The sequence below is a fragment of the Larus michahellis genome, chromosome 11, assembly GCF_964199755.1.
Source record: "Larus michahellis chromosome 11, bLarMic1.1, whole genome shotgun sequence".
In the NCBI taxonomy this organism is placed as follows: Eukaryota; Metazoa; Chordata; class Aves; order Charadriiformes; family Laridae; genus Larus; species Larus michahellis.
Genome location: NC_133906.1, coordinates 2,371,098 through 2,513,101, shown reverse-complemented (window position 1 = coordinate 2,513,101; position 142,004 = coordinate 2,371,098). Strand labels below are relative to the sequence as shown.

General features: G+C 53.8%; 1 protein-coding gene across 3 annotated transcripts; it reads right to left on the bottom strand.

The window, feature by feature from the left end:
- Positions 1–48,254: 48,254 nt before the first annotated feature.
- PCDH1 (protocadherin 1) lies at positions 48,255–105,374 on the bottom strand. Of its 3 annotated transcripts, XM_074603581.1 has the most exons (6): positions 104,921–105,373; positions 98,166–98,980; positions 94,384–96,576; positions 77,499–77,718; positions 54,319–54,361; positions 48,255–52,359 (listed from the first exon to the last, which is right to left on the bottom strand). In XM_074603581.1, the coding sequence occupies exons 1-5, from the start codon at positions 104,982–104,984 to the stop codon at positions 54,336–54,338; spliced, it is 3,318 nt and encodes a 1,105-aa protein (XP_074459682.1). In that variant the 5' UTR covers positions 104,985–105,373; the 3' UTR covers positions 48,255–52,359; positions 54,319–54,335. The 3 variants fall into 3 exon arrangements, with proteins under 3 accessions (XP_074459682.1, XP_074459681.1, XP_074459680.1); XM_074603580.1 differs by lacking the exon at positions 54,319–54,361 and having other exon boundaries at positions 104,921–105,374; XM_074603579.1 differs by lacking the exons at positions 54,319–54,361; positions 104,921–105,373 and adding an exon at positions 100,224–100,245.
- Between the last annotated feature and the right edge of the window lie 36,630 nt (positions 105,375–142,004).

Here is a 142,004-nt window from a genome sequence, read left to right as displayed (position 1 = left end):
GCCCACAGGCATGTCCCACCATCACCGCTGGGAGCCTGGAGGTGCTGCTGCAGCTGGAGGTTTTGGTTCCCTGCTCCTCCTGTCCTTCCCCTGCCTGGGGGTGCGCAATGGGGGCTTGCGCCGCTGTTCTTCTGGCAGTTTGGTCCTTTGGATGAAGCCAACCCAGTGCTACACCCAGAGATTATTTTTAGTCAAGCTAACACGCTGTGTTCTGGTTTTCCTTGTGCTGGGGATCTTCCTTTTTCCTCTGCTCATGTCTGTGTGCAGAGCCTGGATGAGAAGGCTCACGGGAGGGATGCTGCAGCCAGCCCCTGTCCTGCAGCCTGCCCTAAGCCTCCAGACTGCTTTGATCACCTGGGGGCCCTGTGCAAACAGTGTCAATGTTGCAGACAACTCTGGCTTTTGGCTCCCCTTCCCTCTTGATGGTCCTGGCCTGGTGCATGGGACTACACAAACCCCAGAAATCTCATTTTTGGGTCACCTCCTCAGTGGAGACCAAGGCTAAACTCCCACATTTAACCAGCTACCAGCCGCAGGCACCTGCCCTCTCCCGAACCTTGGTACAGCTTCTACTTGCTCCTGAATCTGTCCATCCCTCCCAGACATGGGGTCACCAACCCACCCTTCCTCCGGCGCTGTAAACGGCAGCAGTGCGGGCAGCCCTAGGAGGAGGCAGCCCCAGGCAGGCGGGGGGAGGGCATCGTACACCTTGTGCGTGAGAGGCTCGTGCGTGTCCAATACAGAGGAGCCGTCAGGCGGTTAATTAGACCCAGCACTGTGCTCCTGCTGAAGTCTATTAGCAGGGTTTTAGCCGACTGCTCCCTGTTTGGGATAACTGATGTGAGCAGGATGGGAGAGAGGCAGCAGGAAGCCCCGGAAAGGAGGATTTGTGCTCTGGCTGGTGTGGGGGAGTGAAATCACATGCTGTTCCTTGCCGGGGTTTCTCAGCAGCAGAGTGTCTTATTCATCTCCTTCCCTCATGTTCATGGAGTGACGTCCCAGGCAAAGCAGGAAGCAGCTGTGGCCTGGATTACCTGGTCCAATTCAGTGCCCTGATAAAGCCCAGCTCCTTTGCAGCCCTCGGGGAGAAGGAAGGAAGCAGCACAATAGCCAAGGGCCAGAGGAAGGGTCCATGCAGGAAGACACCCCTCCCTCCTTCCTATCCCTCGCCTTGCGTCTTGGGACGCCTGCTGAGCAGCCCCTTCCCTTGGACACCGGTGGCGCTGGTGGAGGGGGATGTGTCTTGGCACGGGGCTGTGAACCATACTGCTACTTGTTTCCCTGCGCTCCAGATGCCTGCAGGAATCAAGCCCTGGAAGCACAGGTGAGCAGCTCGCCCTCGAGGCACCCCGAGCAGATGCCATTCCACAAGCAGTCAAAGGACAGGGAGCTGATCGTGCAGGAAGGACCTTTGCAGGGGGCCAGGAGCAGACACAAACAGCAAGTGCTGCTGGTGCCCTGGATGGGGCTATATGTGGTGTGGGAAAATGTCGAGCAGATCATGACAGCCACCCCGTTTGTCCTGCTCAGCCCGCAAAGGGTGACTGAGGAGGAAGAACAAGGCACAGTGAGGTGCTCCAGCACTGCAGGGCATGTCCCTCTCCCACAGTCAGGATGCTGGTCTACCCCATAGAGCCTGCTTGCAGCCTGGCAGAGCACACCCAGACCGAAGCCATGGATGGCACTTCAGACCCCACCTTCCTGTCGTGGTCCCATCCCAGGCACCTCTTTCACGTGTTCCTCTCTATCTCATCCTCCCTCTTTGTTTCTCCTGCTCCTCCCTCGCATGCTCTCACTCACGCAGATCCGCAAGGCTCCCTCTCTGCTGCTGAACTGCCTCCAGGGGCCTCTCCCTCTGCTTTGCTGAGAATATTACTTTTTGAATTTTCTCTTAAACAATGGCAAACCCTCCCGAGAAAATGCAGTACTCCAGGCAGGGAGACTGTTCACCTCCACGCAGCTTTCCTCGTGCGGGCTCTACCCTCCCTTCCCCTCAAACCCCCTAGGTGTTGCAGAGGTGGAAATCCAGATGCTGCGCTTGCCTGCGTAGCTCCCAATAAAGAGTATCAAACAGGAACGAAACACAAAAGCCACCTGGGGAAAAATAAAAGCTCCCAACGCATTGCTGGGAGGGCCAAGAGTGGAACAACCGCCTGCCGGAACATGACGAGGAAGGAAGGGGGAAGCAGGAGGATTCACCTGCTCGGTGTCTGCACAAGCGTGCAGCGGGAAGCAATGAATCAGTAGGTGCTCTCCTGCACATCAGTGTGAACAGGGCCCTGCCCTGGCCTGCCCCTGCCTCGGGACACAGATGCAGGCTGCGGTGGAGCAGTGCTGCTGCTGCTGCCTGTGGGAATCTCCAATTGCTTCCTGAAGCGCGCTCAGATAAATGGCGCCATGGGAATATACAGCAGGAACCCGAGGACAAGCTCAGCGCAGCTCTCAAAGGCTTGGCTTTCCTGGGATCATTGCTGGAGGACTCAGAGGACATGTCATTATCCACTGTAGAAAGCTAGTAGATATTTGCTGGGATTTGTCCATACGTTCAGCCCGGTCAGATTCACTTTCCCCTGGGACGGTTCTGGCACGACTGTTGTTTCCTGTTTGGAGCCAGAGCAGAGGACGGGCCAGGGGCACGTGCAGAGCATCTCAGCCACCCACCCCTGCCTCCACCCCGGAGCCTTTGCTGGGGTGCGGCGGTGGTGCCAGCTGACCTTCCAGACCAATCACGCCCTGACAGCGTTTATAATCTGAGATACTGAATGTTTACATCCGTTTTTTTTTCCTGCAGCATGTGTAAAAAGCACCCTAAACTGGAGCCTGTGGTACAAGCTTTTGCAATGAGGCATCCTACACTACAGGCTCTTCACCACCAGCCCATCACAGCAGAGGACACGTTCATCCCAGGACATCTGCCCCTGCTCTCAACTTCCTCCACCCCAGTGCCACCCCCAGCCCTTTCCTAACCCACCACCCTGCCCCCCACCATCACCTACCCTCTCTTTGTTCCTGGATGGACCAGCTGTTTCTCCTTCTCTCTCCCAGAACATCCCCCACAGCAGTTGCTTGCTCTGACATCCGAGAGTTATTTAATGTATGTTTTGCTTCTTGTAAATGCAATTTGGTGGCTGGAAACGGGAAGGAAACCATGTGAGCGGCAACCTCCCCATGGACCTCTGGCAAGCATTCAGCCCCTTCCCTGGTGCTCGAGGGACCTCGTCAGTGAGCGAGGCAGCTTGTTGCTGGAAGCATCCCTGCCTTACAAGAGTTAATGCCGGGTGTGGAGTCCCCGTTCCCCCACCCTGAGGGCATTCCCTGTTAATCAGCCATGCCGCTGCCTGGGCAGCACTGCTGTGGAGTGGGTCCCCTCCGGCTGCAGCCACCCCACGCCTGGCATCTCATCACCCCGCTGTCCCACGGCACTCAGGGTTTGGAAGGGGAAGTGGGATGAGGACCAAGAGCATCACTTTTCCCAAACCAACAGCCCTGAACTTACAGGCAGATTAATTTAGCATGAACAAAATGCTATTGCAACACGAATGCCCTGCAGCTATAGGGACTAGGCATTTCTCAAGCTTCTTGGTTTTTTTTGTTTTGTGGTTTGTTTTTTTTTTTCCAGAGAGGATATTAGCCAAAGCGGAGCTGCCATCAGCTTGGGGGTGCCACCGTGCCAAGGGGCACACGGGTCAGCGGGAGAGCTGGGGCTGCTTGGGCGGCACAGGGGCTGAGGGAGGCAGAAAGCAGCGGAGGGTCACTCAGAGAGCCTGGGAGAGGGTCTGCAGGCTGTCCCTGGTGAGAGAAGAGCATGGAAATAAAAGGCAGGCAGGCAAGTGATGCTGCCAATAGCTATTACTGCATCTTGTAGTCCGAACACAGGGCAGAGAGGAACGCAATCCCCAGCTGATCTGGCCTGATCCGGTCTGAGCAAGCAGGAGGAGAAGGAAGGGTGTAGGCTCTGCCCCAGGGTACGTGCCACAGTTTCACCCTGCCACTGGGCATACTTCAGCCCTGGGTTGTTTCTGGGTGGTTGTACAGCTGCATGCAATAGTCGCTTTCTTCAGTAAAATAGTCAGCTCACAAAGCAGTTCAATGCAGACTTTGCACTTGGTGCAAGCAAAGGATATGACAGCCAAGTAAATAGCACTGCGAAACAACTGCACAGGGCTTCCAAAGCGGCGTCCAAGTGGGTTCACACCAGGGTTTCACGGTCTGGAAACAGGGCTGACTCAATGTGCTCAACTACAGTTTGCTGAGACACGCAAACCATAAGCAGCTATAAAGATTCCCTGAAGGTCCAGGCATATGAGGAAGGCCAATTCTCCAGCTCACAGCCAGCACACGGCTGTCAGGAAGGAGACGCAGGGATCAAGGTGGAGGGTGCTCTCAAAACATCACCCTAGGAGGGGGCAAAACATCTGCTCAGCAGCGAGAGATTATTAGGAAAGGAGTTGAGAACATCACTGCTGCTTCAGCAGACCAGGAGCTGTAGATGCTTTCCCACCCTCCTCCTCCGTCCCACGGAGGTGGGACCTGTGAATGGTTTGTCCTGGCAAAGGCACCAAAGGAGCCTAAACCGACCATGGGGAGGGAGGACACCAGAGAGGACGAGCGTGAGAAAGGGACTGGGAACAGCTATTGAGAGCGCCGGGCCCAGTATGCTGGACAGGCAGCAGCCTGAGCATACCAATTTATCCAGTGCATAATTAAAACCTGGAACTCACTACCCTGAGAGGTGGCGGGGGCCAAAACCATAAACAGAAAATCTCTGAAAAGAGATTAGACAAAGCTGCAGCACTGGACATGATGATCTGGGTGCAACTTTCCAGCTCCAAAAGCTCCTAAAACTCTGTTTGTGAGATTCTGGGGGAGGGCTGAGAGGAGGAGGACCTCTCTAAACCTCTGTTGTTTCTTACACCCTTCCCCTCTACATCCTCTAACGTCCGACTGGAGGCTGACCGCCAGGCTACACGAACCTTTGACCCGAGCCGGCATGGCCACTTTATGCTCTTGTGATCTTGATGCACTTCTCTGTTCTCACGCCTGCTCTATGCGAGAGCAGCTCTCTCGTGGGAGCTTTCCCCTCCAGCCTGCCAGCACGCCCTGCCTGCTCCACGCACTCGGCGCTGGGAGCGAGGATTGCATCAGCCCCAGCATGAGGAGCGCTGGGCTGAGCATCGCTGCTGCAGCCAGGGCAGCGCCACCAGCAACGGCTCTGCGCAAGAGGCTGGGTCCCTCCCAGGCATCCTGCTTGGTCACACACACAGCTACAGCCACGAAGGGATCATCTCTCTTCTTAAAAATGAGAATTCAAACGCAGCGAAAAATGCTGGAAGAGTCACAAACTGCTGGGGTTTGCCAGACCGGCCCGAGGGAGAGGAGAGGGCTGTTTTCTGTGAGTAGAGTTACACCCTTCCCAGTCCCCCATTTATAATTTTGGGGTTCAATCTGCAGGGAAGATATCTGCAAGCCTTCCCAAAAGCCAGATAGATACCATGAAGGAGCTGGAAACCTTTTCAAAGTGATGAAGACAGACTAGTTTTTGCAAGACATGGATGAGATTATATTTTTCTGACTCAAATTACAGGTTAAACTCCTGAAAGCTGAGAGGTGGTGCCCCTCTTGGAGACAGTCAACTGCGTCAGGGCATCCTCCTCCAGCAGGTCCAAGCTGAGCATGGGGATGCTGCCTCTCACCGATGTGCCAAGTCCTTGGCCAGTCCTGGTCATGCTATGTACCATTTTAGATCTTTGCTCTAAAAGTCTGACTTCTGGGAAATAATTGCTGCTTGCCTGCTTGCCTTTCCCATGCCACGCGTGGAGTTCTCCACCCCATTCAACCCTTCAAAGCTGGCTCCTCTTTTAATTTATAAAGCGGCAAACAAAAGTTGTGTATTTTGCTTTGCATTTCTTTCATGACAGCTCTCATCACTGCCTTTATTTTCCTGCCACCACTGTGGATCAAGGTGATCTTTTTGCTGGAAGCAGGTGGTGTAACTCCAAGGTCCCTTCCTTGTGCTCTGCATATACAGGCGAGACAGTTCTGTCTCCCATGCACATTACTTTCCACTGAAGTCGAATGTCATCAGATCATTTTCTGGCCCAGGCACTCAGTCCCACGACAACATTTGGCAGCTCCTCACAGTCAGATTTTGTTTGCCTGCCCAAATTAATTTTATGCCGTCGGTGAGTTCTGCAGCCTCGCTGCTCCCTGCCTCCCCGGACCTTTTATGCCTATACTAAGCGCCGCAGCCGATCTCCTCATTTGACTTCATGGGCCAACTCCCTCCCACCTATGAAAACCACTGATTTTTTCGTACCCTTTTTTCCTATTTTTCAGCCAGGAGAATTACCCATGAAAGGAATTTCCTTTTTGACCCGTAACAAGTTAATCTCTCTATAAGTCTCCGATGAGGGACATTGCCCAAAAGCATTTTGAAAATCCTACCAGATTATATTGACCAGATCACCCCTGTGAACATATTGATCCCTTCAGTGAACATTAATGGATTTCTGATGCGTGATTTCCTTCCACAGAAACTGAAGCAACTTTCTCCTATCATATCCTATTTATTAATTTACCCAATACCTCTATTCTTTGTTACAATTTCTACCTATTTGTTTGACACAGAAGTCTGACCTACTGCTCTCTACGACTCTACATCCCATTTAATACTTTAAAAAAAACCCACATAAAAACCCCAGTGACACATTTGATACCTTCCCTTACTTTGCTACAGAGACCATTTTAAGCTATAGGTTATGAATACAGTTAGTAGATGGGAAATGTCATCTTTTCCTTCTGTACAATTTTTGGGTGAATCTCCCTGGTTCTGGCAATTAGTTCCTATTCATGCTGCCAATTTGTTCTAAACTCTCTCTTCTAATGGCACTTCCATTTGAATCAATTCCTTTGATTTTCTAGTATCAACCTGGAGTGTTACCTGAGGCTAAGCCAGCCTTGGGGAACCGAGGAGTCCCGTTTTCTCCCTCTTTCCCCTTTCTCTTTAATTTCCTTTCTGACTCCCTAGCTGAGTTTCTCCCTCTCCCTTTTCCCTGAGTCTGGCTCTCTCTCCTGCCAGCCCTGGTATCTTCTCCGAATTTATAGCCTGACTGTGTTCTCAATTAGCATGTTCCTTCTAGCTTTTATGGCTTCCAAGTCACAACATTTTCAAGACTGTGGCAACATATTATAGACTGTACACGTAAAATAGGTATTAACTGCATCTATATCTTCCTAGACTCATAATTTCCATCTTCTGTTGAGCTCTCCAAAGACTACACAAGACTTGGAGGCAGACATGACTTTAGACAGTGCTCTCTAAATTACCTTCCCTGGTGCATCTTGGGGAACAAAAGACCTTCCTGCCATTCACCTCCTACCCCCACGCCTCTTGTGCGACTGTACTGAGTTGCAAATAAATGCAGATGCCCTTCTGACATCTTCCCTGCTGCTCGCCTCCTCCTCCAGCTCCTCAAGAGCAGTGCAAGGCTGCAGAGCCCTGGTTAGATCTGCTCCTCTCCCCAGGACATCCCTCACTGCTCTCCTCCAGGATAAGGTGAGTGTGATGGGAAGCCGATGGATGAGCTTTCGGGATGCCTCTTTAATAAGAGCAGGATGGAGTGAAGAACCAGTTTGTGGATGGAGACAGAACAGCTGCCTGTTGAGCTGGTATGAAAAGTCCGTGAGCAATGGATTGCTCTCAGTGAGGGGCTCCACGCTGGGGGATCTGCAGGCTCTATGTGTGGGCCTCCAGGAAACTCTTGCAAAATCTCCCAGCAGTGTACTGACTGGTGACTTGCAATGTCTCCAGGCATGTTCCCCAGGCTGGACACCATCAGCACCTTTATCTGGGCTGCCGAGCTTCTGTGGAGAGAAGAAAGGATGGTTTAGATTGGAAAGACATCCCTGTGGCTCTCCTGGCTCCCCCCATGAGGGAGTTTGATCCAGAACAGCATCAGCAGATACTGAACTTTGGATTTCCCCTCAGCCTTTGTCGGGAGTCTCTTCTAAACTATCTGCCTGCTAAGGGCTGATTTGTCAGTGCAGCTTTTCTCCTGCTACGTCTCCTTCTCTCTCATTGCCCAACTTTATTAGTTCATGAAATGAAGCTGAACATCCCTTAGGAAAAGACTGTAAACTCTGCCTGACTCACTAACTTCCTCCGCTGTAAACTGGGGTTGCAAGACCTAGCGAGTGTGTGGCTTGATGGGCCATTTCAAGACTAAAGAGATAAAAGCCTGGTAAGATAAAGGAGAGTTCTTTGCTGCGGTGGAGAAAGAGTTGCATGTGAGACCGCGTTCATATCTGATGTGAGTCTGGAGCTTCTCTGAGACCCTGTTTGTGACCCCAGACTTAGAATCATAGAACCATAGGGTTGGAAGGGGTTGCATAGACTTGCATAGACTTGCAACACATGCAGGATTTAAAGACCTTGCTTTGCTGTCTGAGCAGAGATGCAGTACAGCAGTAGCTTGGCCATGCTCTTTGCAGTCCTCTCCTGATGGTGCAATCCACATGAGGACAGATGGCTCAAGCAGTCCAGTGACCAAGAGAAATCCATTCTCTCTACAAACTCAACTTAAACCCAAACACGAGAAAATTCAGAAATCGTGAACCATTGAAAAGACAAAGCCACACGCACACCCGATTAATTCACAGGTCGTAAATAAAATTAGAAGGCCATTCAACCTGGAAGTGTTCAAGGCCAGGCTGGATGTGGCTTTGAGCAACCTGGTCGGGTGGGAGGTGTCCCTGCCCAGGGCAATGGGGCTGGAACAAAATGATCTTTAAGGTCCCTTCCAACCCAAACCATTCTATGATTCTATGATCTACGTGATACAGAGAAAGCCTTAAACATGAGCAGCAAGCAGCGAGGACATTACAGAAATGGCAGTGAAGCTTTCGGGAGGAGCACGACGTGCACTTTGGCAAGGTGGATGACAGGATCACTACATTGAAGCTAGTGGCTTTTATTAAACTGTTTGGACAACAGGAATGTAAGTGAATGTCTTTTGGTGTTAGTTCTGCTCCCAAGGCATTTGAAAGAATAATAGCACTGATCTTGGAGGGATTTCAAGAAGCTGAAATTAGAATGAATGCTGTTTTTAATTTGGACTAACGAGCTTAAAGAGCAAAATGAAAGACTCCAAGCAATTTTGCAGAGTCAAGACACTTAACACTAAACTGAGGAACATCAGAATCTGATCTTTGCAAGTGTTTTCCATCTTATACACAGAAACAGCAAACAAGACGGAGTGTCTGATTCAGATTAAATGGTTAATTATTGCTGCTATTGTTGAACTCTGACAGTGTAGCAAATCAGTGATGTACGAGAGAGAAATAAAGCCAGCCTTGCTCTGAACAGCCTGCAAAGCAAGGGAGAATACAGAGAGCACCAGAGACTCACAGCATTGCAAGCATATTTATTAGTGTCATCTCACTTCCCCTGAGATTGACAGAAGATGGGGATCTTTAGCATGGGCTTGACTGGAATGAGACGATAGCCTGAGGGCCAAGCACTGGATGAGTGTTAATAAAAAAAATAATGCAAGAAATACCCAGATTTATTGGGATGGTCACCTGCTCCACAAAACTCACTCCAAATCTGTCTGTGGTACATAAACCCTGAGGGATTTGCCGGATGGTGACATTGTCTCATTCTGAGCAGTCACGCTGGTATTAAGTTAAAATTAAAATACCTATTGCCTCGCAACAACAGACTTCAAGGTTTGTTTGGAGAGCATCTGGCCATATTATCTAAAAAAAATGTGCAATTACAATTGCGGCAAGGTCTCTGCAGCGAGGTGCAAAAAAAAGAAAATAAATGTTCCCAGCTGTGTCAGAAAGTCTGCTTATGAGAAAGCCCTTGCACCAGCTCCCTATTTCTTGAGAATCAGGTCTTTGCAGCTGCTGCTCGAACTGCCTTGCACAATGGTAAAAAAAAGAGGTCTGTGAGGATTGGGTACAATGCTTCCCGTGATCGGGACCTCAGGTGGCTGAGCAGTACTTACAAGATTTGCCTTCACAGAATCGGCTTGTCATTCAGCCGGACATCGCTGTGCGGTGGCTGAGCAGTTTTCTGGTGTCGTTAACTGACGCGCGCAGGGACAGAGCGTGGTGACACACAGGCACGGTCCAGCTTAGGTAGTGAGAACAACCCTGCAGGGCTGCGTCCCTGAACCCAGCAAGCATGAACGCGAGCAGGAAGCTGCCGGCTGCATGAAACCAATCTGAGTGGCTAGCCAACCCCACCTGGAAGAAGCTTTTCTTCTTCCTCGCCTCGTCCTGATACCACACACCTTGTTGTTCATCTGGTTCTGTGGCTGCTCGCTCTTGATTTTGCATGAGATCATGCACACGTGCACACAGGTGAACGCGGACAGTTCTTCCATCCTGCGTGCTCTCTGACCATCACAAACTCCACTTACATGGTATAACTGCCAGCAGGCCTCTTTTAGGGGGTTCATCCCCTTGGAAAATGGTTGCATACTGTTCTAGTTGATGCTGTCCAGGGGGAAATTTAATTGTTCTTTCCATGGAGCCTGAGCTAAGTTTGGCAGGAACACCCAACACTTCCAACCAGGGCTCGATAGTGCCTCTTACCACCTTTCAATGGAGGTTTCTAGTTCAATTTGTTGCGAGGAAAATCTTGTGCCTCATTAACATGAACCTCAGTGTTTCTGGTGGAAACCAACATGCAAGGTGTTTTCTAGTTTGCCAGGATAGTGGTGCAAGATGCACTTCCAGATGTTGGAGAGAGCTCAGAGGAGCCCCTTCTCACATCCAAAAGGTTGTGCTGGTCTAGGCTCCTTAGGATGACACAAGTTGACCAGACCCATGCCTTGCCAGCTTGAGAACCACTGCCTAGATCAGCAGGTGCCCTCCTCTGAGCTGCCCTCTCAGACCTTGTCTCTTGGTTCATCTGTTGCCCCTAATGACTTGCCACGACGTACTAATCCCCAGTAAGTCCCTGTCTTAAACTGTGCACCCTGAAACAGCAACACTTGCAGCACCAGGATGGAGAGAGGCAGAGTCCCTGACACTGAGATTTGTTCCGGTGCAGTTGGGAAAAGCCACAACCTCCCTTGGTAAAAGCAAGGGACCTGCCAGGGCTCAACACTGCTCCCAGCTCTTGGACAACATAAGCAAGGAGCAAGGCCCTCCCTTCTAGCCTGCCCCACTCTGTCCCCACATCTGGCCACTGTCCCTCTCTGCCCCGAGGAATCCCCCAGCTGACCTCTTTGACACAATGGGGAGGAGGCACATCCTGATTTCTTATGATATAACAAGGCCTAAAGTGCGGCTGAAAATCACTTGCTTTCCTCCAGGCTCCATCCACATCCCTTCTAGAGCTTTCTCCCTCGTCCTTCCCTGCTTCCTGAACCCAATGACTCTGGTTCTCTCTTCCAAACACTTACCAGTAACCAGAAGTGCCTGGGCACAGAGGAGCAGAGGAAGGGATGTGCATGGAACCACAGGCAGAAACCTGCACTTCCCACCTTAGAGGGTGGCAGCAGCAGAGATCAGGCTGCAGCTCGGAGTGGGAACCATGCCTGCTTCAGCATGGGATGCAAAGGCCTCTCCCTCTGCTCTGACATCCCTTTTCTCCTCGCTTCCAAGCCCTCCTCCAGCCAGGAGCATGCACAGTGGGCTGCAACCTCCCTCCTGCTCTCATCCCGCCAGGAGAGAACATCCAGGTGAGGATGGGACGCCGGGCAGGATCTGCCGGGCTCTCAGGGCCAGCAGGGCGGGGAGGCTTGAAACAATCCAATTTAGCAGGCGCTGCTCACAGGGACATGAATAATGGGAAGCTGATGCTAAACTGGAGCCATAATTTTCATACCAGTGCAAACAGATCCAAATTGTGATAAAAGGTTTTCATCTGCGGAGGCTTGGAGAGGCCCCTGTGCTCTGATTTACTGCGCCTCTTAATGTCGCATCTGACAGCACTTTGCAAACAAAATGTTCTGGCCATAAACTAGCAGGAGAGTGAGTTAGTGAGGCTGGGGGAGGGGCGATGAAAGGAGAGGGTGGGAGAGGGGAGAAGGGGATGCCGTTATTGCACTGTTGCTCGGGCATCACTGCAGTGTTTGTTGATTTACCGGCGAGGGCAGCAGAAGAGCCTGTCAGAAGAGACCAAGGGAAGAGGCAAAGGGAAGACGAGACTAAAGGCAGGGAGGCACCCAGATTTGTGAAACTCCACAGAAATCACCCAGCTCCTCCTGCCAATCTCCATGGGACCTGCATGTCCAAATGCAAATCTGGACTCTTCTCATCCCTGAGGGCAGCCCGGGCATATTAGTGCCACCTCCTGCTCTTCCAAGTCAACAGAGACCCCGGAGCAGGGGATCTGGCTGCTTCAGCTGTGAGGATTCATGGCTTGGCAGGGACACACATCAGCCATGGCTGCTTTGCCTGCCTTCCTCTTCCACCTCCTTTGTGCCTACAGCTGTCCCACCCTCTGCTCCTGCCACTTTACCCTTCTTCTGCCAGGGAGTCTGACCCCAAGCTGAGACCAGAGAATCCCACATCTCCAGGGAAAAGACCTCCAGACCAAGAGAGAGCAAGTGAGAGAGATCACAGAGTCCACCAGGAGAGGTGTATGTCATGCCTGCTGCCTGGGAAGGGCTGTCTTCTGCCATGACCTCCCCTTTCTGCCCCAGACGTGGCCAGCTGAGAAGCCCGATGCTGGGAGAAAGCTGGTGTCAGCAAGTGTGAGACACTTCAGGTCCTGGGCTGGAGTCTGGCAGGGGTGCTGGGTTAATTGGGAATACAAGTAAAGAAGCAGGAGCTGCAGGCTGATGGATCACAGCCCCCAGGCGTCTGAGCACGCAGGCTGCTACGTTTTGCACCAGTGGAAGCTTTCTCAGCCTGCTTGGCTTCATTCCCAGATATAATGAGCTGCAGTAATTGAGCCCGGAGGTCAAAAATGTGCGGAACACTGTTGCCAGAGTGTAGAGGGCACTGTCTTCTGTGCAGGAAAGGCTTGGTGAAGGTGATGTCTTGTCTCCATGGATATTTGGATGGTGAGCAGCATGGATGGTGCTGAAATGACTACTGGGAACTGTAGTGACAGGCAAACTGGCCAGGCCCAGAGTCAATGTGGAGGGTGATGCACAGCTTTGTCCACAACGCTGCCTGGGCAGGCACCACATCAGAGCAGTGCCAGGAGGACGCCGGCATTCAGCCTGTGGCTCCAATGTGCTTGCAGGAGCTGTGGCACCTGGCTGGCAGGCAGCCTGGGTGGCAGGGGTGGCAGGCAGCCCATGCGTATTATTTCTGTATCCCCTTTTCTCCCTGTCAGCTCAAGGGTAAGATGGGATATCATCCAGCTTTTGTTGTGTACAATGCCGGGCTAGAGCTCTGCTGGTCACGCTCGGCTTCCCCCGTCAGCAGAGAAGAGTAGGCGACAGTTTATCCGACCTACCTGAGGACAAGGGATTTGTACACTCAACAAGACTGAGTAGGTGCCCGATGGAGCCAAGCCCATGCTAAAATTCAATCAGATGAGTCCTTTGATCCTGGATAATGCCTTTTTTTCTCCCCAAACCAGGTTCAGGATGCTCTTCCTTTACCACTCCATCACCTTTCCCTTTCTCTCTGGCCTGGGCATAACCTCCTGCCTTGTGCGCATCATCACTTTTTTAAAACATCCAGATGTTGCCAGTTTATAGTTAGTTCAGAGCTGAGGTTTCTGAGGGGGTCCGTGGTCCAGACCCCTGAGATACCAGAAAACCTGCAGCACTAGGTTGCTCACTCACTTAGCAAGTAACCTATCCAGCAACGCTCTGACTAAGCACTGACACATTTGTCATCCGAGCTGCCTCTTGTCCCCTGGGAAAAGTAAATGACATTATTGTAATCCAGGCGGTTAATATCAGGCCCTCCTGCCTCCTGTCCCCCGCATGTGCAATGACCACTTCAGCGCTGAAGGCAGATGAGCATGTTCTTAATGACATTCCCAGCAGTGCATCCTCACTCCGGAGAGGACTAATCCCTGTAGCCATTCATAATGTGGCTGAAAGCAAGCAGACTGGGATTTGCTTCCCCATTTTTATGTGTCAGGCCCTGCTCATGCTGAAGAAGCATCAAGCGCAGCAGGGAAGGAAAACTGAATGAAAATACCCCAGGCCTTGGGTGCCTCTGCCTGGGGCATACCCCTCTCTCCCTCATGGTGCAGAATAATCAGCGCCAGCAAAACACTTCTCCATGTCAGACTTTGTCCCCTCTTCTCTGCAGCACAGCTGTGCTCACAGAAGCTGTGTCCCTCCATGCCTGCGTCTGCCCTCACCTTCTCAATTTTCAGGCAGAATCTCTCCTACCCTTCTTGGTGAATTTTCCTCATCTCTACCAATGGGCTGAGATGTTCCCAAACTCCTCATGATTCCTGCTCCGGCCATGATCCCAAGCTCCTCAGCTTTTCTTATCTGAACGGCTGAAGGTATCTGACCTGGCTGAAGACTTTGTATGGGTCTGGAAAGCCCCTTACAAAAGGAAAAGTTTATTTTTGGGGAGATACCTACTGTTGTCCCAATGAGGCTGTCCATGAGTTGTGATGTTTGTTGTCATCAGCTGAAGGCTGCTGATGTTGCAGCCTTTTTCTTAGTCTCCATTTGGTCTCCACTTGATCTGTCTCAACATGCATTGCCCTGGAGTGAGACATGGGAATTTCCATGATGTTGGAAATGGTCCTGGAGAATATCCATAACACAAAGGAAAGCTAGACAATGTTCTGTAGGGGAAAAAGGACACCAAAGCCAGGGTCCTGGAGCAGAGAGGAGCGGCCGTAACTGAGATCTAGGCACAGCCACACCCATAGTGACTTGGAAACCAAACCCAAGGTTGAAATACATAGTCTTCCTCCACAGAGACAGCGGGCAAATAGCGCTGCAAATGGGCACTGCACAGAGCACACCCCATCCCTGGCCAAGCGGAAGAAATCACGGTGTGAAACCCTGATGCATGGCTGGGTATAAAGCTCACCAGATATCATGTACTCTACTGCCTGCATCCAAACGTGTTCTTTTATTTGGTCCAGGTGATGAAGGAATGATGGGCTCATATGCTGAGATTTTTTTACCTTTCTTTCCACCTGTTTGTCTCTAGCAAGGGACTCTGGGTGGGAGACAGGAGTCCTCAGACAAAGATATCTGCTCTGGGTTTAGGTGGACCTCTACCTTCTGACAGACGCAGCGCTGTGTGACTGAGCTGACAGCTAGACCACCCTGGAAAGCAAAGGACCTCTGAGGTATGGTTTGCTCGAAAAAGCAGGTGTTCATAAGGCCAGAGATTTTGTCATCTGCTGGGGCAAGGAAAGGCACATGCTGGGCCTTCAAGGCAGGCCCATCAGCGGGTGCACGAGAGCTGATGGTGCTGGTAGACACACTTGTACAGCTCACACTGAGCTCACATCCTCCCCACCTAGGGACCAGTCTGCTTTGGCTGTTGTCAAAGCAACGGCAGCTGTTCTGCAGTTTCTCCTGGCAATAAAGTTTTGCAATGAACCTCAACGACAGTTACACGTACTCCCAGCCCAGGTGCTTTCATGATATCTCCTTCTCGTGGTACTGTACAAAAGAGCCAGCACACATAGTGGCATAAAGCATGTTTTGAATTGCCCCCAGTGAGAAATCGTGGCAGAGATCATCAGGCCAGTAAAAACAACCCCGTTCACCAGTTAATTCCCCCTATAAACCACACCACAATAAGACAGGGCAGATCATACTCTATTGCCAGCTGTGCTTCCCACCTGCAAGCAGTTTGAAACTGTGAGAAGTCAGAGGCGATGGGATCCATACCTTGGAGTCAGGTCTAAGCACTGAGTTTAATTTCACTGATGAGGATATGGCAAGTGCTTGATGTGGGGATTTGTTTGTGTACAGGTCACTGGGACAGATAAAGTGGAAGGTCCCCATCACACTAGCATCCTACAGCATTGCTAGAGATGGGAGTTAAATGTCCTGTCCTCCTGCCACCACTGCTTTTGCTCCTTAGGTGCCACCCTGGGTGCTCAACATTTCTCAGGTAACAAGGGGACCCCTCATGACACTGGTTGCATCTGGCCCTGTGCAAATAGCCTTTCTGAATACCTTCACACTGTAACATTTATAACAGATGTGGACATGGACACCTCACACACACACACAAAAAACTAATCCTGAAGCCCCAGGTGGGAAAAACAGACAGTCTTGCAAAGTCTTTGGGGTTGTGCTTATCAAATCCAAGCATACACAGCAGAGGTCTGGGGTGATGGGCTCTCCATTTCCCCCAGTCTGCTGTTGGTGTCCCCTGGGCATGGTGGACCAGGCAGCTTGGAGCAGTGCTAACAGCTTTGCTGTAAGAAAAAGGGCAAATGTCTACAGGGAGCAAAACAAGCACTAGCTCGATTTTGCGGTAAAGCAGTGGTTCAAGGAGGTTAAATTGGGACAGCTGCCTTCTCTCGGGGTCCTGTTCTTTCCTAGAGCTTCTGCCACTCCTTCCAGCCCCCGTGCCCCTGGGGTGCTGGTAAAACTGCTGGCTCAGAACTAAACCCCACACTGGTGGGCAGCTTTAAGAAAGATGGCAAAGAGGCAATTCTGCCATCGGGAGCACTCAGCCCTGGCCAGCACAGAGGCTCAATAGGACAAATCCCCCACATGTGGTTGCTCTGCATCCAAGGGAATTCCTAATCCACCTGCTCCTTGGAGCTGCTGGCCTGAGAGGGCTTAATGCTCCCGGCACGGAGAGCCCTGGAGCCCTGCCATCCGCCTCCCACAGTCTAGTGCCATTGCAGCACCGAGTCCTTCCTGAGCAGCACAATAGCTCTCCACAATAGTTCTTCCTCTGCCCCTCTGAGGACAGGGCTGCAATCTTTCTAATGAGTTTTCTCAAAATGAATTTTCCAGGTTTTTACCACAATTGCTCCCCTCGCCCCCTCCTTCCCTCTTTCCAGCTGCCTGACTCCAGCACTCCCCAGCTCACCCAGCACCGAGGCTGTTTCTCTCTTCAGTCACAGTTTAATTATATGAACTGCTTTTTTTTCCCCCTCCTTTTGGTTGCTATTTGGTGTGTGAATTCAATGTTCATAATGTACCCTGGGAACCCCGGCTCTGCGTGTGCTCCGCTGGGTCCCAGCACTGCTGATTAGAAAGGGATCCTTTATCCGTGCCGGAGAGGCTGGCGTGTCAAAGCAGCCCAAACTTTACCATTCACATCTCCCCCTTTTCTGAAATGCCTGTGGGTCCCCGCCACACTCGGAGTCTCTTTGAAAACCCTTACAATTCAAATAGCCAGACTGATGCTTTCATCGCTGGGGTCATGGCTCCTACCAAGAGTTATTAGTGTTCCTTTCTCTATTCTTTAAAGCTCTTTCATATAACGCTCTGTCTGTTTGTATTTAGAAAGGATTTTGTATAGATTTGCCACTGGTGCGGCTCTTTCTGTGTGGAGCTTTCTCTGGGCTGGGGCTGACGGTGCCCTTTGCTCTCCCCCTGGCTGGAGGGACCGCTGCCTGCTGCGGGCATCCTCCCCGAGGGGCTGTGGGACCAGTGCTCCTCTGGTGACTGTGCTCTGCCAGGGGATCTGTAAGCAGCACTGGTTTTGCACGATGCCACATGTCCATGAGGATGTGACAGGGCTCCTCCCAGAGACAGCAAGCCAAATGGGCACTGATACCGGCAGCTACAAGGCACGGCCTCTGCAGGCGGACTTCTGTGCTGGAGGCGGTTCCATTCCCATTTAACTATTGGGGTTTTTGAGATTTGTAAGCACAGCTGCATTCTCCTGTCCACATCAGCCTGTCTCCCAAAGGGCTGAGTATCCCTGCACCACCAGAGCTTTTCCCACCCTGCCCAGAGTCCCCCTGCTTCTGACAGCCACATCCCACTTGGAAACCTGCTCCTGCTGCCTGTTCCCTCCTCATTTCTGCAGTCAGAAGCAGATTCGTGTTCTCCTTTCTCCACATCTCAGCCAACAACCAGTTTTCCCCAGAAAGAGGGAGCTGGCAGCCCTCGGGATCCTGCAGTAGGAACAAGGCATCTGGTAGATTCAGGGACCAGTGGGACCGTCCAGCTTTGCTGCGCTTCTCCGTGACCCTCTCATTTCCTTTCCCAGTCTTGACTGCTACCCTTGCAGCCTGCATCTCCTCTTCAGGCTGTTGTCTGGCCTCATCTCCAGCCTCCAGACAAAGTTGTGCCATATCCCCAGGCAGGGATCCCTTTCCTTGCAGATGCCTGATAGCGTGAACAAGCGGTTGGTTTATGGCCCAAAGCATGCAGGCTTATCTCCTGGCTAAGCCAAATGTGCGATCCTGTCCAAGGGTGGCCACCAGGGACCTCATCTAACCCATTTACAGATCTAACCCTCTTCTGATCCCTTCTAAATCTACATCCTTAGGCATGCCTTGTGGCCATGAGTCCCTCCAGCTAAGCTTTTGCTGTACACATGAAACCGTTTCCTTTTATTGGTTTTAATTATGTTGCCTTCTGGTTTAATGGTCTGGCACTTTCTTTTTCACTCTGAGAAAAGGCGAGCAGGCAGACAGTCTGTTCATGTCATGATACCTGCAATGGACAGGTACCTTGAGCCACTTCCCCACTCATCATCTCTTCCCCAGACAAAGTGATCCCAGCCCTTTCCAGTTCCCTGCACGCCAAGTCCCTGAAGTGCGACACTTCCATCACCCTGACGTTGGCTGCTTCCTGGCATGCTTGCTTCCATGTAACATGACAAATAGGAACATCTAGCTGTTTCTTACAATTTGCCTGGAAGAAAGCAACCTGTGAGCTTCACTGGAGCCTGTGATCAGTTGCAACTCAAGGACCATGCCTGTGACAGCTTTTGCCCAACCTCCAACACGAAGACAGATCCACAGCATCTACCATCCCATTTTTTCTGCATCCTGGCATGGTTGGTGGGTCCCTGATCAAAGAGGCTGCGAGTGGAGGAGGACGTCCATGGTAAACCATGGCCATGGGACATGAATTCACAGTGGTGCTCACCTCCTTTCTCAGACGCATGCTCCTTCTCTTGCTGGTGTGTATATTTACACTCAGGTCATTCTCCTTGTGCTTCTACAGGCCTGGCTTGCCTTAATTATTCATGTCTTATGCAAGGTCACTGTTGCCCTTTTCCCCTACGTTATTAGCTAAGGCTTTGTGCCACAGCTGCTACATTGTGCCACTAGACAAAGTCTTTCAGATCTTCCCCAGCAAGTGAGAAAACATTTAGCCTTGGGAAGGCAAGGCAGTGCCTCTGGAATAAGGGACACGTGGGATGAGAGCGGGTGAGAGCAGGACATCTATTAGCTAAAAGCCCTGCAGGAAAATCAATTCACTGCTGCTGAGTTCCCCTCTGCAGGTGCTGATATTGTGCTGTGGTTCCTGGAAAAAGACACTGCCCTGCCTGATGCAGTGTGGGCGTGGGTATGGGTGTGAGTGTGCAAAGGAAGGAGTGTGCTCAGACGCCTGGGCAGAGTTCATCTCACCTGGCTTTAGATGTCTGTAGTGTACATCTCACCAACTGGGTCACTCATTTCTGTTTCATTTGCACTCACTGCAGAGAAAAATAAACTGCCAGACAAGATATGTCTAACCTACTCTGGCACACACCCCAAAACTGCTGCAAGAGGAGCTCAGGGTGATAAACTCAGGCACAGATGCCTACCCCTGGTCAGATTAGACTGACCCTGCACCTAGTTTCATCTTTCCAGGAAGCATTTTGCAGGGAGGCCCAGTGACAAAAAGAAGAGGCTGTACAAACACCGTGTCTGAGGAAGGTGGGAGCTCTGATACCTAAATGAAGAGGAAGCAAATAGCTGAAGCATATGAAAAAATGTAGGAGGGCTGGAAGGAGTTCAAGCTCTGTCTAGAGGCTTTCTAGGAGACACAGGGAGATGCCCTACAGCTTCAAAGAGGTCAAAGCCAATTGCCTGGAAGTAGAAGCTTGGCTGAGGGCTCAGATGTTCAGGCATAGTTTCAAGTGCAGCCTCAAACTGCCCAACCGTGGCTGGCAAAGAGGGTTGAGGAGCTGACCCCCAACATGTCTCACTGGAACCACAAGGCTTTGTGGAAACAGAAAGAAGCCAACATGCCCTGGCCTCCCTAGCACTTGCTAAGAGATGAGGGGCTCAGAGAAGTGCCTTGTGCAGAACCCCGAGGGCTGGAAAAGTGCAGGCAACCATCCAGCACAGCCCACATGCAGAGCCCAGTGAAGGCATGGCAAGTCCTGTTCTTCCTACTCTCTCTGCATCCCACAGGAGCACAAAGTCAGGATGCCCTGGCATGGCTGTAGGGCACCCCCTTCTCTTCCCACTGCTGCTACCGTCCCCATGAAATAGTGGCTCAGGTCCATGTTGCAGTTCAAATGGAGAGGCGGGGAGATGAACCAGAAGGGAAGATGAACTAGGCAGCAAGATGAACCAGGCACAGGGATGAACCAGGCAAGGGGATGATTCTAGGCTGAGCAGCCAAGCCCTTCTGATGCTGCAGAAGTTCCCCTGGAATGACTTATCCAGAGCTGGCACCGATCCTTGCATGCTGCCTGGGACCAGATGACTGTGTTGGTCAGGACCCAACAGAGGTCCAGGTGAGGAGGTTCAGCAGGACTTCCACCTGCGTTAGCTGGGGACCTGAGGAGCACGGCACAGTGGCACAGCCAGATCTCAGCAAGGAGTCCAGGGTAACATGCTGTGAACCACAGCCAGGACAGCAGCCAAAGTCAATGCAGAAGAGTAGGCCCGTGGTGAGACTGCAGGACGTGCTGCAGAGCTCGAGCTTGGTGATGCAAAGGAGAGGCTGACTTCCATGGGGCTGCACACACGAATGTGTCTCACGTACAGCATGGAGCAGGGGCTGCTCATTTGATTAATGGCCCTTTTGGACAGTTAGAGAAATTGTTAGACTCGGCTAGTGAAACAAAAGAGATTGGCAATCATGTGAAAAATAAGGACAAGGGTTCAGTGAAATCCTGGCACTGTGAAATGAATGTTATTAATTCAAAGCGAGCCAGGCCAGAGTGTCACAAACATCAAGGCCAGGCATTGCCCTGCTCAGGAAATGGGCAGGTGCTGAGCGCAGAGAGCAAAGACTGGTAATGTGGGCAGCGGCCCCACTGTCTTCCCATAGATCTGGGCAGCTGAACAACACGGGTGGGAGCTTGGCCACAGCACGCATCGGTGTCCCTGGGAAGCGCCCGGGAGCCGCAGCCGGCAGCTGATGGGTAACGATGATGAGAGCGGACGTGTGAGAAGCGCTGAGGGCTGGGATGCAGAGTGCGGGGATGCTTGGGCAGGGCGGCGGTGAGGCAGAGCATGCGGTAAAACAGCACCCTCAGTGCTGCAGGGAAGGAGTGGTGAGATGGGGGAGAGCTAGGAATGGCCCCAAATTTCATAATGGCTAATTCAACGTATGGGCAATGGGAGCAACTGGGTGGCAGGTGATCGCTCTTGCCGTGAGCAAACTGTCCCACCTCCAGGCACTGCAGCACCGGTGACACCCAGCAGGGACACGCGCGGGCAGCAGGGTCAGGCTGGGAGCCAAGAGCTGTAGCAGCAGTATTAGCTGCTGCTGTGTTTGTAGGCTGAGAGCAGGTCCAGGTTCCCGTCTGGTCACAAAATGATTCAGTTTCACGAGAACTGAAAGAAAAGCCCAAAGCAAAAAAACCATCCAGGGACAAATAGTAGTTGTCAGCATTTTGAAAATGAAAAGGAAGCCAGAGACAGCCACTTCCCAGAGTGCCTGATGATATCCTTCTCTGAGGTTTGCAAGAGCAACAGGCCTGAGGGAGCATGGGCAGCTCCCGAGTGGGGTGATATGGTCCCTGCTGGACCTCTGTGGGACTTCCCAAAATGCCTCCTTGGATATTAAAATCCCCTGTGGCAGCCAGTCACTTTTCAGCCCTGCCCACGAGGTTATCCAAAGTCTTCACGGGGCAGACCCCACTGCAGACGTGCACAGACCTAATTTCCATCCACGCATGGCTGATTACAAGCCAAAAGAGCTCCTCAGCTGATGCCCCGTTGCTGCCAGCTCCTTTGCAAGAACCAGGGAGGACCCAGTGAGCTGCATGGTGTGATGTCTGAAGGACACCTGGGGACAGCTTCATCCCGCCAGTGAGGAACTTTGGTGTCCTGACCAAGGGAAGCTGGGTTTGCAGCCTGTGACGTAAAGCAAAGAACAGGTTTGAAGGGAAAAGAAACACTCTGGCCTCCAAATTATGGGGGAGTTGAGGCAGAAAGGCACCTTTTGGTGTCCCTCTAAATGCACGTGTCTTTTTGAATGTTTTTTGGACTTGAGATTGTCAGCTTCTACAGGAAGATGGGCAAATTGCTTGGCCTGGGGAGTTTCTGGTGGCTCTGGAGGTTCTGGAAAGCGGAGCAAGAGTGAGAGTTCAGTTTGCAGAAGCAAGCCAACCTGGATTTAACACATCACAGCTCCACACACCGTCCTTCACCACTCGTGACCCAGAGTGCTTGTGACCCCAAATGGCTCGCTCCTGTCATCTCAGAGCTGTGGGGGGCTATGCCTCCAACATAAACATTTCAGCAGCTGCTGACAGCTAATATTTAAAAAATCAAGTGTTTAGATTGATGAGATGAATAAGGCCAAAGCACTTCCAAGTAAGATACTCTAAAGTCATTTGTGCCACTTCTGAGACCTGGGACCACCCCAGCAAAACCAAGATACGTGGGAGTTGTGTGGAGTGCAACAGGCAAAGGTGTCTGTGAAACTGAAATTCTGGGCTGATGGGAAGGAGCAGAGAAAAGTGAGTCTGGAGCACCTTAAAATCTCAGACCTAAATCACAGGCAACTCTACAGATACAGGGTTTCTGTGCTGGCATCAGCTTAAGTGATTTGGAGGACTTTGTGTTCAGAGTTTGACAGATTGTCATGTGGAGACTTTATCTAAAATAGCTCATGGAAGCACATTTGTGCTAATTGCAATCACAAGACCTGAAGTAAGGACTGTAGGTACTCCTCTCTTGTTCTTGCCAGTGACCATACTTTGCAATTCTTCAAGTGGACCATGGGTTTTAGCAATATCTGCCAAAGCAGAATGAGCAAAAACCTCTGGAGCTTGTGAGAGCATGCTGGGAGCCTCCTGGCACGGAGGACCAGGTAGTGGCATGGAGCCAGAGGGAGCCCTTTGCACTGTACCTCGCCGAGGCATGGCTGTTGCCTCCTGGCAGGATTGCTATTTCCAGCCATTGGGCTGCAAGGCTCCTCAGCTGCAGTTCGTAAGCCAGGGGACTTAGATGTCACAGATAGACTTTGACAGTCATCCCAGAGGAGTTTTCTTTCCAAAATTTGTCTTCAGGACCTGAGCTGAGAAATCTGTTTTCTCTCCTGGGAGCTGGTTGCTGCCATGGGATCCTTCCTATGAATCATGGTGCTGGTCCAAATGGGTCTATGGTTGAAGGAGCTTGCTCTTGTTGTTAAGGAGGGTCCTTTCTTCCCCAGCCCCACAGACACAGCCATTTTACCCTGCTGTCCTTGAAACTTTAGTGAAACTGTGCCCTTTGGACAGGCAGCAAATAGCTGCAATATCAAGCCATAGGGCTATATGTTTTGGTTGATCATAATTCATTAACGAAAACCAGAGAGACGTGGGCACACGGAAAAAGTTATACGAGCAGGCAGTTGCCTGTTGCCACTTGACTGAGGTTAGCATCACAGTTAAGCTACTGGTTTTATAATAACCTCATTGGGGATTTTCGATGGGAGGAGCGCCTTGCTGGTACACAAATACTGACACATTATGCCGGCAACACCCCTTGCACTGATGAAGCTATCCCAGGGAAGCAGCCGTTTATACCTACGACAGGAAAACCAAACCAAGCGAGCCAACCCACCCAGACCACAGAATGCGCAGCTCTGCCCAGGAATTGCTTCTGCAGGAGGGGCTTCGTGTGATCCCACACCGTCCCCTCTGCCAGCAGCACTCCTGCCTGCAGATGCCTGCAGGGTTTAGCTGCATGAAGAGCAATGCCAGATCTCAGCTGACAACCTGCAGCATCGTAATTTAACATTCAGGAGAAACACCTTTAGTTTGACAAACCCTGCTCCTGGTGCTTGCTTGTACACTGGGCAATTGCACCAGCTGCAAAGATCCCCGAGAGCCAGGGCTGTGCACAGGCGTGCCTGGATGGCGGGGACAAGACCTGCTGACACCAGCTGCTCGTTCAGCTGCATGAAAGCCCTGGTTGTTACTTGGAGTTGTCAATGGGGAGCATGAAGAAGTCAGCAGGAGGAAGCTGGAGACTGCAAACTTGGACAGCCAGTTTTTGAAAGTTGAGAAATGGGAAGTGACAAAAGCTGGGCTCCATTTGTCCAGGGAGGAGATGTTCTTGGCACTAACGGTCCCCTCAGCATTTCTCACAGCTGCAGTTCAGTGCTGGAGGCCCTGCCCTGGAGCTGATGCCACTGCGGCACAGGCAGAATCAGAGAATCCCTTTTTTCCTTCCAGCAGATTTGCTTCTGCAGCCGGTGAGGCACAGCACGTGTGTGTGTAGTAGGAGATCCAGGCATCGCTCGCAGGGAAAGGCAGAACTAGACTGATGACTGTAACAGGTTACATGCTGCTCCAACACGTTTTACCAACCAGGTTGCAGAGGAGTTTCGTGTCTTTAGCCCAGAGCGCATGGTTTAGCCCCAGCACATGGTTGCAAATGCTAGAGGCAACCAAGTCATCTGGAGAAACTCCAGAGATGATCAAGAGGCTGTGTGGGATCTGGACAGAGAGACTGAATTTTCCACCGCTGTCCTGCCCCTCCAGTCACCCTTACTGGTACATACTGGCCCATACCATGCCTCCACCTTCTGTATTTAAGCATGATAGCAGCAAGGAGGAGGAGAAATGGAGGAGAATCCATGTGGGATAGTGGGACACCAGCCCAGTCATGGAGATGTGCTCATGGACCAGGGAGCTCCCCACCAGTAGCCTCCACTTTGGAGCTCTCCGTGATTCTGGGCTTCAGGAGCCAGGGTCTGGTCCAGTTACATGGTATTTCCAAGTTTTTTAGGAATAGTTGGCAAATTCTTAGTGTCTGAAGAGCACATATTAGTGACAGGTGTCCAAAATTCAGGCTCTGGGGAAGCTCCATGAACTCCTTTGACTCTTTCATTCCCTAGTTCAAAGATGTGCAATGTTTCCAGCGCTTCAGGCTGCTTTGGGAACTAACCAAAAATTCCTAGGCTACACCTCATTATATACAATATAATCTGCATCTGAGTTTTGTTGCTAGATAAATGTGGTCTGGCAAGAGGACACAGTTGTTTATAGACCGGAGCTGGTAAGAATAGATCTTTGCAAACACAGAGAAACTTTCTGTGCAGGGTGAAGGGGCTGTCAGGGTGGAAATGTAGCTTCCTGAACCTCTGAAAACAAATGTTTGCTCTTCATTTTCCCCTTGGGTCTGCACAGTGTGGAAAGAGGGTCAGGCAAAGGCGTCCCTTCTTTGGTCACATTCCCATAGGAAGCATCTGCTACTAAACATATGTTGCTGAAAAAATCCCCCATATATACAAACACAGTCTTTTAGTTTGTTTCTGGTTCACAGGCACTTCTGTCAATTCGGGACAGGGTTCTCTGAAGCTGGTAGATGACCTGTCGGTTGTAGCATGCATAGCAATCTCAGAGTCAAACCTGCTGGGACCTGGGCGCAGCATCAGTGGAATCTCTCCATGGATCCATCAGTTGAAGGTCAGGAGCAAGCTCAGACCAGCTGTAGAAGAGCTGGTGTCTATCCCAGCTGTGTCGGCTTCCCAGGAAAATAGAGCAAGAGAGTGCAGGGAGAAGGGTGAGGGAAATGGAGGAACAGGGGCTGGCATGGTGCAAGCGTGATGGAAGACAGGGGGCTTTCTGAGGGTCTCCAGTCTGAAGTGCATCTTCTGGGCAAAGGGCTTATTATAGCTGCTGCTGCTGCAGACATTTGATGCCCTTATTCAACACTGGGACCTACGAGAGATGGGAACATGTCTTCTACACAGAGCTTGGGCATGAGCCTAGAGGGATGTGATTTTGCACCCCCAGTGTCTATGGCATGGTGCCTCATGGTGTCAGGTAACTTGTGTTTGGGAAGAGACCTAGGCCTGCTGTCTCATTCCTGTCCTTGTGGCGGGACACTCAGTCTGGGCACAGTGGTAGTGTGAGCACCACCTCCAATCACGTGGGATCCTTCAGAATCAAGGTCATGCCACGTCATATGGGGCACATCTGTTATCTTCTCACCCACCCATCACCACCACTATACTGCCTCGTACCAAACCCAAATAGCTGCTTGGGAGTGATTTCCATTCCATCCTGGATGACAGTGCCGGTGGCTCCAGTGCCGATCCTCTCCCACAAAATGCCCACCACCTCTGCCTCTCACTGCTGTACCCACTTGCATTTCAGGGGACCCTTTCCTGATAAAGAGATTAGGAATTTAAAATAATTTTGCTTGTCCTGATTCAGCAGAGAGCCCAGCTTAGTGGAGAGGGGTTTCTAGTTGTTGCTAATAGAAAAGAAAAATTTCCCTTTTCTTAAGCAAAGAAAATCAAGAGCTGGATTAGGAAATAAGGAAAGTGCAATGTTCAGACATGGTAATTCCAGAGATGCTGGTCCCCACAACTCTTTTCCCACCTCTTCAGAGGAAAGCTTTGAGCCCCACAGCAAGGCACAGCACAAGCCTCCCGGGGCATTAATGGGACCTGAGAAAGGCAGAGGGATGGGGAAGCAACAGAAGGTGCTGTAACTCCTCCTGTGTGGACCCGCAGAGTGTGGGACCCTCCCTCCTTGTCCCTGGCAGCAGGGTGACCTGCACAACCCAAAAGGCTCTCTTTCCTAAACAGCGAAAAGGCTCTGAGCCAACCCCTCCCTGCTCCTCTCAGGAGGCTTTTCCACAGCCACCCCGATCTTCTGATGTCTTCAGCAGTTTTTCCAATTTCTACTCAAAATATATTCATGAATAGTTTATCCCATTTGCTCTTGTGCCAGCACTTGCCTATAGTTTAAATAATAAGCTGCCGTGCTGATGTTTACCCTTCCCTCCCTTTCTTTCTCCCCAAAATATTTATAGAGAGCTATCGTATGTTTTTCAGTGATCATTTTTCTGAGTTAAAGATTAGGGGCAGTCCCATGGCTTATACATGAGTTGAGCCAGGAGAAGTCTCCTGCAGGGCCAGCAGCTCGGGTGAACGTGTGCACTAAGCAGCCTGAGATGCACGAGGAGGAAAGCATCCCACAATGGAAGTGGCTCAACAGCCTCATGAGATGCCAACACAAAGGGGCAGAACAGTGTTACCCACTTTTAAAGAGAAGAATCCTGTGGGCACAGTGCATCCCTGAAACGGTTTCCAGCAGGTGGGAGGCTTGGAGGGGGGTTCAGGCCAGGAGTCTCAGCAGGAAGGGAGGGTAATTTTGTGGTTGTTCCATGTCATGTGCTGCACAAATTGCCCTTGGTTCCTCCTTGCTTGTGTTTCCTGTTTCAGTATACTGCTAACAGTCTCTCTTCTCCAAGCTCTGCAGATGTCCTGGCTGAGCTTTCCTCAGAAGGGATCCATCTGGCTGCTGTCCTTGCAATTGTCCATGCTTTCTCTTTCCTGGATGTCCATCCATTCTTTTTTTTTTTTTTAAATTTCTTCTCCCTGGGTGTTGAAATCAGAGGCAGAGATGATGTCGGTCCTTTCAGCCTTACTCTGGTGTCATCTGATGACTGATTCTGTCCAACATGCCAAGCTGCTTGGACCAAGCCTTCTGGTGCCCTCTGAAACCTCTAGCACAAAAACATGTCTGCAAATACATGATCTTTGCACGCAATAGCACTAACTGGCACCATCACCTCCGTGGCACTTGTGCTGACCTAGACTCTGAACTGCCCAGCTCCCCTGTATGGAGATCCTGCTACCTGCACCGTGAGTGGTGGGGAACCACGTCTGGACAAGAGGCTCCATCCTGGGAAGGTTTAGACGTTTACTTGCGGTGGGTGTGTGGGCATCATGGTTCCCTTGCCCAGACTGCATTTCCAATAATTCCCTTCTTCTAGACCACATCAGTTCTCGTGCCCACGGGAGTCTTTCACTGGGCTGAAGAGGTGGCTGACCAGAAAGAGGAAAAAACAGGATCTGGAGAAAAGACGACTTGAGACCTGACCTGAGCAATAGGCCAGGCTTTAGAATAGATTTTAAAGGAAATTATAATTAAAAGCATGGAAGTAAATAGAAAACGGGATTAAATACCACATGGATTTACCAAAGGTATACTGTGGCAGGTTGGCTTGATAGCTTTCTTTAAGAAGGTGTCTGCTTTCCCAGACAAAAGGATTGAAGTAGATCTCATCTCCCTGAACCTCAGTAAAGCAGTTGATGTAATGCACATGAGAAATTATTAATTAAACTGGTGAAGATGGGGATTAATGGAGAAATGATAAGGAACAGGGGTAAGATGGGAAATGGCTGGAGGGGAGGCAGCAATGGATAGTGTTAAAACAGCAAGCACTAAGCTGCAGGCAGGCTACTAATGGAGTTTCTCAAATATCCATTTGGGGTCTGATTTTGCTTAATATTTCCACTAATGATCTTTGCACAAAAGGTAGGAGACTGCTGATAAAACCTGCTGATGATTCAAAGGAGGAAGCCAATGCATGGCAGCAGTGGAATATCAAACAGAAGCGATTGGGTGACCTTAAAGACTGGAGTGAGAGACCTGGAATGAAATTCAATAGTACAAATGTGAGGTCAGGTACTTAGGAACTGATGCAGGAAGTTCAGCTGTAGCTGGAAGTAAATGAAAAGCACAGGGAGCTTGCTGGGGGAGTCAGTCACCTAAAGGCCATAAACTGCCAATTTTGCTCAGCAGTGAAAAAAGGCATGTGTGAGCCATGCTGAAATATTTCCTGGAGAGAGAAACCCATCAGCGCCGCAAACTATGCATTAGTGAGGCTTCATCAGGAAGAGTCTTGCCAGTCCTGCTCACTCCGAGACTCCCAATGTGGCCTCCCTCTCCATCTTTGGAAGGATTTGGCCTGTCTACCTACCAGGATGGCTCAGAGGGCAGCCTACTCCCCAGAAATGCTCCAGGGAAGGTGATGGAGAAGAATCCTTTGCGCTAATGGGTAATGTTGGCACAAAGGAAAATAGGCTTGAACAAGTCACAGGTCCTCTGGGGCTGTTCTGCAATAACCTGCTAGCAGCAGGGGGAGGTGGGGGGACAAGAAAAGTCACAGCAAAGTGTATTGGACGGTTTGTGCGATGGGCAACACACTGTGGTATAAATGCAGGAAGGGGTCTCGGACCCCACAGCTCTGCTGACCCCCACGATATCTCCAGCCCTGTGACCATGTAGAGCTCCATGAATGAGCCAGCTGGTATAATGCTGTTGCCGTCCCATATAACTGCACTTTTCCCTGCCTGCTGTTACAGGGTGCTGTTTGGCACCAAAGCAGGTGAAAAGGACATCTATGAAAATATGTCACCTGCCACGCAATTGGCTTCTTCTCCCAAACCTGACATGATGAGCCACTACGTGACGTGGTGGCCCAGTCATCTCCTCCATGGCTACTCATTGAGAGCAGGCACGTCTTGGCTTTTACTGATGGGTGATAGAACACCAGTGGAGCCGTGCAGGTGTGAAGCCCAGCTGCCACCCATCCCCGCTGAAAACCCCACTTCCCTGTGCCAAGCCGCAGTGACGCCTCCCTTCAAGATGTCATTTCTTTTGCCCTCCCCAAAGGCCATGGGGCCCTGCAGCTGGTGAGAGCGGTACATGCCGCTGCTGACACTCTGTGTTCCTGCCACGACGTGACCTGATGAGGCTGACGTGGCACTTCTCCATCTGACCTGACAGCTCAGGAAATTCAGTCGGGCTGGCAGGACTCACACGCCACTCGCCGAGCACAGCGGGTCCCTGGCACCGGCGCCAGCTGTTTCTGCTTCCACTTCATCACTCCTCTTGGACCAGCTCTTCAGCACTGGCAGCAGCAGCAGCTCCTTGACTCGAGACCTCGCGGACGTCAGCTCTTGGAGAAAGCCTGTGCATCTGTGTCAGGCCGGTGACTGACAGGGATTGCCAGGCATCCTGCAGTGACATGGCACCACTGCGGCACAGCAAAACGGCTGCCGGGGCGGGATGCGAGCCTAGCTGTGGGATGCCTGGAGAGGAAGCTCTGCTGGGAGAGGGCTCCAGGTGCTTACAGCTCTTGGGGTGCCTGGGTCTGCAAAGCCCAGCCCAGAGAGGATGGGGAGCCCCATGGCAGGTTGGCTGGAGGAACGACCCCTTTTCCAGGGCAGAAGATGGCTGCTAATGCTGCTGCCTCCAGCTGAACTCTTGGAGAAAAGCCACGAGGCAACCGTCATCCCCCCGCCTCCTAGAAGGGTCTCTCACCCGTCTTCTGAAGCATATTTACTCTATGTTTTAGGGATGAAAACACAGCCCCACGCCTCTACTTGTGAGCAGAGAGTGAACCCAAACTGCCACCATCCCTCTTCAAAGCAAAGCACTGTGGACTGCCCGGGTTCTGCTCATGGGAGCAGCCAGAGCAGGCTCTTGGCAGAGAGAAGTGTTTTCAAAACTGCCTGGGCATCTAGTTTGGTCTTGAGAGACACACATCAGCCGGAAGAGGAGCCCCAGATACCTGCTGAGACTCATCCAGTCCAGGCTGTCCACATGAGCTTCCAGCTCCCAGCTCAGCCATGGCAACCATCACCCTGTGGCACAGGGCTGTCTTAGCCAGTGCACCCACCAGGGGTGCAGCATCCGCGCTCAGCCTGCACCCCAAACCGCCTGCCAACGGGCATCTCCCAGCAGCTTGCCCTGCGAGCCACCACCTCTGCTTCCCATGCCGCTTGCGCTGGGGAGAGTTTGGGAATGGGGGAGGGTTGAGGGGTGCTTCTGTCCCCTGGTGCTGAGGGCACGCAGCATCCTTGTTCACTCCTGCAGCCCTCCCCTGGCACCCACCGCCCTGCATCCTCTGCAGGGTGACCCGGCTGCTGCTGCAGGTGCAGTGCTCACTCCTGACACATCAGCGATTCCTCCATGGTATTGCTGTTATGATGATCTCCAGAAACCTGATTTGAGATCCTCGAAGCCTAGCTGGGAAGTCAATCCCACACAATATTGGCTTCATTACTTGCTATATATTCCCAAGTACACGAGAAGAAACAGTCATTCAGCGGCTAAGCAATTCTCTGCCACCTTGACGTGCCTGTAAGTGCTAGAGAAGCAGGTTTGCAGCTGGGGTGAAAGGATGTGCCCTGAGAGCATGCAAGATCTGGGAGCGAGTCCTTTATAGCCTTTACAGCCCATCCTGCAGAGAGGAATGTTTTTCCACAGTGTTAAATATTGATTCATGGGTTAGGAGGCACTGAAACGATGTCTAGCTGCCTGTACCAGGGTAGGGAAGGGCTGCCTGACGTGAGGCACGGCTGGTGACGCAGGTACCTGCCAGCACCCAGGTGGACTGATGTGACACCTGCTTGTCATCACTGTGTGTGCTCACTCCCGCAGATGGGGACATTTGTTCCTTGGGGTCAAGTGAACCGTGAGTCAGCCCAGAGCAGCGTTTGCCTGTTTCTTTTGTCCTCCCGCCTTCCACTCTGCATCTGCCAGTAGAAATATGAATCTTTGCCTGGTTAGATGGCTGCTTTTCTCCTCTCTATAATTAGATCTTCTCATTGTCCGTTTGGTGTTTGTGCGACCATATCTGAGGTTGGCTTCTGCTGTCAGGCAACCACAGGGCATTCCAGTCCAAGTGCTGCTGATTTCTGCTTTTATCCACCCCCAAAAAAAAAAAAAAAAAAAAAAAAAAAGAATAAATACACTGACATGCCAGTCCTGGCACTGGTTCACGCCGCAGCCAGACGCCTGTGGCTCAGCCCTGCTTGGGAGGAGCGCTGGGAGGGGATGAAGCCAAGCTGCCCTCGTGCCGCCCAAGCCAATTCTGCTCACGGTTGTGGGAATTAGAGATGCTGTGTGTTGCGTGGGGTTGTGCATGGGATAAAGTCTTTGCCCTTAGCCTCTCGGTGCCTGTGCTCATCCCTCTCCCATTTCCCTTCCCAGGGTATGCTCTGGGAAAGGGAGCTGGTGTTTCTTCAGCTTCACGAGCATGGCAGGAGATTCTCAAGTGCGTTGACGGCCAGTAATGAAATTACAACGGCTCATGTGGGAGACAGGCTCCCGCCTGGCTTCTGACCAGGATCCTGGCTGCTGCAGGGTGAATGATGCCGTCACCGGCACGGGGCAGGGCAATGCAGGCAGCGGCCAGCAGTGATCAGCAGGCAGGGAAGCACGGTGCTCCTGGCCTGCCTTCCGTATGCAGTCTTGGCTCCCTTTTAGGCAGGGTCTGCATTTTACAGCTGCTGGCAATTTAGATGAAAAGTCTCATCGCTGCAGTCAAAACGCGTTGGCTAAATACCATGCAACTTTGAGTAAAAAAAACCCACCAAAACAACAAAGCCATGTAATGCTTTGGTCGACGGATAGAAAACCTGGGGAGCCTGGAGACAGAGAGACATAGGAGCTGGAGAGATGGCGATATTTAGTGCTCTGGACCCAGGAGTTCTTGTGGGGATGGCTGAGCCCAGAGAGGAGTGAAGAGAAGAGCTAGTGGGTGGCAAGGTGTCTCAACCCCAGGGAACAGTCCTGATGGGGAAGGCAGGGATCCTCCGCACCGGGGGAATGGACATTGCAAATACGAGGGGCTGACACGCACATCAAAGTTTGCGGCATGGGGAAGGGCAGCTGCGTCGCAGGGAGAGACCTAAAACCATCCTGAGCGAACAACAGGGGAGAGGATCCCCAGCTGCTGCCGAGGAGACTCCATTTTGCTCATTTCTAACTATCTGGACACACAATTTGTGCTTTGGCAGCTCCAGCTCATGATAATATTTTTTTTTCTCCTAACTTGATTTTGCTCTCAAATGAACTGACACAGAAGTTCATCGGTCTTACAAGACCAGAGTCGTCCTAGAGAGGCAGCACTGGGGTGACATTCCTGCTTTGGGGCAGGTTGCGGGTGTGTAAAGGGTGAAGAATTTATCGGCAGTGCTGGTGAAAATCTGACAGACCTGAGGTGCTCTGAGCAAAACATTCCTTGCTCAACAAATCAGCATTTCATGATGTGTCCCGAAAAGGGATGTTTGTTTTGATTGGATTATTTCAGAGACACTTTAACAGCACAGCGTGCAATGTCCACGCGGTGACGCAGAGCTGCTGCACCCACGGGATGATACCGTGGGTGCACCCAAAACACCGTGGGCAGAGTTGGCACCTCCCAACACAGCATCCTGTGGGAGGTGGGATGGTGGAGCCCCGTAACTGCTTCCCCTCTCCTGACCCGGTCACTGCTACAGCCCCAAATGCCTCCAGCACAGAGGAGGGGTCCCATCATCTTGCTTGGAACACACAGTGCTAAATGGCTCTCTCAAAAACTTTGGGTTTTTATCTTTTTTGATGGTTTTGCCCAAATCAAAAAATGGAATAAAATGTGTCTATTCCTACCTTATTTTATTTTAATAGGATTAATGATTCTGGTGCTATCAAAATGTCTGTTTCAACATTTCCAGGCTGAGGAATTTCTCTCTTTGTTCAAAATGACATTTAGGAACAAATTTAATTTAAGTGTTCTTTCTACTTCTGTTTGAAAAAGTCCAAATTGCAGTGACGTATCTTGGCTTTGTTGACACCGAACTGTTGGACTGATCCAAAAGGAATGCTTCCAGAACTTCATTTCTAGAAAAAATTCAGACTTTGATGGGCCTGTTTCATTTGCAAATGAAGGAGGAAAAAAAAAAAAAGTCACATCCTCAGCATTTCCTGTAAGAATACAGCTCCTTTCCTTCCCCCTGTGGTCTCGGAGGCTGCATGGAGCGGAGGGGAGATGCTGTTTCCTCAGTGTAACCAGCTGCTTCCCGCCTGGGGGTACATTTGCAGCTGGGGATGTTGGTGAGGAGCCCCGTGAGTGGTGAGGAGGGTGGTGGGGATGCAGGTGCAGGCAACTTTAGGGCAGAGCTGAGAGGTTGGGGTACTCCCAGGACCCCCCCAGCACCATGGGACCTCCCGGTCTGATCCAAGTTGCTTTTCAGTAGAAGCCACCCCTGGCAGATGCCACCCATCCTTCTCCCAGCCGACTCTTCGGTAAGGCCCCGTTCCTACAAGCTCGGTCACCAGTGTACCAGTTATTACCGTGTTTCAAGGGATGGGGAGCTTTCACCCCCCCACACCCTCCCCCTGGCTAGCCTCTGGAGTTCTTCAGAGGGATTTGCAGCCACTGGGATCTTGTGCCATAGAGTGGACTTCAACTGGTGATGGATTAAGCCTAATATATTTACTGTTGCAGGTCAGTCTCGGCACTTTTCTCCTGCTCTTTAAGTGATGTTTGCTTATCAGCTTACTCCATTTATCATGGGTTAGATGGTGTGTGCTAGCAACTCCAGGTCTTGCCTGCAGAGTACAGTTGATTAGGAGAGATTTCCTCTCAAAGTCTGGGGCTGCCCTCCCAGCTCGGGGAGGGATGGCCCTTTGCTGGGCTGTAATTAATAAACCAGCAAGCTACGGACCCTGCATTGTGCCCGTCGCTCCCCTGCCTGCTGGCGAGAGCTGTGAGGAGGAAAAGGTGTTATTTTTTTGGGGTGGCATGGGGGAGAGTCTGACATCCTCCTTCAACAAGGGGGCAACTTCCAGCAAGTCACCTAACAAGAAGCACCACAAAGAGCAGGCAGCAAAAGTGCTGGGAGATCTGCTGGGATGGGACGTGACTGTCCTGGAGACAGGGAGGACAGTGACTGCCTTCAGCCTGCCGGAGACAGGGAGGAAAGACAGAGTGAACTAACGCTGCCAGAGAGGTTAAAGGGAATAAGATGGTTTTTACAAATATACCAGGGGAGTCCTAAATACTGGAGAGAAAGTAGGAGCCATTAATAAATTAAGAAGAAGATTAAATTAATGATGACTCTCAAATGGCTGAACTGCTGCACAGCCTTCTAAAATCTGCCTTTAAACAAAAAAAAAAAAAAAAAAAAAAGAAAAGCTAAAGAGCATCTACAGACAATAAGAAAACAAAGAAAGCCTTGTCAAATTGTCTAATATAATTCTTGAGCAAAGGCAGGGTGAACCTGTATCGGCTCAGCAGGGCTGGGGGCATGCAGCAGGGAACGGGGTGGGACTGAGCTTATGAAATAAAGCAGGGACCGACAATAGAGTTGTTTAAGTTACAGAGAAGCAGGAAATTACCAGAGGATTTGGAAAAAGGAAGTACACCAGCCTTCATGAAAAGACAGTGATCCCAGCAGCGATAACTTTACGGCTCCATCTTCAACCCAACAATAGAGCCCATAGCTAGGGAGACTTCTGGAAAACAACAAAATTGCAGCAGTGCCCAGTGGGGCCGGGAGGGCAGAGGGGGACAGCAGGCACAGGACCCACAGCATTTTTGCCCTCATGACTTACCCCTGGCACTCCTGCCCTCTCCCCACCCAGGCTTTTGTGCCAGCGATCAGAGGGCTGGTGCTAAAACACACCCCTGGTAGTTGGGGAGATGTGTTTTCTGCTTTCAGGCCCTCTCCCTGGCAGCCAGAGGAAGGTCTTAATCAGATAGCAAGGTAGAAACAGCCATGGTAGGTACATCTGTTGGATGACTGTGACAGAAACATTGAATTCTAGGTCATCTGGACAAAATGCCTTATTGCACAGGAATGGGAGAAGAGTCCCCAAAGCCCTGACCGAGACGGGGAGGACAGGTTCGTGCTCCTTGACCTACAGTCTTGGTCTCTGCAGGATCAGGCAAGCCTCACCAGATCAGTCACACATCCTCACCGTCATGAGATCTTTCTCCACAAGTATGAGAAACATGGCTGGGTTTAGCCTGGAGCAGAGATTTTGGCCCAAACTTTGCAGCGAGAGGACTCAGGAGCAGTGAGTACTTATGAAAGCAGAGCCCTGGGTTTGCCCAGAAGCAGCTCTCCAGTGCCCGGTCCTTGGCTAGAGATGGAGCAGATGCCGGAGCGCACAGAGGGGCTGTGCCAGAGAAGGGATGCTGTGGCGCGACAGGCACCAGCATGGAGACCTGTGCGATCACAGCTATGCCGCATGCCTCCTCTCCCTGTCCTGGTGCTGTCGGCTTGGGCAGCTCTTTTCTGCAACATTCATCAAGGAACAAGCGATAAGAAGGGTCTGATGGGGGCGCTGAGGACTGCCCATCGCATGGGAGGGTCTTGGGCTCGGAGCAGCATTTGCAAAGGAGGCTTCTACAGGCAGAGGGGATAGCCATGAGCAAACAGTGCCTGGCATGCAAGGTGCCCCCAGGCATCCTTAGGGACCCCACAGGGACACGAGGTGCCCTGGTGCAGCAGTTGTGCCACATGCACCAGGGCTGCCAGGCGTCGTGGTGGCCCCGGCAGCCCCTGCCTGCAGCTCGTATGCCTGGGCACAGCTGGAAGCACTGCTGTCCCAAGGAGATACAGACACAATAGAGAGACACAGGGAAAATGATGAAGGGGCTGAAGGATGGGATTTAGGAGGCAGATTAAATGAACTAAATCTGTCTAGCTTTGCCGATCAATCATGCAGGCAGGAGCCGGATAACTGTCTCTGAGTGCCTGAAGGGTGCAAACACTGAGGGAGAAGGAAATTACTTAGGGGACTTCAGGGTGTCAGAGGGGGAAAAGGAATGCCAGAGCTGCTGACTCAACTCTTCCTGCTGTTCGTGATGGGTCTTCAGGGCCAGGGAATGGGACTGTGCCCCAGCCACAGCATGCCTTGGCTGCAAGAGAAGCTTCTGGCCCATGGTCAAGGAGGTCTGCAGAAATCGTATATGGGATGAGAGGAGGATGATGGAGCAAGGAGAACATGGTGGGATAATGGGGCCGTGCAAGCAGAGCAGCGGGGTGAGGAAGGTGGGATGGGACTGCTAAGCAGCTGCAAAGACTGCATTTTCTGTTGCGTCTGTGTTGTTACAGACCTTTGACAACATGGCTCCATGGGATGCTGCCATCATGCCTGCATGGAGTTTGTCCAAGTCAGCTGTCTGTCCTGGAGATCTCTGGACAGGAGCTGTAGTGGGAGAGCCTCATAGAGCCCAGCACAGGGGAAGCTGGTCCTCTGCACAGCAGTTAATACACAGTCCCTGGCCATACCCTCTTCAAATGCTACAGGGATGAAGCTCACCCAAGTCTTCATCATCACGGAGAGACCTTGGCCCAGTTGGTGCTGGGGAGGGATGGATTTGGGTGCCCTCCCAGCAGAGAAGAGCCACCACTCCTCCCCAGTGCCATTCATAAGGCACACCTCCCAGCGCTGTGGACCGAACCTGCTGCCCTCCATGCTGCCTTCCCCAGCTGCAGAGCAGGCAGCAGCGCTGGGTGCGGGATGGATCATTTTAACTTAGCCCGCCCCATGCCAGCCTCCCCTCATCAGCCCAGCCTGCTGGTTTATTAGGGCCTCTGGCGGAGCTCTGCCTCGTTCAGGCTCTTTATCCGTTTTCATTTTCTACGCACACCTCTGGGGCACTGTGCAGATATAAAATAATCAAAATGACAGTCCCCAGATAAAGGCCACTTTTGCAAGGAATACACCAAGTTCTCACGTAAAAGCGTACAAATGGCGGTTTATTTTCTATCTCAGCACCTTTTGGGTCTTGCAAAGCACTGAATACCTTGTGAGTCCAAAGAAAAATATCCTGGTCAGCTCTTTCACACCCGTGAAACATGGTGCAGTGCATAAAGTTCAGAGCCAGGAGTGAATAACAGCGACTTTCATTAACTGTCAAGTGAAACCAGAGGCAGGCTGAAGTGCTAATTCCAGTTGGGACCCGTTCAATAGCAAATTAACCTGCCAGTGATCTCCCAGTAGGCTACTGAACAGAGCAGAAGGAATAATTTGAAACTAGGTTTGTAGAGGTAGGTAATATCTTTTTTATTAGATCAGCAGATAATTTGTAGCCAGATATTTATTCAATGAGCCTCTGTGTGCGTGAGTGGCCGTCTGCCTCTCCTTCTCCCCCTCACATCTGAACAAACAACGAAGATCTTTTCAGATCTTGCCGTGAACCGTTCGCACATAGGCAAAATCTGAGCGGGAGGTCCGTGATGGACCTCGCGCATCGGGAGACAGGGCCGGCGACCAGCAATGGGAAAGGACCCGAAAGCACTTTTGGTGCCGACGCTGAAGCTGGTTTCTGCAAACCCTTGCTCGCTGCACCCATAGGAGGGGAGGGAGTGCAACGCAGGTTGAGGAAGGCCACAGGAATATCTGTTAGGGGTTTTGAGTTTTTCCCCTCCATCGCTGGCGTGGAGAGACAGGGCTGGCCGGCAATGAGCGGCGCCGGAGGAGCATTACGTCACCGGTGCAGAGCCGCGTTGGCTGTGCAGCGCCCGAGGAGGAGGATGCTGTCTCCTGGCAACCCCCGCGCCTGTCACATACATCAGCATCAGCAGCGGATGCAATGCAGGACTGCTCGCCTCTTGCAGCACCCCTCCGCCAAGAGGGGAGCTCGCTGCCGTAAACCAAGGGTCCTGCGGCTTTGCTGGGTGCTAACGAGGTCTCCTGTCTAATGTGGCTTCCTGGCTGCAACTCGGCTCCCCACCACCCCTTGGAATGGGCTTTTCTGACACTGCGGGCAAGAGTAAAGGCAGCTCTGGGGCTGGGCAGTGACAAGGCTTCCCAGCCAGCAACAGGAGCAAGCGCAGTGTCAGAAATCAGACTCTAGATAGAATGGCTCACTCCCGAAAGTGAGTACCGCACTGGGCCCAGATGCCGAAACGCTGTGATGCCCCAGCTGATGTGTTTAAGGCACCCATCTTTGCTGTCCACACACAGCATAGAGGGGGCTGCAGTGGCATTGAGGGTCTTTCCCACAATACCAGCTCCGATTTTCTCCATGCTGGGAGGCAGGGACAAGGATGCAGAGAACTGCCAGCTGCAGCCAGCACCGGGTCTTGCAGGTACCCTCTTCCTCCAGGGTCAGGGGAGGGCAGCAACTGAGCAGATACCATCTCCACGCAGAGCTGCCATCAGTCTGGGCCGATCGATTCCTCTGGGTGCTTGAGGCACGGAAGCCACTGCCAGCCCATTTCACTTATCTGAGTCCTCCAGCACTCCAGACTTTCACTTTCTGGCCCCCAAAAGGAGGGAGATGAGGCAAAATATTTGTGCCTTCTCTGCTGGGGGATGCAGGTTATGTCTTCATCCATCCTCTCCCTTTAGCCAAAGGTGCCTTCCAGAGCGTCCCTCCATGCTGTGCCTTCTTCCCCTGCCTCAGACCAGATCCACCAGCAGCTCTGCTCGGGGCCGTACCCTTGCTCCGATCTCTCCCATGTGGGGTTGGCGAGTGCAGGGCTGTGCAGGCGGAGGCACCCCGGCAGGAGCAGCACAGACGCTGGGATAAGAGGCAATAAAGGCTGTGAATCGGCCTGGGGCTGTCAGCCAGGGCCTCTTCTGGCAACTGGCAAGCTGCCCTCAGTCTCACAGATGAGTCCTACAGCACCAGCCTATTCAGGGACTTCTACTACTAGCCTGGAAAGGGAATGGGGATGAGGCACAAGATGAGTGCTTTCCCTGCCGGAGAATGCATGCTGGGATGGACTGGAGGAGAAGCAAAGGGATGGGGAAGCGGGAGTAAGGCACGAGCATCCAAGGGGATCTGCTCCCTCTCAAAGGAGATGTCAGCTCCTGAACTGCTTCGAGCCAAGGGCTTAATTTGCAACCTATTCAGCAGCATCCACACCAGTGGGGGGACCGGAGGCACTCAGCATCCCCAGGCTGCTCCTGGCAGCTGGGAAAATCCCCAGTGCCTGGCAGCCGGGGCAGCGATGGAGACAGAGCGGGAGAGTTTGGAGGGCTGGTGACTGAGCATCCACCAGCTCCTGGAAAAAAGCCACAGTGGCCCCACACTTCCTGACCACTCCATGCCCAGGGGCTCCCACAGCAGCAGGGGAGATGAGACGGAAGGGAGGAAAGCTGCATGGAGGGGAGATGGAGGGAGAGGAGGAGAGGGAGAGTGGGGGAGGGTGGGAGAGGGAACGCCTGATGAAGAGTACGGGAATGGGAGGCAGACAGAAAAACTAATCGAGGATGATTGAGGGAGAGAAGGAGGATGAGTGAAAGATTGAGACAGAGTGATAAAGAATATGTCAGACGGACAGGAAAACTAATAAAGAATAATAACCGCCCCAGCTGAATGCAGCACACGCACCTGCCTGTGGCTGTGTGTATGAGCCCAGGCAGCGTGCCCCCCCAGCCCTGTGCCCAGGGAGGACACAGAAGGACATGCTCTGTGGCTGGCCACATGCACGGCCCACCCCCCCAGGACATATGGTCACACATATAGCATCTCTGCCGGCGCAGGCTTGCCCGCACACAAAGCCCTATTGGTAGCCCCACAGAGTGCTCTCAGCTGCGGGGGGAGGAGGGTGGCACATGTACACAAATCTGCCAGTAGCCACTGCCCACACACTGGCGCTGCTCACTACCTCCTGGAATGTGCTGTATGCAGAGTACCATGTACCCCCACGGTACCCAGGTTGCTGTGGGCATCCCTTCATCACAGGATAGGGGAAGGATGAGGGTGCTTGGAGAAAGGTTTGCCCTCTCAAAGCGGTGCCTGGGTTAGTGGGCAAGACCCAGCTGCACAGCCCAGGGTGCAGGACCCCACAAAGCCTGTCCTACCTTGCTGAACAGTCTTTCCTTCAGCAGATCTACACATGCCACCTGGTCTCTGCCCATCTCTTCAGCAGCTACATACACTGGCTGGTCCTGGCATTGCTCCTCTGTTTCTTTTACAACCTGAGATGCTGAAAGAGCATGGGCATGCCCTTTCTGTTCCTCCCTTTTCATAGCCAGCCTCCCTGTGCTTCCCTCCATCCCAGCCCTTGCCTGGCTACCCTTCCTGCCCCAGGGATGCTATGGGCCAAGGGGAGAGAGCTGCTCTGGCTACCCCTCCCTTTGCACAGTGCCAGGCTACAGAGCTGTCCCAAAAAGGGCTGCATGCCATATTTGCTGGAGGGGCAGGCACAGCCTCCCACTCCTTTGCTGTCTCCACTGAGCCTTGCAGGATGCTAGTTTAAACGGGAGCTGACAGGGTAAGTGGAGGATTCCTCCCGGAGCAATGTCTACCCTGCATCGATATCCCCCTGCCGCCACTGACCTCTGGCCCTGGAAAACTCCCAGAGAGTGTCCAGCTCCAGACAAGGGAGGAGCTGATTAACTGAGCCCAGCTCTGGAGTGTGTGGGAGCTCTGTTGCCTCTCGTTTGGCTGGGGGTGGTGGGATGCTGATGTCAAACCGGCTGAGAAAAGTCCGGTTCCACAGGATAGGAATGAGGAAGGGCAAACCTCAGGCTGGTCAGGCTCTGGATGGTGACTCATTGTAGGTCACGAGGACTGGGGACAGGCTGACACCTCTCTCCAGGCACGAGGCAGGCTTGGGGGTCCTCAGGGGCTGGGTGCTGGGCAGACCTTGAGGAAGAGGATGGGAGGACAAACACAAGGGATGAAGAGAGACAGGAGGGAGAAAGCCGAACGAAACAGCCCATGATTTCAGTGTGAGAACTGTGGTATTTGGTGTTTCCTGGTACCTCCCAGGCAGGGTGAGGATCTCACGGAGCAAGTGCTCAGCTTTGCCAGGAGTGGGGAAAAAAAGCTCCCAGGAGGCTCAGCTGTGGCTGTTTTTATTTCACGTGTGTGACCCATTTGGGATCTCACCATGTCCCAAAGGCTGTTTGACAGGACACATCTGCGAAGGGTTCAAGCGTTGCCTGCGGTGTGCTGCTGCGCTCAGCCGTTGCTGGTGGCTGTGCTGTTGGAGCATATGCCAGCATCGCATCGGGCTGGAGGCGGAGCCCTGGCACAGCAAGTGGGATTTTATCATCTCTTCATCTCCTGCAAATTTGAGTCATGAGCATAATTCAGCAGGTTTCAGGCTACGGAGAGCTACGCAAGGCAGGGGAAAACAGCCTCTCCTTTGTTTTTTGCTCTTTGGAAATGGCCAGTCCTTCCCTACCCGCCTTACCCCTAGCAGAAGCATTTTGGGGTGCAGGCAGTGTCGTCAGCATTTTGGATGAGCTTGTCCACATGGTGAGGGGGCTGTGCCGTGGCAGACCTACTTTGGCAGCCAGAGAGGCCCTGGGAAATGTGCCATCCTCTCCAGCAAGCTTGCAATGGGCTGGGATGAGCACAGCTTATCCCAGGAAAGGAATGCCGTGCCCTCGCAGCCGTGCTCAGAGGTGGCTTCTGGGCTGCGCGATATAAATAAGGCAGGGGGTGTGGTGCAGCTGGGCCTCCCACACAGGAGTGACGGGTCTGCTCGCAGTAAGCAAGCATGGCGTGTGGGAGCTGCTCAATCTGTATGCCGAGAGTGCACAGAGGAGTCTGACCTGCCAGGGCCGGAGGAGGAGAAGGTCCCCTGCAAAACTGGAGACAGCAGAAACAGCGGGCAGCACCAGGAGCAGAGCAGTGAGTGGGATGGGATGGAGAGCACGGGGAAGGCTTTAGTTGGAGATACAATAAAGTAAGGAAAGAAGGCTCCATCCTTCCCAGCACCTTCCCACTCCCCTCACTGCATCACCCTCCTGCCTCGTTGCTTCCCCTGGTCATCCCTTCCCTGCACACAAGCCTGACCCCTGGGCACGTCCAGCTGTGTCCAGCACCATCCCCACTGTCCTGCCCAGGCTTGGCACAATTACAGCCAGTCACTGCTGGCACACAGCCATTTGCTCTCTTCAAGGATTTCCTCCTGCTTCTGATTTTTGTTGCAGCAAGGCAGTACGTACGCAGGGGTAGGGGGAAGTGGTTTCTCGGAGCGGAGCGCACAAGATGCTCCGTCAGGGTGATGTGTTTAGTGTGTAGGCAAGGCAAATGACCTTTTTTACCCATTTCCTAATGACGGACACCCTCCATTTGCAAACCTCCACTGTGCTTGGGTAGAAAGCACTGAGCTTTGGGGGTAGCCAGAGTGGTTTACGAAGGATGTGCCACTGGGCTGCGATATAGCCATGCAGGCAACAAATTGTGAGTGAGCAGAGCAGCCTGCCCCAGTGGTTTCTCCACATCAGATCCATATATTCATAGGGAAACTGAGGCCTGACCCACTCCAGCTGACTCCACAGATGTTGTCCAAAAGCCACAAAAAATCCTGGGAGAGCCCATCATCTGCTGGACCAGTAATGAAGGACTATCCCAGGTCTGTGAGGTCTTTGGAAAAGCAATTTAAGTCACTCACTCCCTGCTACCTTTCTGAGTCTAGAAAGCAGCCTGCGCAGCCCTTTCCTCAGATCTGGAATTATTTCTTAGGGCTGGGAGACACAGCAGCAAGACATCCGTGAATTTCCCCTGCTGACTGCGAAGAGGCTCAAAGATCATCTCCAATGGGTGCGGACATGCTGCTGCAGCTCACTTCCATGATCTGGCCATGCAGCTGCCCGCAGACACCTTCTCCTGTGTGGTTGGAGACCCAGGAGCAGTTTCTGCAGCAGCATCCCTCCATCCTCTCCAAGGTGCAGCAGCCAGCAGAGGGTGGCTGGCACCACACTGCCCGGACACCACCCTGCCCAAGATCGCTTTGTGTGACAATCACTATCAACTTTGCCTAATTGCAGCCATCCTCCAGCTGACAGCTATCTTTGTACCATCTCCAAGGGCTCATCTCAGCTGTAGAGTTACCACCCCTGATGTCCAGGTTCAGCCTACATGTGCAGCATCCTGCTCCCAGCCAGTTGAGCTTCCCAGGCAGGGTAGCTGGTGGGGAAGGTGTCTGCTTGGGGTTGTGGTTGCGTGGGTTGGTAATCTGCCCACACCCCAGCATAAGCATGTTATAAATCACGTCAGTGTGGCAATGCCAGAGAAGCAAACATCTCTGGTCTGTGTTTGCATGGGACTGAGCATAACACCGCAGTGGTTTACCATGGGAGCCTCCATGTTATTGCAACACTAGCTAATCAACAGTAGGTGCTAATGGTCCTCTGGACCCTTCTCATGCTGCCCAGAAAGCAGAGCATTGCGGGGCTCCAGAGCACCCCAGCTTCCTGCAGCACTGGAGCCATGGCAAGGCTGCCGCACAGAGAGAACTGAGGAAGGGTTTTGTGTCCACCCTGACATTGCAAACCTCCATTTTAAAGCCTTCAGAAAAACTTCTCTCTCCAGAGTCAGATCCGGTAGTTTTGCAATTTGGGGCTGTTTCACAAGTGAAAGTGGGACTCAACAGAGTTCTGCAACAGAAGCTGGCTGTCCGTAATGAGATCAGGGTGGAGAGACAGGCTCAGGGAGCTAAGGTATCTGATGCAGCTCATCAGTTAATTTGGAGGAGCCCAGGACTGCGACTTTTAGAAAGCTGCCTTTCCTGAGGATTATGGGTGCTGAAATAGCTGGTGATTGGCACCCCGCTCGGGGTTGATGGACAGGCGCGGAGGGAAAGGCGAGCTCGGGGAGGAAAGGCAGGCGCGCTTCCCTCTCCGCTGGAGTAGAGCGTGGCTCCCATTTGTGCTAATCCCATTAGGTCTGTTTGCACTAAGCCCCCGCGAGTGCTCCCTTGTCGAGAAAGTCACTGCCTTTGTGTGGGCCAGGCTCAGCTCCACGATGGCCAAGAGCAGATGGGGAAGAGGAGCACGGTCCAACTGACCGTGCCTCCTTGTGTGATTAAATCATGGTGCAAGGCCATCCCAGCATGGGAGCTCGGAGGTTCACGGCAGGCTAAAGTGTGCTTGCAGCACTGCAGAGGGGCTGGGATCAGCTCAAGGAAGGGGTGGGAACAGCAATATGGGGTGAAAGCTGCTGGGGGCTGATCAGCTGGCTGTGGAGGAAACTGATAGACTCTCCCTGTCTTGGGTGATGCCAATTCCCTGCTAGCAGAGGGAGGAAAGCTCCTGCTCTTAGATTAGCTGCTGTTAGCGGCACCCCAGCCTTCTCTCTATCACTCTGCCCATGGGAATAAACTGAGCTACGTATTCTGCTGGGGCTTCAATTTGAGACCCCCCCGGAGAGGGGGCTGGTCTTGCTCTAAATCTCCTAATCCCCTTCGTCATACTGCCAGACAACCAGAGACACGGCGGCAAAATGCCTGGGGCTGGGCCCCCCTGCCTCCCCTGAGCTGCTTGCAAATCCCAGTCATCCTGCTGGCGATTACAGGGGCTTCTCCTGTAGCACAATATCCAATCTCCCCCAGAGGCCACCGCAGCATATGCGGGGCTGGGGTCCATGTCTGCCGCAAGCAGAGGCAACCCCGCTCATCCTATTAACATCAGTACATGGGAGGGATGAGCGGGGCAGGGGCGACCTCCCCACCACCCTAGAGCCAGCCGGGGAAGGATGGCTTTGCGGCTTCCCCATACCATGGTCCCGCTCCTCCTGCACGATGGGTTCTGTTCTTCAGAGTCTCACCGTGGGGTATGGTTACTGAAGCCCATCACCTCCCTCTCCATGGCCAGCCCTGCTCTTGTGGCTCTGCAGCTGCCTGTGGACATCATGGCATAGAACACATTCCCTGCCAGAAGAGACGGTGTCAGCTCTTAAACTGCTTTCAGCTCTTTTTGACCCTCTACCCCGAGCTGGCACAGCAGGAGCCCAGCGCCCTGCTCCCATGCCAGCAGTGCATCTGTGGCCACCATCACAGCACAAGTGGGCAGCAAAGGCTGTGCTGTCCCATCGCTCACCCAAGCAAGAAAGCTACCCTGGTGGGAACTCATTGTCTGGCCACTCCAGACGTCTCTGTGCAGAGCTCTACTGGCTCACTTAGTCCTCCCACCAGCTCTGCTTGGCCCAGGAACCATCTCAGGGTCCTTTTATTTCTTTAAAGATTCAGTGAAAATAGATCAGGCAGTTCTGAGATTTCCACTTGGTTCCCTGTTTCTGGCTTGCAGAAATGCCCATTACTCTAGAAGTGACGAACTGAGACAAGGAACCAAATAGGCACAGATCTTCTGTGGTTACTGACAACACTGCTTTTAACTTCATGACTGAGCAAATCCATGCTGGGAAAAAGCCTCAGGAGAGGTAACCTCCATGAGGAAAATGGTCCTGCTGCACCTGGTCACTCCTGATTAGAGCCAGACAGAGATCCCAAATCTTACCCATTTTACTGTGCAAGCACCGAAAATGAATCTGCCAGATCTGTGCAGGCAGCTGGACAGCTGAAGCTGCAAGGTTCAGCTCATGAGACACGAAAATTAAGTTTTCCATCAAAATGGATGTCCCTGGCCTGGCACATTCCCAGTTCCTGCTATAAGCCGAGGACCCTATTAAATCAGATGTACTTGAAAAACCCAGGTCAGAACAAAGCTTATGCAGCAAACGGTTCCTTGCCCAGCCCATCTCCCTTCACATGCTGTCCCCACCTGGCAGCCAGTCAGACCATAGTCCCTCTTTGCAGATGCCCCCACCCTAGGGGAGGTTGCCAAGGAGCAGGTAGGAGGAACAGCTTCCCATCTCTCCACCTTAGGCTAAGAATGATTCTTGTGGAGCCCCAGGCTGTGCAAACCTCCAAGGACCAGTGGACTCGACAGGGGCACCAAAGCCATGTCAGTTAATTCCATTTCGATTGCTCATGAGACCAGCCTGGTGGGACCATGAGACCAGCTGCACCTCCACTGGGCACTGAAACGCATCCCGAGGGCAGTACTGACTGGGAAACCTTGTGTCGAAACCCCAAGCCATTCTGGGCAGCCACAGCATCCTCACCAGCAGCATCCGCGAGGCCCCGTCCCACCCCAGTAGTCGATGTGTGCTGCCATGGAAACCAAACAGTTTCCAGACCAGCACATAGCTGTCTGGATGTGATGCTCAGGGCTGTGCCAGAGGACCAGGAAGGTTCACTGCACTGGGGTGGGGCAAGAGGAGGGCAGAGGGTGCCGAGGTGGGAGCACAGTGGAGCAGGGAAGGATAGGCAAGGAGGAACTGGAGGATCTGGGGGAGTCGGGGGGATGGGGCATGCTGGGGGGGCAGAGAAGGGTAGAGCAGAGGAGGGGAAGGAGGCACAAATGGGGGGCACAGGGGTTCTGCACAGACTGGGCTCACTGGGGAGGAGGAGGGAGCATGAGGAACAACTGTAGGTCATGGCACAAGGCCAGGCGTGTTCAGGAGGGACAGGGATGTCATGGGACTGTGTCTCTGCCTGGAACTGTCACCGTTTGGTGATCCCAGTTATCCCAGGGGCAGGTGAGTACTGACAGCTCTGTGTGGGTGCTACCTGCCCCCCCTGTGCCAGCTGTAGGACTCTGGAACCATCCTCAACATCTGGATCCTCTTTCCCTGGCATGAGCAGGCAGCAAGGCCGCTTGGTTCCCCGGGATCCCTGGAGATACATCCCTGCTGCCCAGCTGTTGTGTGCCTGCACAGAGGGGCAGCTGAGAGCCCCCCACCCCCTAACCTGTGAGGACATGATCCCTTGGCAATGGGGGGCATCAGTTCTCCTCTACATGGCCCAGAGGAGAGCCCAGGGAGAAGGGAATGGTAGAAAAGGAGTCTCTACAAAACCCCCACTGACGGGACAATGGTCTACATCTTCGCTTGGAAACTCTTCCTTCCCAGGGACACTTGCCGGTGTCTTCCGAGCTGAGGGTGAGTCTTGCCTTTGCCTGGTGCTAAGGCCGTGGCAAGCCCAGTGCCTGCAGCTCAGCAAAGACAGAGGTATGGTGTTGTGTGCGAGCCCAACACGGCCGAGACACATAGCACCCATACGTAACCCGACTAATGAGGGAAGCATCTCTACCCTGAGCTATTGATCTTGCCTAGCACAGTCCTGCACAAAGGCGAGCAGGAAAACACAACAGCCACAGCTGAGCAAGATCCCTGCAGCTGTGGTAGGAAGCAGCCACAAATGTGGCCTGGTTTGAAGTGGCCCGGCTGTTTCCAAAGGGTCTAAACTGCCTAAAAAAAAATCAACCATGCTTGGTAAAGGAGATGGTGAAATGGTGGGAAATGGCATCGGGTCTCCAAGGAGCAGTGATGGAGGTGGGAGGGAGTCTGGAGCTGGTTGGTGGGTCTTTCCCTGGTTTCCACCTTAGCTGGTGACAGGCACAAGTGCAGGCAGCTTTGCGGCTGAAGATGTCTTTTCACTGAAACATTTTGGTTTTAAATAAAGGAGACTGGTCAGCGTCAAACTGCTTTGTGAGGTTATCTTACTCCTACCTGTGCAGAAACATCCTTAAGCTGGAAAACAGGAGTGGGGAGACAAGAGCGGCCACGCCAGGGCTCCTTGCACCTGAAGGAGGGCAGCAGGAGCAGGTATCTCCCCACACCCACCAAGGCTCTTCACTGCCTCCATGTGCTTTCTTCCCTGAGAAAGCCCCAAGCAGCCCCCAAGGATGCGACACGTAAGAATTCGTTAGGCACAGGCACCCGGGTTTTCACACTTTTATTGTAAAGCTTTAGGAAGGGCTAATTACAATGGAGTTGGTCATCTGACAGCTCAGCAAACAAACAGAACAGGAGAGAACGGAAAGGGGATCACGACGGTGTCATGCTCACTGCTCTGAACAGAAAGAATTACAAGGGAATCAATTGTGCTCACAGCGCCCGGGGAAAACCAAGCCCAAGGCCCAAAGCCTTCCCCGCACAGGGAAATGCATCACACATTGAGAGCAATACAACCTTAGCAAGAGGCATTGCCTTAGACATAGGTCACCATCTGAAAAATAGTTGGGTACTTTACTCTGCCATAGGATTTCTCCTTTAGAAAAGCTACACCTGCATGTACATAAAACTGTACAAAAAACAAGGCATCACAAGCAAGGAAATGAAATCTCGTATAAATAGAACCAACACTGAAGAGCTACAAAGGGGTCACTTAGATCCTTCCCACGCAGCCCGCCTGCTCCCTGGCTTCCACCTTTGGTTTTACCCCTGGCTTGTCCTAGTGCAGTGTGAGATACAGTGAACCCCTCCGCAGAGGCATTGAACCCCCCTCCTCTTCCCTGTGCTTGTCTAGACTGGAGCCCGTGGGGAGCTTCCCCCTCCACGTGCACAGAGGCTTTATCCTTCTGGCTTATAATTGTGCAAATGAGCTTCTTTCCGACAGCACCTCTTCTTCGCCCTCCCCCAGGACTGATCCCCAGTGACACTGTCAACTTCACCCTGGGACAAATCCCCAGCACCCCCTTTCCCAGGACCAATGTCCAACGCCTTCTCCTCCCCAGGGACCCATCCCCGCTGCACCCCACAGAGCCTCCCACCCCTTGGCACCCCACCGAGGACCCAATCCCACTCTGTTCTTCCCCACAGACCCGCCCTCGCCCCCCCCCATGCTCCCCCTAGACACCCATACCCTCGCCACCCCCCAGAGACCCTCTCCCCACTGTGCTCCCCTCCAAAGACCCAGCCCCACCATCCCTCTGTGCACCCCCATGAGAATCATCCCCTCAACCCTCCCTCCCCATGGTACGCATCCCCAGCACCATCCCTCCCACCCTTTGGGGACCCCCACTGCACTCACCACCCCCCTTGCGCCACGCTCGCACTGAGAACATCGCCAGGTGCTCCAGGAGACAAGACAGCAACTCCAGCCTCAGGGCTTCGAGCTTCAGGGTTCCTCTGGTGACCCCCAGCAGAAGGTAGGGAGACCACCTGCAGGCGAGGGGCTGGGGGAAGCTGGTCTTGGACAAGCACCCCTCAGATGTAGCTACGTCGATCTCCCAGGGGGTCCCCAAGAGGGGCACTGGACACTGCCGCTGCCTGAGCCAAGGGGAGGCGTGAGCAGTCGAGTTGGCAGTGGAGTCAAAGATCCTGGCCAACGCGGCCAAATTGCACATTCTGCCCAGTTTGGCCCTGAAACTACAGAGCTACAATAAAAACAAGTTCAGGAGCGTGACCTGCTCAGGCAGCCAGGCCAGGGGAATGCGGGCCCTGCCGGGTGGCCACCACGGGCAAGGGTAGAGCAGGAATGCCCGGACGGGCGGGTGGACATCCACCAGGAGCATCATGCCTGCCTTGAGGGACCCCCAGCCGGTCGGTGGGGAGCAGCAGCAGGAGGCTGGGAGGAGGGTCCTGCCTCCTCCCAGTGGCACCCCGAGGTGCAGGGGCTGAGGACGATGCAGTGTGGTGTGGTGCCGCCTGGGGAAGGTGAGGAGCAGGGCTGGGGCACGAGGGAGCAGGCGCGAGCAGGCACCTTCTGCCACCCTTCCCTTATCACCCGGGCTCAGCTTGCACCACATCCCCTCAGGTCAACAGGGAGCTGGCTGCATCTTGCTACTGCCACCGAAGCAAAGGGAGAGGAGCTGCTCAGAGAGAGGGATGCTGGACGGGGGGAGGAGGCTGGGTAGGGGGTACCCCGGCGCACTGCACCCCAACAGGCACTACAGCTATGGCAGGGCAGTCTCTGACCCACAGTGGCTGGGGTGCCCTGTCCCTGCCGTGTTCCCGTGACAGTCGAGCCTGGCAGAGCCATCCGTGAGCCCCGCGGTGATGGACCACGTGGACCGAAGATGAACTGCGGGGGAAAGCGTCCTGCAGTTACCACTGGCCTCGCTCCCTAAGGAAGATCCCAGAGATGAAGACGATCGATGCGCGCGCGAGTACGGGAAGAACAATGGTGCAGCACAGTCTCTCCCTGCATCCTGGCGGGGGAGGACCAGGAAGGGCTACCCAGGAATGAGGCGTGAGTCCCCCGGACCCCTCCTGCCAGGGGTGCACATGGAGCCCCCCAAAACAGGATTGTGGCCCAGCTCCCAAGGGAGCAGAAAGGCTCAGGAAAGCACCCAGGCATCCCCTTCTGGGGAGTCCCTTAAGGGGCGAGGGGCCCCTCTCCCCACCGCATGGGCAGTGTTGCCCTGCATGGGTATCCTGCAAGGGAGCTGAGGATGCCGGGGCCACGGGGATCTGCTGGGGAGACCGGTTGACCTTTGACAATGGAAGAGAAAGCTGGATCCCGTGAAAGTGGCCCTGTGGCCTAAGGGCAGCGGGAGTCCAGTGGGCAGGGGCTCGGTGGCCCCTGGTGTGACCCTGAGACAAAGCTCCTCCTCACAAAGGCAATGGTGGCTTACAGGCGGACGGGATGGAGGTCGAAGGCATGGCACAGCCGGCCTCATGGGCATCCCCTGCCCCGGAGGAGGCACAAGGCGATGGGCTGAGACACCACAGCCGATGACGACCTCCCTGCCAGCAGAGTCGGAATGAGGGCTTCTCCGGACCCAGCCGGTCCCTTCACTGGGGGCTTCCCCATCCCTCCTCCACCCGCCGGGTGCAAGGCCACCACCAGGGAACCTCCCCCCGCAAAGCAGACCCCGCCTATGGCACCAGGCAGTCCCTAGGGACCCTGCAGCTTGTGGGCACAGTGACAACGTTCATAAAGAGATCCAGGCTGAAAAACAGCAAAGTCCCTACAGTCCGGCTAGGATGCTGCCCCTCTCCTCCAGCTCCCCAGCTGCTGTTTCAGGGACTGGTCACATCTCTATTTACAATATAGAACATGAGTGTGGGCCGGACGCTGCGCTCCTGCGGGCTCTTCCACGCAGCAAACCATTCAAAGCTGGAACTTGCTCCCTGTGGTTTGTTTGTTTTCTTTTTTTTTTTCCTCTTTTTTTTTGTGTTTTTTTTTCTTTTTGTTTAAATGTCTTTTGTTTCAAGGACAATAAAAAGTTTTGATCAGGCAGGACTTGAATGTCATTCCTAAGATTCGTATTTACAGGAGTCTACAGCAAAGAGACAGGCAGCTTGCTCCCCGTGCGCGGGGACACCCCTCGTCCTATGCCCCAGGAACTCCACCAGCTCTGCATGGACCTTTGGTACGTAAGCCCTTCTCCCCAGCCATGCCCTCCGCACCAGGAGCCTGCCCAGCCCTCCCCGGCGACACAGCAGTTCGGAGACATGCACCCGCAAGTGCTTGGAAATCGGGTTTCGGATGCTTTCATCCTTCCCACCCACCCCCGGCCCCAGGAAACAACAGATTAAAAAGACGCTCCTCTCATCCCTGCCTTGCCCTGCCCTGCTGTCCACCGAGCCCACTGCCTGGAGAATCAGCCGCTGGAGCGATAAAGCATTGAAGTTTAAAATGTTCCTCTGGACACTGGCCTCAGAAGTGTGTCTGCTCCCTGCCCCTCACGCCCAGCCTCACAGGTATATCTCCCTCTTGGTGGTCTGGGACGAGGGGGTGGTGGCTGGCTGGAAGTCCGAGGTCTGGGTGAGAGGAATTTCCTCCATGGGAGAGTCCTTGCAGGGCTCATGGCTACTATTGGAGAAGGCACTGTACGTGGGGAGCAGGCGAAGGTTGGCCATTTTGGTGCTGCGCTCTTCTGAGAGTCTGGGGCTGCCATTCCCGACTTGCTCTTGACTCCCTCTGTCTTGGTAAGGCACAAAAGTGGAGAGTTTGAGGGCGTTCTTGGGCCTGCGGCTGGGGGAGGACTGGCCGGGCATCCAGCAGGTATCGGAGTGGCCGAACTCTGTGCACTCCCGGGTACAGGTCCCAGTCATGGCTACATCGGGCAGAGGCCGGAGGTCTGCAGAGAAGCAAGCGAGAACATTGTTATGCACACCCGGGTATCACCGGCTTGGGATGTCAGGATGAAGCACAGGGAGAAGCAGCAGAGCCTGGACATCTCCATCCTACCCGCACCCTCCCACGGTGGGAGGGGACAGCTGGACCCATGGCCACCCAGGGAGATGGACCCACGGCCACTCAGGGATCCAAGGCAGAGCTGGGAGGGGAACCCAAGGCTCCTGGCAGCCGTTGCCTCCCGTCCAAGCTCACAGCCCCAGCTCCCCCTGGACAAGCATCTTCCCTGCAGCAGGTGCGTGCAGAGAAATGGGAGGCAGAGCACGGGGCAGAGCTCACTGAGCCTACCCCCTTTGGAGATGAGCATTGCACACAAGGGGCTCCACAGCCTGGATTTGCACAGCAGGAGACAGGCTGCCACGAGACTTGTCACCCCACAACTGTGGGCACCACCTGGACCCTGCTAGACTCCAGGAACTCCTTTGGTCCAGCACCTTTGGATGTCACTGTCAGCTTCACCATGCAGAGAGAGGGAACAGCCCTAAATGCAGCCAGGGTCTTCTCTGCCCTGAGGTACAACCATATTTCCTGGGCACCATCCTTAGGCAGCCCTGCCCTGCTCACCATCAGGCATGCCAGGCCACCTGCAAGCCTCCCTAAGCATCCATCGGCAGGAGCCCCAAGCCCAGCCAGAAGCCCTCAGACATCATCTGGTCTCCTGTGGAACCTGAAATCCCTGAACACAGCAAAAAACACATGGGCAAATCCATGTCTAATCCCAGAGAGGTTGGACATATCTGATACTCATGAGTCCCTGTCCCAGGAGCATCAAACACCTGCCCCTGAGAGCCAGGTATCTGAGGGCATCAATAGCTCCCTGCTCCCGGCACGGTCAGGAAATTCTGAGCACCAGCTACACCAGTCCCTGGTCTGGGGTCCTCACATACCAGCCACTGCCTACCCCAGACACTACAAGACCTTCTTGAGCCTTGGCCATGCATCCTTTATACATGGAGTACCTGCCACAAGTCTTCAGAGGCCGAAACTTGGTATTTCCACGCAGACATGAGTGTTTCTCTAAGAGCCATCCCAGACACAAGCCATTCCTTGACATCTACCGCAACTTGGGACACAACATAGCCCCCTGTCACTGCCCACTACCATAAGCACCTGCTGGCAGATCAAGCCTGGTGCTGATGCTGGGATGAAAGGGGAGGCTGCTCATGACCTTGAGACTGCTCTGACTTTCAGACATCTGTTCTGGTTCACGGAAGTCCTCTCCAATTCTCCACCCAGCAGCTCACTCACTGCATTGCTGACAAACAGCCCTGCAGGTGGAGGGAGATACTAAGGAGCTCTGGGGGACTTGAGACATATGGGGCTTTCACCAGCTCAGGGGAAGCCCCTTTCCAGCAGATACACGCTGGTATGCCTAATCCCCTCCTCTCGAAAAAGGACAGACCCGCTGGCATTCCCTCAGCCCTGGGAAGAAGCAAACCAGAGCCATTCACACTGTGCTGGGGACTCTGCCCTCATCAGCACATCCCACATGCCACCAGTTCAGAACTCTCAGACACAGGCATCCCCAAGTCACTCTGGCACAATTTTCACACACAGGCAACCCTGGGATGTGAGGAAGGTCTCTGCAGGAGAAGGCTCCATACAATGTCGGGAACGGTTGACAAGGGTCATAGAAGACAGCTAAAGAGACGGGCGTGGAAGAAGGGGCAAAGTGAGCAGTAAACCAGTGCGTGAGCATATCTTGCCCTGAAGCAACCCCCAGTGACTGTATCACAAATTCTCAGCTCAGCTTTGGGGGCTGAGGCACCCCAGTTTTTCCCCTCTGGTTCCTGTGGAGGCTCTTGCATCCATGCTGCTCCCCGTGCTGGGAGCCGCCTCCCGTGTCCCATCCCCTGGCACACAAGTAAGCTGTGATATCCTGGCAGAAGCCATAAGGACATACCTCAGTGCAGACCCCCTTCACAGCCTGCTCCGCTCAGGGGACTCTAATGAGGAGCAGAAAAAGGACGAGAGGTTCACATCATTGCACAGTCCCCATCCTCCACACCCACCCTTAGGATCCTTCTGGACCCTTCAGCCTCTGCCAGCCCTCCCCATAGCATTGCATCGAGCCCCACAGCATCCCTCTGGTACCCACTGCCTTCAGGAGTCCCTTGGCCTCTCCCGGCCCTGCTCCAGCCTCCTTGAGGCTGCTTGGCCACCACTGCCGATCTCTCACTAGTTTCTCCAGCCTTATCCTGGCCTCCCTGGAGCCCACTGGCCCTTGCAGGATTCACACGGGAACCTGAGGCAAAGCTTGAAGCCACCTGGCTTGTGGCACCCCAAGCCCCTGCGTGCAAAGGGACTGGGTCTGTGTGCCACATGGCAATGTGCACACACGCACATGGATACAGCCCAGTTGGATGCACGCTGACGTGCTCATGCACCACAGACGGGCACACTCAGATGAATTCGTGCGCAGGGGACAGCCATGCTCACGTTGCAGGGTTCAAAAGCAGGAGCATCACAAGGGACAAGATGCCCACACAGGCCAGCGTGAGGGCACAGCTTGCCTGAGCAGGTCTTTGGGGTCATTCTCAGGGCTGGCCACAGACCAACTGTCCTGTTTCCTGAGCATGGTGAGGGAAAGTTGCCTCATTTCTTTCTCCTAGCTACAGATAGAAAGCAAGATACAAAACCAGAGGCAAGACAGCTCAGTTTTCACCACTACTCTGTGCAAGTTAAAGCAGAGACCGGAGCCCATGTCCTAGTGATCCACCAGGTCTTCCTCTCAGGTCAACAGGATGCCCCAGTGGCCACTGGCCTTGTCATTTTAAGGTTGTGTTATGTTGTCTTTCACTTCTGTTCAAGAGGCAACATCGCTGTCTCTCTCTCTCATCTACTTTCCGGCCAGACAAACAGGAGGGCTCATCATCATTTCCACTTCCAGAAATGCCTTGGTGCTCTGCGCTCCCAGGTTGGGGAGTAGACAAGGGCCACCTCTTCTTGCTCTGGTGGAAGGTGCTTTGCGGAGGGTACTGGCGGGACCGAAATAAAAGCTACCTCTCCAGTGAACAAAGCTATGGTGATTTCCTCGTGCCAATGGCGGCTTAGAAATCGCAGGATCAAGCAGGAACGCTGTGTTCAGAGTCTTTTATTCTGCTTTTCCCATTGTCTGTTTCTGGCACTAAAGTCTTTTTCCAGCGTTGTCCCTTCGCTTGCAGTGAGATGCTGGCATGGGAGCTCTGCCACTAAAGGAGCGTATTATGTGCCATGAACACAACCCGCTCTGCTTTAAGAGCTCGGGAACGGGGCAGGGTGTAATTCCTGAATAGCTGTGATTTAGAGCAAACACGACCCTACAGCCTAATTCTCAGCACACGCTGGTGGTTCAGAGACTTCAATGTGCCTCCGCAGACAAGCAGAAATCTTCCTTTGAGGATAAACTTTGGTGGAAATTTTACCCACAAAATGCTGATTCTGGATGCCCTGCAGTGTGGTGAGGAGGCAGAGCCCAAACCTCACCTCGGGATCAAGGTGCCCACTTCACCTTACGAAGTGTACTCGGTGTGTCAGATCCCTCCCCCACCCCAGGAATGCAGTTTTGTGGCCCTGAACTCCTGAAATCTGACAAAGTTCCCAGGTGATGAAGAGTATGGTCATGCCTCTCCAGCATCTCATTCCTCCACAGCATCCTGGCCATGCAAAGTAAAATCTATGCCTGAGCAGCTGCCATGTTTTCCTGAGCTTTGCCCTCTTGCTGTGCTCCTTCAGAGGGCTGGCTGTTCCTGTTATCGGCATTTCCATGCCACAAGGCTGTACTTCACTGCCAGGAGGGTTGGGTGGTTGTTTGGACATTCACAGTCCTCACAGTCTTCTGGCTCCCCACTTTCTACAGCTTTGCATTTCTCTGGCATCCTCTTGTTAGCTGCCTCTGGGCTGCTCTGCCTCGGCACATTGCATAGGAATGAATCCAGGGTAGTAAAAGTCGCATCGCTTTGAACTCTTCAGATGAAAAGGGGGCACGGCTGGGGCTTTACACCAGGACGAACCCTGGGCCCTCCTTCTGGCTGGAGGAGGGGGAAGTTCTCTGGAGCCACGGCTCTATTCTGGATGCTGGCATGGTTGTTCTCGTCTCCTGACATCCAGGGCACCTCTGCTCTTTGTGAAGGAGACTGTGCCAGGCTGTCTCCTCTGGGAAGAGGCACATATTGGTGCCACTGCTAATTATTTCTCTCTATATATCCCCATGCAGGGCAGGAACACATCTTGTTGCAGCCACTTGCAAGGGCTCCTCTAATAGTATTATTGCTCTTGGTGGGGAATTTCAACAGTGCACTTAAGTACTGTTAGACAGGAGACAAAAGCAGGCTGCCTCATTCAGCACGCACTTCTGTCTCCTGCAGTAGATGTGCAGAGGTTCACTCGCCCACTACAAGCCAGGTAGCTTCAAGCAGAGGCCGAGAGCCAGCCTCAATCACTTTTTTTTTTTTTTTTTTTTTTGCCACCAGCTGCAACATCCGCAGTCTGGTTTGGTTCTCCTTGTCTTCCGTTCGCGTCAGACATCAGCACCGTATGCGTGGTGTACAGCGGTGGGCGAGCAGGGATGATGCAGCACAGGGGGCCAAACCTTGCGGGTGAGGGGATGTAGTGCAGACGCTCTGGGAGGGAGGACAGTGGGACTGTGGGGATGTGACACAGCAGAGCACGGCAGAGGACGCAGAGAAGCCCGGGAAGGGAGGAGGAGGGAAGCGCAGCATGCTAGGAGGGACTGGAGAGGTTCAGCACTATGGAGAAATGGGGAATATGAGAGTGTGGGGAGAGCAGCTTGGAGGCAAAGCAGGATGCTCTCCTGAAGCGTAAGATCAGAAAGACTCCTCTTCCCTATCTGGTGGCACGGGGCACATCGGCCACTAATTTCAACCAGCTACCCCTGTTCAGAGACAAAAGCACTGTACCTCTTTTAGCCTTGGTCAGGGGGTAGGAGGGTGGAGCACGCCCCACGCTGCAAAATGAGGGCTGGGGTGCAAGGCGCTTCTTTCAAAATGTCTGCCTTTCAGCCAGGGAAGGATGCAGTGTTTCCAGCACAGGCAGCTTTACCACCTCTGTTGCCCTGGTGTGGACACCTGAAAACATCCCTTCTCCCACACTGAGCCCTCAGGGCTCTGCAGATCACTCCTGGGACACCCTTTACAGTGGTGACCTCCCAATGACATCATATCCCAGGCGCACTGTTCTCCCTGCCTGTTCCTACAGCATCTGTGTGATGGGAACAGCCTCCCTGGCGCTGCTCTTTCCAATTGTTCCCTTCCTACAGCACTGCTCCTGAGAGCAGGCACCATTCCCCAACTCCACCATAGCTTACTGGTGCCATTCTCCTGCACCATCGCTCCCTCCAGGTACCACTCCCTGGAGTGCTCACACCTACAGGTACCGTCGTCTACAGCGCTGTTCCCTACAGGCACCATTCCCCTACCGCGGTACTGCTGACAGGTACCATTCTCTCCCATGCCACTCTTCTCTATAGGTACCACTCCCCTACAGCGCGACTACCTACAGGTATCGTTCCCCTACAGCGCTCTTCCCTACAGCTACTGTCCCCCATGGCGCGGTTACCGAAGGTACCACTCTCCCGTGGTGTTGTTCTCTACAGGTGCCGTTCCCCCGCAGCGCCGTTCTTGGGAAGCACCATTCCCCCACGGCGCTGCTGCCTACAGGTACTGGTCCCCCATGGTGCCACGTCCTCCAGGTGCCATGTTCTGTGCTGCTGCTCCCTCCAGGTATTGCCTCCCCCCGCTGCTTTCTTCCCTTCAGGCACCGCTGCTCTAATGGTGCCATTTCCTCCAGGTACCATGTTTTACAGCGCTGTTCCTTCCAGATACCACCCCCCTGTGGTGCTGCTTCCTCCAGGCACCACTGCTTCATGGTCTGCTCCCTCTTCACTACGCCCTAACAGTACAGCTATTTGGATGGTGTTACCCCAATATCCCATTTTCTTATACTGGCAGCCCCATTGCTTTGCTATTCTATTCTACTCTATTCTATTCTATTCTATTCTATTCTATTCTATTCTATTCTATTCTATTCTATTCTATTCTATTCTATTCTATTCTATTCTATTCTATTCTACTCTACTCTACTCTACTCTACTCTACACTTCACGTCTTTGCAACCTGGCAGTGCTAGGATGACTCCCTTGTACTATCCCACCCCTTAACTCACCCCTCTGTGCCTTTCCCCTACAGCAGCACGCTGGACCCAGTAGCCCGGAGGAGTTCCCCTACTTCGGCAGCAAGAGATGCTCAACAGCCCGTCCCCAGCTAGCCAGCTCAGCGTGGGCTTCCTTTGGTGTACAGGAGCTCGGTGGCTCCTTCCCAACATATCTTCCCCTCGCTTTTGGGAGAGGGGAGCTGTGCTGTAGGTGGCTGTGGAGCCGTGATCTCCTTTGCAAAGCCCAGAGACAAGGTCCCCCTTCGTGGTCCACAAATGAGGTGGGCACAACCAGTGTGTTATCCCCTGCAGGGAATGCCCACCCTCCAGACACAGGGGACCAGAGCGGGCAAGCTCACCTTCTGCAGCTCCTCAGTCCATCTCCTTTCTGGCCCCTGATTCCCCCATCACGTGTGGACGTGACCAGAGCCCTCTACCTCCAGAGCAGCACAAGCACAACACCAATTTCACTTTCCAGGCCTTGGGGAAGGCTGTTGGACTGCTGCCCATTTCCACAGCAATGCTCCAGAGATCAATGAGTACAGAAATATCGGAAGCTGAAAGCACAAGCAGAGAGCTCCCTGCAGTCCACGTTAGTCCCTATTTTTCCTAGACTGAGCTAACACCATCCCTACAACACCCAGGCAGACGGTTTGCAGGACCATTCCTAGCACTACAACACCCAGACAGACGGCTTCGGGGACCAATTCTAGCACTACAACACACAGACAGATGGCTTTCCAAACTTAACACCGTCACTACAGCACGCAGACAGATGGCTTCTGGTATCTGAGACCGACCCGACACTGCCCATAAAGGTGGTTACTGCAGTTCAACGCCACACCTACAGCTCTCAGGGCAATAATGAGCAACACCCGCTCTTACAATAAATACCGAGAAAGATCCTCAGACTCATGCCAGCACACAGATGGATTTCTCCTAGGCACCAAAGTCAAGAGATATAATGTGCACAGCCATTTCCTCCAGACCCTACAGCACTAAGCATCTCTCCCCTCATGCTAAACAATAGTATCTAAACACCAGTACAGACAGCTTGCTCCAAAGTTAATGGCCTGTCAGCCCCTAGATGCATGCGCGGATCAAACCATGGCCTCTGGAGTATATTACAACAGCACACACTAACTGCAGCACGGAAGCAAGTGACTTCCCAGATTCCGCCAAGGGTATCACAGCAGAACCAGCATGTAACTAATGTGGACAGATGCACCCACCAGCCTCACCGGCACAGGTAGCGCTAAACCACTTTGTCGGCAGCGAGGGCCTGAGCCCAGGCTCCCAGAGGACGTGTTCTTCCCTCGCTCGCCGTAGCTGGAGCTTGAGGGACCACCTCCCCGCTGCCGCTATGCCTGCAAACTGCAGGCGGCTGCACGACGGCGGCTGGCTGGGAAGCACAGGCATCCCACAGCCAGATCGCCACAGCAACGGGAGGTGATCCGATCTGTACCAGCAGCAGGAGCACCCAGATGGATGGCTCTGGACATTGACGGTGTTCCTGTAGGGACCAGGCAGGGCTCAGCGACAGACTATGGCACCCGCAGGACTCCCAAAAGCACCATCTGCCCCCCCCCACCCCGGCTTCGCTGCAATCCCTGTGAGACCCAGTGAAACAAATTCAATCCCGCTCTAACAGATTTTGTGCTTGTGGTGCCACTTACATGATCTCCCACCCTGGCACAGTGGGGCTTCAACCTTCGCTGGACTATAAAAAGCAGAATTATTACATTAAATTACTGAATAATTATGTTAAGTACTACCTTAATAGGATTACGGGGTTCAAAGGTCAGGAAATGCCAAAATTAGGATTGTCCGTGCTGTCTTAATGCACTTCGTGAAAAGTCTGCTTTGTGATGCAGACCAGAATTATGCTCTGGTGGAAATTATTTTCCCTGGGGTCCCTTTGTGCCACTGGGGAAGAGGACAGAGCCACCTGGGAGATATACCAGGCTTTTCAGGAATAATAGGCTTTGCCAATGAGACTCTACCCCACAGGCTGCAGAAATTGGGGAAGGTACAATGAAAGGCTCAAGAGACCACAGAAAATTACTTCTCTAAAGCATGGGGCTGGAGGAAAGGGGGGTTGCTTTACTATTGAGAAAACAACTAGCAATTTCCTTTCCTACTTCCTTCTGGAAGTTAAATATCTGGACAGATTTTAACTGCCACTTTTTTAAATATCTGTTAAGTGGCATATGTCCACTATGAAAAATTGTGTCCTTGCAGTTAAAGTTTGCCAAAACTTCAAGCAACTGAAAACTGTCAGGTAATGAGCATTACTGGGCAATCCTCTTCACCCACTTTGTATTAAACACAGAAACAAGTCTAGCTCTACAATGAAATCCTGTTTCCTGTAATATCCAAACACTGTCCTCTGGCCAACCAAGAACTTCTCGTGACACCTACAGACAGCAGATATTCAAAAAATAACCACCAGAAAGGACGAGGAGTCACACAATAACCAAACCAAACCGTGCAATAACCGAACCATCCTCCAAGTTGTGTGATTTTTTCCTGCAATATCCAGCCCAGGTGAGCAACTATTTCTCTAGTACCTTCAGGAGTGCACGAAGGTCTTGACAAGAAGTTGTGGGCAGCGGAGCAGCCACCTTTCTTCCTGCCCTGGCAAGGGGGAGGGGCAGGTAGGAGCACAGGGCTTTTCTGGCTTTTGAGTCCTCTCTTGCAAGGGCTAATGATGGTTATGTAAATTAGCAGAGGAACACCACCTGCTATCCCCAGGGGCTGTCAGCTCATGCATGCCTTGTATGCGCATTCCTGCTACGCAAATACCTACACAATTGCTCCTTCCACATTCCCACCTTGCCTTTGCTGATGCCTCCAGTGCATAGGATTTCTCCCAGCCCCTCCCATTGGGTCTCCCAGCCTGGGTCTGTGGGGCTGGCCTGTCCCCCTGTCCAGCCAGAGCTCCCCAGGGACACAGGGATGCATGGCCCAGAGCCTCCTGGCATGCCCCAGGTACTGGTATGCTGCCAGACGATGGGAGGGGGTGACCAGAAGGGGCTGGGCCACAAGGGCAGAAGCAGTGACACCCATGCCAGTGAGAGCTCTGGCTACCCACCGACCCAGCTACTGGGTTTCTACAGCTGAGGCGCCCTTGCCCAGCCCGCCGGTGCATTGCATTCTCCAGCTGGGGTCTACTGCGCCTGGGGGAATGGCAGGAGAGCTGAGGTTGTGGCCTTTGGGGCACCAGGTCCTGGGGAGCTCCTGGTCCATATTATTATGGGTTGCTGACACACTGTGGTCCTTTTACCCCACCTCCCTCCTCCCCTCCCAGAGCATCACTGAGACACATAGAATCATGGAATCATTGGGGTTGGAAGGGACCTTTGAGATCATCGAGTCCAACCATTAACCTAACACTGCCAAAACCACCACTAAACCATGTCCGTAAGCACCACGTCTGCCCGTATTTTAAATACCTCCAGGGATGGTAATTCAACCACTTCCCTGGGCAGCCTGTTCTGATGTTTGATAACCTTCCTGTGAAGAAATTTTTCCTAATATCTATCCTTAACCTACCTGGCACAACTTGAGGCCATTTCCTTTTGTTCTAATGCTTATCACTTTGGAGAAGAGACTCACCCCCATCTCGCTACAACCTCCTTTTCAGGTAGTTCGTGGCTTCTGTAGGGGACTGGAGACTTGTCCCATGGCTCCTGCAGGAGGATTGTGCCCTGCGCTCCTGCCACTGCTTGAGAGGCTGGTGATACAGGTCTGCTTGCAGTGAAGGCCTTGGGGCAGCAGCGAGGACATGTGCAGCAACCCACATGCCCCAGGTCACCCCACAGCTGCCAGGCACAGGATGTGTTAAAGCAGCAAAACGCTTCTTAGGGAAGGAACTTGAGCTTTACCTTGTGCCTGAGCCTTGGAAAGGCAGGGATCTGATCCTCTCTGACCCAGCCCCTCTGCTCAGGCACAGGGTTTGGGGGGAGCGCACGGAGGGGTCCCCTCCAGCCCACATCCCACACATGCTTCCAGGGGAATTGCAGCCCCCCATCTCTGAGGCTGGCCTCCACACCCTCCATCTTCTGCAGCCCACCGCTCCAGCCAGCCTCCCTCCAAGGGTTAATCTTCCTCTCTAGAGCTTCTCAAAGCTAATTAGAAAGAGCCTGGGCAAGTGTGGTGGCAGACACCGCTGCTGCACTTATCTCTCCACTTCCGGGGCTCTGTCCTTATCATTTAATTAAAGCTGCAGCCGTGCTTCCCTTCCTGGCAGCAGCTAATCAGGGAGGGCACTGGAGCTTGAGGCAGCCTTTGCCAGTTCGCCAGGGAAGAAGCAGGAGAAGGGCAGGGAACATGCCCCAGGAAGGACAATAAAAGGGAGAAGAAGATAAAGAAAGAGTCCCTTTGTGGTGGCAGCCGGGGGACTGGGAGGGCAGCGAGGGACCAAGCCTCAGCCTCAGTGCTAGTCTGCCAGCCACAGTGCTGTGCAAGGGGGAAGATGCAGGGCCCGCTCGGCTCTGGATGGACTTCTGCCATGTCAGCCTAGGAGTGAGCCAAGAAAGCTGCCTCCACCACAAGCTGGCTCCATCTCCCAGCAGGAACAGGACCCTGGACCCTCCGCTCCAACCCAAAGAAGCTCTCCCAGCAAGGCACACTGAGATGCACCCTGACACCAGAGCCCATGCATGCCACATGCCCCAGCAGCAGAGCAAGCCACACTCAATGCTCCCATAGGCAAGGAACAACCCGTGCCATGCAGTACCCAGCATCCCAAAGAAACGTGGGGACCCCCAGAGTGCTGGGGAAGGACCATGTCCAGGAGGGAGGCCACCAAGGAACAAGAGTCATGTCCATGAAGCAACAGGAGAGATGTCCAAGACGCAACAGGAGAGATGTTCAACAAGCAACAGCAACTGCAGTGAGCTCCTGCACCAGGTCTCTGAGGGAAAGCAAGGATGCATAAGCCCCAAGAAATGCTGTTGTTTGAAGTCCACACAATGGTGTGTGGGCGCAGCTACACAGGGATATGTGCTGGCATACATTCAATGAAAGACTCAGTCATTTTGGGGCAAACAACCCCCCACCGACAGCTTCCGTGCCAAATTCCACACCTCTCTTCCAAAGCATGGTTAGGCTAATGGGTCTTGAAAAGAAACTCATAACCAGTTTGTTAGCTGGGCTGAGACAGCATGTCATGTTCTCAAAAAACAGCTGGAACACCTCTGCTAAAACTTAAGAAAAAAAGAAAAAGAAATCATCCTGAGGGAAACCCAGCATGGAAAATTGAAGTTTTAGTGTTGGAAATCTGCTGAAGTGACAAGCAATCGAGAATAAGTCTGTATAATACAAAATGTCAAGCAGCCTAAGGCTGCACAGTCTATATAATGATCTTCATTGCAGGTTCCAAAAGCTGCTCTGAAGGCGCAGACTGGTTGAGATGTATGCGTGTTCTTGGCATGCTCTGAGTGGGAGGAACAGTGCAATTGTTTTCAGCCTTATGCCAACAATGTCCTGTCCTTGCACTGATCCTGCAAAGGGTGGTCTTCTCCCACCGTTGCTCACCTGCTAGCTCCTCGGTCGTCCTACTGTCCTAATCGTATGAGCAAGCATTAATGCGTGATATTTTGACTTTTTTTTTTAATTAGTTTTCAGCAAGACCAGTTTTCTCGCCTCACCTACAGGCTTGTGTCGGAGCGGGCAGTCATATGCGCAGCCTAGGAGTGCATTGCAAGGTGCGCCAGTTCATGTGCATGGGGACTCAGGAATACGGGTCCGGTTTTATGAGCACTCTCTGTGTTTCCTCCTTGGTGGCTGCCTTTCATTGTACGCTTGTATTAAAGCTCTTGTGTCAAGGAGAATGGACTGGCATACGCATGTCTGCCTTTGAACAAAACCATTGTTAAGCTCCATCAACAATTTAATAATCTTTCACTAGCAGGACAATGGATCGGGGGAAATTATTCTTGCAGGGGGGCCAGTAGCCACACAGCAAAGCGTTGTTCGAGGCCTTTGAAGTCACATAGGTGTTTAACTGACAAAAGAAATCACAACTTTATGAAAAGGGCTTGCCTCAACAAGGGGATTGGGAAACAAAGAAAACCAAGACCACTCGGAGAGAAGCAGAGCAGGGGAGAAGGAAGAGCCCTTGGAAGAGAGTCAAGCCAAACCCCAAGGAAACTGGGAGAGGAAATGACAGTATGGATTTGCATGCATACGCTTTGTTTTCTTTCCACAGATCTTTCCTGGGCTGTTTAAGAGTAAAGTGAGCACATTCACTTGTCATTTCAGCTTTTTTACAGTCTGTTCTGACTGTAGAAACATGCTGGTTGCCTGAAACATAACGCAGACATTGAGGAGGAAGAAGACAGATCCTTGCCAGAATTTGTGGTGAATATTTGAAGGATCAGGGAACGGGCACTAAATCCAGGACTGATGGTCTTGGGCTGCCCTGAGGAGGAAATGGCTGTCTGCTGGTGGAGAATGCACACATAGACCCGGACACCCCACCCAGGCACAGAGAACCAGATGCACATGAAATCCAACGTACAGCAGTTTTGTGAGCATTAGACCGGGGGGTATGGTCATGAAAATTTGGAGGAATGATCCAACAATCTGACACCAAATGAGGGTGCCTGACTGCTGATTGCTTGAAGATCAAGAGCAGCCCACGCAGGAGAGCCTGAACTGCTGAACTACCCAGCCCATTTCTCTGCAGTGAAGAGACATGCCATAAACCCAGCTGAAAATGCACGTTATTGACACCTCAAACACCCACAGACTCAGAGGCTGAAAATCTGCAGTGGAAGCTAAATGGGGAGAGATTTTTGTGGCTGGCACGTGGCAGAAGCAGCATATGCACTGGTCAAATCCTCCTGTGGTGCAGCCAAAAATACGTGCCAAGAAATCAACCCAGGTGGTTAACATTTCAGAATTGAACCTCTTGCCATCTTGCTGGCCTGATTCCCCACTGAGGCATTGAAAGGATTTGAAGTGCTGATGGCCATGGCTGGAGAGGAGTCACCTTCTCATGTAAAAGTAGGAGGTATCGATGCCAATGCGGCTTGCTAAAGGTGCAGCTCTGAGCAAACGGGAGGATATCTGTGTGCTGGATGCAAATGGTGAGGTTTGGGAATGGGGCAGACTGGTTATGGTTTGTTTGGGAAGACACAGGAAAAAAAAAACAGATCCTAGTGAATACTGCTCTGCCCTATATTTGTTATTAGGATGGCAGAAAGGCGTTCCTGTGGGAGAGTGGAAAAAAGAAGGATAATCGCTTCCGATAGGGAATATCAACCTCCAGCTACCCCTGGGTGCTGCAGTTTACAGACTGCTGGAGGTTAGATGCAATAAAGTTTGCACCACTCAAGGGAGACCTGCCAACAGCAGTCCTAAAGGCGCAGAATGAATAAAACATGCTTTAAAGAACAAGCGAGGATTAAACCTGCTGCCTAACATCCTGGCAGGACAACGGGGATACATCATCACCCTGCATTAGAGGCAGGTTGGCAAAGGGGATTTGCCAGCTCTGTCACCCCCAAAGCACAGCACAAGGGAACAGCAGGATGATCACGAGAAGATTTTGATTTCATGGTCCAACAGAGATGTATGAAAACTTCCAGAATCAATCCAAGGGCATAATTTTTACAGATAATTTTTCAAAGGGGAGAAGACGGTAATAGCAGGTCTGCTCCTTGTGCATAGTCCATAGCAATAGAAAATTTGTGTGTGGCATTGAGTAAAGCAGCAGTGTACCTGTTTGAAAGAGCAGCTCAGAACAGAACAGGTAGAGAGCTCAAAAGGACCTGTGATTTGAGAGGTCTCGAATCAGCAATTGACCCTCTGAAGGAAGCCATTAATCATCATTAAGGAGGTTTATGTCCCAACGGACCAAGAGGCACAACAACACCGGTCTCGTGTCCTATGATGTGGGTTAGCAAAGATAAAAAACAGGGCTTGGAGAATGAAAAATAAAATGCATGTGGACAGCAGGGTTTACCTGCAGCAGGGAACTGCCTGAACACCAGAAGGGTTCGGGATCCAGCTGCTGAGGGAAACTGATAGGGCGAACAATACCTTCGAAGCAGCATTGTTTTCAGGAAAAGGCAAGATATTTGCCTTCTCTCGCTGATTTATCTGCATCTCTGTGGGTGCCCCTTCCTGTGTGGCTAATAAGCGGTAAGATGCTAGACATGGAATACACAATTTCTTTTGCTTTTATTCATTTTCTTTCTCAATATAATAAGTCTTGCTTTTGTCAAGGTCCCTGTTGTCTGGGTAATTTCATCTAGAGATCCTCAAGGAACAGAGATCTCCATATCCCTCAAAGTTTAATATCTTGGTTTTAGCTGGCATATTTTCAAGCAATAACTTATACAGCTGAAGAAGAAAAAAAAAAGATTACTTATGTCTAATTGGCGTTATACTAATTACCAGCAAAATACATCAGGCAAATATCACATCTACTCACTCTCTGTCATTTTACATTCCCTACTCCATCTTCTCTTTCCTCGGCAGCTATAAAACAACACGACATGCTGTTCTGACACTTCCCTGAACAAAGATCGTATCCTAACCCTCTCCTCCTTTCTCTCGCTGCCTCCTTGTTTTTTCATTTCCAAGCAAGGTCGTTTTAAAGCAGACACAGACATATAACTGATTGAGAACTGATGGCTTTATGAACTTGTGCCCATTTACTCCAGCATCCTGTTCCTCTCTCCCTGATCCCTTCCCCAGCCTCTCCCAATGTTTCTTGTACAGACGGTTTATGTCTGTTTTACCTTTACCTTACCTTAAGAACGTTTTACCTTTTATATCTGAATGAGTATATGACTACAGATAGACTAAAACAGGGACACACATCCTCTCACACATGGGCCATCTGAGCCAATTTATTCCTGATGCACAACAGTTTTGCTGGTTTACCCTAAATGATTTTAAAAGTTAAATAAGTTAAACCTGATAATGCCCATCTTATGCTAAACTAAGGGTCCTGAATGTAAGTCTAAGCATCTCTGGGGCCCACCAAGAGCACTGTCCTCATCATGCAGCTCATTTTGAGGTTAGCCTGCTTTTGCCCAGTGCAGAGCACCTCTCTGACAGACAGAGCCCTGGCACAGTTTGGGGGTGAACACTGCGGAGGAACACTTCCCAATGGGCAGGAAGGATGAAGCAACCCCGACCGAAAGAATTTAGCCCAGTGGACATGAGCTGTGCTGGGGCAGTTGGCCTCAAAGCCCAAGAACAAGCTCTGGCTCTTTGTATTTAATGATACAACAGTGGGAAGAGCACCCATGTAGGACTCGGTATCCATCAGACTCTGGGCAGTCCCGTTCTTCCATCAGTGAGGTGCAGCCCTCTTTTCCCATGAGGAGCACAGCTGAAGCCCGTCACAGAGATTATCTGGGAATTCTGGTACCCAGTGCAAAGACAGAGCCCCTTCTCCATGCCCCTGTGGTCTCCAGTAACAACAAACACGGACAACTTGTCTCTGCATGCCTCTGAGACCTGTCTAGATGTGCCTGCCTGGGAAAATGGAGCCCGCCAGCTACAAAGCACATAATTTTCCACCATTTCTGCTTGTTGAAAGCCTGTCGTCCTGCTGAGAGAGAAGAGAGGGCTGAGGTGTTGGAAAGGGAGCCCAGGTCCAACCACACTGCCCGGGGAAGAAGGAGCTGACCACCATGTGACTTCTCTATACTGCTGTTATGTTGGCCCTGAGCAGACTGCATGGTTGCATCAGCTCACATGAAATGAGCCCTGGTTCCTGCAGGGGAACCTCAGCTCTCCGAAAGGAAAGGCACATGCAGGGGCTGATACGGTTAGATAACCTCTGAGTCAAAGCAGCCTATCGTTGGTATCTCTCGCCAGATGCCATGACTAATGTTAGATTTATGGAGTGTCCTCTCTGCAAGTAAAGCAAAGAGCTAGCGTTACAACCACTTAATGGAGGTGACTTCAAATCAGGATGGATGAGAGCTTGTGGGAAGGAGACAGGAGGAGAGATTCATTGATAGTGAGAGCACAAAGGATAAAATCCTGGGGAAGAGCGAACAACTGAGACTGACATTTGACCTGTCTCAATAGCAAAGCCCACATTGATTTCACTGAGGACAGGAATGAATCCCTTATCCTCTATCTCATGCCTACAAGAGGGATTTTCCACCTGAGGGATCTACACCTGACCAATCCTTCAAACTCAGGCACATGCTATTTTTATGAGAAAGAAAATGCAGTGTGAAGTCCTCAAGAAGCTCAAATAGGAGACTTCATAAGCTTCCCTAGCATTAAGTTTGAATCCCACACTAATGCAGGTCCTTTTACATGGGAAGAGGTACTGCCAAGCAGGAAGGTTTATAGAGACATTCAGGAGCATTCAGAGACAGATGAAGGGGAAATAACTGAGTTAGATCACACAGGAGCTGGAAATGGCATGTCAAATTACTTCAAAAGGAGCTTTCTAAGGAAGCAGGTCTTTGAAAACAACAAATAGTCTGGGACTGCTGAGGGATCCTAGTTGTCTGTTGCTTTTACACTGGGTTGCTTTTTCTGGCTTAGACGTATTCTAAACCTGAACGCCAACCTCACCCGGCTGCTCACTGTCCCTCTGCAAAATCCCTGCTTTCTGCAAGTTCAGCTCTTTGTGGAGCCACCGAGTAGTCAGGTTAGGAAAATTGCTCTGACTGAAGAGTAATATGGCAAAAAAAAATAGATCTAGCAAAGCTTCAGTCTTACCAGCTCGTCAATCCAGTTTGCCATGCAAGCAGACAAACAGCTGTGTTGGCACAACAGAGCACATGGCACAGGGACAGTGATGAGCAAACCAAGACAACAAGGAGGGGAGCTGCTGATTTTGGCACTCTTGCTAACAAAACACGGAGGGTGCTGGCTGTGGTTAACAGGTTCATCAACAGAAATGCTCATAACTCAGCTGCTGGCCCTTCCCCATGGATGTCACATGGGCCATCTGCAACTACTCCAGAGCACCTGTCCAAAGGCAGGACACTGGGTCTCAAGCCCTGTTCAAATGCATATTTTAAAGTGTTATAGGAAACCCAAAAGAAGAATCTGAAGGAGCTTCATCCAACCCCTCCTCATTCTGAGGAAGTGTCCTCTCTGGAGAGCAACATGGTACAAATGAAGAAGGAACCCCCCCTCTTGTTCCTCTGGAGGATCTAATTAGTGAACTTGAGTTGAACCCATGACTAGTTTGAGGATGACATAAACTACTCTTTGGAAAATAGACTTTATACCAAAGAAGGGGTGTTTAGATTTGGTCCTGATAAGAATAGCTGTGCATGACCATTTGCATGACCATTTGCATGGGCATTTGCATGGGCATTTGCATGGGCATTTGCAACCATTGCCAGGCAAAAACAAAAAACGAAAGTCCTGTGCGGACTGAGTGGCAGCAACCTATATCTCATCTTGTAGCCACCTTGTGAAGGTAATGAGTTCCCTGTTTTAATGCCACTAGGGCTGCAGGAGCACATGTCCTGCCAGGTGAGAGCTACAACCCAGCCCTGGGCTTGCTGAGATGAAATGGTGGTGGAAAGTGTGCCTGCCCTGGACTGGAGGAGGTACGTGACAATGCTTGGTCTCCCTAGTCTGGAAGACTGGGAAATCGTCCTTCCCCTGTGAGAGTAGAAGTCATCTTCCCTGCATAGGCTCATTTATAATTCTTAGATAAAAATTACATGCTTCCTCCTGTTTGCAGTTGGTTCCTATAAGTCTCGAAGTCTGCTGTGGAGCTGACAAAGCCTAGTGAACAGGGGAGAGTGATTCCAAAAAGCAAGGTGACTTTTGGGCTAATTCTCAGCACGTTTTCCAAGCCTGTGTTCTCTGCAGTATTGCCCAGTAAATCAGCAAATTTAGAGCAGGGTCACCTCCCTGAGGTGTGCACTCACAATAGTGCAGGGATAGGCTCGTGTTGGGTAGGGCTTCCAAATGGAAGAAAGAATAAAGATTAAGAAAAATGACAGGATTTTCTCCATCCAGTAAGTTCAGAGCAGGAAGAATGTGAAGGACATAAAAGAAGGGAGATGACATTCACTAATTTTCATCGTCTTGCCACAGACAGCAAGAGAGAATGGAAGATGTTACAGCCCAGACCAAAATCACAAGGAATAGCAGAAAATTCAAAAAATTCAAACTCGAATGCAGGAGGTACACATACAGCCATAGGGACCTATACATTCTCCAAGAGAAGGCACGTTCCAACCGAAATATGAAGCTTTTTATCTCTTGAGCATTAACTCAGAACAATTGTCCTGCCTAGATTTTTCATAATCACATAATGCAACTACAGTTCAGGGACAGAAAGGGTGAAAAAAGTCATCAGAATCCAACAGAGAAATTTGGGTCCTTCAAATAACTCCTTTAGAGATGCGCAGGATCTGCCAAGGATCTTTGGAGAACTTGAGGACAATCTTACATGTGCACTACCACATAATCCTGTGAGACAAGAAAGACACTGTCAAATAAATTATTAAAGCTATTTTGGACAACCTCTGAAGCAAGTAGCATCCTTCTTAGAAGGTCTTGAGAGGATTAAAGGCATTCTCTGTAGCTAGTGGCAATGTACTTGTTACTCAGCCTGGGGAAGAAAAAAGACCTGTACCCTGTTTACCCTGGGATCCTCGGTACCATTAAAGAAGGTGACCTGGTTGATGTGTCATGCCACAACAGCTCTGACCTAAATGGCTCTTTTGTAAAAGAGTTTACCCAGAAACGGGTACTGGAAAATAAGGAAAAGAAGAAATAGGGTGAGAACAAGTTTGAAATTACAGCTCAGACAGAAGTGGCATGTTGAAACCAATATGGTGTAATCCATGACTATTTGCAATCTGTCGGATGTTGTCCCTCGTGATAAGAATCTTTTCCCACTTCTCTCTTCAGTAGCGATTAGGAAAATCAGAAGCTGTCTTTGGGGATGAACCAACATTAAGTGAAGAAATAGAGAAGCTTGTGATTTCTTATGAAGAAATAGAGATGCATGTAGAGCTGAAGATCACTGAGAAACCCAGACATAATTCGTAGAGGTAGATGAGATGCAGAAGACGGTCACAGAGAGTACGCATAACCTTAATAAGAGCAGGATTTGGAAACTACTGGTAATGACAAAACATCTGCAATAAGTAATTCCAGCCCTGATGTCAATAGTCAGTGTTAAAACGGAAAGGGCTGCAAATAAGTTAAAAAAAATCCCACAATGTCTCAGCTAGAGAGGAGTCCAAGCACCAGTCAGACCCAAGCCAATGGTCCTCAGCTGGTCAGACGTGTGACCTGCTGGTTCAAGGAGGAGAGTGGTGCACAGTGCCAGAAAGAGACCATCTTCCTTTATTCCACACACAGCAGCACTTACCCTCTCCTACACCATACCTTCAGGTTTCTCCCACAAGGTGTGAGACCTTTCAGTAACAGAAGAGGTCTGTGTACCAGACATCCTATCTGGGCTCACTGGAGTTTGACCGGGAACGGCACAGAGCTAGCTCGAATCCCACATCCCAGACAGCAGCCCAGTCAGAAGCATTCCTCAGCACTCTACAACAAAGCAAAAATGCTGCAGGGTACAGTTGAAAAAAAAATCCCCAGACTGAACATGTGCCTGGAACACTTTCTGCAAGACAAAAGGGACATTTAAAGATAATGCAAAAAAGAAGAATAGGTTTTAAGATTTAGAGACTTCACTCTGCCAGAGGAGGAGGCAGAAAGTAATTTTTTTGTCCCATCTGCTGGCTGGAAGGAACTGAACAACAATAGCAGTGAGAACCTTAAAAAGAAGCTCATGACAAGACTGACACTAGGCAGAAGACAGGAGATAGTGGCTGCCCAGTGCTGCAAATCCATCTCAACAGCATGAGCAGTGAGAAGGAACCATTGGCCTGGCAGTCCTCTTCTGGGCCACCCGCCTTCTCAAGGTGCTGTGAAATTGCAGGGTGGACACGCAGCCCAGTCCTAGCCAGAAGCAGCTCTGTTTCATGCGATGGACACACAAGCCTGTCGTGAGACTATGAAGACAAAGACTAGCAGTCACATTATCTCTGTGCCTGGTGCTGCTATGGATGCCACTGAGTGCTGTGGGCTATCTTCTGGACACACCACACTGCTAAAAGGTTGTTGGCAAACTGGCAATCATGCAGAGAAAAAATGCTATGAAGGAATGGCAGACTTGAACTATAATCAGAAGTGTAGCGAAGGGGAGCAGGAGGAAAAAAGTCTCCCCAGGCTGCCTTTGCAAGGGTTGCCAAAAAGCAGCACATAGATCCAAGATGTGCCAGATGTTGCCGCTGCCCAGGAATGGGGCTGCAGGTCTGTGGTGGCGTCACGAGCAGATGGCAATGTCTGGGAGGAGCCCAAGGAAAGGTAGGAGGAAAGGAAGTGAGACCCAGCTGCCAAAACGTCTTGCCTTGGCTCACAGTAAGGAACTTGATTCGGTTTCTGAGTGTATCAAAGAGAACTTTAAATGTTGACTTGCTTGCATGTGATCTACAAGCACACATGAAGTGCGGTGTCTTCTAAGATTATAAAATTCAATGGAAAGAAATAGGAGCTAGAGCAGCATAAGCAGAATTTAAGTGTAGGCTTGTGAAACTGGGGGCAGAAAGGATCTACTACTGGAAGGGCTCACCAGGGATCTCACACACTTGCCACAATTTGCAATTTGCTATCAAAATGGGATCTTTCCAAAGGAGTGCTCCTTATCAGCCATGGTGAGATGCAGAAATCACAGTGTGAAATTTTATGGCCTGTGTCACACAGGGGTTAGACAAGCTGTTTCTTCTGGCTTTACAATGCATCAATCTAACAGCCTTTCTGGAAATAAAGAAAAATCTGGACTCAAAAGGGTTTTACTAAGTCCAGCAGCCAAAGCCTGGAAATGGTATCTCAGTTCATTTGGTCAAGCTGTTCTGAGGTGTACAGAGGAGATAGGAGACCACAAGAAAAAAGGCTGGTCTTGTCAGAAAAGCCTATGGCTACGAACCAGGCGAGAGGGTTTTACATCCAGCTCCGCCACAAAGTCCCAAAGTCATGCTGCTCGCTCCTCATACGTCAGCAGCTGCCCGGAGGTGGCCGATGCAGCCTTGGCTTCACCGTCCAAGAGCAGCTGGAGACCTGCCTCGTGGCTCAGGAGCACTGGGATCCTACAGCAGCTTCCTTCCGAAAAAGAGCAGACCTTTTCCTTCTGAAAAGAGCAGACCGAAGAGCTGCCAGCTCATCTGGGGGTCACACAAAGCTAGCAGACATCTCAGAAATGCAGATTATAATTTTCTATTTCATTCCCCACCTATGGTGGAATTTCTTCTCTGGAAGGGGAGCTGTGACGATAAACTCATTAACATCTGTGAAGTACAGATACAACTGCACTAAGTGCATTGCGAAAGCTCAGGAGATGATTGTTAATTACATATTCAGTGCGGGGTTTTAATGGCATGCATTAAAAATGGCATGGGGTCCTCACTTTAAATAATGGGGATAAAGCAGATTAAATATTTGCCCCTGTTCTGTGGGCTGAAGAATGCCATTCAGAAATACTTCATCCAATATATTGTCATCTCAGGTACCTTTGTACTACAGAGGGACAGAGTGAAGCAGCTGTAACGTTTCCTAAATTGAACATATTTGGTCCTGTAATCTTACTAAATTCTCTCCACCGTCAATGGAGAGAGACTGGCACTTTCATAATCCAAGCTCCGCGTGCATTATGGCAGGGCAGATCCTCTGCAGAGCAGAATCACTCCCAGGCTCCTTCCAACTAAAGCAAATCTGTGATACTGGGGGAGCAGATGTCGTTAGTGAAAGCAACGGGTGGCCAAGTGGGAGACTAAGCTCAGTTCCCAGCTCAGTGTACCCCACAGAAGCAGATAACAGCATGGCAAAATGTTGGGGAGGAAACAGTGGGCAGCTAGGTAAAATACCAGGGATGACAAATGCCTGGGATGACTGAAGAGCTGACACATCAGTGCCAAGATACTGGAGAAGTCTTCATCAGAAACGTCGTTAATTCCTCCTGAAAAGGACCTGGCTCAGCCCCTGCAATACAGTGTTTTACTGCAGTCTGCACTGTAAAAGGTGTCCAAAAAAGGAGGACACTGATATGTGTGTTAATCAAGTGAAGAACCATCTACAAAGAAAAGGCATGGATCTGTCTTCCAGTTGAAAAGCTATAAATAGCCTTGCATACTTGCTTATCAGATTGGTTCGGCTGCAGGGATAATCTCCTGCAGAAAGCAATGGAAGCCGTGTTATGTTGGATATTTATAACTAGATGAAAGCCTAGAAAATGCACAGTCGTGTCAGTCTTGCGCTCGTGCCGCGAGATAAGGTGCGCAGGATCCAATTAGTCTCTTCAGTTTAATATAAGGTCAAGAATGGCTTAGTCTTCCCAGCTCCACGAAAAAAACAAAATCTGATCTCTGAGGGGCTGGTGCTGCTTGAGCAGTTACAGAAGCCAAGACAAGGCCATGGTGAGACAGTCCCCCAAAAGGTCATGGTAGTCCCACATCACTAGATACTCTTTCCAAGGAAGCAAGACATGACCCTTCTCTGGACAAACAAGACAGAGAGGTCTTGTTTGCACCACAGAGCGGTTTGATGTGCCACGTCTCGGGCAGGCGGACCATGGGAAACACAGCTCTGATGAACTGATCTAACGCAACTCATCACCTCCAAATCACCTGGCCCAGTGCCAGGGTCCCCTAATAGTCTGCTTAACAGATCACAACCCTGACCTCAGCCCCTCAAGTTCATTGAACTGCCTTTGTCAGATTATCTGCAGAGCATGAGGACCAACTAGAGTTAATGCTAGTGAATTCCCCAGAGCCTTGGCCTGCTGTGGCCTCTGCACTGAACTGGGTTTATCCAGGTCAGGACAGCTGCTGAAGGCACCAGAGCCTGATTCCAAACCACTGCCACGTGAAAGGAGCCACGCCAGGACAGGCTGGGGGATGGCAAGCAGAACAGGGTTATGGCTGTCCCCTGGGAGCCTCTGCACATGTCTCTGTCACACGTGGATTTGTTAGTGGACAGGTCTGTGGTGATTTCTGTCCTCCTGGGCTGGGAATGTACACAGAGACTCTTGTGCAAAGGGAGGGAGCTGCCTCATTTATAGGAGAGGTTGGGTTTTGTGATGTTGTGGGCAGGGAGCCATGCCCAGGTGCTCTGTCCCTGTGAGAACCACTGCTCCAGGCAGTTTCAAGGTTTCTCCTAGCCTTCCTTGAGTCTGCTCATCCCCATCGGGCAGACAACAAACGTCCCAAGGACAACAGGATCCAACAAGCCCTCCGTCTCCTGCTGCAGACCCTCCAGGTCCTCCTCTTTCTCTCTCCTCTTTCTACTTTTAGCCCTGCTCCTCCCTCATCATCTCTGGGTTGCCTGTCACCTTCAGGGGCTCAAACTTTCCTCTTCCAGACCTGTCACCACCACTGCCCTGCTATAACCTTCAGCATAGCCATGCGGCATGTCCCTGCCCACATGTCCTTCAAGCCTCTTTTGCAGGCTGGTACTCAAGGGCACTTTGAGAAGTCCAGTACTGTTGTCCTGTGCCAGGACTCCAGGAATCTCTCCATACTGCTCTTCCCGGTTGACTGGCTGGTACTTCTGGGCAGAAAGTGATCTGTACGACTCTCCTAGACAGGAGTGTGCCTCGTATTACACGAGCAAGAAATGGATTTGGGAACCCTGCCAGACCTGGCACCGCCATGCTTTGCTTCAATGATTGTAGCGTAGCAAACCACAGCATTACTCCAGGAACTAATCTGGGAAGAAGGGAGAGATCTTCCACTAGACCTTTGAGACCACAAATTACCCTGGGCCCCATGTGCTCTTAATAGGGGGGACCCAGCAGGTTTGCAGCTCCCTAGATGAGCTGAACACACTCTTAGCCATTTCCCCACCACATACAGCCCTTTTCCAAAGTCCAGGATGCTCCCAGAAGTAGGAGGAGACTTCAGAAGAACCCTTTGCACCTCCTCTTTTTCCCTGTCAGAAGTTCCTTTGAACTTGCCAGCTCCACTACAACCTCCCCTCAGCACAAGAGCACAGAAGGCAGCAGATACAGGAAAGTAGATGTTATGTGCACAGCCAGAGCCAAGTCCAAGGAAGCAACTGAAGCTGGCCAGAGAAGATAGCTTGGGGAGTGGGCTCATTGAGGGTAGTCAGGCAGGCAGCACAGAGGCAGCACGAGGAGCAGAACTGGGACTGAAGCTGCGCCAGGGCAGGGGAAAGCCAGCTCTGCCGCAGTGAGATTGCGGACACCTCTGGTGGGGTTCTCAGGTAAAGGTGGACCCGAGCAAGAGGTGACCTAAAGGGCCAAATGAAGGCAGGACACATCGCTTTAGGGTTTGCCACCACCACGCTCTCTGATCCTCCGCTCCACGTATCTCCCCATCCCAGTTCGTGCCACTAAACCTGCACTCCCCCTCTGCTTGCTGGGAAACTCCCACAGCTCCAACACCCACCATAGCATGGAGAGCTACATCACACCCCAACCACCCCTACACCTCTGCCCTGCCAAGGGGACAGGCACCCATGGGACCACCTGACTGCGGCACACAAGTTCACCATGGGCTGGGCTACATCCCATTCTGTATGCTGCCTTTACTGCTATCTCAGACCATCCTGTTGGGCCCCCTGTCTACATCATCCCAAACCCATCTGCCTCCTGCCAAACCCATCTGCTTCCTTGGCTCTTCCCACTCCCACATATCCTGGCTTCCCCCAAACCTCCTCCCCCTCATCCATCTCTCCCCTCCCCACCATGTCCTTGTTGCTCTCTTGCTTTGAACCTCAGCTCCTCTCCAGCCTCCCAGCCCCACCAGACTTGAGCGTGGCAAGCCTGTCCCAACTGAGTTCCTTGCCCCATCTCACCCACACCAGGGGAGGGTCGGCATTGAGGATGAAGAGCCTCAGGTGCAGGGTACTTGGGAGGGGGCAGCCACGCGTGCCGCGAGCACATACCATTCTCAGGGTGCTCCATCTCCCCGATGCTGCCATCAGGCGTGGTGCGTTCGTAGTGATCCTCAGGCAGGGCTAGTGGCCCAATGCGGGGCCCAGATGACGATTTGCTGCTTGGGGTCTCTGATTCCTCCAGCCCACTGTCGTAGTAGCTGTGCTGGGAGGGATCTTGCAGGTCCTGAGCCTGGCTGGCTGCAGAGAACGTCACTCGGCGATGAGGTAACTGGGAGAGAAGAGAAGAGAAAAGCTATTGCCACCCAGCAGACGAAGGCAAAGGGGGGTGGTCATCAAACCTGACCCCTAAACAGAGGCAGAGTGCTCCTGCCACTGCTCCCAACACCAGCAGGGTCCATCATCAGCCCCCTGCAGACAGCCTGACAGACACAGCACCAGGCTCCACCTTAGACAAGAGCAGCCCATCAGACACCACCCCATGCAGGGAGCACACTTTGCACAGTCCCTGTGCACCCCTGACCCCACAGCTCATGCCCCAGCCTCCTCTTCCACCCAGAGACAGCCCTGGGCAGATGCCCTCTCCATGACAGGTAGGCTCCAGAAAAATCTCCCATTAGCACAGCATCCTGAATCATGGGCCCCCACCCTTCACCTGGGGTCTCCACTTTGCACTCAAACCCTGCATGCACCTTTAGTGCTCTCAGAGACCCACCTGTCCAAGTCCACCTCACCTGAGAGTCCCTCTAATACCATCACTGCCTAGCACAGAGCTATGATGACATCATCTCTCACCTTCCAGCCTCTGACCTGACTCCATCTCTCATTCTAAGAGGTTCTTCATCAAGGGTCACCATCGTTTCTTTTGTCTGCTTGTTAAACATTTCAAAGACCTTACTTCACACTTTCTCTCCCCAGCTTTGCCTCATGCTTGGGAGGAGCTCCCTGCAAACAGCCATTAAGCTACATCGTTATCCTCCTTCAAATCCTTCCATAAAATCCTTCTTTGTTGTGATTACCAAGGAGTGGAAAGGGTAGTACAAGTTCATAGGGCAAGAGCAGGATGATGAGTGCAGTGAATGAAACACAAACACCACAAGAGAGAAAAAGACAAAATCACCCATAAATGTAGGAAGGAGCCTAAGAAAGGAGCTATTTGATGGCGATCTGAAGGCGATCAGGAGGGAGAGGAACCAACACACCATTTAGGCTGAATATTTTTTTTGCTGATGTCTTTACTACAACTGAGTGGCAATCAGGTGTCCCACACAGCTAGCACCAACGAGGAAGGGGAAGGAATTGAGACTAGCAGAGGGAAGGAACACACAGGGAGCATTTAGATGAGCTAGCTGCTTTTAGGTTGGTTGGACCTGATTAAATTCACCCCAGGTGCTTAGAGACCTGATTTAAGTAACTTCAGAGCTGTTAGGCCTTTTTTTTTTTTTGCTTCTTTTTTTTTTAATACTTTTTTTTTAAAGAATTTGTAGAGAATCAGGGAGCTTCCAGAAGACTGGAAGTGAGCTAAAATAGCGCCTGTCTATAAAGATGAGAAAAAAGAAGAGCTGGAGAATTATAAAACAGTTAGCTTAATTTCAGTTCCTGGAAAAATACTGAAACAGATAAAAGAACTCTTTGTAAGTACCTACAAGATAACAAGGAAATGAGTAACAGCCACTGTAGGTTTGTCACAAACAAACATGTCAAGCCATTGAACTTCTTCCTTTGAAAAGACATCAGGCCTTGTGGATGGAGGAGGAGCAATAAATGTTATATCTTGACTTTAGGAAGTTTTTTGACACTATTTTAGATGATATTCTCATAAGTAATGCAGGAAAACAGTGTAGGTGCAGCATAGTACTTCTATGCTAGGTAATATAGTGCAGTTCACTGCAGGGTGGATGCAAAGCATTTACAAAGTTGTATTTGGAAGGTAATTATTGAAGACAGGCCTTTTAGCTGGGACGATGTATCAAATGAAATTCTACGAGTTGTGTCCCAAGTCCATCGCTAGCCTGTATTTTCATTAACTGCTTGGATGAGAGATGTGGAATATATCTGTCACATTTGCACACTTGGGAAAAATAATCACTGCTCAAGCAGCAGGCTGGCTGAAGGATTGGGGGTTACAACAGATCTTGGGTTGACTATCCGTCAATGGTGTCAATCTCTCACCAAAAAATGCATCTAAATTGGGATGCGTAAACAGGCGCTTTGTCTTTAAGTCACACAAGGATCTGTTTGCTCTGCTCTGCTCAAGTAGGACTTCAGAGGCAGAACTGTGTCCAGGCAAAGGCAGCAGTCTTCAAGCTCATCAAAGCCTTCTGCAAAGAGAAAGATGCTTCTTTTGACCATGAACACACAAGAAATGGCATTCATCTGCAGCGAGGAAGACTGAGGTTAGCCATTTCGGAAAAAACACAGTGGTAGGTTTAGCCAAGTGCAATAGGTTGCCTAAGCAGATGGTGCAATCTTTGTCATGAAAGGATAGGCAAGCACCTCTTGGGAGGTCTTCATGCAAACTTCTGGAAGAGCTGGGGTCAAGGCAGTCCTGCCTGCAGCAGAATTGTGTGCAGGCCTCCAGAGGACATCTCCCAGCCCACTTTGTAGGCTGTGCAGCTGTGTAATGCCTGCAAAAGTCTTCACTGCATGGACTCCACTGTCCACCATGCCAGGCAATGCTGTCCTACAGCTTCGTCCTACACCCCTACTGCCTGCCTGAAACTGTTTTCCACCATCACCATGGCTCATCCCTAGCTCAAAGCTTCTGCTTTCACTCTGTGCTTATAAAACCCCAGACAAGCAACCAGGGCTCCTTGGGGTGCCAGCAATAATACAAACAAACAGCCTCAGAAACCCAGCCTGTGACAGCTAGTATCTCTCCCCTGAGTGGTCTCCTTCCAAATAGCATCACTTTTACCTAAAAAACACCTCCTTTAAATGTCAGAACCTGCCTGGCAGCCCTTGAAAGGGCTCGTCTCTTCGCTGCAGGGCAAAGACAATCCACACTCAAGCCCACTCACCACCAATCCCGCACGGCAGCGTGGCACCAATGGGGGTTAGTGTCCCCCTCGTACACTGCGCAGTCCCCACGATGCTGTGACCAATGCACTTCAAAAATAATAGTAGCTTGTGTCTGGCTGAAGCTCTCCACCCGGAGAGCCTTGCTCTGGAGTCAAGGAAAGACACTGAATCCATTTGTCTGGCAGTGACTTGCAGAAATTGGGTTTTGTTTGACCTTTCTCTGCTAGGTTAAAGAGCCTTTCAGCACGCAAGGTTTTCTACACAAGAAGTTGCTTGTACAGTGCAATCAAGGCACGCCTCAATGTCCTTTTTGAGGAGTTAAACAAACCGGGTTTCTTAAACCTGAACCTGCAAGCCAGGAAAGAAGTTTTGTGGCCCTCTTCTTTACTTGCTCCGGTTTTCCCCCACTCGGTTTTCCGGGATCAGAGGCAATCCCTGCAGGACTGCTGGTGCCATCTCACCAGGTCTTTCTACAGAGACCTGCTACTCCTCCTGCCTCTCAGGTTTTTTCATCTGAGGACTGCATTAGCCCTTTGGTGGGAGCACCACGAGCACTCACACTGAGCTACTCCTGCAGTGTGACCCTTAAATCCATTTTAAAGTCAGTGCTTTCCAGGATATAAACCAGCATTCCCTACTTCTCAATGTACAGCTTTGCATTTGGCTGTGTTAAAATGCGCTTTGTTTAAATAGGCCCAGTTTACGAAGCAATCTGGATTGCTCTGCATGACTGCTCTATCCTCATCATGATCTCCCACTCCACCAATCTCCGTGTCAGCTGCAAATTTTATCAGCGGTGATTTTGTATTTACTTCCAGATCGTTGATTACAACGTTGAATGGCAGCAGGCACAGTACTGCTGCCGAAGAGCTCCTCCAGGAGAACCTCCTTCCACAAGGACTCCCAACCAACGCCTGCTTTCCTTCACCAAGCTGTTGATAAACCAGATCTTCATCTATCTAACAATGCTTTACTTATAATGAGTAGTGTTGATTCAAAATAATAATAGTAATAACATAACGCATTATCAGCTCGGCATCTTCATCAAACTCCAAGCTGATCAGCCGCACGCTGTAATCTCACATCAACATAAAACCAGTTCTTCTGCTTCAGACCCGCAGGTATGCCTAGAGCAGGTCCTGTTTCTCCTGGTGGCCAAGAGCAGATGCCTAAGGAAAGGTTTAAGAGCTGGACCTGTCATGTAATGACACTGCCCAGTATCCTTTCCCTTCAAACTGCGTTGACTGACGTCAATGCTATTTCCATCATTGAGTTTCCTGCCTTAGCTATTAATCCAGTTGTTCCCTGGGGCTGGTGAGGACAGTGTGTGGTGCACACAGCATCCCCATCATCACTGTTCCGGCTGGTTCACGGCATCCCTGCCCTCCCACTCCTCCTGGCCCATCCTGGGGTCCCCAGCTCCATTGTCACTCCCAGAGCAGAGAGCTCCTACTTCAGACCTTTGAAGGCTCTTTGGTGCAAATTATTTTATTAGATTTTTTTCAAATATCACTGTTTCAAGGGGATGATATTTTGAATGTCTTTGCTGGTTATCAACACATTGGCAGGTACTGCATCCTACGTTGTTATGTCTCAGTCCAAATTACTAGAACTATTTGTTGAATACTTTTGCATTTTTCTACATAATTAACAATTTTGCAATCTCTGTTTGGAAATGACAATTACTGGATTCCACCTCTTCCTAGCACATTTTTTAAAGTATTCCTTATTGCGTTTAGCTTGTCAGAATTGATTTTCCCCCAATGTTTTTGGCTTTCCTTGTCAATTTTCTACACTCCATAACTACTCATTTCTACTAATTGCTACACACTCCCTCCCTTCCCCCCCTGCCCCCCCCCGCCCACCCAGTATTTATTGTTTTTCTATTTCTAACTGCTGTTTCCACTTTGCTGCTGTGCTAGAAATGGGATTTGGGGCAAAGCCGTCTATTTTCTTATCTGAGGAATTGTGGCTCTGAAAAAAAACTCCTTTCAAGGTTTTCCCCAGTGCTCGCTCTTATATTCCTGATGGGGAGACCTGCCCGTGCCAGCCTACACATCTGAGGAGCAAACGGAGTCCCCGTCCCCCACTTTCCGCAGGGAGCAGCAGCATCAGCAGCTGCCTCCAGCAACAGCGGATGCTCTGATGAAGACATTCATCCCCCAGTAAATCCTGCGGGTTTCTACTGTGCTGCAGATCAGTTTTGGGTTTTTTTCCTGAGCAAGGAATCATTTGCAGCTTATACATTTAATGACCCCCATCCTCTGTCAAGTGCTCTCATGCCTTTTTTGAGTCCACGCCTGCTTTTGGCCTCCGTGGCATCCTGCAGCAGTGAACTCTCTGCCCATGTGCTACGCGGAGCAGCGCTTCCCTTTGGCTTTACATCTGCTGCCTGGTAATTTTTCCTTGAACTTCTCCTACCTGCAGGGTTATGAGAAAACATGAGTAATTGCTCCTCGCTCTACCCCTTTCCAATTTCACAGATCTGTGCCGCATCCTGCTCCGCTAGGTTCTCTGCAAGCTGCAGCAGGCGGGTACGTGCAGCCTGTCCTCCTGCAGATGCCGGGCAGGTTGGGCCAGCTCTGCTGCCCTTCTCAGTGCCTGTCCCACCTCTGCCGCAGCCTTTCTACCACGGGGAAGCCAGGGTCACACCCACAGTGCCAGTTTTGGGGCTTATCTGACAGTAGCAGGGACTTGTTTTGATGACAAATTTTCTCAGGCTCTACCTGATAGCCTTCCCCAGCCTGCTTGCCCACCCCAAAAAGCCCCAACACCAGTCCCTGCCAAGGGCCTTCTCTGTCCTGATACCCTCTGCCATGAGGGTCCCCACCCAGGGATGCTGGAGGGGGACTAAAGGGACCCCCTCCCTCCTGCCTCTTCCCTTCATCGCAAACACCTCCAGCTCTCATCAGGACCTGCACCAAGCTGATTCTCCTTGCTAAACCCGGGGAAAACGAATTCAGCTGAAATGAGAGCAGTGCTACGAGGGAACAGGGCTGGGGGGTGTCACACCAGCTCCCCAAAATGCACAGCATCACCCCCTGCGCAGGCGGCATGGACCGAGTGGCAAGAGATGAAGCCCTGTCTAAGGGACCAGAAATTGCGCTGTTCACAAAGGAAACCTTAAAATCCGCCCCGGGCTCCCTTTTCCTGCCAACAGGAATGGTGCGGTGCAACATCCCCCACGGAGGCGAGCTGCCCTGCTCCTCCCCCCGAGCGCCGATTAACGCTGGAGTGGTGGAAATATCAAAATTGTTAACTACCTCACTGCTGATCCAAAAGCAGGATCCACGGCTAATGGGCTCATCTGGCAGCCTCCAATTGCTCCTGCGCCTCCCCACATGCCAGAAGCCTCAACGGCCTTTCAGCCAGCTGCCAAAGGAGCTTGCTTCCCCAACAGCCGCCACAATGCAGCAACTCACAGGGCTGAAAGCGAAAGGCAATGTCAGACCCAATGCCCAGAATATAAAAATAAGTGACAAGGGAGCCATTGTAGCACATGAGTTAGTCAACTTCAGATTAATTCATGAACCCCTCTCTTTTACAAACCAACCTGGAGCTATGCAACATCCCCGGTTACCAAAAAAAAATAATAAATAAGCCCAGGGACCATGCCCCAAGCTACACAGATCCAACTTTTCACGTATGGAGGCTTTGCTGCATGTGAGAATTATTTGATTTGCTAGTGTCATGTCTGGAGAGGAGCAGGGCTCCAGCTCTCCGCAACACGGGCTTCGGAGCAGGAGGCTGAGGGGAATATTATGCCTGTGGAAATCAGGGCAAGCTTCAAGGAAAGCTGGACCTGAATTGCCAAGAACCATCCGGGGAAACACTCCAGCTGTAGGAAACAGGACACAGGCTCAGCCTGGGCCACAAGCAGTCGACCATTTTACAGTCCGTCTGAACAACAGCATGTGCTTCTGCTAGTGTTTTGGGGTGAGAACAGAGTCAGAGCAGCTAGGTCTTCCCATCCTTTCCCGTGCTACCCCAGCAGCACACTGTGGAGCCGCTGCACTGACTTTTGGAGAAGAAACACCCCAAGAGCATCCCTCACTCCTCCTGCACTCACCCTCACGCCTGGGGCTGCCGTACCTCCATGTGGTGTGAAGAGCTCGAAACGCTACGTGGCACCAGGCAAAGCAGCGCAATGAAGGAGGGTGTTTGTATATGAGCAGCAAAGGCAAATGCTGCCCTGGCTTGGTGTCAGCCTCCTGGCACCTATGGTAACCTTCTGCTCTTCAAGGACTGCGCTCCTCCCTGCCCTCTGGTCCCCTTCGTTCATGGTCCGGGGATCCTGATCCCAGAGGTTCCTCCCTGCCCTGCCACAGCGTCTCCAGGTCCAGATTTTCAGAAGCACAAGGGCTAACTATCACATTGTAAAGTGGACCAAACCACGCCAGAGCCGCAGTTCTCAGCAGTACTGGATTACTCCCTTTTAGCACAACATGAAGGAATTGAGGAAAGAGATGGTGCAGAGCAAGGGAACAGGTCCTGGGGGTTCTGCCTGCTTTGGAAAAGGGAGGGATGGAGCAACCAGGCAGGACAACTGCCTTCCTGGAGCTCCAGCCAGCACGAACAAGGGAGGGAGATAGATGAACCCAGCTCTAAGCAAAGGTGTGGTCTACGCATGCCCGTGAGACCCTTCCTGCATTCAAAAAAAGATGTTCAGGCTTTCCAAAAGATTTGTCATTGAAGGCAGTGGCTCCAAAGGAGCACTGACAATTCTGGACAGGACTACTAGCAGACTTAAAAGCCCAGTTTTCTGATCTATCAGTCTGACGATCTGCTGGGGTAGCCTCCAATACAGCCACTGTGGTTGCACAAGGCACATTAGCATCAGGGCTGAACAGTTCTGGTCCATCTGATGTTCAGGAGGTCAGTTTGATGGCTGTGCTCTGCACCCAAATCCTTGTGACCATCCCCATCCCAGTGTCTGAAGTGAGGGATGGCCCCAACAATATTTTAGCTCTTTAACTCTTGACAAATGAAGCTACAGAAGGAATCCACAACTGGAGGAAAGACATACAGGAACCCATGCGAATCACACCTCCCAAAGCCAGGCATTATCTGAAAAGCAACTCTCCTGAGTGGCTGTTCGCATGGCTTCCATTACTGACAATTAGCAAGTGCTGACCTTGCAGTCAGAAGAGAGGTGCTACAAGTCCTGCAGAAATAATGATAGCAGAAAAGCCATCCTAAAATGGACATCAGATCCCAAGGCACTATTTAATGAATAAATCTGGGTAAAATGTGGGCTGACTCCACATAGGTGCCCTGAAGCTTCCTGAAATTTGCATGATGCTCAAAGAAGCTGCCAAAGCCCGGTGCCAACCTGCCTGGTCAGATCGAATTTATCTAACTCATAGCAAGATCTAATGCAATTAGAAACCCATTTAGACAGCCCCGGGACAGAGATTGCCTAACCTCTCAGCCTATCAGAGCTCTGAGCCCTTCAAGGATGTGCAATTTGGCTTTTCTTTGGTTGAAATGAAGACTGGAAAGGAAAATATGGAAATAAATCATCTAAAGAGTGAATCATAAAATCTAAAGGGGTCATAATCTTTATGGAATAATGTCTAAATTGGACTGACCGTGGTGTCCTGAAATGTCTATCACCTTCAAGCTGATAATAGAGCCATTTTGTAGATAGTTGGTACAGAGCGGAAATTGCTCGGGACACAGAAGGAGGTCTCACAATCATGTTAAAACCATCTGAAGATCCCGGGGAGAAAAAGGTTCTAGGACTGGGAGTAACACTTGAATAAAGCCCTCGAGGAATCCAACAGCTGTAGAGTGGGAAAATAATGCTGGGAAAATAATGAGCTAATCTGGCTCCCAGTCGCACCCAGTGGGGCTGACAGATAGCATTGAAAGCTCTGGGGAGAGCAGGGGGCTCCAAGCTGTAGGCTCGGGACTCTAAAAAAAAGCGAGATAACCAGGAATGCTTCAACAGAAGACTTTGCATGGAAAAAAATGTCAATTTGTTGAAATCAGATCATTTTTCAAGCGAGTTTCCTGCTTCAAAGTTGGGGCAGGGGGGATATCTTTGCTGACACGCAGAAATGAAAAAATGATGCTCTCGCAAAGGTAACTTTCCCTTCAGAGTTCAATCCAAGTATCAATTATGAAGATGAATTCAAAAAAGGTCGGTCAGAATCGTGTCCTTAGAAATTATTAGGGAAAATATCTATATTTATCCATCTATATCCATTCATTGACTTGAGCCAAAATAGAAAAAAACCTTGTCAATTCTTGCTGATTTCTTTTCAAATTGAAAATTTTCCTCTGATGGCAACCCTGTCTTCTAACCATCTCTATGTCCACAGGCAAAGGGCGGAAGCTTTTCCTGCTCGGTCAAGGAATTCTGTCTATTCTGTAAGTCTGTGCAACAACATGCTCTACACATCGTCAGAGCCCTCACTCTAGTGGTCTACAACCAACCTGTGCCTAATGATGAATGATCATATTGGGTAAGACAAGCCTTCATTTGGGGAGATCAAACAGGTAAGACAAGTCATATTGTAAGGCTTGTTAAGGCCACTTATCTTGCCTGCGCTGATCTGGCATCACCAATTCTACTGGCATGGGACCCTGGTATGGATGAGCTGAGGACGGCTTTCTTTTACCCTGTCCTCAAATCCTGGGGGAGCTGTCAAGTCCTTGGGCCAGACCTTGCAGATCGTGACTCAAGAAAAATTTTCCTGAACATTAAAGAATGTTTCTGAGCTCTCTTCTCTGGGCTAAGAGACATCCTGATAGCCCTTAATAAGCTGTGATCTACTTGAAATCCTTGGAAAAAAAAAACCCAAGCTCCTCCAGGCACTTCCAGGGCCTTGAATCACAATACCCCAAAAGGTCTTGCCCAGCCTGAATAATAACGAAGGGCTCTTCAAACATCTGAAATACTGATTTTGCTTTCTGCTGGGCTTGAGTGCTTTTGATGAAGAAGCAGAAAGATTAACAGATTAGTGTAAGAGGAACATCAGACATCACATTAGCAAGACATTTAGAGTGCGATCTCAGTCCGGAGCTCAGACAAGAAGTTCCCCCCCCAGCAGGGACGGGATATCTGTCAGAGTCTTCCTGGCAGCAGCTTTGCAGCTGCTCAAGAGCATCGGGGAGTTTGGAGCATGTGAAAACCAGGCCATGTGGGAGCTAAATAGCTCCAGGCTTTCAGGTTGCTCAGGCCTTTAGAGAAGTCTTGGAGGAGCAGAATCAGGGCACTCTGCTCCGACAGCTTCGCTAAGGAGCAGGATCAGTTCCAAGGGAGACGTGGTGATTTGCTGCCCTCCCAAATTGATGGCTCTAATGACAGCTTTGATGAAACCTGCCAAGACTGGTGGCTGCCCAGCCATGCCCTGTTTAGACAGCAGATCAGGAGGGGGTTATTTTGCAAGTGAAGAGGTGCTCAGAAGGATGTTTACCTCCCGGTGCAGGGGCATCTTTAGGGATCTTTGGGCAGGATCCACAGGGCATGGCTGTGAATGCCAAAATGGCTGTAAATGATGAGATAACACACAAGCTTTCTCCTGCCCTCCTAGCAGGTCACAAACCTACTCTCCCACACACTCTTTCCTGTGAGCATCTGAAGGACTGAGGCAGTAAACAGCTTACACCATGGGAACACATCAATGCAAAACAACTAGGAGATATTTTTAAGGGATGTTAGGGAGTTGTTTTCTTTGTCTGATCTCCTTTTCCTCTTGTGCTCTCAACCACAGGGTTGAGTCCGGAACCCCACTAGGAAAAGAAACCGCTGTTACTGGTGGGATACGGAAAGCAGGTCCTCAAGGGTGCAGATTGAGACCTGCAGAAAAGTCCAGAAAGTCAGAGAGAAAACAACGTCAACGGGGACCTACTTGAGGGAGACTGAGTGGGTCTGAGTCACGGGTGACTCTGGGTCCCAGAGGTGAAACCAAGACTGAGATTCATCCAGGTTGGACAGATGGATGTTGCAGCTAATATCAGAGGTGACAAGAAGAGGGGGATGGGACCATGATGCCAGAGGTGGCCTATGCCCCTGCAGCCGTGCTCCTCCTCACCCATGTTCAATCCTCCTCCGCCTTAGCCGAGCAGACTGTGTGCTTCCTGGGGCACTGAAGGAGCAAGGGACTGTGGGAAGAGTCCCTTTTGGAATAATCTCCATTGACCATCTTGGTTTCTCCCAAGAGCAGAGCTTGGGTTGTGCAACTGCATCTTGCAGGGCAGTATGTAGGAGCACAGCTCTCCCATGGACCTGGGCTGTGCCCAGGGTTTCATGGGCTCTCACACGACAGGTATGTGTGGCGATGGAGGGCGGAGGGGGAGGAAGGTGCTTTGGGCTTGGCACAGGGCTCAGCTCTAGGGGCAGCTTTCAAAAAAACATGCCGGCAAGAGAGAGATTTGGCAAGGTACCACAGGGGCTGAGTGTCCAAGACCCCATGAAGGGGACTTCCTGCTCTTTGCAACTCACCCCAGCACAGCTCCACATGAGTAAGCCTATGCCCAGCTGCGCGGCTCTTGCACACGATTGACAACAGGGGTCCGGGGTGGACATTAGCTCTGGGGACTCAGACACACAGCATCCACCTCTTCACTGCTGCCCCGCGCCCTCCTGGGGCTGCCCTTCCCACCAGGAGCTGACACAGTTCCCAGGCACAGAGCCACTCCGTGCTCCTTCACTCCACGCATCCTTTAGCCTTTGCTCTCCCCCGCAACACCCCACCCCATCCTGCCCTACATCACGCACCCTCTCATTACCCCAGCCTCCTCTCCACCCCGTCCCAGAACATCCCAGCTCTGGAGCACCCCACCCTCCACCCCCTTCAGCTGCATCCCACCCTTCATCCTTCATCCATAGCTGCTCTCTGGGCAGAGGGACCACAAAGTGCCCGGAGAACACTCCCCGTTGCGGCACCGCATTTTGCCCCAGGACTTGGGTGACTGTTTAAGGAGGCTGCAGGGCTGGGCCCCACTCCAGGCTGGTCTGAGCACAGGGAACAGCACTGCAGCTGAGAGCCCGGCCGAGCGGGCAGAGCAGTGCTGGGAATATCAATCAGCACGGCTTGGACCGGGCGGCTGCCCACACAGCCAGCGCTTTCATCGCACAGAGGATGCACAGCTCGGCTGTTGGAGCCAGCCGAGGATTCAGTCCTGCGCTGAGGAGGGCTCAGCATCCCTCTGTACCTGGGCCAGCAGACAGCCGGTCAGGAGAAACTGATGGGGAGGGGAAAGTGACAGGGAAGGGGGAGGTCACTGCCTGCGCAGAGCAGTGGTAGAGACCAGGAGAGAGGGATGGAGAGGAGGAGGTACAATTATGAAAGAAAAGAGGGTAGGATGGGGGGAAAAAAAGGAGAAGTCCCCCTGACCCAAGCTAGGGAAGCCCATGTTCACCACAGACCAACACTGGCTCCAAGGACATCAGGCAGGGGAGAGCCTGAGGGTCTGAGAGGTGAGAAGAAGAGGAGGGCAGGGAGGAATGAACAGCATCTGGCTCAGCAGGGTGGGAAGAGGGGAGCTGGCCAGAGCTGCGAGCCATCCAGGCGGCACAGCCTGACGTGAGGATCCCCAAGCAGGTAGCACAGGCTGGGCGAGCCTTCAAGGGAGCAAAAGACGAGATCCCAAGGGCTGGTGGGGCCAGGGACTGTCAGGCAGGAGAGACCTGACACTCTCCTTGATGAAGTAAGAGCCACTGCCTCCTTGCAGACATGCTGCTTACGGAGGAGTCACCTGCCCAAGGCTGCACGCTATGAACACCCCGCTGCCACCTCCCGCCACGCACAGGCTGAGTACACCCCACTGCCACTGCTCCACACAGCACGGCTTGCGTAAAGCCCTGTGCCACCTCTCCCTGTGGTACTGGCTGGGGACACCCTGTGCCTCCTGCCGCAGCACGTACCCCTCTGCCACCTCGTCGGGGGACGAGGGTTGTACCCCTCCCTGTGCCACCTCCTCCCAGAGGAGGTGCCCCCCCCGCATCACCTACCCCTGCCACACAGCCTGCACAAATCCCTCCATCACCCCCTGCCACAGAGACTCCCGTGCCACCCTTCCGTGGGGTGCAGGCTGTGAGCACCCCGCTGCCACCTCCCACACACGGAGCACCCCGCTGCCACCTCCCCCTGCAGCAGAGCCTGCGCACACCCATGCCCTCTCTGGCTGCACAGCCCAGGCTGTACCACGGTGTTGCTCTTCTCCCTTGGCTGAAGCTCTTCGTTTTGAGCCCCCACGGGGCTCTCCCAGTGCAGCCCTCCCCACCATAAACCCAAGTCACCCAGCACAGACATGCCAGGAGCCACCACACAATCCCACCTGGCTCGTGGGGCTTGCTCACCAATTCCCCAGAAGCCAGCACAGCGTACACCCCACTCCTCGCCCTCCCCTTGTCCTCCCCCAGCTCCCACCAGCACCCCATTGATGCTCACAAGCCGCTGGGCATTCCCAGTTGTTTTATAAAGCCCAGACAGTCTTCCCAGCACAGCTGGGGCTCAGCCCCCGGGACCTCATTGCCACGCTCCCGCATTCGGTCTCTGCATGCCAGAGCGAACTCGGAACCAAGCGCAACCAATCCCAGGAGCAGGATCTGATTTGCAGTGCCTGGGAACTGCTCCCAGCACAGTGTCTTCCTGAAAGTGGGGAAAAACAGGGCAGGTCCCCCATGAACCCTCAGCTCCATCTGCAGCTCGTTTCTGGATCCGTTTATCAGCTCATTCCATGTGAACGACCTTGAGAAAACCCACTGACCCAGGACAGTAGGAGACTTTCCCAGACATCTGCCAACACCTAAACCTGCAATTTATGGAGACTCTAAGCTAAATTCTAAAACAAGACAATTTCATTCTGTCCATTACAGTTACAAAATTAGTCTTCACCCCCCCCACAGAGAGTAATTAATACTGTGCCGTGCTCCTGAGCCTGCAGGCAGGTACAGGCGCCTCTGCTGAGCTCGCAGTAGCTCGCTGAAGTTAACACCACTCCAGCCAGCTTCTCAGATGGTAGGGGGCTGTAAGGACCTGGGGCAGACTGGGGTTTGTGCAGCTGGGAAAGGAGGTAGCATACACCACCCCCCCGCCCCCGGGTATAAAAAAGCCCCAAAGGGTGGAGCTTGGGAGACAGGTAAAAGAAAAAAGAGGGACGTTCCCCACGCCAGCATCTGAGAGGTTGCGTTCTCACCCCAGGTTCATCAAAGAGCTGCCGAGGACAAGGAAAGAAGAGAAACCTCTCTCAGAAAGTTCCCAAAGGGAAGCAGATGGTGAGGCTGAGCCAAGACCCCAGACTGCCCTGCCCAGCCCTGCAGGGACTAGTTATTTAGGTGGTTGCTGGTGTCTCCTTTCTTCCTCTGCAGCCATCGCATCTCCCCGCAGGTCCCAGCGCTGCCTGCCTAGGAGGCCCAGACACTTCCTGGACGGTTCAAGATAAAACCTTATGCTGTTAGCAAAACAAACTAGGAAGCTGTGAGAGCCAAGGCTGGCACAGGGCTGAAACCACCGAAGCCAGAACCACTGGTTTCCCCAGATGATCTAATCTCTCCCAGCGCCAGGGCTCCTCTTCTCCGGCAGCCTGGTGTGGCCGGTTGGAGTCCCCAGGGAAGAGGTGAAGCTGGTGTGACAGGCGCAGGGATGTCTGCCCCAGTTTGAAAGAAAAACCGTGAGAAAGATGAAGGGGTGGGCGGGGAGGGGGTCCCTGGGATGTGATGCTTGGCTGGAGGGATGGGAGTGTAGGATGGCCCCATCCAGGGCCTGGGGAAGGGGTGCTGTGCAGCTCCTGACTACCAGGACCCATCCTCTCTCCAACCCGCTGGAGGCAAGAGCCTGAGGAAACCCCACGGCATCAGCATCGCCCCCAACCTGCCCGCCAGGTGGGGTAGAGCCATCTTTATGGGTCGCGTGGCCGCCTGTCTCCACCGCCCTCCCGCAGCCCCACTGCCGCCAGCAAGCCTGCCTGGGAGGACCTCTCCTTTGCTGCAAGGGTGCCCATCGCATCCCGGGGTGGGGGGAGCACCTTGCTTCGGGTGCTTCCCCCTGGCGCTGCTGACGCACCCAGGCTCCATCTGCAACCATGTGCGTCCTCATTCCAGCACTGCGGCGGGCGAGAGGCAGGCGTCTTCCAGCCCTCGCCAGCAGGATTTGGGTCATGCTAGCCAGGTACCGCGTGGCAGGGATCTGCTCCTCCCTGTGCTGGCTTTGGGACATGGCTGGGTCTCAGAAGGATATGGGGATGAACCAGGAGAAGCTATGCAGGGGGACGTTAGGGTGGAAGAAAGCTGGTCTGTGGCACAGATGTACATGTGTGTGTACGTACATGCATGTGCTGTGGACCATGTGCTGGAGGAAGCTGTCTCCTTAGAGGGCCAAACAGTGACTGGAGATGGGAGATGTCAATCTGGGGAGGCAGCGGGGGGCTATACCATGAGGTCTCTGGACTTGCCACTCTGGGGCACGGTGGAGGACTTGTGGAGCCTGGGTGGTCCGGTGACTGAGGACATGGAAAATATGCCTGGGAAATTGCTGGGAGCAAGAGTATCTTCAGGGGGCAGTGGGGAAAATAAGGCACAACTGGTCAAAAATAGAAAACTTTATTGAAGTCAAATCCAACAGGGCAGCTGAGCTCAGCCCCACGGCAGGAGCCCAGCCTGCCGCTCACTGGGGTACAAAGAAGGGAGCAGGGGTCTCCATAGGGCACAGAGGGTACAGCACAGTGGGGGAGTGGGTGGTCCTCACCCACGGGGCCCCAGGAAGGAGGCAAAGCCACAGGCACTCGTCCCCCCTCTCCTTCCCTAGCTATTTAAGGATAGACCCGACAGGCGCCAAAGCAGAAATGTGATGCAAGTTAACTGGCCAGATAGCCTGAGGAAAGAGGGTCCTGCAAGCTCCGGGCTCATCCCACGACCTCCTGGGACAGCTCCAAGCTCCAGTGCACACCAGCGAGCAGCCCTTCCCAGTCCACAGCCAAGACCTACCTCCACCCTGCCCCGCACACAGCAGAAATCCCTGGTTAGACCAAGAGCAGTGACCCGACCGCAGCACGCAGCAGAGACCCGCAGTGCCCCATTCATCCAGCCCTGAGCACGAGACCCAGCCCCCGTCCCAGCACACAGCCGGACCCATGCCACCCTGGCCACCGGGATCCGCTCTCCTCCTCCGCAATGGCTGCAGCACGGCTCCCACAGAGCCGTAGCTCCGGGCCCTGATGCTCACACTAAGGGAAGCCCGGTTTTCACCGCGCTGGCTATGGCAGAGGGCCCAAGCCTGGGGGAAGCCTGAGCCTAAGCCTGGGAAAAAGGCAGAGCTTTGCTCCTCCACCCAGCCCCACCTGCCCGGGCAGCCACAGCGGGTGCAAAACTCCCTTTTTGGATGGCTTTGAGCAGGGATGGTGAAAGGTTCAGCCGCATTAGCAGAGCCGGGCTGGCAATAGCAAGGCTAGAGCCTTCCTCGCTGCTCCCCAGACAGGGGCAGGGCTAGAAAACGGCTGCCCAGAGCTGTGGCAGGAGTAGGACCAGTCTCCCCTCCCCACCAGTCAGCCCAAGCAGAGGGATGGATGGGAGGGTGGACATTGCCCTCTTCCCTGCTCTTAGAGCCAGTCCCCAAAGGGGACCAAGGCTGGTGGGATTCCCTCCCCAGAGCTCCACATGCAGAGGCACATGCACGCAGCGCCCTTCGCATTACCGTCACCCAAGCAGCGCCACCAGGACCCAGCCCCGGGTGCTCTGACAAGGGCTCCGACAGTCTTTGGCCTCCCCTCCACCGCCACCACCCCCATTCCCTCCCCACCCCATGACCAGGCTTCGTGGCTCGGCTCCGGGGTAGTCCTCCGCCAGCCCCCCAGGGCCACGCATGCAGGGCTGGGGGCCAGTCCATGCTCACTCCCACACCTCTGTCCAGATGGCTCCCCGGTGCAGGGGGGGGGCCGCTGCCGGCCTCAGGATGAGCTCTCCTACCTGCTTGTTGGTGTATTTCTGGGGATTGGTGCGGTAGCTGTAGTCCGAGTACTGCTCGGAGCCCGTCGAGTTGTTGTCCCCGGTGCCAACAAAGGTGTTGGTGGCCGGCAGGTCCTGCACCACTTGGTGCTTCTTGGAGGCAGAGGGCGACTGAGGCTGTAGCTGGATGGAGGGCAGTGGCGAGTTGGAGCGGTAGTGACGACCCAGGTCTGGGCTGCCCGGCGGGTAGTTGAGGGGCAGGTGGATGCGGGGGCTGTCACTGACAGAGTCATTCATGAGGTTGAACTTGAGCGATTTCTGCAGCCCCGTCTCCTCCTCATCCTCTGTGGGCTTGGGTGGCTTTGGGGACTTGCTCTTCTTCACCTTGCTCTTGCTCTTACCACTCTTGCTGGCCTGCTTGGGTGCATACAGGTCTTTGGTCTCCTTCTTGCCTGCCTGGTAGCCACTTTTGGCCTCCCGCTGCCGGCAGTAGCGCACCAGGACGACTAGCACGATGACCAGAGTGACAGCCACGATGCCAGCAATGACTCCAAAGAGGATGTTGCTTCGCTGCTTGCTACGCTCGTATTCAGGGTCTCCGGCGATGTCTATGTCGAGTGGTGTGTCCAGGCTGTGCCCCACCAGCGTGTCCAGCAGTGTGCGGTTGGCCAGCGTCTCGTTGACATAGAAGTGCACCAGCGCCGTGCCGTGCCGTGAGGGCTTGCCCTTGTCATTGACGCGCACTACCAAGCGGTGCAGGCCATGGTGCTTGCGCAGGATTTCCTTCTCCAGGGTGATGTCTCCACTGTGCGGGGAGATCTGGAAGAGCTCGAAGGGGTTGCCTCCTGTGATGCTGTAGGTCAGCTCTGCGTTGACACCAGAGTCAATGTCCTCCGCCTTGACCTTGCTCACCTGCTGGCCAGGGCTGGTGTGGGGCAGGATGTGTTTGTAGGTGGCATTGGAGGGTGAAGTGATGAAGGGGGCATTATCATTCTCATCCAAGACATTGATGGTCACCCCAACATAGGCAGACCTGGGAGGATCCCCGCCATCCACCGCCTTGAGTCGGAAAGTGTACGTGCTCTGCTGCTCCCGGTCAAAAGAGATGCTGGAGAGGATGGTGCCAGTACCATTCTGGATGACAAAATCTCCGTTGTCTTGCTCCACCGACAGCTGGATGCGGGCGTTTTCTCCTTTGTCAGCATCGATCACCGTCACCATGCCCACAGGGCTGAGGGGTGGCATGTTCTCCATCACTGAGAAGTTGTAGCCGCTCAGCATGAACTTGGGGTCGTTGTCATTCCTGTCCATGACGTTGATGGCCACAGATGCTGTGCCCTTGAGGCTGGGGCTGCCCTTGTCTGCTGCCACCACCAAGAACTCATAGCGCTCCCGTTGCTCTCGGTCCAACACTGCCTTCACCCGGATCTCCCCAGAGTCGGGGTCAATGGTGAAGGAGCCCTTGGAAGAGGGGTCCGTCACCAGGGAGTAAACCAGCTTGGCATTGGAGCCACTGTCAGCATCGGTGGCACTCACCTCCATCACCAGGTCATCAGGCTCGTTGTTCTCGGGGAATGCCACCTCAGTGAAACTCTGGCTGAAGACAGGCGCGTTGTCATTCACATCCATCACCTGCACCTTCAAAGAGTTGGTGCTGGAGAGGGGTGGGTTCCCCGAGTCCACCGCCACAATCTCAATGGTGTACTCCTTCACTGACTCGTAGTCTAGTGGTGTGGTGGTCTGTAGGAAGTATTTCTTCTTGCTGTCACTCCCCGTTTCACTAGCCTGACGCAGCTGGAACGGGACATCACCAGCCACCACGCAGGTCACCACAGCATTTTCACCCTCATCTCGGTCGGACACCTGCACCAGAGCCACTGCTGTCTCTACTGGCACGTCCTCCGAGATGTTCGCCATGCCGTCCTGATGAGTGACAAGCCCAATGCCCCGGATCTCTATGGAGGGCGCGTTGTCATTCATGTCCTTGATGGTGACCACGACCTGGGTGCGGGCACTCTTGGGGTTGGCCCCCTTGTCCTTGGCCATGACGGAGAACTTGAGGATGTTGACGTCCTCACGGTCAATGGGCCCCTGCACGGTGATGAGCCCCGTGGTGCGGTCCAGGCGCAGCAGCCGGCGCACCATGTCCGATGCTTGGTGGAAGGAGTAGTCGATTTCAGCGTTGGCACCCTGGTCTGAGTCGTTGGCTTTCACCTACGGGATAGAGGGAGAAACAGTGAGCAGGAGGGCAAGGTGTGAGCCCCTCTGCAAACCACATCACTGCCTGCCGCGGCCTTCTCTGGGGAAGGGGGGAAAAACCAGGATTTCCTCTTTTGGGGCCAAGGACTATGGGGCAAAGAGCCTGGAACCAGCAGAGCAGCTGGGAGTGGCCCTCCGGCAGGGAGGCTTTTCCTTGCTCTTCCAGCGAAACCGGCTGGGCCGGTCAGCCATGCTCCCCTCCTGGCCAGCTGCAGCACGCAGGGAATCCTCCAGGAACCCTTGCCAAGCTTTGCCGCCACAACCCAGGCAGCAGTGTGGAGGGACTGCTCTGGCTGCACCCGCTCCTCAAAACCCTCCCCAAAGAGGGGCTCGATCAACTACTGGCTGAGGTGAGGATGAGGAGGAGGGAAGGGATGATGTGCGGAGCCGCAGCAGCTCCATTCTGGCATTCAGGGATGCAGCCAAGCGGGGACCGAGGCTGCCTAAGCTCTGCACAGCATCAGCCATCCCTGCCCGCCCGCCAGGAGCTCTGCATTCGCATAAACCTGCCTCTATGCCTATTATTTGCTTTCTAAAGAAGATGAGGTTTGTCTAACATTTGCCTCCCTAATCGGCTCTCCAAGCTGCCTCTTCTCTGCACCATTTGCTGCTCCGCCGTTATCTTGCTCAGCAGATTTGGATGGAGAACGAAAGTTGTTAAATGTAAATTCCACCTTTTACCTCCACTCACAAAAAAAGCGGAAGTCATTTTCCCCCTGAAAGATAAAAGCTGAGCAATGGCAGCAGCGGCGGCATCTCAGCCCATTCTCCTCCTGGCCGTGCGGCTCCCTTATCTGCTTCCAACTTCCATTCTCTTAACAGTGAAAAATGAATTCTTAAAAAATTCACATCAGAATTAGCAAGCAGATGAGAGCTGGCCGCGCTCCGCTTATTAAGATGGCAGCTGCAGATAAACAGATGTCGGCTACTATCATCTCAATGCCCCCTCCAAGCCAAATCCACCGAGATCCATCCCCTCGGGCTCCCTTGGCCAGTTTGCGCCACTGCCAGAGATGGAGCAGAGCTGCTGGACTCCGCAGACAGCAAAGCACCCCCAGGGTCATGGGCAGCACCCCCCGGATGGGCAGCAGGGATGCTGCCTGCCCCCCACCTCCTGCGAGAGACGGAGTTTCCATGGAGTGGCCAAGGGAATGCAACTTATGAAAGGGTCTATGTATTGTCTGCGGGCAGCATTGAGGCCGGTCTGGCATGAAGTCAGGCTCCCCGTGGACCTCGGGTCCCAGCCCTCCCTGTAACCCAGCGCCAGGCTCCCGCACACCCGCCAGCGCTGCTGCTGCCCCACAGTCACGTCCCACAGCCCCCGCTACTGCTGCACCTTCCTGCCCATCCTTTCCAACCTCATTTTAGTGGATGTGGCATCCTAGGGACCTGCCCACCCGGTGGCCCTGGGTGACACTATGGGCTCTTACGGCTTGCTTCTAGACTCTCTCCTCCCCTGAAGCGCTGTGGCAGCAAGCAACCATATAAATGCTTCCCGAGCTGTCCCTGCTCCAGCCAGGCAGGAAAGAAGCCCCTGCACTCACCTGGAGGACAGAGTGTCCCACGGGGCTGTTTTCGGAGAGCTCGGCCTCATACAGAGCCTTCTCAAACTTGGGTGCGTTGTCGTTCATGTCCAGGATGGTGATGCGAAGCAGGGCGCTGCTCGCTCGTGGCGGGTTGCCTCCATCCTGCACCTTGATGGTCAGGTCATAGGAGTCCCACTGCTCCCGGTCCAGATTCCCCATGACAATCAGCTGTGGCTGCTTCTCATCCTGATCCTCCGCCACCTGCAGCCCAAAGAGCTCCTGGGCCTCAGGACCAGCCATCAGCTCATAGGAGGCAACACCGTTGGGGCCTGAGTCCCGGTCCATGGCCAGGGGGATAGGAAAGAGCGTCCCGATGTTGGTGTTTTCAGGGATGGACAGAGTGAGAACAGGTGAGGCAAAGTTGGGGGTGTTGTCATTGATATCGAGCACTTCTATCTGCCCCTCGAGCAGACGTGGGCTGCTGTTCAAGATCAGGTCAGTGATGGACACTTCAAACTCCAGGTAGCAGGGGTCTCCGGGCAGGAGGTGCTGGCAGTCACGCAAGCTCTCCCGGTCGATGGAGGTCTCTGTGGTGTAAATGTCCCCAGTCTTGCCATCCACGCGTAGGTATGGGGCCCCCACTTCCAGCTTGTAGAGATGTCCCACATCTGGGAAGCCGTAGTCGGAAGCCAGGCTCCCTATGAGGGTGTTGGGGGGTTGCTCCTCCTGTACTTTGTAGACCACACGCGTCCCAGAGACCAGGGCAGGGAGCTGGAAGAGGAGCCACAGGCCCAGGCAGGGTGCCAGGGGGTTCATCCTGCACTGTAGGGGAGCTGGAAGGAGACACAGACACCGGAGGTTAGGCAGCTCCAGGCCCTGGGGACCGCTCCGCCCCAGCCCGCTTCCCCGGCGTATCCTTTCGGGTGCATCCCCTGTGCCATGCAGGACTGCATGAGGTGCCAAAGCAGCCCCCACAAAGGGAAGGGACTTCAAGGGCTCGCCTGGCAGAGCTGGCCCCAGCCCTGGTCTCCTGGCAGCCTCCGCAAGCAAGTGCCCGGGAGGACCGGTCCCGGCTTGCAAAGTTCCTGCAACGCCCTGCTGGAATGAGCCACCCAGTCACTGAAACCTCAGCCCTGGCTTCCTGTCACTTGCAGGAAGCCACTCCTGCCACTGTCCACCCTCTTTGTCACCACGCAAACTGTAATTAGACCCAACGAGGCACACTAACAGGGTGGACTGCACGCAGCCTGCTGCCAGCAACACGATGGGAGCCGGCCAGGCTCCGAGACAGCTTCTCACCACAGAAACACAGGAGCATTGTGTGCCACGCACTACGGGGGCACTGCCTGCCACGCACGGCGGGGACACAGTGGCACTGCATGCGTCTGCCAGCCCTGCAGAAACAGGAGCACCAAAAGGAGGGCAGGGGCTCTGCCTGCTTTGCAGGGATGCGGGGCTGCCACCCATCCAGTGCTGCAGGGACATGGCGCACTGCAGGGATGCAGGGCTGCCTCCCATCCAGCGCTGCAGGGACACGGGGCACCGCAGGGACGCAGGGATGCCACCTGTCAGGCACTGCAGGGACATGGGGCACTGCGGGGCTGCAACCCATCCAGCACTGCAGGGACACAGGGCACTGAAGGGATGCAGGGCTGTCACCCAGCAGGCACTGCAGGGACATGGGGCACGGCAGGGACGCAGGGCTGCTGCCCATCCAGCACTGCAGGGACACGGGGCAGTGCCAGGATACAGAGCTACCTGCCATCCATCACTGCAGGGATTCAGGGCTCTGCCTGCAGTGCAGGAATACAGCCCATCCATCACTGCAGGGACCCAGGGCTCTGCCACAGCAGGGACAGAGCAGCACTGCCCTCCCTGCACTGCCAACACAGCAGCGCTGCCAGCCTCGCACTGTGAGATGCGAAGGCACCACCCATCTGGCACTGCAGGGATGCAGGAGCCCCGAGCATCATCCGTCCTGCACTGCACGCAGGGCACTGCCATCCACCTGTGCCCCTCGCAGAAAGAGGGGCGCTGCCCAGCCCTGTATTGGGGGAACGCAGACTCACTGCCCACCCTGCATGGCAGCGCAGATGTACCCCGCCGGGCAGAGCCCCCGCCTCCCCAAGGAGCAGCTGCACTGCACAGCCCCGGCACACTGCGATGGGAGGCACAGCATCTCCCCTCTGCTGCACAGTCACTAGGCAACCCCACACCCTGCGCCAGCAAATACTGTTCCCTTCCCTCACTGCAGACGCACTGTTCCTTCCCGCTGCCTCCCACTCCAGGCTGGGACACTGCACGCACGCACTGGGTGCCCACCCAGTGCCAGCGTCCACCCCACCCGCTGCAGAGGCAGTGCCAGCAGCACTGCCCCCCTGCATTGCAGAGACACACACTGCACATGCTGCACCGCAGGCACCCGGCCACTGGAAACCTCCTCCCAGTATGCACACACTGCAGAGGCAGTGCCAGGCGCATCGCCAGCCCCATTGAGACCATCCCCTTCTGCTCCCTGTCACCAAGACCCTGCCTGGTGCTGTGCTTGGCCACCAGATTTCCCGTTACCCACTTCCAGTTCTGGGAACACACCTTATTTCTCCGGCGGCCAGGCGCACCCACGCAGCATCTGCCGAGCCGTGAGGGTGAAGGGGAACAGCCCAGGTCACTGGCACTCAGGAAGCCCAGTGGCTGGATGCCCTAAAATTACCAGGCAGAAGCATCTGCCATGGCCCCACAGCAGCAGCAGCCCTCTCTTGCCAACACCATCGTTCCCTCTCTCCGTACTCTGCACCCAACCTGTGGGATGGGAGAGGGCTCCACCACCATCTGTGGTGCCCCATAGCAAATGCCTAATTCCTGGTTATCCCAGCATTGTACAGATCCTCAACAAGTGGAGCATCCTGCACTGTCCACCCTTGGTACTTCCCACAAGCCAGCAGCTCCCAGTCCCACCACCCCTCCCGCTTCTCCATGGCCAATTGCCTCATTGGTGGCATGGAGAGAAGAGCTCTCCCTCCGCAGGTGAAAATAATCTCTGTGCCTGGAGATGGAACTATGGTCCTGAAGCCTGGCTTGACTCCGCTTCCTTGTCCCGCAAGCAGCCTTCATCCGGAGAAGAGGTATTTCCACCTTGCCGAGGACATGCGTAACTGTCCAAACCGGCGCTGTGTGCAGATACCTCTGAGCTGTATGTCCCCAGGAGGAAGGGAAGAAACAAACAAGACTTATTCCATCCCACCAACGCATCTCTGCATCAATACAGGCAAAACACAGCCAGGCGTGAACACGCACACGCGTGTGTCCGCATATCCGTCTGTGCACCGTGTACGTGCACCTGCCCAGAGCACGACTGTGCGTCTGTAGGAAGAAGCGTACGTGTGCACGCATGTCCCTTAGCAGGGCATGCAGGCATGCCACACGTGTGGGCACTGCGAGGAGCACATCCCTGCCTGTGCCAAGACAGGCACCAGGACATAACTTTGCCTCCCTGCCCCAAGCGCACGTGTGTGTGCACCCAGCAACGCGTGTACATGCGCTGGTGGGGGGGAATGCGCGCATGCCCCTGTCGCCACTGGCTGTGCATGTGCATGATGTCACCCCCTGCGTGTGCCAGGACACGCGTGTGTCTGCCCGCAGCGGGCGAGTGCGCTCACACTGGACCCCCCCCAGCCCCGACACACATCCACCTGCTTTCACGGGGTGCCCGAACCCGCACTGAGCTTCGTCACCCTGTTGCCCTGCGGTCCCTTTGGAAATGGACAGGGAGCAGGGGGAGCCCCGGGAAGGTGCTCCCAGAGGATGCCCCAGACGGGAGAGGCACCCATGCCCGCCGCCCGTCTGTTTGCACAAGGCTGTTTGCACTGGGCTGGGCCATGACTGCCAATGACGTAGCGCCGTCCTGACTAAGCCTTGATGTGAGGTGGAAGATGGCAGGTAAAGGTGAAAGTCCCAATGCGGGGCGATGCCTCGCATGGCCCTGACTGAGCCGGGAGGGAGCTGGAAACGCCAGGAGCCCTGTGCCAGCCTGGAGGAGGGAGTCACCCAAGGGTGCCCAGCACCCATGCGTTCTGCTCCGATAAAGGGGCTGGAGCCTGAACCCAAGCCCCATTCCCACAGGTGAAGGAAACCTCCAAAGGAGGGAGGCTGGAGGAAGAGAGGGTCTGGGAAGCCGAGCGGGACCATCGCCCCATAAGGGATTGCCGGCGGGCACGAGGGGCCCCGGGTTCACGGGGGTGAGGAATCCTGCTTGGCGCCTAGGGGTGCGAATGACACAGCGCAGACGTGAGAGCCCAGAGCTGGGTGTGAGGAGGAGGAGGAGGAGGAGGATAAGGAGGAGGAGGAGGCGGCGGCGGTGGAAGCCTCCACCACTGGGGAAAAGCACGTCTGTGCAGGAGACAGAGGCTTCCCAGGGGCCAGTCCAAGGCATCGGGGCTATTTTCCCATGGGATCTAAGGATCATCCCACACTTTCTTCTCCGGTGCCAGGCACCTTTTTCCAACCTGCTGGCAGAGCACAGAGCGCTTAAAAATAAAAACCCCTCCCAAAACAACTATTCCTCCACACACACAATTCTCCCTACGGGGAGAGTGTGAGAGAGACTGAACCACATGAGAGAGGCGTTAGTCACGCTGCTTAATGCATGACTGGGAAGCTCTTGGAGGACAGTGGCATGCAAAATCCTACAGAATCTAGCCACCCCCACCCCCCAAAAAAAACCCCAACACCCAAATGAGAGAGGTTATAAAGCGCCGCGAATTTAAGCAACTGCTTGAACAAGCCTTTGCTCCCTGTGATTCCCACAGCCCCTTGGCCCCGTTCCACGGAAGGCAGCACCGCTCCGGGAATGGGCACCAAAGTCCACCCTCTTATTGCTCCCAACGGCTGATTGCGTGGCTTGGAGCCATGCTTACAAGTCTATCCAAACCCTGCACTGAGCACACAAGTACTAATCCCCCCCCCCGCCAGACGCCTCCCCCAAGCTCTGCTCTGACGCTGGGAGCTGGAGCAACATCCCAGCAAGCAGCAAATGCTAATCACAGCTCCACTCCGCGCAAGGGGCTGAGATCAAGGACCATATTGTCCAAAAAACGGCCACTGATGTTCAGTCCGGCATCAAAGGCACGGATGGGGCTGAATCCTGGGCATTTTATGGCATGTCCCACAGTTTCCTTCGGCTCTGGCTGCCACTGTGGCTGTGTGGCATTTATCGAGCCTGGGCCCAAACTCCCCGAGCCAGAGCACCCGACAAGGAGGAACCCCACTTGCTTGTGAAGAGCTTTACCCGCAAAATCATCCTCTAGGAGCTACATGGTGATGAGAAGAGGGTGAAGCCTGGGGCCCTCCCTTCTTCTCCACATCCTTTCCAACTCCGGCAGCCAGTGAGGCAGAGACCTGTCAGAGCCTCCCCAGGGCGGCAGCCCCCATCCTCCCACCCCGGGGGTCCCCCACAGCCCCTCTGGGATCCTGCAGGCTCCTGTCCCGCCCCTTGCCACTATCCCGCTCGCCATCCCGGCCTGGAGGAAGGTAAAAATGCCGCGGGCCTGAAACACCCAGCCAGGGCCGCAGGGAGCCGGCAGCAGCGAGAGCGGCTCTTCTCCAGGACCGCAGCCCGGAGGGGCTGGGGGGGAGCTTGGGGAGGGGGAATAAGGGACCCCCTACCTTGCAGGGTGCCGGGGAGAGCCGCGGCTCCCGGCCCCAACCCGCCCCCGCCGGCTGGGAGGGAGGATGGAGGCCGGGCTCCGCTGCCCGGCCCCCGGCTCCGGCAGCACCCGGCAGCGCCGGCTTCGGCCACCGGAGCTCCCCGGCGAGCCCCGGGGGGATGGACGAGGAGCCTGCCGCCTCCTCGCACACACACACAGACACAGACACATACACTGCACACACACACACACACAGGCACCCACGCACCCACCCGCGGAAAACAGACGGGAGCCGCTCTCCCGGCACCGGCTTCACACTCGCGTCCAGGCAGGGAAAGGGGCATTTTCTGAGACACAGGCACGCACCCTCCGCTGACACACGCACACACACCCCCTCTGTAACACACGCCGACACACACTCCCGGCACACACACGCAACCGGCACCTCGACACGCACGCCGCTCCTGTAACCCACAGCCCGCTGGCACACGCAGGGACAACCCCCGCCACGGACACGCAGGGGTGTTACACCTGCCAGACCCCCTTCACTCCTCTCCTCTCACGTACACACGCACACACACACACACAAACACACACACAGAGCCCGGCTCCGAGCCCCCAGCGCTCGCCCCGGCTCCCGGCTCACCCGCAACTTCCCCCGCTCCCACGCACCAGCGCACCCGGAGCCGCGCTCCCACCCCGGCTGCGCACACCCAGGGCTGGATGGGGGGACGGGCACCCACCCACCGCCACCCCACCCCCGACGGCGAAAAATCAAAAAAAACACCCTCACCCCAACACAGCCGCGCACCCACGGCCACCCCCCGCCATCCACCGCCAAAGCACGCAGCCCACCGCCACCCCCCACCGCCCACCCTGCCCCGCTCCGTTCCGCACAACAAGTGGCAGCGCCGGGCGGGACCGGTAACCGGCAACCGCCGCTGCCCGCGGAGCTCCGCGCCTCGCGGAGAAGAGCGGAGCTCGGCGGGGATGCTCGCCAGCGCCGCTCCCCGCCGCCGCCCGGCCCCGCGCTCCCGCACAGCGGCGGGTTCCCACCCGGGGCATCCCGCACCGCTCCGCAGCTCTCCGCGGCCGCGGGGCGGGGGCTCCCGGCCCTGCCGCAGCTCTTACTTGGATGCGGACGGCGTTGCGCTCCGTGCCGGCCCCTTGCGCGCTGATCCAGCGGCGTCTGCATCGCCTCCTCCCCGCCGGGACCGGGCTCCCCCCACCCCACCCCCCCGGCTCCTCTGGATCGTTATCCACGGATGAAAAGCAAATTTAAAAAAAAAAAAAATTAAAAAAGAAAAAGATAAAATAAAAAAGGGGGGGAGGGCAAAAATAAAAAGTCCCGTGGGAACCGCCCCCCCCCTCCCCCGGGCCGGGGCTGCGGCTCCTCCGGCGGAGCGGCGGCGGCAGGGCTGGCGGCAGCCCCGGTGGGCAGCTCCGTCCGTGCCCGCCTCCGTCCCTCGGTGTGTGTGAGGATGTGCAAGGGAAGCGCAGCGCAGGCACGGCCCCTTCCCACCCCCCCCCCCCCTCTTTTTCCCCGCTGCCTCCGCCTCTCGCCGCCACCACGGGGAGGTGGAGCTCCGGCTTCTTATCAGATCCCCAGCCCCAGCCGGGACGAACGGGCACCGGTAACCGGGCAGAGCCGCCCGCCCGGTTCCGGGCTGCGGGCACCGCGCTAAGCCCCATAGCGGTGGAGGGGGGGGGGGCTGTCCCCGCAGCCCCCCGGGACCCCCTCACTCCAGGGACCCTTTGCTCAAGTGTGGGACGGGTCTCCCCTTTTGCTCCCCTCCCAATGCTCTTATTCATTCATTCATTCGTTCATTCATTCATTTCTTTTTACACCTGGTAAAAAGAAATTTCTTCACGCCCCCCCAGCCCCTGCATGCGGAAAGGGGGCCTGCCCGGCAGCGCACCCCGCTGCGCTAAGGCGAGCACCCCTCCACGTGAGTGAGCCCACCGGGGGGTTCAGATCCCCCCACATCCAAGGAGGGCTCCTGGCAGGCTGCAAGCAATGGCTCTGGCAGCCCTGCCTGGGTGAGGTGTTGGGGACAGGAAAAGCAACTGTCACCTCCTGCCACACCTGGGTGAATCATGCTTTTATTGCAGAGTGTCAGGACTCGGGAGCAGAGAGCACCTATGAGCTCCCAAAAGCACCTGCAAGCTCCTGGCTTGCCCTTGCCGTGCTGTCACAAGCTCCGCCACCTCAGCTGGGTCCTCACTTGCCCTGTGGGACCTCGGATGGGCGAGCGCAAGTCCCAGGGGGACTGGGGACAGCGTGTTCCAGGGGTGTCCCTTCCCTGGGTGCCTTCACTAGCCCCTGTGTTCCTGCCAGGAGACCAGTGCTCCCTGCCAGCGGGCTGGATCTGCAGCCTGGCCTCGCCAAAGGCCTCAAACGCTCCCAGCTGGAGACGATGGGGTGGCTGTCAGCACCCCGTGAGGGGCCGGGCACCCCACAGGGGCCGCAGGACCCCTCCCCAAGCAGCACCCTCCTTCTCGGTGGGTTGCAGTGCGGATTTCTTGCCAGGATGCTGGAAAGTCCTTTCTGCTTCGCCGCCGCAGCGTGAGGATGGGAGCATTGCTTCCCGCTGAGCTACGCCAACCTGTTGCGCAGCTCCCTTCGCCGCACACATGCTCGGCTCGGCTGACATGACTGCACCATCTAGAGGCTGCGCTGGCCTGCTCGGAGCAGCCCTGGCTCCAGCTCACCCCAAATCCCCCCGTTTTTCCCCCACAAGAAAGGAGCTTAGCCCCTGGCAGGGCTTCCTCCTGCTGGGCAGGAGAAAGGGGCTGGAGAGTCATCCCCTCTGGGTGGAAAACCCTGCCCTCCTCCGAGGATTTCCTGAAGCGGAGCCATCTCTCCTGCTACAGAGGCGTCAGCTTCTCTGTGGCTGTGTGTTGGTTGGTTGTTTGGTTTGTTTTTTTTCTGGGTGTCAATTCTCATGAAGCCAATTTAGCAGAAGATGCGAAGCGAGAATCTGGGGAAGGTCAAAACCCACTGTGGAAGGGCAGGGAAAGGAGCTGTGGGGTTTTGTCAGGGTTTACCCTGCTGATATAGCGTGAGCTGGGGATCTGGACAGAGACAGTGGAATGAAACTCTCTGGGGACAAGATGAGATTTAATTTATCAGTCACTGGCAGCCCTCCTTGGAGGGCTGGAGAGCTGTAGCAAAGGGGAGAGCTGAGGAAGTGACCCTGCGGGTCCAAGGCTGGCTGTGGAGCGGTGAAGGCAAACTTAAGAGATCGCAGGAGACCAAAGGTTTCCATTTCGCAAGAGGCACAGGTAGTCGATAGACAGGCTGCGCAGGGAGCCGCCGGGGAAGTTGTCCGTGCAGGCACTTTACTGGATGCCACCTATTTGCTGGGGACCAGTGCCTGCCATCTGCAGCCTCTGCTCAGGCGTGTTTCTTAGAGATGGGTCCAGACTCTAAGATTGTGATGGGAAAAAGTGTCCCAGCCTCAGGACCCACCTCTTTCCAGCCCAACGGAGCTGCCGGGCAGGAGTAATTAGTCTGTCTCTACCTTCTTCCTCCGCCCGCTGCCTCTGAAAGTGGCCAGGCTCCTCCCCGAGCGCTCCTTGCCCTCTGACAGCAAGGAAAAGCCCGATGCTGGCATTGTCGCTCCCTGTCCTCCCTTTGCTTGGGCGTTATAATGTGAGTCACCGGTCCTCACCTTGCCTTCATCATTTCCCAAAAAACAAAGCCAGTCTAAGCTACGGGAAATGATCAAACTGCTGCTTTGGCCACTGAGTTATTTCATGAGACCTTCCGGGTCCTTCCCACCCACCTGCCCCAGTGCTGGCAGTGCCACCATCCCTGGAGATGCTGCTGGAGGCGCTGGCTGGCCCGGTGAAGCGGGTACCCGGTGCCGGGATGCTCCGGCGTCACACAGAGACAGCTGCTTCGTGGTGCCGGTGGGGCCCTGTCAGAAGAACAAAGCCTGCGAGGGAAGAGCATCCAGCTAAATCTCTGGGAAAGCGAGAAGAAAGGGAAACACGGAGAGCAAATGAACCTTACAAGAGAATAAATACCCCCTCCCCAACACACACACGCAGCAACCTGGCTGCCGTCTGCTGCAAGGAGTTCAAAGGCTCTTCTGTTCTCTCTCTCATCAGCTCTGGGCTCCGCAGGAGAAGCAGCAGCGCGGATTTGGGCAGCAAATGCTAATAACACAGATGTTCTGACAATTTGCTTGTTTCTACAATTAAAAACAAAAAGATCCTCAAAACCCAAATGCAAGGAAATGAGCACATTAAAGAACTTCTCCTCCGTGTGCCTACCGCTTAATGAAGGGCTGCAGGTTTGCCGTGGCGGGGGGGGGAAGGGGCTGGATCCGGAGCCCAATCCAGAGCGGGATGCTGCGGGAGAGTCACAGCCCTCGGACCGCACCGTGCCGGTGAGCTCAAGCTGGGAGACGCGCTGGCCACGGGCCGCAGGCAGCCAAGTCCCATGCCGGCATTCATGGAGGGGCCGGAAGGCTCGGATGGTCGCTGTCTGCCTGGCCTGTGGGATGCTTGCTGCCGAATTATTGGGAGATTGTTTTTATTACTGTTTTAACTCTTTTTTTAACCTTGTTTTTCTCTCGGCTGCACTTTCACTCACTCATTAATTTTGGTATTTTTCTCACGGTATATAACCCCTGTCACGGCTGCCATGGCAACAGGAGGGAATGTGCTCAGCGCTAAAATATCCTCTCAAAAATAACAAAAATAAGACAACAGAGGCAGCTTCTGTGGGCTGCTGCAAATGCAGATCTGGCCCGGCTTTGTGCTGACGGAGGATGAAAGATCCTGCAAGCCGGGGAAGCCCCTGAGCTCTAGTCCTCCCACAGTGCTCAGCCCAACCTCCCATCTCGGGGCCACACGAGCTCCACCATTGCCATGCTGGAAACTCCTCCTGGGATGGACCCCTGGGGCTGAGGACCACAGACCTCATCGTCCAGCCTCCAAAACTCATCCCTGGGGACTAGTTTCCCCAAAATACCACTGCAAAAGAGGAGGACACATGGATATGAGCTAGGAGAAGAGGGTGAAGGTACTGCTCATGGGGGTTTGCTGGTCTCTGGTGGGTTCTCGGTCCACATGTGGATCCGTGGGTGGAGAAACAAATGGTGATGTGACGTCCCTGAAATCAGGAGCTGCAGCCAGTGTGGTAACACGGATGGTGGGGGTTCTTACACAAACCTGTTGTCCTTTTCTGACAGGATTACCGGTCTGGTTGAGAAAGGCAATTGTGTTGATATAGTACACTCGGATCTCTCCGAGGCATTTGACTTACTTCCACCTGACATTTTGATTAAAACTTGCATTATAAGGAATTAACAGGGCACATATTAGATGGATTAAAAATGCTTCCCTGGCAGATCTCAGAGGTAGTTGCTAATGGGTAGATATCGGTAAGTAGCGCTATTTCTACCTACCTCCCCCCGGGGAACCCTGCTTCGTCCACCGCTATTAAACATTTTTATCAATGATGTAGATGAAGATACGAAATCTTTGCTGGTAAAGCTTGAAAATGACACCGAGAGCGATGAGATAGAAAGGAAGGAGGACGGTTTCATGCAGAATCAGCTGGTTAAATGGTCAGGGTGCATTTGAATACAGATAAACTCAGGAATATATCTGGAAATGAAGCTTGCATGTTAAGCCTGCAGGCTAGATCTGGGAAAGCAATGACTCTAGGCATGCCTATACAGGGTGGAGATATCAACACTGGCTTTTAACCAACAACCAAAGGAGCTCATTTGAAGCCCTCCCGGGAGCACCTGCCTCATCCAGCGATGCAGATTTGTCCCTGCAAGAGGAATTAGGGATCAGGGGGAACAAATACCCCAAAATGAACTTGGTGCGCCCTGTTGCGGGTGTCTGGAAGGGGAGAGCTGGTGAATGGCTCGCTGCTGGAGCACTGCACCTGGCACCCACACTTGGGGGGAAGGCAGGGAAATACCAGAGAGCTTGAAGGAGCACCACAGACACAACCACAATGTGGAAAGGCCTAATGATGTGATGCTCGTTAAATAGTATGTTGTCAGGTGATCAGAGGACCCGGCCGTGTCCTCCCACGTGGAAAAGGTAGTGGGGAACTGTTAAATCCCACAGAAAGGTGTAACAAGAGCAGGGTTGGAGTTGAAGAGAGGTAAATTCAGCCTTGAATTGAAAGCCAGTGTCCCACTGGTGAAAGCATTTGAAGGTTGGAAGAGCTTTTCTCAGGGAGATGATGGGCTCGCAGCATTGCTCAAGCTTTTGTAAAGAGATTAGATCTCTTTTTTAAAAAGAAACCATTTAATCCACCTTCTGGAAGCCACTCTGAAGCTGATGTGAGAATGGGCTGGCATGAGTGACCTCCCGTGGCCTCCCAGGGGTGAAATCGTCCACCTCATCCCTTCCCTTCACAGGCTGTTGGGAACAGATTGTCTGCAGTGCCCTGCAATTATTCAAGCAATGATTAATCGGTCTCTTGCTTCAGGGTTCAGGTGGACTTTTGCAGAGAACAGGAAGGTATCTCCACCCATCCTCTGTGGCACTGGACATTTCTTCAAGTAGAAACAGCAGAGCACCAAAACTGAAACCCTGCTGGCAAACTGAGCTTTGGTGCTCAAAGCCTGAGCTCATCTTGGGATTCAGACTTGAGAAGAGCTTCCCAGAGACTCTCAGACTATTGGAAGCCTGTGGGAATGCTCAGCTTCCCCAGGCTGGGAGCCACCCCCAAGGGGCAGCTCCTGCTGGTCCCAGAACAATGCCCATGCCAGGGACTTGGGCTGTGGTGGTCTCCATCCCATCCCCTGCCTCTGCCACTCTGTTTATTCCCCTACAGACTCCAATTCTTTCTCACGGGGATTAACACAAGGGGCTCCTGGGTAGGAATCAGTGATCTGTGGTATGCATGAGGTGTCTGGGGGTCCTCTGGCACCCTTCACTGCCTCTCCACCTCTAGACCCCTGGACCTGACAGGGTGCAGGTCTAGGAACAGTCATCTTCAGCCATGCTCTGGCCAGGACACTGGTGGGTTCATGTCCTGCTGGTGCAGGAGTGGCTGAGCTCGCCCAAAGGGAGGAGAGGCTGGAGAGGAGCAGGAAGAGGGAAGCTGTCTGGAAGCACAGCTTTGCAAGGAATCAGCTGAAGCTACCACATCCCTGCTGCTTTCTAAGCTGGCCTCACCTCCTCTGGGGGATCTGCTATTCATACTTCCTCCGCAAGGAGAATTACACCCATTTCCTGCTTTTATTAAGGTCCAACGGTCTCCTGCTTGTAAACCCACCTCCAGCCAGCCTCCAGCTGTTGCTGGGAGATGGTCCAGCCCTGGAGACAGTCTCTGCAAGCAGGCACCGGTGAAAGGAGGTTTCCACATCATCTGAAAAGGGGTTGTTGGCTGTCGGGGCAGCCGTGACCTCTCCCCACAAGATCCTGCCTTCTGGTTGCAGTCTAAGGGAGGTAGGAGGAAACTCGAGGCGGGAAGACCAGATCAGACCTGCCCTGCCCAGCGTGACTTACACGGGGGACGGGAGACACAACAGCAGGAAACTCATCTCACGCTCTGACTTGCCCACGGAGTCTGGGCTGGGCAGGAGAAGAGGTGCTCTGTGTGTGGAGAAAGAGAGAGGCTGGGCTCCCCTCACCCCTGCTCCTGGCAGGACAGACATGTCTCGGGGAGCCCTGGCCAGCTCTGCTGTCAAGCTCAGGGTTGCATCAGGGGCAGGCATCACTGCAGGGAAGGTGCTGGGTACCGACTGTGGGGCAGGGAACATGGTGGGGACAGAAAAACTATGCACATGGACACCAGAAGATGGAGAGCTCAGGGTCAGCATGGACTTAGCAGGACATGACAGGGACAGACTGAGAGGTGGGGGCCCAAGGCAAAGTTAGTAGATGGACACAGCACAGGAGAAGGGAGATGGAGGACAGGGACCTTAAGGTGCCATGAGCACCAGCAGGGTAGAAACAAGTTCCATGTGGACGCGGAGGGCAGGATCAGGCAGCCCTGGCACTGGGACATCATGGATGCGGGAGAACCAGGACTGGGAGTGGAGAAGCACTGAGGCCAAGCAGGCAGCATCTGGTGGGAGGTCAGTGTGCTGCACGTGGCCTCCCTGTACCACCAGGCAGGAGCAGAGGCAAAGTCTTGGGGCCAGCAAGGGGCTGGGGTGGGAGGTGACGGCAGCGGTGGACCTGCATGGCCTTTGCAGTCGCTGGGATGGAGGTTGGAGAGTTGTGTTTGCTCTGGTAGGATAATGTTATCCCTTTATCTCTGCTCTTTGTTTGCTCTGCAATATCCCAGAGCCAGCACTCTCCAGGGCAAAATCCAGAGACATTTCAGTGAGACTCCAAGGGGAATGCAGTGCTAAACAAGTGACAAACAAACTGGGTTCTGCTGAAAAAGTCTAACCGAGACCCTCTCACATGGGACATGGTTCCCAGCAGTGGGAGCCTTGCACGGCAAGACTGGCCACAATGGGCCTGAGCCAGTCCTATGCAGAAATAGCATATCCCTAAGGGAGAGAAAGAGCCTCAACTGGTCTACAGGTCTGGAGTGTGGGATCCTCGCGTCAGGATCTTCACATGGGGATGACGGATGTGCCAGGGTGCCTGGGCTGGTGTGGGGGATCAGCTGGACCTGGGATGCAGAGGGTGGCATACTGGGGGTGGGATGCATGTGGTTGAGCATCGCTATGCTCTGTACCGGGACCCACAATTTACACCCCCTACTTGTTCCCAGGTGCCAGGATGATGGAGGCATCGCTGACACAGAGCACACAGCATGTGCCTATCCTGCTTCCCCTTGTCCCTCAGCATCACCGCCCCAGGCTGACATCCAGCGTGGCCCTTCGCCCCTCGACAAACTACTTCCGTCCCCAAAGCCCGGGAGACCCCCTGTCCCATGCGGCAGCATGTCAGCCATGTCAGCTTGGTGCCACGGAGGTGGGTGTGCTCTCCCCACAAGCAGGGAGGCCAGGAAGGCAGAGGAGAAGTGGCAGGGCTGTGTGGACAGGGTGGCAAGATAACTTTGGGGCAGGCTTGTGAGGAGCTGGGAGCAAGATGTGTCCAGGGAGACTAGACTTTGCCCATCCTGGTAAACAAATAGCATCGATTGCTCCAAAGCAATAACTGACTCAGTCATCCGTTTCTCCTGCTAACAGACACAACCTGCAGGGCCCTGAACTTTTGTATATTTATTTTAGGACAAAAGCATTAAAGGGAAAATATCAAACAACAAATAATCTACATGCATACTGGATTCCCAGGCTTTCTCTACTCCCCAGGGCATGCTGGTAGGTACAGCCTGTGCTGGTGAGTTCCAGAACACATAAGCATGTCTGCTTGTCCCCAAGACCACACCAAGATTGTCTCTAGTCCCTCAATATCCACCATTCATCCAGGATCTCAAAGCAGAGCAACCCAGTCTAAGCAGTTTCCTCCAGGAGGTGAGTTTGTCTTCAGACTCGTTTGCTGCACAGGGACTTGCATTTATTTTTCCCTTCCAGATGGGCCCTGTGGGTCCTGGGGACTTGAGGATTTACGCAGCCCCTTATTGCACAGGGTGCCCTTTGAACATCTATAGCATCTCCACATAATCCTCTACAAAGGTCCTTTGTTGGTTGTCTTTCATGTCACACAATTGCCAGCATGCAGCCAGTTAGAAATGAGTTAGAAAAGCCCTGTGTTGGTGGGCTTCGTCTGAGGGGGTGAAGTTTCAGGTGGCTCCTTTGGCTTCAAGCCTGCTGAGGTCACCAAAGTCCCCAGCTTGGGGTAGCCCCAGGACCAGTGACCTGGTCCAGTGCTCACCGGCAGCCCAGTCACTGTCCCATCTGGAGCTCCAGCTTCAGCAGCAATCACTCATGCTTGCAAACAGCCTTATTTCATCTCCAGAGAAAACTCTTCAAAGCCACCCAAGCACTTTGATTTGGGAAAGGTTTTCATTCCTGTGAAGATAAGAAAAGCTCCCTTGGCACGGTGCAAAGGCCTCCAAGAGGCACCAAAGCCTGTGTGCGTGTGAGCCTGGCAAGCAAGGGGATGAGAGACCAAGGTAGGCAAACAAGTCCATGGCCACCGCCTGCAGTGTGCATCACTGGTGGCCTGCTGCAGGACAGGAGCTGGCCCTGCACTGCTGGAACTGGACCCTGCCAGGGCCAGCGATGATGTGGGGTGACCCAGAGATAGGCTGTCTCAGCCCCTGGGAAATGGAGTGGCCACCTCCAGGCACTTGGGTGATGTGCAGGCCCAGGTGATGGACACGTGTCTCCTTGCCAGGGTCTGGGAGGGAGGTGAGCAGCATGTCCAGCGTGGCCTCTCACAGGGATGATGGTGTGGTTGCCCAGATGCTGTACCTACCTCTCAGTTCCACTGCCCAAGGGCTTGTTTTGGAAGTGGGTGGAGTGTGCCTGCATTTTAGAGCTGTGAAATGACAAAGTGCAAGAGGGACAGATTGAAGGAATAGGCTGAGAGCGAGGTGTGAAAAGCCACGTGGGGACTGGAGAGGATAGGGACCCGGCCCATGGTCCTCGGGGAAGTCTTTCTCTAGGGAATGATGGGAACAGTCACCACCACAGAGGGGGGCGTTCTTCCTGTTACCCCTGCAGTGACCAGAGCCTTGCCCTGGCCCTCCAGCCCTGCCCTGGAGCTCAAAGCCTTTAGTCACAAGAGGCTTTGAGCTGCAGGATCTAGGGGCCAAGAAGAAAAAGCAATCTTGGTGTCCAGGTCTTCTCTGTAGCAAGAAGTAGAACTACTGTCCTTAGACAACTTGGAAGGGAGGTTTGGATAAAAAGATCCCATCCATCCAGCCGAGGTCCCTGGCAAAACCACCATGACCCAACCAACAGGGAGCAAGGAAAGCCTTTTGGAAATCAAGACATCCCAAACCTGAATATGAAGACGGCTCTGTGAGTTGGAGGGATGTCACAGGGAGCTGCAGCCTTTGGTAAGAGCTGGAGGCAAGTGAATTCATTGCTGCATGGCAAGAAATTTGGTCTCTGTCTGGTCTCGCCCACCCAGCAAATTCAATGGCGCTGTGCATGAGACGTGAAAGCAACGCAAGTGGAGCCAAGCGTGGGAAGTGCCACTGGGGTTAGAGAGGGCTGTGCGTGCCAGATACACGTTTTCAAGAAAAGGGGTAGATGAGCAGAGAAAGGAAAAACACTAGAGGGTGTTGGCCTGGCTCACAGCGAGACATTTTGAGTGAACCTGATCACATTACGTTTTGCTCACAAAATTAAGTCTCTTGGCCTGATTACAGCAGTGTCATTTGGACCTGGAGTGGGCTGAAGAGCCACACGCAAAGGGCATTGTGAAGCGGTGCTAGGGGCTGGTTGGCCCCTCATAAGTGGTGAGGAAGGTGAAGGGGGCAGCTGGTGTCAACGGGGTGCTCCGTGGTGGGAGGTGGCAGCACGGGGAGGGAGGATGCAAGGCACAGCCAGTGCACAGGCTGGTGAAATGCGAGTGGGAAGGGGACCCTGTGCTACTCTCCTGCTGCACGCATGGGCTGCCCTGTGGGTTCAGAGCCCGTCAGGCTGAAGCGGGGCTGGTCCCAAGTGAAAGTTGGGTTGTTGGCCCTTGTGCAAAACCCCCTCCACCTCAGTGCGGCCCCGCAGAGAGTTGTGATGGTGCAACTACAGAAGGCATAGGAGATACAGGGAGGACAGGGCAATTGTAACACCATCGCTCTGCTGTGTCAGCCCAGCAAGGTCACCAGCACGCAGATCCCCTGGTAACGTGCGTGGTGCTTATCACTTTCTGGTCCATCGAGTGCCTCATCGAGCACCAAGTGGCTCCTGAGCTGCCTGCAGTGGTAATTTTAACTGGGCTGAAGGGGCAGTTCCCAGTCTGGGCAACGTGTTCCTCTACCCTGCCCTTCTTTTGCTCTTTGTGACTCTATGCCTGCAGAATTAGTGTCCTGTGAGACACCAGACAGGCCCTGCTCAAAGGGGGTTCAGTTAAATCGGGGACACTGTTGAGTTTGAGGATTACATTGGTGGAGCAAGAGAGGGCAGGGTTAGCAACGAGTGAACTGGAGAGATGCTGGGAGTGATGGAAGGAGCACAGGAGAGCCTGGGAGACCTGTCCTACTTTTTCAACAGTTAAGAGAAGGGAGGGGGGGGGTCCCTCCTGATTTCTTGTCCTCAGGCCCCTTGGCATATGCTGTGGGAAGCTGCAGTGGGGATTTACAGACCAGCGTCCCTCCAGACCAGCCTGCGGTCTCTGTGGTGCCCCGTGCAAATGCTCTAGAGAAAGGTGCAGGAACACCCTGGGGCACAAGGCAGGCAGAGGAGGCCCTTGAGGGAGGCGCTTGCTCTTCTTTTTGCCAAGAAAAGCCCAGGGCAGAAACGTTCATCTGCCCCAGCTGCCTGTCTGTACACCCACCTCATAACAACGGGGGGCTCAGGGCGGCTGGTTTGGGGGCACAGTTGAGCTCCAAAGGACTGGAGCAGGCAAAAAGGTACTCTTTGAGCATCAGGACCTCTGCTGATGGGTCCCAAGGGCTTGAGGTTCCTTGCGGGGTGCTTTGTCACAAAAGGTTTTATAGAAAAGTCTTTCTCAGAGGTTTTCTTAGTTGTTTTTTTTTTTTTTTTTCAGTCTGAGTCAGGTATTTAAAGCCCCATGGACTTTTCCATGCCTCTCCACCTATTTCAGAAAGTGGGAGGGGAGGAAGTGATAAAACAGGTCCCGTAATACATTTTTGTTTTGCAATCCTATTGTTAGCACTGAAAAAATATAAACCAAAATGGCATCAATGGAAGGTAGCACACCCAATCCCTGCTGGTGAAACCAGCCCACTTGGAGACGCCCTGGCTGTTTGGTCATTTGGGTGTTTGGTTTATGTTCCTTGTATTTCAACCCGATTTTCTAAGAAAATGAGGTGACTTCAGCTCTTGGCTGATTCCACCAATGGGGGTGAGCTGTGCAGGATTTACCTTCCTTGAGGTGTCCCCAGAATCAGTGGCTGGATATGGGGAAGTGCAAAAAGTGTCCCAAAGGAGGAAAAGACATAACATGAGCAAATGGCAACCTCCTGCATGGCTGCCAGCATCTTCCCAGCACTATGGTACCCCTGCACCACGGTGCTGGCAGCAGGGGCCAATTCTCAGTCAGGGGCCGGACCCTGATGCGCAGACGTGCGGAAACACGGGGCATGAAGCTGCTTACTGCTCCCACAGCGTCTTTCTTGTCTGTGCATGAACAGCAGGTTCCCCTCTGTGCTTGAATGTGCTCCTTCCTCCCAGCAAACACTCCCTTGTTTGTGCAGAGCACCTGCACTGGGCGCAGCATCTTGGGGGAAATGAAGAGGGAAGGAAAACCCGCACACCCTAGGTTGTTCTGGGTCCGACCTGCAGCTAGCAGGCATGGGTGCCAAAAGCTTGGCAGAGTCTAAACCCCTCTGTCTGATAAGGGTCCTGCTGGCCCCGAAGCCCTGGCATCTGCTCACAGCTTCGGTGGCAGCTCTACCTGCTGCCAGCCCATCTATCATGGCCTCAACCTGTGCCTCCTGTTGCATGGGCACTACTTGTGTGTCCACAAGGGGACCAGACTTACGAATAACCTGGCCTAGAAAAGAGGAGCTGCTCGGGCGATGTGCGCTCGTTTGAAGTGGCTGGATACGGCAGCTCAGGAATCCCTGCTCTCCGAGATTTCTAATTACGCTTCTGCATAATTGTTTCAACCATTTCCTTGCGCTGAAGCAAAGCTTATTGGTTTGTAATCCCTAGCACACCCCGGGGCCTTCTTTAAAATGTAGGCCCAGCATTTACTGCCCCCGGTCCAATAGTTGGAGGATGTGAATTTGTGTGTTATTGCTAAGAGCTTAGTCACTTGGTTTTCAGCTCTTTGAGGACTCCAGATGTGTCATCCAGGCTTGTGGATTTGCTACCTTTTGTGCATTCCAGCACTGTGGCTTTGAATCCTCCATCTCTGCCTTTTGCTTCCCTGCCTGAGGAGGATGAGTTTGGGAACATGGCCCCCCGCTCCTGCACGAGGACTTCATTTCGGGATGTCCCCCTCTTTGGCCAGTTGGTCCTGCATCTCCACCACGTTTCCTCCATGCCCCCGTCCCCAGTAGGCTTCCCTCTGCGCACGTTGCATTGGCTGTGTGTGCTCTCAGTCATCTCTGCCTCACAATTTCCATCCCATGTTTTACCCACTGCATTTTCTCCTTCTTTCCGTTAGCTCTCTGGAGGTTAATATCTATTTTCTCAACAGCATTTGGCTCAAACAATCTCATGCATCTGCCAATAAGAGCAATAAAAACCTTCCCTGTTTCTCTTCCCAGTTGCCCCCAAAGCACTGCCAGGCAGGCTCGAGCCCCACTCCCATCACATTGCACGCTGGCACGTTCGGGTCTCTGCCTTTCCCACAGCTCTGTGGGCCAGGTTTGAGCCTCCTTCATCTCCATCCACCCCTCCTAGGAGATGTGTCGCAGTGAGAACTGTCCTTCCTTCAATCCCAGGCATGGCAGCTTTAATCCCCTGCCTCCCTGTCTCCGGGAACGCTTTGTGGGAGTCACAGCATTCCTCAGAGGCAGTATTGGAGGCAAAGTCATGAGCAGGGACTAAGGTTAAACCCGGCTCTGGCTGGTGAGAGACCCACAGGGGGAGGACAGCTTAAATGGGAACCTGTATGGGAAGGGAAAGGGCATGCCACCCTGCTCAGAGAGAGGGCTTAGGCTCATGCTGATGCTAGGGGATGCATAAATGACATGCCCTGTGTGGCCTTCCAGCTGAGGTAGGACAGCGAGGCTTGGGAATTGGGTGCACAGGGGTGCACAGGCACAGAACGTGGTATCAACCGGCATGGACAGTACTGGAACTTGAAGCTGATACCCCGGTAGGAACAACTCCTGCAGTTGCTGTTTCCTCCCACCTCCACCTGCAGCCTCCTCTCATTTCAGCCTGCCTGCCTCCTGCTCCACGTGCCCCTCTGCAGACACCATGCCCTGTGCCCAGGGGACTGCTCCCAGTAGGATTTTGCAATCTTTCCCCATGACTTTCTCATTTCCATAAGCCTTTGTGGAGGGATGGGAAGTGCTGAGCTTCAGGATGGCCTGCCAGCAGGCAGGAACCTGGGCAGGGTGGAGGCTGACCGTGTTCAGCACAGATTGCTTACAGACCAGCGTCTTCAGCCAGAGGAGAGAGACGTTGAGGACCTTCAGTGTCTTGCCATGATTTCTGCTGATGAGCACCTGGGGGCCTGGCCCCTCAGTCCAGGTCAGCGGTGAGCTGTTGAACACATGAGCTTCCTGCACCCTCCCAGACAGACAGAAGTTAGGAAAGCATTCCTGGCAGCACTCCTTGCCCTGTGGGGTCATGCCTGGGGAGACACCATATGCGATGGAATAACAGATACTGGGAACGTGTCTCTACGAAAGTCCCAATAAAGCTTGGGAATGTGGTGCCGAGAAGCCACCTGTGAAGCCCTGCACACTTGGGACCACTGGGAGCATAGTCAAGTGGCTTCTTCCACAAGCCTCAAATCCTGGTGCTACTGTCCACGTTGGGAAGAAGAGAAGTTACCTTGTGTTAGACCTGCTGCAGCTCCTGAGAAAACAGGAGGGACCAATTTTGGGTTCCAAGCAGCAGCAGATCTGATGGAGCAGCAGCACTAAGGGGAGATGTGTGCCACCAGCAACAGCAAGAGCTTCTCACTGCTACAAAGATGCTTCATCCTGCCTGATCTGGGGATCCAAGGCCCTGCTGGCCTCCTCTCAACAGCACCCTGCTGTCCAGCTGCCTCCTCACGGCAAACTCAGCCCTGCTCTATGCTGATCTCTCAAGCAGGAGGAGGGATCAGGCCAAGGCAGGTTCCGAGGGCTCCCAGGTTTGGCACCCCGATGGCCTCTCCCAGGTCCCCCCCATCCCTGGCCACCAGCCGCTGTGGGAACAGCAGGCTCCATCCCCGGCCTCTGCCCCAGCTACCTCCGTCCCTTTGCAGCTGTGAGCTGGATGGTGCTGCTGATGGATGCTTGGATGGGCTGAGCCACCTACCCAGGCTGGAGCTCCCAGTGCTCTCCTCCACAGACAAAGCCTCTTGAGTGTCTCCGAAGTTGCTGATTTCCCCAGAGGAGCCCTGAACACCCTGGCCAGGACACAGCCTTCCTTTGGTTGTGCATCTCCAGACAGGGTTCTCTTCTAAGAGACAAGGCCACTACCGGGTCTCTTGAGAGCTCCCAGGGCAGGACACACACGGCTGTGTTGTATGTTGCCCAGGCAGAGAAGTATAGCAGCAGCAGGCCTGCGCACAGTTATGCAGTAATATCCAAATCTGCTTACTGTCTGCCGCTGTGATTGAAGGAGTTTCTGTAATAATGTATTAGCTAAAGCTTCCAGATTATCCCAAAAACATCAGCTTTAACAAAGGGGTAATGCCTCTTTAATCCCCGCATGATCCCGGTTCCCAGTCTCTGCAGGACATTAATTCACGGCTAATACACAGACTCCAGGCAGGCTGCTAATGTGGGCTGCATCTGAGGCCAGGGCCAGCCGGCCCCACACTGCTCCTGCCTTGGCCAGGCCACCGCTTTGTTCTCCCAGTTCCCTGGGATCCCTGAGTTCTCCAGCTTGGCCCCAGTTTCTGAGCAGGGCTCCTGGCTTTGGCCAGCTGCGGTAGGTCTCAGGGCAATACAGGATGCTCCCCTCTTCCCTGTGCTGGGAGACAGGCAGGCTCCCAATGCTGGGTGTTGGACACTTGTTCCTCACCCCAACGTGTTCCTCACATACGTGTTCCTCACCCCCCAAGGTGGTATAATCGGCTGCAGCTGGTTTTGTTGCACTCGGCAACAAAGAGCTTCCTTGAGGCTTGCTGGCTGGAAATGGCACGGCCAGGGCTGACGGGGGTTGCGGGGTGAGCGTGGAAAGCTGCATCCCTTGCAAGCACCAAGACCTCAGGGGGGGCTTCAACCTGGCCCCATCCCTTTTGCCAGAGAAGATGTTGTCTGTCTGCTCCTGGGAACTGTTTTTTGGAAAAGGCCAGCGCAGGCTGTTGGAGGACAACAGGCTCCTGAGGGCCCAGCAAAAGCAGGGCTGCAGGTCCAAAACCCAGTGTGTGTGGAGATCATCCAGGAAACAAGACAGGACAGGAGATGGATGGACAAACCTAACAGCAGATGGGGACCACGAGATGCGTGTCCCCTTCAGCAGGGTCTCAAGAGCCAGTCTGCCCCACTGACAGGTTGTAAAACACCATGGAAAGTGCTGCTGTCATCCTGGGACCCGCTGAGCCTCCACTTCCGCACCATTACCAGCCCAGTCATGTACAGGATGAAAACAGTTCAAGGAGAGGTCCCTTGTGAAACAGCTTCTCAGCCTTCTCCTTGTACGCTCCATTCTTTTTCTCCTCTAGGCCCAACTCTGTGAATAGAAGAAAGGGCTATAACTGAAACTGATGATTGTGATGGTCCAAAATCTGCTTTATCAGACAAGATATTTTGCCCTGCAAAACTGTGGTCATCTGGTGGCAAAATCTGGTTGATTGCAGCAAACCCTTCAGAAAGTTTTTTTTGCCACAGCATAGAAAGCAATCCCCCTCCATCCTGATCTGCTAGGGATGTGCACATGGTGCCAGCTCTCTTGGTGGAAGGGCAAAAGAGGAACCATGAGATTTAGTAGGTATGAGCACTCTGAGTGGGGAATGCCCCTTCCACTGCCCATCCCTCTGTGAAGCTTGGGACAAGGCTGCAGCACAAGGCAGAAGGCAAAAGGCTGAGGAAAACCACCCCTACCATGGCAGCTAAGGCATCAGGGTTGGTGGCTGTCCAGCCACACATGTGTGGGATCCCTGGCCATGAAAACTTCATAGTGGTGCTTTCCATCCCACTAGTCATTCCCTCATATAACCAAACCCTGGAATCTGTGTCCACGGGCTGCTCCAGAAGCAGTTGAGAGACGAGAGACCTGTCTTGGAGCTACCTCAGAACGTCACAAATTGTCTTCCAGAGGTGTCCATCTCTCCCACAGCCTATAAAGGGACAGCTCAGAGCAGACTCAACGGGGAGGCAGTTTCAGCTGGGAGGGATGCGTCCTACCCCATCTGCTGAGGCCAGTAGCCATCTGGGTGAGGACCTGAGCACAGTTCAGCTGCAACCTTTGGGCAGGCTTTCTCAGTTTCCTCTTTTGATGTGTAAATCGGCAGCTACCTCAAAGAGCTTCGTGATGGCTGAATTCAGCAGCAGGTGCCTTTTTCAGATTTTTCCTTTCTCACCAATTACCTTTCTGGTATCCACGGTTACTGCATCATCCTCATTGGGAAGGTTTTCTCTGCCTGCTCTTCCATCACCCGGCACCTGTGAAGCATTGCTCCAGACCCAGTGCTGCAGACACCCAGCTGCAACAAGATCAGGAGGCTTGAGGGTCCCCAGGAAGAGGATCTTCCCAGGTTACCCATGATGTCTGACTGCCCTGAGATGCAGCCTGGCTTGCTAGGAACAGGCAGGCACCTGCCCTGACCATGCCTTCACTGTGTGCACATAGATACCAGTGTTGCTGAGGCACAGGCATTGGCTGAGCTCCTGAGGAAACATGCACATGGATCCATATGAAGGCTCCCACCCATGTGGGGATACTGTTTGGACATGCAGAGGCCAAATGCACTACAGTTTTGCAGGAATTTCGCCCTCAATTCTTCCTAGGCAACGTGAAGGCTCTTAGGTGGAGCCACATGCAAGCAGTGAGACTGTGCGACACCACCTTTGAACCTGGGTTCCTGGGGATGTAGGCACAAGCCAGGAGCTATCACTGGTCATACTGGGAGCCTGGTGGAGCCAGGACCTGAAACCAACCCTCCCACGGTGTCTGGACCTGCAGTGAGTCAAGTCACCTCCTGTCTGCTCTCTGCCACGCAGGCACTGGAGAGGCTGCTGCAACAGGTCCTTTTTAAGGTGGTTGCCCACACCTGGGCATTCCCCAGAGCTGTGTCACTGCAGGGAAGATACCCATGAGCTCGCACACACACACCCATGCGTGCACAGAGTATGTGCAAGCACATGTCTTATCATGGGGTAAGCGACAGAGGGTGCAGGGCAGCAAAACAGCCAGAGCATCCTCCTGTTCAGCTCTGGGAGATGTCTCCAAAGTTCGTTTTGGCATCTGCTTTCCCAGGCTCTGTTTTCTTCCCCAGCACTGAATTCCCACACAGTTCCCGCAGCCGGTACTCTTGTGAACGCCGGTTAATGCTCCCCCTGCCTCTGATCTGGGTTTCTAATGCCAGCACAAGGCGCTGCAGCAGCAAAGCTGGGCCGGTGCCAGCTTCTGAAAGTCTGGCTCTGACATACGGCACCCCAGCGCGCTTCCAGGGAATCAGCGCCCTCAGGTTGGGGGAGAGGGGATGGAGGGGGAGCAGCAAGTGTTGATCCAGGCAGTGGAGCCAGAGGTGTGACACCCGCGCAAGAAGGAGCCCAAGGCTGTCAGAGAGGCTGGACTCACCCTCCTCACCACGCTGCGGAGTGTGGGGCTTGCATGCAGCCTGGCCCTGCACCAGGATGGGGCACGCACTCCACGTGCAGTGCTCCTCATTCGGGTTTCCAGCAAGACTGACACTACGCCTGGCCCCGTGCCCCAGAGCTGCCTCCAGCAGGGTTCTCCCCCATGCCAGGGAATGCGTGATCCTTGCAGTGAGGACTTCACGTGCCAGGGAGGCTCCGTCAGCCTGCGGGGGTTTGGGAAAAGAGAGCTACCCCAACAGGTTGGATAGCATTTTCCTGCAGGGCACCGTTTCGCAGCTACAAGGTGTTTTCTCCCCAGACACGTGTGCAGGAGGTGCATGAGCAGGCAGGGAGGAGCAGGACAGGCAGGCAGGGAGCTTGGATACAGGCCTAGGAATACCAGGAGCCGAGCCAAGGGGCTGGCATGAGAAAAAGTGGGTCCAAACTGGACATGGACACATGGAGGCTGGAGAGAGAATGCAGCTCTTGCCTGACAAGAGATGGCATCTACCAGGGGTGCACTGAAATGCTTTCACACAGAACCTGAGCATGGCCTCGATGGTGGTGCCTGTGCTAAATGGGGATGGGTTTATGACCCTGGAAGTTGCCCTGTGCTTCTCACAACAGCTCATGACCATCTGGCTTGGGTGTCTCGCATTTCTAACCAAGCCATGCAGCTCCCCTTTGACATGGGGAGAGTCAACAGGACCTTTGGGCATGGGACCAGGGAGTGCCTGCAGGACCCAGGGCCTCGGGGGTTAGTGATGGGAGCTTTAGCACGTTTCAGCTCTGTGCCATCACTCCTGCCACGTAAGCAGCCTGCCACCCTAATTACAAATACTTTAACGACAAATAAACGCCACATGCCGCCCACAGCAAGAGGGAGTGGAAAGCTAAAAATACCCTCCCCTTACGGCTGCCAGCAAACCCCAGCGGGCCACCTGCTAGTGGAGAGCCAGAACCACCCCGAGCAGAGACAGGCACCCACCGCACGCTGAGGAATAGAAATGAGTCTTGCAGCGTGACCTGGTGCTGCCCGCGTGGGTTGCGCGGCCCTCGCAGCGGAGATGGGTGCTCAGGCAGCTCAGCCCAGCTGGCAGCTCCCCACACTGCCTCCAGACGCAGTGGGAGGTGCAGCTCCTGCGGAGACAGGCTTGGAAGACAGGCTTGGAAAATACCAGGGGGGTTATATCCTTCCCTGCCTTCTCCCCAGGGTGGCAGAGAGGAACCTCCAGGCCACAGGGGAAATGCCTCAGTGAGGGCGTTGGGGCTCATGGCAGAGGGGCTGGGGAGCTGGTGAGGACACTGCTCTAGTCGGGGGACATTGCTGGTGGCGTAGGGGCGTTGCACTGGAGGCTCCAGCAAAGGCATTAAGGGATACCAAGATGATGAGGGGACTGGAACACCTCTCTGATGAAGAAAGGCTGAGGGATTTGGGTCTCTTCCGTCTGGAAAAAAGACAACTGAGGGGGGACCTTATCAACACTTATAAATACTTAAAGGGCGGGTGTCAGGAGGACGGGGCCAGGCTCTTCTCAGTGGTTCCCAGTGACAGGACAAGAGGTAACGGGCACAAACTTGACCATAGGAAGTTCCATGTCAACGTGAGGAGGAACTTCTTTGCTGTGAGGGTGGCAGAGCCCTGGCCCAGGCTGCCCAGACAGGTGGTGGAGTCTCCATCTCTGGAGACATTCCAAACCCACCTGGAGGCGTTCCTGTGCCACCTGCTGTGGGTGACCCTGCTCTGGCAGGGGGTTGGACTAGATGATCTCCAGAGGTCCCTTCCATCCCTATGATTCTATGATTCTATGATTGCTGTAGGGCTGGAGGGGTGTTTGCTCTGTTGGTGTAGCCTGTTCTGCACTGGAGGCAGATAAACACAGCACCAGCAGTGATGGAGGTATAGGGATGAGGATGATGAGGAGATACCCCTGAGCCTGCAGCACCCTGGGCAATGTATCCCCAGTTCTAGATGGTGGAGGTGGTACCTTCCCAACAATGGCTGCAGGGAAGGATGTCAGCGACCTGTGGAGACCCATGAAGCAGGGAGGAGAGCATGGGGAGATATGGAAATGCATGGAGGTGCAGATCATAGAATAGAATCACAGAATCGTTTAGGTTGGAAAAGACCTTTGGGATCATCGAGTCCAACCATCAACCCCCCTTCACAAAGTTCTCCCCTGCACCATATCCCCTAACACATCTAAACGACTCAAACACATCCAGGGATGGTGACTCCATCACCTCCCTGGGCAGCCTATTCCAGTGTCTGACCACTTCTTCTGTGAAGAATTGTTTCCTAATGTCCAGTCTAAACCTACCCTGATGCAGCTTGAACCCATTCCCTCTTGTTCTATCACTAATCACCTGCAAGAAGAGACCAGCACCAACCTCTCTACAATGTCCTTTCAAGTAGTTGTAGAGAGTGATGAGGTCTCCCCTCAGCCTCCTCTTCCTCAAACTAAACAGTCCCAGCTCCTTCAATCGCTCCTCATAAGATTTATTCTCCAGGCCCTTCACCAGCTTCGTTGCCCTCCTCTGCACTCTCTCCAGCACCTCGAGATCTCTCTCATATTGAGGTGCCCAGAACTGGACACGATACTCAAGGTGTGGCCTCACCAGTGCTGAGTACAGATGGAGTGGGAACTGCTGGTTCCAGCCCTGTATGGCACTCCCATCCCCAGAAAGATCCTGCAAATCCCTCCCCGCCCTCCTCTGACCAGCACTCATCAAAGTGCCCATAAAGAGCAATGTTTGCTCCCAGCTTTAAAAGCTCCTGGGCTCTCAGGGATGGTCAACTCAGACTGCAATTCCTCTGATCTCTGGGTAGGCAGCACCTCGGGAGCTGTGGGAAGCACAGGGGCTGGGTAGCTGGAGCAGATCCCTTCAGCTCCCCTTGCTCAGGTAAACACCTGGGACCCCAGGGAACAGATCTGAAGGGGAGCAGTGGGCCACACGCTGCCTCTCATCCAACAAAATGGAAACAAGAGGTCCTGGAGGACACATCACAGTGTAAAGAGCATGAAACTAGAAAACATCTTCTCGCAGCTCCCTGCCTGCCTAGCTCTGGAGAGATCTGCCCACTCAGCCCGGCTGACGAGAGATGGAAAAGGAGCAAACCAGAAGAGCTTTGTCTCTGTTCCAACCCATTGGAGATTTGAAACTTGACAACAATGCAGGAGAGATTTTCACCCTATTGTTACAGATTACCAGTGCATGAAAACGCCTGCCGCACTTCGCACCGGGCCCACGGAGAAAACCTGCTCTGAGCTGAGAAAATGCAATCGAGCCCCAGCGAGCAGCGTTGTGTCCCATCAGCACCAGAAAGCCCACGGCTTCCTGCAGCAGCACCAGACCACCAGATGAGCAGGACCCAGAGCTCCTCGGAAAGCTGCTCAAGATGGCTTTGCTCAGGCTGCATTTCACTCCCCAAATGTGACCCCCTCTTCCCCCGTACATCCTCCGTGGATTCAGGATTTCGTGTGCTGCCACCTGCGTTTGTGAGACCCAGGGGCCCACGCAAGCTCACCCTGTCCTCCAGCAGGACAGGCAATTTGCCCAGGGGAAGTCGAGCCTGGAGGACCCCGCGTTTCCCACGGAAGAGGAATTTAGAGAAAACTGATGTAGCGACCCTCAGCCAGTGGCTGTCCTCCTTGAGACACAGGAAGCTATAGTTGAGCTGCATTGCAAAGATCTGAGTCATGCAGCCTTTCTTGCTGTCTCATGTCGAATATAATGGACGTTAAAAAAAAAAAAGAAAAAAAAAGCAAGGACTAGGTTTTCCTTTCTTTCACACAGCAGTGATGCTGAAGCGTGTGCTGGTGGCACGGTGGGGACCAGTCTGACTTCTTCTGCGGCAAGACCCAAACCAGTAAAGCCCGTAAGAGTCTCACCTTGCTGTCCGGCGGTTTTCTCACCTGCACAGAGTTTCCTCACCAGGTACAGAGGAGGCGAGATGCTTTCTGCCGGTATCTGCTCCGGAATCAGAGCACCCGCACATAATGGGTGCCACTTTACAGGTTATGAGCTGTTATTATGACATGTTTATTCAATCAATCAGTAGTTGAATAGCCAGGGTTAGGAAAGGCTCTGATTCACCACCTGGGTGGGCTAATTTGAGGGCAGTGTTTCCTGTCCCTGTTACCTGCTCCACCCTCTGCCTGCGCTGCCAGACCAGTTGCTTTGCTGGTGAAGCAGCCATTGAACCTCCACGGCAGAAGACAACCATCACAAACAAATCTCAGGTCTCCTGGGCACGCTGGGCAGTGATTTATGGCCATGCAGCACCTCAGCACAGGCAGCGGGGTCACCCCTGGGACCAAGGAGGGTACCCACCAGCCCAAGGCTGTCCCCTCCACTCGTGAGTCCGCGTCTGCTCCCTGAAACGCTCACGCTTGAGACTTCCCCAGAGGATGCAGAGACCAGCAAAAGTGCTGTTCATTGCTATGCCACATTTTCACCAGTGGTCTGGAAGTAAATCTAAAATCTTACTGCTAATATTTGCAGCTGACACACGAGCCTGGCAGAGCAGTAAATAGTGATGAAGAGACGGCAATCTTCAGCCCAGCACAGGCCGATCCAACCATCCTATTTAATACAACCAGCTGAGAGTTATAACTGGGGACAAGCAGTGCAGGCTGTTCCTGCCAAACTGAGGTTGGTGTTTTGAGAAGAAATATGCGGGAGCCATAGCAAGCGAGCATTAGCATCCCTGCAAAGACTGGGGAGAGGACAGCTGTGGTCCTGAGCAGAGGAGGGGACAGCAGCTACAGGTGGCTTATGGTGTGTGCTAAGAAACACTGAGCCTCAGCACCTGTCTGAGGTGTCGTGTGATGTTAGCAGCATTAGCTCTTGGCTTTCCCAAAGGTCACCGAGCTCCACACCAATGAACCCTCAGCCTGGGGAGGAGATACACAGAGAAAGACAAGGTAGATGTTCACAGGAGCACCTGCCCCGGCAGCACAGCCCTGGCCAAGTGGTATCCACAGTCTCACAACCTGCTGATGAGCCAGGCATGGCAGAGAAGGGGCACAGATCATGCCAAGAAGGTTGTGCGAGATGCAGTGCCCTCTAGCAGACCATGGATTTCCCTGTCAGCTCCCTGGCATCCTGGGCAGGAGGCTCCTGCACTCCCTGAGGCTGGAGCACCGGCCAGGCCCTGGCTGCCAAGATGGGTTTAAGTTCCCATGAAGTGGGACACAGTAAATGTGCTCTGAAGCACAAGAAAGGAATGGGAGCAACGCAGGGGGTATTGCTGTTTGATACAGCCCTAGGGGAAAAGGCTGCAGAAATATTCCCATCTGCAGGGAATGCCCATTTCCCTTGAGAACAAACAGTCTCGCTCCCTCCTTGTGCTGGCACTGGCCACAGGGATGCTGTGGAGCAGACAGCTCAGCCAGCAAGCTATCCATCTAGGAAGTGATACAGCAAAGGAAAAAAAGGAAAAAGGAGCATTTTTTTTCACCAAATCAACTCGTGTCTGCGTGGTGATGAGTTGGGGTAGCAGGACCATGCAGCTGGGGAGGGGGTGGCAGAGCAGCTCTTCCCCATCTGGTGCTCCGGCTGGCTCCGGCAGGGCTGCAGCCTGGTGTAAGTGCCTCTGGGAGGTGACCCTGTGTCCTGCAGTGCGCACGACCTGCATTGGCACCGATGCCAGCTCAGGGTCTCCCATGCCATATCCCCTCACTCTTGCCCCAGTGCCGCCCAGCACTTCTGTCACAGCCGTGAGGACTGCCAGGGGACGTCAGATCCAGGAACTAATGCAGGGTAAAAATAGCCCTTTCTTTTGCCATATATATCCATGTATTTTAACCTGGCTCGGTTCTGCGAGCTAGTTCCCTGCATGACTCCCAGACAAGCAGGCTGGCATGCTCTGGGGGCACACAACCAGGAGCAGGAGACCCCAACACAACGCTGTCCCGCCACGGCCCCAGTTGCCCCACTGCCCCAGTATGCCACCACTGCTGGTGGGATGAGCAAAGCTGGCAGTGGAGAGAGACCCCTTCAACACTGGGGGGACAAAAAATCATCAAGCCATTGTAGCCAAAGCAGGAATCCCCCTTGCAGTCAGTTGCTGGGTCTCCTCCAGCCAGCACTCTGTGATGGAGGCGAGCCACGTTCAGCCCAGGAGCACGTCCCCACGCTCACTTGCACACAGGTTTAAAGAGGGTGACAAACAGCCTCTGCTTTCTCACATTTGCCTTTGGGAGAGCAGGCGTGTGCACAGAGCCATGTAGGAGAGCTAAGCAGAGCGGGTGAACAGGGCTGGAGCAATTTGCATCTAACGCGCTGGAGCTCACCACAGCCTCCCGAGGCAGACTGCATCCCTGCGGCGAGCAGGGCTCCCACCTCACCCACTGCTCCTGCCTGGCACCCTTCCTTGCTTTTCCACCCTCCTTTCTGCCCTCTCCCGCTCCAGCCGGCTCCCAGGGCTGCATCCCTGCAAGAGCATCCTCCTCCCCGCACCCCAGCCCCCGGCTGGCCTCCTGCCGAGCCGCGGCAGCTCCCCACCCCACTACCAGTAAAGCGGAGAGTGCTGGGATCCCTGCCAGAGCCCCGTCTCCTGCACTTCAGCTTCCAGCTAAATGCCAGAAACGTGATCTCTAGAGCCTGCCGGGTTATGGGGAGGGATGTTTTCTCTTGCAACCCCATGCCACTGCCCACAGCTAGGGTGGTGGGGCGGCGCCAGTGGTCCCACTGCCATGAGCGCCTGGACGACCCCTCTCCCCCTGCCTGGGAACTTTCTGGTACACCAAAACCCACCAGAGACTGCTGAGTTTCAGCGCTGCTTGCAAGAAAACCCCTTGATGGGCACCAGCAGGTCAGGGATGCAGAGGCAGGCAGCTCACGCTTTAGAGGTGTTAGGGGGAACGGGGCAGGACCCTAAAAAGTCTGAAGAGAGCTGAGATCACACCCAAGCCAGGACAGTCTCTTGCTCCTTGTGTAACCCTTCTCTGGGCAAATTCATGGTGGCCATGCCCCTCCTTGGAAAATCACCAGCTGGACAAGTAACACTGAGGACATGGGCGATTTGGCTGGCTGCATGAGGCACAGGCAACACGGGGTGCTCAGGTCCCCACATCCCCACAGCTTCACAGTCCCACATCCCCACTGCCTGCCTACTGCCTCCCGGATCCAGTGTGGACCCAACGGGAAGCCAGATGCAGTATGGACCTGGGGACAGAGCACAGCGGCACCAGTGACTCCCACCACAGCACCCACACGCCCTGGGGCACCATGGGGACACCTGTGGGAGCTCCTGCCACTGGCATCTTCTTACTCAGCCAACAGACAAGAGGCAGTAGCACAAAACAGAGGACCAGTTGTCATCAGCCACGCTCTGGTGGGGAGCTCCATCAGGCTTTGTCATGGAAACCTTCACCGAAGGGGCTTCTCTTCCTCTCACAAACCTGACATACCCTGCTGTGACAAGAGTTTTTCTTTATTTTCCCTTTTTTTTTGCCCAAACCTGCACAAACCACCCCAAAGGCAAACCCTTCTGTGCCTCATGTGCTCCCACTGTCTGGGCAGTGCCGTGTTCTGCAGCTCAACAGGGTTTGACAAGCCTCCAGAGGTGTTTCGCTGTTGTCTCCTCCCAATCCTGCCACTGTCTGACACCAGCACACCCAAGAGCAAGGAAGTAGGACAACTGTTGCAGGTAGGCTGTGTGTATAGAATCATAGAATTGTCTAGGCTGGAAGGGACCTTTAAGATCATGGAGTCCAACCATTAACCTAACACTGCCAAAACTACCACTAACCCATGTCCCTCAGCACCACGACTGCCCGGCTTTTAAATACCCCCAGGGATGGTGATTCTACCACTGCCCTGGGCAGCCTGTTCCAATGCTTAATAACCCTTTCAGTGGATAAATTTTTCCCAATATCCATCCTAAACCTCCTCTGGTGCAACTTGAGGACATTTCCTCTTGTCCCATCGCCTGTTCCTTGGGAGAAGAGACTGACCCCCCTGGCGACCCCCTTCTTTCAGGAAGCTGTAGAGAGCGAGAAGGTCTCCCCTCAGCCTCCTCTTCTCCAGGCTGAAAACGCCCAGCTCCCTCAGCCGCTCCTCACAGGACTTGTGCTCCAGAACCCTCACCAGCTCTGTTGCCCTTCTCTGGACACGCTCCAGCACCTCAAGGTCTTTTTTGTGGTGAGGGGCCCAAAACTGGACACAGTATTCGAGGAACTGCTGGTGCTGCTGGTTTTGCAATGTGGTGCTCACACAGCAGTGGGATCCAGCATCACTGCCAAAAGCTGCATCTTCCTCTGCCTGATGAAGGACACAAAGTCCACATGAGCCCCAGTCAGCTCCCCACAGCACATGGCCCTTGATCCCCTTAGTTCATGGCCAGCAGAGCTGGAGCTGCCAGGGGTGACAGTGGCATTACCCAAACACTGAGGTGGCGTTGGCAGCACTCGCTGAGTCCCCAGAACACTCAGTCCCCAGCTCTGCTTGCGGGAGAGGACACATTACCTCCGACATGCTCGGCCACCCTGCTCTGCACGGCCACGCCAGGCGGGTCTGGGTTGTGGGATGCAGGGGCCCGAGTATTTTTATCCTCTGCATGTGTGCGTGAGTCACTCATTTGTCTCTCTTCAATATTAAACCATTCCAGCACAGCGCGAGCTCGGGGGGAGCGAGCAGCGGAAAAGGATTTAAAATAAAGCTCTCCTTACAGGCTGGAGGAGGGGAAAGGATGAAAACCATCTCTGCTTCCCCCAGCCCCCAGGCAGTAGACGTTTCCCCCAGCTCCTTAACTCACCCAACCCACACTCCTCTGCAGATCCTCTCCAGATCAACCCCGGACCTGCAAAACTCCTTTCTCCAGGCACGGCCGGTTCTCAGCAGAGCCCAGTCCCCTCCTGAAGAAGTGGCTGGGGATGATGGGCTGGCCCTTGGTGGGAGGGTCTGCCTTCGGGGTCCAAGTGTGACCATGCCCAAAGCAGCATTTACACCTTTTGTTTGGGAAGGAGAAATTTTTCCCAAGTGCAACTTCGCCCTCTGCAAAATGCCAGTGGTCGGGAGAGTCACGTCGAAGTGACACGTCGGCAATTTCTCACGTGTCTCCCAGTGTGTGTGCCTCCCCCTTGGCATGTAAAACTGTGTCTCTGCGAGTGCACCTGTGCGCTGGAGGTGGGCAGTCCTATTGCCAGCAGCGGAGGTAAGGTCAGCGCTGGCTCTGCCCGGCCAAACCTCCAAAGAGGCAAATCCTCCCTCCCCTCTAACAACCTGCACCAGGGGAAGAAATTTTTCCTTCCATCCAGGCACAAGCTGCTGAGGTGCAACTTCTGGCCACTTAGGCTACCATCTGCTGCCATGGAGATGTTCATCTCCAACATCTTTGCCACATCTCTTCAGATGGTTGCATGCTGCTGTTAGCTACCTCCTGTCCAGCTAAACCAGCCCAAATCCCACAGCCTCACCTCGTGTAACATGGGGCAAGGGCCAGTAAGAGCTTGTCACTCCCTCGCAGGGGGTTACCTGGGAGAGAAGAGGGTGGTGGGACCTGAGCAAAGAGCTTTGTGTCCATCTGAGATGGTGAAGACAGATGTGACTTTGGGATCTTGGTTGCAGGCAAGGAGCAGAGGTCTTGGGGATGCCCTGCTCCCTGCAGTCCCGCAAGCTCAGGTGATGCTGGCTTAGGACCATCAGCCGTCAGGAGCTGAATGGTGGGGGTCCCGCCGCCCCCTCCTTGCCCATCACAGCCTCTTGCCTGCCCGCAGCCGTGCCGCTGGTGGGGCTTCACTGGGAACGGAGCCAAGTCCTTCGTATCTGGATCAATTCAGTGATCTGGGCTGCAGCATAACTCAGCGAGCAGATATATATTGGCAGAGGATGAGGGTTGAGACATGGGAGACCAGAAGCTGTCCCTGGCACTGCCACCGCAGCACAGGGCTGCCTGCCGTTGCACCGAGTTACATGGAGCATCGCACCCAGCCAGAGACCCGGGGCCAAAGTCTCCAGCTGCCATTCCTTGTCTTTTCCAGCTTCTAACCTTGGGTAGGGTTTACAATTTTAGCTTCACTCCTGCACTGATAAGCTGGGGAAGAGCTGCCCACCCAGATACTGCTTCCAGCCCCGCTGAGCTCCTTGTGCTGGGCTCCAGCTGTGCCTACCCCAGAGCCGTGTTTTGGAGAAGGAGCTGGGGTCCTAGGGACAGATTGGGGAGCAAGGGACACGCAGGAGCACCTCAGCTCACTGGGAAACCAGGCAGAGAGAGTGCTTCGTGTTCCCAGCAGCCTTGATTGGCGGGAGGTGAGGATGGGATGCAGGCACCAGCTCTGCCCGCTGCAGCATCCTCGCTGTGGAGGGCTGTGTGGGGCCAGGAGATGCTGCACTGACACACAGCCTGGACCCCAGGTCTGCTGGTTTGTGATGCCAAGGTGGTCCCAGGGCCAGAAATTGCTGGCCAATGTGTCAGGGATGAGAGGTCCCCGTTGGGCATGGGGACTGGGGGACAGCTCGTGATGGTTTTTCACGTCTCCCTGCTCTCTGAGGGCTTCCTACACATTGCCTCCACTCTCTGTCTGCCACATGGGTTGCTGGGCTGAGGTTGTTGGGGAATGGAGTAACCCCACACCCCTTAGGACTTGTGGATGGGGAAGATGGGGTCAGGACAGCTTTGGGCTCAATACAGGGTGGGTTTGCATCCCACCGATGGGGCTAGGCAGAGTGTGTCTTCCGCAGCTCCCTGCATGGCCCTGATTCCTTGGACAAGGACCCACGACGGGTCCGTCAGCCCTCAGAGATGGGAGCATGTGTTTAGGGCATCTCCGGAGCCAGTCAAGGGACTGAGTCCTTTTGGCTCAGTGCACGCTTGCCATGTGGCACCAGTAAGCAACCCTGCATCCCCCCGGCACCCCCCACAACACCCCTAATCGCCCTAATCCTTTGAAACAAAGTATTAATCCCGCGGAGCTCAGGAAAGCGGAGCGGGGTTACTGCGCTGTGCTATGGCTAAACAGTGCTCTAATCCCAGAACAAACTGCTCTAATCCTGGCGCAAGGCTCCCTGCCCCCCGCCTGTCTGAGGATCTGTAAGCGATCTGCTCCTGGGGGTCAGGGATGCGGTGTGGGGCACCGATGGACCAGGGCCACCCTCCGCCGGTCACCCCAGGCTGCTGCATCCTGGGATGCTGTGGCCGGGAGGGAGGACGTGGGGGTGACAGGGTGTCCCCATGCAGCTGTGCGGATGCTCTGGCTGAGGGGAATGGGCTTGGGGACATCTGAGGTGACGCTGCTGGGGTGGTTGCTGAGGCAGCCGGGCACCAGAGCCCCTCCATGCCGGACAGCTCTTGGCAAGGACCGCGCTGGGCTCCTGCCCACCCCATCGATTGGCTTCAGCAATATTTAAAGCTCCCGTTTAATTTCCAAATGGAGAGGAGTGGTTTCCACTCGTCTGGCTGGCTGCGAGCATTTCCAGGTCTGCTGGGCTCCAGCACGTGTGCCTGCACCAGCACCCATGGGGAGGCGGGCAGGGAGGGGGGACAGAGTGCCCGCTGCAGGGTGACAGGGGTGTCAAGGTGCCCAAAACAAGATCCTTTGTGCTTTTGTGGCGCAGACGGCTGTGCTTTGCTGGGACAAGGCTGCTGGGAGCTGCGCAGGGCGTGAGCGATGCCGGGAGCTGCAGAGCCCGAGCTGGCCAAGCCACGCATGCCTGGCAGCCGGCCCGTGGGGCCATTTCAGTGCACAGGCGGACGGGGAGGGCTCTGCGAGCGGTAATTGCCTCCTTCTCCCCACCAGGCAGGAGGAAGATCATTCCTCTGGGACTTCGCGCCCTCCCCTGCCACTGCTTAGCTCATTTCTGCAGCGGGTCCTGGCCCTCCCACTGCCTCAGCTACACACACCCCCCTGCCCCACAGCAGCACCCATCACTTGGCGGCAGGTCCCTACACAGCCTGCAGAGACGTGGGTCACATCAGCTTTCCCAGAGCAAGGCAGCAGTGGGGCTTGCACCCCGTGTTACAAATCCCCAGTTCAGCATCCTCCCCAGTGAATGGTGTTACAGTCCCACGTCTCATCCCTACCAGTTTGCAGGAGAAGTTACTTTATCCAAACTGGGCAGCGGCAAGAACAGCTCCCCCTGGGAGCAGTGTCCACACCTTGGTCCATAATGTGCTCTGGCCAGCGAGATTCGGTGCCTGTTTGTATAAATCTGTTCCCCTAATAGCCTTTGAAGCCCGTGCATGCAGTTAAAATACTGGCTGAAATATTTATTGAGTCAATTTTCTACTAACATAAACTCTGTGCTTACTAAGTTAAAAAAATAAATATATAAATAAAAAAGAAATCACTCTCGTTTTCCGTGAATACCAGAAATATAAATGCAACAGCCAGTGCCAGGCAGGCTGGGCTGCCATCTGCCCCAGGGCTGCTGCAGCCAGCCCCACAGCCACCACCCCATCCCTTGGGCTCTGGGGAACAAAGGGGAGATGCTCCACACTTTTCCCCTGCCTCTGCCAGCTCCTGGCGCCCGCCGGTGCCTGTGGCCTCGATGGGCTGTGTGTGCTCTCCCCCGTCCCCGCTTTCTGCCTGGGTACATCTGCTCCTTGCACAAGGGAGCTTTGTTCGCTTCCCCCAGTGCTGGTTTAGCAGCTGCTTTGGACCTTTCCTTTGCAAATATCCAGGCCATGTGTCTGCAGCCTGCTCCTCCTGGGCTCGGCCCCTGGCAGGGCTGGTGGTCTCTGGGAGCTGGGCTACTTCAGCCAGAGCGGCTTTGCTGGGACTCCGCAGTGAGGAGCCTTTGTCTTCCTCACAGGGGGAGCAGGGAAGGCGGGGACAGGGCGGGGAGGGGGGGAAGATTTGCAATGAAAATGGAGTGGTTGCTATTTGAATATCCCCAGCAAAAGAGCCATTAGCGCTAATAACAGCTTTCAGCACAGTGCAGAGGGCACTTCCCATCCGCAGCCTCAGAGCACTTTGTGCCGAGCCATTTCCCCATCACGAGAGACGAGGAGCGCAGAAGCACCTCGCCCGGGAGCCCTGGCTGGTGCGGGGATGCCAAGGCTGCCCCTTCCACTGCCCTCCCAGAGCTGCCAGGGGCTGAAATGGGAGGGCACAGGGGCTGGGACCCAGTTCTCTGCCCCGTGGCCATGGCTCTGGGGCAGCCAGTGCTCCAGCACAGGTGGCATTTCACTTGTCCCCTCTACCGGGGACTTTCCGTCACCCCTTGAAGGTCTCTCAGGGACTCTGAGGTTGGAGATGGGTTGCAGAGTTCATCCTGCAAGGGCTTCTCCCAGCTCTTAGAGGTGACCTGGCCTCTGGACAGAGAGGGTGCAATGAGCTGAGCAGAAGGACACCTGCCAGCCCAGAGATACTAACAGAGCCTGGCAGGGCCAGGACCTCATCCCTCCCAGTGCCAAGGGACGCAAGGTGTAGGAGAGGGACAGGCAGGGAGCTGACGTGGTGTGAACTTCGCTCGCCACAGTGCAAACTGGGACAGGGGCTTGTGGGGAGATTTTTCCAGGCAAAAAGCACAGGTCTGAAGCTGAGATCTTCCTGTAGCGGAGCTGAGCTGAGAGCACTGCACCGAGAGGGGCCGGGGAGACAAGCTCCGACAGGCTCCAGTGATAAGCAGGAATTAGAAATGCATTAGAAGGCGCTTCAAAGCCCTCCAGATCGGAGCAGCACATCTGATGCCGCAAATGCTCGCTGCTGAAAGGCAGGGAAAGCAGGCAGTCACATGGGTGCTCCCAGCTCTGTGTCCCCAGGGTGACATGGGCTCACGGGCCTCCACGCTGCTGGCGGTACCAGGACTGCACGTCCACTCTGGTCCCTGGGTTCCCCGGTACAAGTGCCGCGTCCTGGGAAAGAGCCATGCTTGCCAGCACCCACGGGCACACTGAGGGTGCCAGGGGATCAGACCCACCTCTGCACCCAGCTCCCTGCAGGTCCCCATCCCTGGTATGGTTACTTGGATGCGGATCCAGTGTGGATGCTCCTGGTAAGTCATCCCTGGGTGCTGGGGGCAGATCAGCTCTGGGGGCTGCACCCAAAGTTTGTGACTTGAGGCTGCAGATAGGAGCAGGTCCGTTCTCCTGGGGATGTTGCTGTCAGGGCAGTGGGACCCTAATGGGGAGGTGACAGATGATGCTGCTGCCATGCTGCCCTGAGTGGCTGGTGCTGGCCCCTCTCCATACAAAGCTGGACTTGCTCATGGGGTTGGGTTTCTGTCTGACTTTCCGACATGTAGAGTGCGTAGAGAACAGCTCTGCCGGGCTTGACTCTCCAGCCCCACTCTTCCACCCAGATGTTGATGGACATTAATGCTCCTTGTTGCACTGTCCCTGGGAGAGGATGGGTTCAGCTGGGATGTGGCCCCTCTCCAGAGCAGACATCCCAGCTCTGTTTAGGAATCACACTCCCCCTCACTCCTCAGAGCAGGATGTTTACCTTGGGTCTATTTTATAAACCCTGCCAGGGAAGCAAATATGCCAGCTTTGAGTCCCACGGGGCGATGCAGAGGCCCAGGCACCATGGTGGGATCCCAGCCAAAGACGTTTCCACCGGAGAATCTCGCAGGGGGGAAAAGCCAGCCCTCGGGCCCCATCCTGCACAGGGCTGAGCCCTCCTTTATGTAAGGGGACCAAGGATGCTCAGCCCTGTGAAGCACAGAGCCCCAGCCCCGAGGGTGAAGGCAGGGTGCTGTGTTGGGGTGCAGAGGTTAACGCCAGGGTCCTGCTCCTCCCGCCAGCCCCGGGGCCCGTTTGCTGTTTATTTTTATCCTGCGCTTGATGGATCGGTGCATGGCTTCGATGTTGCCAGCTGATTTTCCACCAGTTCCATCACATAGCAATTTAAGGTTAGTCCTGCCTGCCAGAATGAGTCAAAAGCTTTTAAAAAGCCTATAAAACAGGCATCTATCTTGCCCTGGTTTTATTCTGCTTCTTTGTTTATTGCTGAGGTCACCGGATCGTGGCTCAGAGAGGAATCCAGGTCGCCAGTGGTGGTGACGTGGGGCGAGGGAGGTGCTCCCTGCCTGGCTCTTGGTGGAGCTGGGACACCTCTGCCTTTGCGTACGAGTCCACATGATGGCCGCTCACCTCTCGATGCAGGCAGCGCTGGGCTGCACGCCTAGGAACGGACCCCGCAGGACACACGACTGGAAGGGACCTGTGTTTTCTGAGAGCAGAGGCACTGAAAGGCTGTGAGCGCCAGGAAACTGCGGGAGCCAGGCCTAAAAATACTTCCTGGAGAGGAGGTTTCTCCTTGCTGCGATCAGTAGGTGATGGCGAGACCCAAGCAGTGGCTGAGAAAGATTCAAGGGAGCAGGAGGCTTATCCCCATCAGGGCAGGGGCTAATCTTGGGGGGCACCAGCTACAGGATGCTAGAGATGCTCTGCTTGTTAAATTTTGGGAGGCAGTGGGTCTTTTTTCCCCAAAATCACCCATATCTCTGCTATCAGATCAGATGGTGGTGGGCCCCCCTGCTAAGCAGCAGCTGGATGCCCCTCTGGACCACTGTTGGAAGCACTCCGGAGGACACAGGGCAGCACAGGGACACCCATTGTGCTTCACAGATGTTCAGGCAATAGCTTAGGATCAGAATGGCCAAAAAGCATCCCTTAATCCTCCTCCCAGCCCTCCCTCCTCCGGCTCCTGCAGTTGCCATGGAGAACGCCACAGAGCACTTCTCACACCCTGCCCTGGGTGAGACCCTCCTCCCAGACCTCTCTCTCTCCGTTTTCCCATTCCAGGTGTAAATCCTGCTGGTTTTCCCAGCACAGTACCACTGTGAAAGCCCTCAGACTTTTCCAGCCTGGCTTTCATCATCCTTTTCCTTTCCTCCTGGCTGGGACAGTCCTCATCTGTCCATGGGGACACCCAAACCTGTCACAGCCATTCCCACCCAGCCAGCACCCTCAGCCAGCTCTCCCTGCGCAGACACCCGCCTCACTGCTCCCACATCCCACCTCCTGCCAGGCTGGCACGTGTCCTTTCTGCTTTTCCCCTGGGATGGGGACCATGGTCCCTTGGGATAAGTGTCACCCTGGCACCGATGTGGCTACATGTCCCCAGTGCCAGCCCTGCGGGAAGGGAATGGCAGCTCCAAGACTGTGGTGGTGCAGAAAGCTCAGGCTATATATAAGTGCATAGTTATACGGGTGAGTGCACACACCCATCCGGGCAGCCAAGCGGGCAGAGGGGCTCAAGAGGCTGCTGCTCGCTGAGCTGCGTCCCGGCTCCTTCTGCTCACTCCCAGCCCCAGGCTGTGCCTGTGCCAAGCCAAGCTGGGGTTTTCAGTGAGTTATTTTTAAGACGGCTGATTTTGGGATGTGGCTGACAGCGAGGATCTGTGGGGCAATTTAAGGGACAGCAGAGAGCAGTTTGGAGAGGGGAAGGAGCAGGCGAATGGCCAAGATCTCTGATATTTCCAGGGGATCCCAACTCGCTTTGCAGTCAGAGGAGGGCAATAGGGAATGGGAGAGCACCCAGGCTACATCAGGAGGAGAGGACACATGCCCACACACCGCCTCTGCTCACCTCCAGTGAACCCCAGGCTGCAAAGGAGCTCTGGCTGTACTTTGCTTGGTGGTCCCTGGGGAGGATGCAGCTGAGTGGTGCCAGCAGCACGCTCAGCCCTGACGAGGAGGAGGAGGAGGAGATGCTCTCCAAGGTCTGCATGATGAATGTGGCTAGTAGCTTCCTAGGCTGGGGTGCCATGGGTGTTTAGGGGTGTGAGGTGGGAAAGTTGCTGTAACTCCCTCCTGGCCTCACAGGCCACAGAGCGGGTGATTTATGCCCTCATATTGTGCATGGACTCCTGAAATCCAGCCCAGTCCCAAGACGTTTGTCCCTCTGTGGCCACCAGTTTGGTCTCTCTGGGGGCCGTGCAGCACGGAGGTGCCCAAACTACCTGTGAATGAGCCAGTTCTTCCTTGCAATGCTGCACAGAACCCAGCCTGCCTCCTCCACCCCACATCCCAGCCTGCATTAGCTGCCCAGGATGTACTGGGATGGGAAGGCTGGTGGCAGAGTGAGCAGGGTATCCTAGAATCATAGAATGGTTTAGGTTGGAAGAAACCTTAAAGGCCACCTAGTTCCACCCCCCTGCCCTGGGCAGGGACACCTCTCACCAGCCCAGGTTGCTCCAAGCCCCGTCCAACCTGGCCTTGAACCCCTCCAGGGATGGGGCAGCCACAGCTTCTCTGGGCAACCTGGGCCAGGGGCTCACCACCCTCACAGCAAACAATTTCTGCCTCACATCTCATCTACATCTCTCCTCTTTCAGTGTAAAACTGTTCCCCCTCGTCCCATGGCTCCCCTCCCTGATCCAGAGTCCCTCCCCAGCTTTCCTGGAGCCCCTTTAGGGACTGGAAGGGGCTTGAAGGTCTCCCTGGAGCCTTCTCTTCTCCAGGCTGAACCCCCCCGGCTCTCTCAGCCTGTCCTCATAGCAGAGGGCCTCCAGCCCTCTCAGTATCTTCATGGCCTCCTTTGGATCCACTCCCAACAGGTCCATGTCCTTATCGCGCTGAGGACTCCAAAGGTGGACACAGTACTTCAGGTACTCTTATGAGAGCTGAGTAGAGGGGTAGAATCCCCTCCCTCTCCCTGCTGGCCACACTTCTTTTGATGCAGCTCAGGATGCAGTCGGCTTTCTGGGCTGCGAGCATCCTTTCATCTCCCTGGAAGGCTGCTGCTTGCTGCCTGCCGCCCACCTCAGGAGGGGCATTTTGTGGCTGGGATGGGATTGCCAGTAACTCCGGTAGCTGACAAATAGCTTTTGATAAAAGCTTTGCAGGAAGAGACATTATAACCTGCTGTTGCCCAGCTGCCTCCCTGGGGAAGCACCCGCCTGGGAGCAGCAGCCTGTGCAGGGAAGGGCCCTGGCGCAGCTGCGGTTGCCGGTGCCAGCTGTCTGCTGTCCCTGCATCAGTGCACCTTACCCCCCCCCCCCCAGCCTGAGCACCACTTAAACAGCCTCCAAATCATCCAAAGGTTATGTGCAGAATGCCTGCACGCCCCTCTCCACCCTCCCTCGAGTACACAAGTGGCCCCATGGGAAAGCCAGTGAGAAATCATCAGCCGTTAGTTGCTTGCAAAAGCAAACCTGCACAAGATTGCCTTCAAAAAGTGTTGCTCCAGAGCAGACCCTGCCCGCAAGGGGCTGGCAAGCTGGCTGATGTCCCAGGGCTCAGAGGTGAACCCTGGAGGACAATAGATGCTTTCTAAACCAGACCAGCATCAGAAACCAGGGCCTGGAGCTCAGGCTGTTTCCTTGTGTGATGGAAAGAGTGATCGACATATCTGCCCGTGCCCCAGGCCAAACTGCTGCCCTGGGAACATGCTTGACACCAGGATCAGAGAAGGGGAGGTCTGTGCTGGCTCCAGCAGCACTGGAATAAAGCTGGTCTGTGCCTGAGGGGTCCCCGTCCAGCTGCCCTACTGGTTTCCCCCCCAAGGATGCCTGGCTGCAGGCTGTGGGCCAACCTAAAGCTGCCATCCCCACCTCATGAGGTGTCTCAGCACCGTCCCTGGCACCCACCTGCACAGTTCTCCCTCCAAGGATGCAGATTTTACACCCTCTCCCTCCTGCTCCTCTCTGTGCAGCCAGCCGGTGGGACCTGGCTGCCCATCTCACCACAGATGGGCAGCTCCGGGCTCTGGAAATGCATGGGCACTGGGATGCTGGAGTGTCCAGTTTGGACCAACACCTCTGATTTGGATGATCAGTGGCCATCTGTCTACACGATGACCTTCAAGCCCATGCAGCTGCCTCCCCCTTGGCATACTGGGAAGAACAGGGTCTGTCCTGGGATCCTTTGGTTTGAGCTTTGTCACCTTTCCTTCTCCCTTTGTCACCATGAGCTGCAGGACC

What these genes read in the sequence shown, in the direction of transcription:
- PCDH1 (XM_074603580.1), bottom strand. Translation starts at nt 104,984, where the DNA reads ATGCAGACGCCGCTGGATCAGCGCGCAAGGGGCCGGCACGGAGCGCAA. An exon ending in GCAACGCCGTCCGCATCCAA is followed by an intron (nt 98,981 to 104,920) that starts GTAAGAGCTGCG and finishes GTCTCCTTCCAG; the next exon opens with CTCCCCTACAGTGCAGGATG. An exon ending in GATGGAGCACCCTGAGAATG is followed by an intron (nt 52,360 to 77,498) that starts GTATGTGCTCGC and finishes GCTTCTCTGCAG; the next exon opens with ACCTCCGGCCTCTGCCCGAT.